This window comes from Coccinella septempunctata, chromosome 7, assembly GCF_907165205.1.
Source record: "Coccinella septempunctata chromosome 7, icCocSept1.1, whole genome shotgun sequence".
Lineage (NCBI taxonomy): Eukaryota > Metazoa > Arthropoda > Insecta > Coleoptera > Coccinellidae > Coccinella > Coccinella septempunctata.
The window spans coordinates 14568714-14709354 of NC_058195.1; the positions used below are offsets into that span (position 1 = coordinate 14568714).

The 140641-nt window shown below is 35.1% G+C and overlaps 1 protein-coding gene across 2 annotated transcripts; it reads right to left on the reverse strand.

The window, feature by feature from the left end:
* Positions 1-14493: 14493 nt before the first annotated feature.
* Positions 14494-76965, reverse strand: LOC123317565 (runt-related transcription factor 2). Of its 2 annotated transcripts, none has more exons than XM_044904152.1 (7): positions 76512-76965; positions 71391-71581; positions 64629-64967; positions 44301-44414; positions 27938-28042; positions 18983-19195; positions 14494-15437 (listed from the first exon to the last, which is right to left on the reverse strand). In XM_044904152.1, the coding sequence occupies exons 2-7, from the start codon at positions 71443-71445 to the stop codon at positions 14821-14823; spliced, it is 1443 nt and encodes a 480-aa protein (XP_044760087.1). In that variant the 5' UTR covers positions 71446-71581; positions 76512-76965; the 3' UTR covers positions 14494-14820. The 2 variants fall into 2 exon arrangements, with proteins under 2 accessions (XP_044760087.1, XP_044760086.1); XM_044904151.1 differs by having other exon boundaries at positions 27938-28054.
* Positions 76966-140641: the final 63676 nt, after the last annotated feature.

Consider the following 140641-nt stretch of genomic DNA (forward strand, 5'->3'; position numbering starts at 1 on the left):
TTTTACGACAATTGTTGGAATGTTCGAAGAAGAAGATTGTGATGCCCATTGTGAAAAATTTCGTGAATAACTTGGACGAATTTTATTGGTGAGTTTTCGAAGTACTATTCTATTTTTTACACTTGTGTCCTAAGTCGCTTCTGTCAGTTGGTATCGAAATAAGTCATTTCATAAAATCGTGTAAGTTACTAAAAAATAATGAGAATAATTAGGCTATCCTAAGTTTTCATTATCATAACCACCTAAATATCAAACGAGCCAATATCCTAAACGAAACCGCATGGTCGAATCAGGAAAATAAGTTTTTTCCCACTGATTTGCGATAATTCAGCTAACACACGGTCTAAGGTGGTATTAGGATCTATGTCAGTAATCATTTTCAATTGTTTTCAACTTTGTCATTTTGAAAGTTTTGTATAGCTGATTTTTGGTGAAACGCTTCATTTCTATCTTCTGTTGAAAAAAAAAGCCTCACCTTCAAATCATCCTGTATATAAAAGAGTGGTAATATTGTCTGAATTTCAAAAAACCTTTCACTTCTTCCACATGGTTGAACCTTGTCCACATATTAAATCCACAGATGCAACAACACTGATCAAAGAACCCTATCTAATTTGTAGTTCGTCTGAAGATACATTCGGCTAAAATTTCCATACTTCGTTTGTCTTCTAATAACTTTGGAAGCAATTCAAGCATTAACTCACTCGTAGCGCAAGCACAGCAAATATCAACAAAGTGAGGCAGATGAGAAATTTGATGAATCTTCAATCAGGGCGTAGTTACAAAGTAACCGCAGCATTCCCCATTTTCTTGAGGAAATAATTATTGGGGTATATTTACGTTGACGTTGGCATTATTTCTCGTTCAAATGGGGTGTGCTCGAGTGAATTAGAGGACCAGAAATTGCCGAAATGTTTTGTAGGTATAAGCAAGATGCACTGGAAAGGAATCATACTAACTGATGTCTCAAGGATGCATTTGATTTCAAAGATCATTGGTTATTATTTCTGCAGTGTTCTCGTCCATGATATACAATAAAGAAGAGATATCGTAGGAAGTTGGACTAACAGCGGGTTTTATGAAATTTGGTTGTCCGATCAACGATTTCACAGTCACTTGAGTACTGAAACGAAATCACTAAAACCTTTTATTGCTGACTTTATTGAAAAAGTTGCAATTGAGAAAAATTAAATGGACGTAGAAACAACATAATTTGATGGAAGAATGATATTCTGAATGATTAGGACTGAATTATCGATTGAAAACAAATTGACGTTTATTCATCAATCAAGCGTTGATTGCAAGATCAAGCTTTATGAAACCAGGGATATTAATTATAAGCTCTCCAACTTTGTCGAGATTTCACAAGTGATAACTCCTTTTTCGAGACTGTAATGTTAATTGAATCAATTGATGAATCACATACCTCGTTATGAAATCATATCTTAAGAAAAAATTAAATTATTGATTGAGTTGAGAAAAATCAACAAAATTGAAACAACTAAACATCACGTCAGTTGTCTTCTTCTATGATTTTGATTGGTGCACACTCACGTCTACAAAAAAGAGACAGGCCCGACGATCATTTTTCTCTTTTTATAAAATAGCCAAATTCATGCTAGTATTGCTCAGTCCATGTCTCTATGTCTATTTGAAATATATACGATGACATCCATCATAGAACGGAAATTCAATTTATGTTCTCATAAATAATGACATAACCAATAGAATAGACAACTACTAAAACAAATAACAATTGATCAAACCTTGCAACATACAACGCCATCGTTTCAAATATCAAACAGTACAAATTATGGGCATCTAATGGCCGGTTCCATATTGAAATCTGTCCCTTTAATTTTAAAGCTTCCATTAACCCTACTTACGGCCGGTTTCATAATCAAACCTAAAGTCCCTTTAATTTTAAAGCTCCCTTTAACCCTATTAAAAATGACAGTAAGGGAAGACGTTAAATTTGATTATAAAACTGGATGTAAGAAAAACAGTGAAGGAAGCTTTAAGCTTAAAGTGACTTTAACGGCCGGTTTCATAATCAAACCTGAAGTCCCTTTAATTTTAAAGCTTCCTTTATATAGCTCTACTAACTTCCAGTTTCATAATCATATTTAAAGTCACTTTAGGCTTAAATCTTCCTTAACTGTCATTTTTACGGCCGGTTTCATAATCAAACCTAAAGTCGCTTTAATTTTAAAGATTTCTTTAACCCTACTAAAAATGACATTAAAGGAAGCTTTAAGCTTAAAGTGACTTTAAATTTGATTATGAAACCGGCCTTTAGTAAGGTTGAAAGAAGCTTTAAAATGAAAGATACTTTAGGTTTGATTATGACAACGTCCGTAAAAATGACAGTAAAGGAAGTGTTAAGCTTAAAGTGAAACTGGACGTAATGATCCTATTAGTTCGTCACACCTACACTTTTTTTTTTCCTACCTCATCATCCCAAAAATGATAGTCATATAATATACTAACGGCCGGTTCCATAATCAAACCTAAAGTCGCTTTAATTTTAAAGCTTCCTAACGTCCGGTTTCATAATCAAACCTAAAGCCGCTTTAACTTTAAAGCTTCCTTTAACCCTACTAAAAATGACAGTAAAGGAAGCTTTAAGCTTAAAGTGACTTTAAATTTGATTATGAAACCGGACGTAAACCCACTGAAAATGACATTAAAGGAAGCTTTAAGCTCAAAGTGACTTTGAATTTGATTATGAAAATGGACGTAAGATTATTTGTGTCCTCTCTGAAATTTACTGAATTTTTATTTCATATGTACAGGGGTCCCAGATATTAGCCAATAATGAGATTTTGACGATTTCAAAAAGTTCCCCTTAATTTATTGTCTTTGAAGTAAGAGATCTGAAACTCAAATCTCCTACAGGCACTTTTTCGCGTATAGAATCCTACGAGCTCAAAAATGTTCTCTTGTTCTAGATTTCGATTTCTTAGGCAAACTTTTTTTTAATGGAAACTATTATTGAATTTATTATTTTTGAATTCGAAAAATATCGTTTGTCAGTACATTCTACGTATAAAATGCCTGTAGAAAGTTCAAGTTTTAGATCTGTCACTTCAAGGACAAAAGTTTGAGAACTTTTAGAAATCGTCGAAATCTAAATTTTCGCTAATGATTCACAAACGAAGGATCGTAGAAGGTTACGGTTTTCACCATTTTAAGTTTTTCTGAAAAAAAAACTAGAAAACGTGTAATCGGTTCTGCTCTAGCTCTTCTAATTTCCGAGATTCTCTCACTGGACATCGAATTTTGGAAACCCTGTACAACATTTCACTGATGGTTAGTTCTTTGTCTAGAATTTTCACATTACTAAAATTGAACTTGCCCTTTTTCATGTGTTGGATTGAGGCCGTTTTGTTTTCACTATATCATTATTTAAGTGACAATTTTTGTTTTCTCACCCCATTTGAACTACACGAAATGTTGTCAAGTTCCAGTATCACCCTTCAATATACAGGGACTGTAGTTATTCCTACCACTTGAACAGGTCAATCAGGTGTACCTACTTCAAATGATCATTTAGAAGTGCTTTCTCCTCTTCATAAGTTTTATGCAAGATGATTTTCGGTTTTCACCAAAAAAGTTGATACGTCATAATTTTTGATTATCTGGACTCCATTTTTAGGGATTATTGTCTTGAAGGCACCTTTTTAGGAAAAAACATATTCAGAATTCAGGAAATCCAGGACTGGCACAAAAATAACGTTTTGACCGTTTGATAATAAATATTCGAATTTAAGTAATTGAGAAAGAAAACTGCTCAAAGTGAATTTGGCTATGGCTGGCATTCATCTTAAAGCTATAAGTGGAAACTTTGAAGGTTTCAACAAAAGAGTATTTGCAGAATTTAAAAAAAAAGAAGAAGGTTGAATTTTTACAAGGTTGTACTATCAACCTGATCGTTTTCAATTTTATCAAATTCTCAACTAATGAAACATAATTGATAGTATAGTATAAACTCAAGGATTATGAACTCAAGGACTAAAGTGGCACTTAAAATCTCGAGGCGAAAAGTTCAATCCGCCGAGGAATTGAAAGAACCCGTTGTTTATACATTATTTTATGCACTTTAGGACTGGAAAAACTGAAAACATAGTAATTTCGTACTCATAGCTGTACTCTAGTTTCAAAATATTAACTCTGCTGGTTATCATATCGTTTTTTTCATTGATAAATGACGTGCTTTGAAGTGCTGATTGCCTTCTTCTTGGGAAGATCACGAATGTTGAAGGCATCGTCTTTATGGAGCCAGTTTTCAATGGTCAAGGCTACAATAGTTACAGAAACTAATATGAATATTAGCAAGTGAGGTAAACTCACCTCCTTTTTGAAACTATAGAATGACGGATATCGACTAAAAAAGTCTAGGATATTGGATTCTGACAACATCAAGGAATTTTTGATAGATGCCCCGATGAAAATACTTTGTCCATGGTGTATGAACCTATGGTATTGTGAGGGAGAATCCGAATATCCTAAATAATTATGAACCCTTTCCGAAGGTGCCCTCATACTTCTTCATGCTGTCTGAATCCATAAAATCATGAATGAGTCATCCAAAATTGGCTAGTTGTAGCATTGACTAAGTTATTTTGTTGGAATGAATTCTGCCAAGGCTCTATTATAATTTCCTTATAATCGCAATCTGCTCAGCTGTTGCAATTACTTATTCCTATTATTTTTTGAAAAGGTAGTATATCTGAGAATCACGCAATACTTAACCAAGTCCCTTTCTGGAAACTGCAGCCCAGTACATATAACATCCCGAATAATTGATTATATATTCAACCCCCTCCTTGTACGTAACATCTTCCCGCATTGAATTTATGACACATAAGATGTGCGTTTCCCCAGGAGAACTATAATAACCTCATAATCTTGATTAACACACGTACCTGCTTCCCGTTTTCATCCGACTCTCTCATGGCGAACGTTATTGTGAACTATTATGGAATAATAGTCGGGGATAGATGCCCTTCGTTTAATTTGCCTGTAAGGAGGATAACTATAAATCACGAATTAACCGGCTTAGACGAACATTTCGACGGGGAGAACCTATAAATAATCGCCCCTCAATTTTACCCAAACCGATTGAATTATATTTTCGGGGTATGTGGCTTCTCTTCGGGTTTGTGCTGGCTTAGGTTTGGTGTTGATGCTTTTATTTATTATCACGAACAACTACCAGGCTACGGACTGAATCAATTTCTGCTAATAAACAATTTTCAAAATTGAGTGTTTGCCTGGTGGAAATTCAGTATAAAAGTCGAGTTTGAGTGAGAATCTTTTCATGATCACACGTGATCGCCATCTACCTATTAAAGTTTGTTTCCTTCCTGAGGTCATATAGTTCTAAGGAACTCTACATAGCATTAGAGTCATTCTTCCATATACCCAACTTCGATATTTTCGATTTATATTTGATCTATTGAATAAATGAAATAACCTAAGTGGTAATTTCAGTTGCTGAGGTCCGCTTTGAAAGAAAAACTCTCAATAACCTTGGCTTGAGATCCAGCCGTCGACGATGACGCACTATTTGACCTTCTTGTTCATAGGCATATAGTAGATGCCATACAAGTGTTCTGGATTCTTCTGGAAAGATACTGAATGGATTAATCACTATAAATCCACCAGTATTCTTATTGACAGTTGTCAAAACATCGAGAGTCACTTCAGAAACTCACACAAAATTAACTAGAGTATATCCATTCGTTAAAGTTGTCTAACTAATAACTAAATGATGGTTGTTGAACAGGCATGAATTGGCATATTCAGACTTAGCTGTTGTTCATAAAGGGGGCTTTACAGAAGTAATAAGTTTGTTCGTAGTGTAGTTTGCAAAGGTTGCAATTCCATTTTAGGGTAGCGAAAATCCATTTGCGCTTGTTCTGTACAGTTCACAACCGTTGTGGACCACTCTACGATCAAGTCTAATATTTTCACGACGAAGAAGAGTTCAATACTTCACATTTTCACTAGTCCTCACACAAGTATACAGGGTGTTCCGGAAGTAATTGTACAATCTAACTGAGTACTATAAAAAATTAATTTCTGGCTTTCCCAAAAAGCTTCAGGATGATTATCGAAATTCGTCAAAATACTGAGACCATCATGAAAGCCAAACTGATCGACGGAATTTATTGAAACGGCGGAGATCATCGACACATGCTGGGATGGAGTCAGAGAGATATCAATTATTTCAATATTCCAGGGCAGGACTCCTTAATCTTCATTTAAAGTGTTCAGGGTAAAATATTTCGAATTTCAAATAATTGTTTAGCTTTTAAGAAAGAACCTAAATTAAGCTTCAATACAAATTAACACTCAAGGTTGTCACATCCTTATTCTTTTTTTTTAATTTTTTGAGTTGAACAAAGTTCGAATAGTTGAATTTTATTTTATTCACGTAATAGGACTGAGGTACCTCGTGGAAGTTGTGAATAAATATGAACATGAAAACCTTCTTGAAAAACTCAGTAGTCCGCATCTGTTTACTCGCTAAACATAGTTTCTATATTATATATATTTATATGACTATGGAGACCTTTTTCTTAAGATTTGAAATATCAAGGTAGTAAAAAAAGGGTCGAGATTTAAAAATTTTTTTTTTTTATAATTGTTGCAGGATGGCATCGTGGTTAAATATCAAAATAAAAAATAAATCAGTATCTTCTAGTTCTGAATCCTTTAGACCGATGAAGCTGTCAAGTATTTTTTCTAAAAGCAACCATCAGCCCTCAAAACATATACAAAGTTTGGAAAATAATCCCAAAGGTTCTTGAGACAATTTTTTTTACGCATTTTCAAATACTCTTTTTCAGAAAACAAGTGAGTTAGAGATCTGAAACATTCAGGATTTCATAACATTATTGGTACCTACAAATCCTACCAATATCATTCAAATATCTTCAAGGGCAAATTCACCATACTTACACCCCTAGGGCCTTTTTTGATTGATTCCTTACTAACCCTCAGACACATGTATACAAAGAATTGGTTTACCTAATAATAGTGGATGTTCTGTTTTCCTTGCAGAAAAGTCCATGAAGATTTGATGCCTCATCAAAATTTAAAAATGTCATTTGTAGAGGGGAAAAATGGAGGATTAGCGTTTTGATGGAGTATCAAATTTTAAAGGACTGGAAGTTAGTATATTTAAATTTCAACAAGTAGAAATATTTCTTCTTTCAGTTATCATCTAACCAAAATTACACCTGTCATTATGACAGCTGCCGGAGAAGCCAGGGACGGGCCTAGGAAAGGAGATGGAGAGGACGATTACACCCAATGTTGAACATAGTTGGCATATTTCCAAAGAAGTTGAAAAAATTCAGAAGGAGTTGAAAAAATGTCGATGCCCCCCCAAATATTTGGCCTCGATCTGTCCCTGAGAGAAGCAGGTTGATTAAAATGTACTCTTGCAATCTTGCACAATTGGAGGCAAAGAAAATTTCTTTCTATTGGATGCCTTCAATTATCATTCTTTGGACGATGCTTTTTGGTACACTGTGAACCCTAGAACCTAGTAAATCCTCTTTTGACTGTTGAATATTGATTTGCGATACACCTTCCTATTGCCCTACGTACAATATTATATATGCACCGAGCGTTGTGACATTGACAACGCTTTACATCAACACTTTGTCATGTTTTATCTCCTGGCGTAGTTTGTGCCTAGTGCGGCGTTATTATGAAGTCATAAATAGTGCACGTTGATATATGGCTTATAGCAGCCATTGTAGAGAATACATGCGACCCAGTAGTGGCAGTATATTAGGTTTAATCGACATTCGGATGGCCATTATAGCCTACTAATTAGCGGTGGCAGGTGTACCATATAGAAACCAACTGGGGTTGTAAAATCTGGCTTTGCAATTACACTACTATGCCCACTTTCCGGGATTTGTCTCCGATACTCGAACGATCGCTGTTCTCTCTCGATTTCGATGCAAGTTTCCGAGACAAATGTAGTATGTCAGTTTCAGAGTGGATTGGGAATAGTTGATATTTGATCCCGCTATCTGTTTCGATGCTTTTCGCCATTTTCAAAATACATTCTGAATAAAGTGACCATCAAGTCCTTGATTGTACATGATAAATATTTTAACAGGATCTAGGAGAGTTGGTGAAGGACAAACTGAACTACGTTTCGTCCGTATATTCGAACATTTTCAAGGCTGCATATAAGAAAATGCAAAAATTCATCAGTATAACAAGACAAGAATAATCAGAAGAAAAAGTAAAAATAATGCAGTGGCGATTCCAGGAGTGATTTTGAAATTCCGTAAGACGTTTGTTGATATAAAATAGATATGTAATACTTTTAAACCTCTTTCAGTGAGTCGTAAAATCCTAGGTGGTTTTCCACGTAGCCAACATGGGCCCATGTTATTAAGTTTAGATAATGTTATGTATTCTGCTTCCTGTCTGCTTAAACAACGTTGGAATTTCAAGAAGGCACATTGGGTTCAATTTTCGAATGAAATTGACAGCGACATAAAGTGGTTTATTCCTCTTATGATAGGTACTTACTGAAGATTTGTGGGTGTAGTGGAAGCTGCAGCTAAAAAGTTCATTCGGTGAGGATTCCGTCAAGAATACATTTCTGATTGATCAGATTAAACCGAAATTTTTTTTGAGGATCATCAAAATTCCCCATGCCAAGGAAAATGCGAAAAGTTTATGAAGTCAAGAAATATCTGTCGTTAGGAGAAATGTGTGTAGTTTCAAACATGAACATATTCTAGTAGAAGTCCATGGGCTGTTTTGAGGAAACTAGATGAGGCTACTCTTCTAACGATGTCATCTTCCAAAATCCTAAACTCATTGCTCGTTGATTGATTGATGTTTCTGACTGGGTAGAAATTTCACAATAAAAAATAAAAGGTATGAAACATAAGTTACAAAATTTTAGGCCACAACTCCCGCTGTAGATGTCATCTTTAATCCATTCAATATGGATGAATTAAATCAGCAATTAAATCCACCAAATCTCAAAAAGCAGCTGGTTTCGATTAAATTTATCCTGAGTTCATCAAGCACTTATGCAAAATGGCCTTATCTTGGCTGCTATCTTTTTGTAACAAAATTCTAAATTCTGACAATTTTTTGGCCGACATCCGAAAGGCAATAGTCATAGAAATTTCTCAACGTGAAAAGGATTATTCTGATCATAGTAATACCTTTTATAATTGAATCTATTCTGAAGGACGCTTTTCAAAATGGTCAAGGGGGTTTCGGGAAAATAGAAGTTGTTGTGATCAGGGTCTAAGCCTCACCATTTTCATTGAAGCAGGTTACAATTATGAACTAAAAACAGGAAACGCATTTATGGATTTATCTGCAGCATATGAAACAGTATGGAAGGATGGTTTGATTTTCAAACATTGTACCAAACATATTCGTAGACACTGTAGGACAGTTATGAATATTTCCAATTCTGTCCTATATTCCACAAAATACGATTGGGAATTCAAAAGTTGATTGCAGCGATATGGTGATGACAGTTCAAATAAAAAGTTAATGCAGTCTTTGTCATTTTTGAAAGGGATTTTGTGATTTTCTTCAAATTAATCCTTTTTCTCAGTTGACAGTTGTTTTTTCTCAGTTTTGAAGATTGGTTGTCGAAACTGAATTAAAGTGTGTTAATTATATAAATATTATCAATTTTAGGTCAATGAATGTGATGAAGTATTCATGAAAAAAATTCCGATTATATTCTCAATCAGCTGATAAAAGAGAGCAATATTTTTTTAATCCGAACTTGTTGGCTCTTTACACGATCATAACAGAAGAAAATTGAAGAGCCACAACTATAATATCTAGCCTTCTCTATTATATACAATGGCAAAAATTGCAATATTGATGCTGAGAAAACTTGTCCAAGTTGAACTGGAATTCAGTAATGATTTTCAAAATGAATTTTGTGTGAATGTTATTGAAATTCATATGTATATCAACTTATTAGGTGGAGAAAGTTCTCTCTGGGGGAAACAAATTGGATTTTTGTCTAACTCCTTTCATTGTGAGGTTATATATCCAGGTTAGTTAATTCAGCTTCTATTCTTTGTAACCAATTTGAATTGTACAAAAACTTTACCTCGACAGGGTTTCAGGAAGTGCTATTTAGAATTCAGGTCCGCTCATTCAAATAGTTATACCCTGATATTCTAAAATCCACAATACCGTCAGACGGTAGCGAACATATTCAATGTAAGAGAATTTATACAATGAATCTGAACGACCTCTATTTCAGCTGAATATTTCCAGAATCAGAAAAGATTGTGAATGAGGAAGATGACAAAAAAGAATTTCCCTCTAATAGGAGACCCAAAAAAGTAGTGGCATTTGAGAATTTTATGTTTGAGTGAATCAATGCGAAAAGTTTACTACAGGATTTTCGATTTATGTCATCATAGAATAAGTTAGTGAAAATTGATTTTTCTATTTTTCATTTCACTTGTCCTATACATTGTAAATGTCTTAAGGTACCAATAAATACCTAATTATTATTATTATATCATTTATCAATATATTATGATGAAAAGCCAAAAATACGCGTCAGTTGTCCTGTTAATTGTTTATTCATGTGAAATTTGTGTTCAAAGGTGAAGTTCATCTTGACTTGAAACATCCTTTGATTCCTTTTACCTATATTGATGCAAGATGATTTTTGTTGAAGAATTTAACATTCTTGTAATTATCTGTTAATTCCTTCCGGGAGATACCCATTCCCAACCACTGCATCATATGCATTTCATCTTCGGTTTAATATTTTTGAAATCTACAACTGATATAAAGTATTCATACTTAAGCCAAAAAAGATAACAAACATACTCTCTCCTAAAGCTAGTGCATATTATGATATTATACTGATCTCTTCTATTTTCCATGCAAATAACTACATTTGGTATGCCTTCAATCAGTTTGTATAAACTTAAATTATGTTCGTCACATATTTTCCGAAGAGATTCGACATTGTGATAAAATACGTAATATCAGAAACTTTTAGGTAGAACGGACAACAAAGCGTTGATTTAAAACCCAAAAACGTTTCGACAAGCGTCATAACCCCACATTTTCGTACTATACAGAGTGAAATGTGTCAAATATCCATGGCCAACCGAGTGCTAAAATAAAAGTGAATGGAGTATATACATATGTCTAATCACGCTAATGCCAGAATAGCAGCTCTTTCCTTCATCAAAATCAAATCAGCGAGTGAGCTGAAATTCCTTCGAAGCTACAACCATCTGAAAAGTATCCTGAAATTTTCTCTGTGATCAAACATCTAAGCTGCGTTTAATTCTGCTTCTGCCCGAATTTTCTCCAACAACTTCTTTTGATGCATGAACTATCCAGATACGAAATCCGATACTTACCTTGAGAGCTTCCAACACGCCAGCATTTTCCCTTTGATTTGTCTCTTCGTAACGGCGACCACAATCGTCGAAAAGTTCGAGAACATTATTCGCTGAAAGGTTTCTCCCTCCTTTTTCCTGCAGACTACCTCGCCACTTCTAGAATTCTCCGCATTTTCAACAGAACCATCCGGAGTATTTCTCGACGAACAATTCGTGGGAGTGGGAAAAGTTGGGAAAATTCGAAAATTGAAAAGCCTCGGAATTCTTACAGTGTATACTTTAATATCGTTGTTAATTTACATAACAAATTAACTTTATACATTAAATGTCTGCTCGAGTTTAGGATAGATTTACAAGGGGGCTGAGAAATTCATAATCTTCTGATATATAGGGTGAGCGAATTCAGATCATTCAATGTGGTGGCTAGGTGACTGAGATAAAAAAACCCTTGCCCCTTTATCTATGGAAAAGAATGAATAAATACGATTTGGAAGGAACTGTCTTTTTATTTCTGTTCTTTTGTAATTTTTGTTGCTCATATTATTTGAAGAATGAGTTCAGCAAGCAAAAATTCAATTATTATATATTTGATAAAAGTGAATACAGAACTGCAATAAATAGATTATAACATTCATTAAACGGTGGATGTTACTGAAACCTTGAATAATTCATGGAAACATTGAAGAATGTATTCAAATAACCATTCAAAACAATGAAAAACAAATTTTATATTTTTCGTGAAAAAAATTAATTTTACTGGTTTTGCTTGTTTTAACACAATGAAATCATTTCTTCAATTTGGGGGCTCCATATGAATTCTTGTATAGATATATATTCTTTTTCAACAGCTCATATCTTTTTTTCTTACAAGTTGTTCTTCATTTCGCATTTCACTTATTATTTTTGATATATTTATATGGAAGTATCGGTAGATTCGGGTGACTTGCGACAGTCCTGTAACTTTGGACAATTACTCCCTTGCATATTTATTTGTTTCCTACCATTTATGAGTGAAGGGACATACTTATAAGATTGTGTAGCATCTTTTCGATTAGTTTAACAATTAATTCTTGTCGAGTTTGCCGTGACCAGAGGGTTGGAATTGACAAGAAAAATTAACGAATACAGGGGAGTAGAAGCGCGTTTTTTTATGGCCCTTATACTTTCTGGTGTCCTGTACAGGGTGGGCAAATTTCGATGTTTTACCACTACAGCTTTTGAACCAGAGGAGATAGACAAAATCTGATACCCCATTCTCGTTCTCTTTTTCAGAGAAACTAACAAGAGTGGTAGTCATTTTTGGCCACCTTCTTTTGTTTTCGTGTTATAAGCGAAAATTGGAAAAATGGCGATTCCGAAATAAATTTATATCTCCGCTAATACTGATGATAGAGCTCTGAAACAAAAACATTATACAGGCACTTTTTTGAGTACAATCCAGTGGCGTACTTGCCTTTTTAGCAGGATTTTTAATTACGAAGCTATGACCCTAAGTTATGTTTTTTTAAATGGGAACACTAGATTTCTGTGCAATTTTTTGAAAGCTTAATTTTTACTGATTTCAAAAATATATAACATCATATGGTTTGCATCAATATAAATAATAAAAAATGGTCAAAAACCTTTTTTTCTCAATATTTCTATGGTTTCAACTTTTGATGAGCACAGAAACATAGAGCTTCCTATAATAAGAGCAGGCTCCTTCCGGAAATGTCATTATTTCTATGCTTTTTACCAATTTTCATGAAATTTGAATCTTGGAGAAATTGAGTAAGAAGCATAGAAATGAAAGGACTAATAGAAGGAGACTGTGGTGATAATAAGATGCTACATTTTTCTATTCTCAACGGAAGTTGAAACCATAGAAATATTGAGAAAAAAGGTTTTTGACCATTTTTTATTATTTATATTGATGCAAACCATATGATGTTATATATTTTTGAAATCAGTAAAAATAAAGCTTTCAAAAACTTGCACAGAAATCTAGTGTTCCCATTTAAAAAAACATAACTTTGGGTCATAGCTTCGTAATTAAAAATCCTGCTAAAAAGGCAAGCACGCCACTGGATTCTACTCAAAAAAGTGCCTGTATAATGTTTCAGTTTCAGAGCTCTATCATCAGTATTAGCGGAGATATAAATTTATTTCGGAATCGCCATTTTTCCAATTTTCGCTTATAACTCGAAAACAAAAGAAGGTGGCCAAAAATGACTACTACTCTTGTTAGTTTCTCTGAAAAAGAGAACGAGAATGGGGTATCAGATTTTGTCTATCTCCTCTGGTTTAAAAGCTGTAGTACTAAAACATCGAAATTTGCCCACCCTGTACATGTGTTTCAGTTTGTGCATGTGAAATTTTTTTTCTGGATACGTGGGATATTGGGATATTAGATATGTCATGAAAAAAGGTTGTTTACAATTCAAACGGTAACACGGACCTCATTCATTTATTTTGTTGTATCATAGGGTGACTTGGGGAAAATGCCCAATAGATACAAATATGCAGATTTTTCGCAGGATATTATTATTTACGTTATTTCCACAAAGAAGTCACCAAAGAATGAAAGAAATCAAAGTTCCATTGTTATGTTTAGTTTTTTTATATTCGAGTTGCAATATATTCACATTCGCTGTAATAGGGGTTTATCATTTAATTTCCTTACCGAATTTCAACTATATAATCACAAATTCTAATTTTTTAAAATAATACACCGCCCCAAGTCACCTATTTGATTTGAGAGTTGAGAAATCAATAGATTTTTAATTGTGTCCCAACCGCCCAAATCGGTGGGTGACTTGAGACAAGTATATTCAAATTTTTTCAAACTTTATATCCGAATTCTAAAGCATGGTATATATCCCAATCAATAGTCTGAGTCATTAAGCAAATTCGAACCGCTTTTTCAGATAAAAATACGTCACCATTTTGAAAATATGACAAGTTGAATTCAATAATCGTCCCAAGTCACCCGAATCTACGGTATTTGAAAGTTTATTACACTTTTCTGATAAGCGATTAGCTTAAATGAAAATGAAACTCACCCAGCCACCTAACGATTTTTTAATTCGAAAAATTGTTCTCTTCTTTCTTCAGAGCAGAAATTTGTAAAAAGGTTCAAACAACTCAAATAGGGATGTTACTCTGAAAATAGTCTCGAGTTGTTATTTTCACCAATTTCCTAGGCAGTAGAAGCATAATATTAATTTTAGTTCAACAATCAGAAAACTTCCAATTCGTGCATCTATACAAACAAAAACAATAACATAACATAATTAAAATTTGACCCAATGTAGATAATTCACAAAAATTCAAAAACTATCGTCGTCCATAATATTCGAGAATCGATCAAAAATAATCGAGAGTCTACCTAATATTGCACAAATAATCACATTGTTTTCGATATCAACTGAACGAACCTCAGTCAGTAAGGTCTCCACACCACCGATTCACCATTCTGCGCAGGTCCTCGCTGAGTACCAGAGCTGAGGCCCCTTGGGTGTGCATCATCTTGACGTGCCGCTGCGGCTGCGCACGTTACGTTATTAGCTAATAGAAGGTCAGTACTACCATTCATCTGCCTCTGGTTGGTCGAAAGTTGGTCCATTACGCTCTGGATATCATTGTGATGAGCCTGGCTGGTGTGAGAGTGGAAGGAATGGAAATTGTGGCTCTGGTTAGCTGCTGAGTAAAGCTGAGAGTAAAGGAGACTGGCAGGTAAGACTGGGTATATAGAATTGTTACAGTTGGAGCTAGGATATGCGCTGCTGGAAGTCATGTTCTGGTGAAGCTGCACATTGGCACTGTTGAGATGATTCGAACCGAGGGATGTATGGGATGGCAGGAGGTCGTCTTGGACTGGACTTTCGGCTGCACTTGAGTTGTCCGATATGGATCTTGCGCCCGACAAGGTGAAATCTGAGTGAGTGGTGGAATATCTAGGAACGAGTAGCGAGGAAGAATGTGTTTGGACGTGGTTATGGTTCTGGCCAACCAACCCCAAGTGCTGATCCAAATCAGAGGCTGCTGAGTCTGGAAGTACTGCAAAAAAATAAAATGAAATCAGCATTAATATGTCTTAAAAAATATGTATTTGAATTAAAAGGAGAATACAATCTATTATAGATAATTCTCCCGGTTGTTCTTTATTTTGACTTTCGTTAATTTTACGAAAAATGTTTTCAATTATCTCGAATACTAGTTCGACATAGTCTGGAAGAATGGGGAATTCTCCTCAATTTGGGTTATCACAGCATATGCAAGTTTTTTTTTTTTTATAGGCATCGACTGCTATGGTCATTAGCCTAAGATTTACTTTACAAAATAGAGACAAAAATAAATGTATATGGACAATTTGTGACGAATGCAAGAATAAGTGAAGAGACAAACAAAATATGCAAGTTTAAACCGAATAATTATGGGTTTCATTCATGAACTTTTCAAATGCACCGCGGAAACTATTCAAAATTATTCTTTAAATACGAGGTTTTAAAATTTGAATCGCTTCGTTTCTAGTTCACGATATGGCAATAGCGCCTACAAGAAAATAAAAAAAAACAATGGCTTGTTTATTTATTTATGCTAAGGGGTTACATACAGATCTAGTGATCCAAAAATAGAACCCTCTATTTAAATTTAGTGGGTTGTGAATAAAATACAATAAAACCAAAACATCAATCAGTGATCAATACAAAAGCAAAAAAAAACATTATTCGCACATAGGTAAACACCGATAAATACTACCAGCGGCTCGTGAAAAGGACACAGTTCCACAGTTCATAAGCACTTAAGCCTGTATGGCCTTGCGTTCAGCTCTCAAAAATTCTCCTGACTCTCCGACGAAAGGACAGCAGGGATAACCTCAAATATTCTATATTGCCGCAGTATTCATTGAAAGTCCTGAGCATTCGACACAAAGGGGAATTCTGACCGGCATTTGTTCTCCTGAAAGGTATTTTAAAGAATTCAAAATATCTCAGCACTCTATTCGGGATGTTCAGCTGGACCCTAGAAAAGATTTCCGGACTTTGAGTTAGTCCATTCATTATCTTGAAGACCATAATTAAATCCGCGATGGCTCTTCTACCCTGTAGTGTCACAATCCCATGCTTTCGCATGAATGGAGAATAGTCTCTATTTTCAATGGGAGTTTGGGACCTATATGCAACAAACCTGAGAAATCTTCTCTGAACTCTTTCTATCCTGTCAATATGAACTTGATAATGGGGATTACAGACAACCTAAGCAAAGCACAGTTTACTGTGAATATACGCAAAATAAATGTTCAGAAGAGGCCTTTCCCGAAAAACATGACAGGTTCTCCTTATGAAACCGATAAGTTTGTTACAATCGTTCACAGTTTTTTCGATATGCGCTTTGAATGTAAGTTTCGAATCCAATTGTTTATAAAATAGCAGCTGTTGATTTACATCCCTGATAGGGCACGCACTCAATGCCGAGCCTCAACGGCCATAAGAATCCCATAAAATTTTACGACCTTTCTCGTTAGTCGCAGACTTCATAGACAGCCATCTTTGTCTATCTCATCAACATAGTGTATTTGTTGTCCTTTATTATCAACGCATATTTCTGTCGATGTTGCCAACTTGTGCAATAGAAACGGAACGCTTTAAATTTTGAATACCCATTTTTATTTTTCATTTTTAAGTACTTAAAATAATTTTTTTTTGGGAAACGGTTGAAATAGTTATTTCAGAATGTGACGTTTAAAAAATATTTCATATTTCCATATTTAATAGTGGTGTTGTTAATTTTTTGTACATAAAAGTATTAATTTTTTGTCCAAAAAATAGACGGACCATGTTTTTGATCCACCTTAGTCTATCGCGAATTTTTGAGCATGTTACAAAGTGTGTTCAAACGATTATAAATTTGTGTATACGGTAACAGAAAGGGTGAAAATGATAAAAAAATTTAAATAACGACTCCTCGATTTTATTTGACGAACGACATCGTGGAATAAATGTATCCGCCTCTTACGTTGTGCAGCTGGTTGCCAAATTTGACGCTACTGATTCAGTAGGAAACAAATAGATGGTGCATGAAAGAGACGAAGCTAGGGACGTGGCTGTCTTAGGTCATGTAGCAATGGATACGACGTTTATTACAGGGGAAATGCCCGATGTATATGGTGTTTCGCGCTCAACAATCATGAGAATCCTTGATTGGAAGAAGGGGGCATATTGAGTGGCCACCCAGATCACCTGATCTAGCTCCACTGGACTTGTTGTATGGGGTCACCTGAAATCTAAGATTTACGCTACCCAACCTGAGCCACTAGATGATTTGCGAACTCGGATCATTAATGAATGCCGTCCAATTACACCAGAAATCATGAGCAATGTACGTGAACGTTTTCAGCAAAACTTATATCACTGGGTGGAAGGGAATGGTGACCATTTCCAGCATTTAATAAACTAATCACCTCCGTTAGGGGTTGCAGTTACGAGGATACAAAGAGCGAAAACGTTGTTCCTCTCGAATCAGACATTGATGGATCCGAGCGATTCTCCACATTTTCATTTCAAAGCCGGAAAAGCGAGATGTTGAAACACACTATATATACAGGGAGTATTTGAAGGTGAGGCTTTTTTTCAACAGAAGATAGAACTGGTCAAAATAAAGCGTTTCACCAAAAATCACCTATACAAAACATTCAAAATGACAAAGTTTAAACAAAAATTGAAAATGATTACTGAAATAGATTCTAATACGACCCTAGACAGTTTCTTGTAGATGAGTTATCGTAAAGCAGTGGTAAAAAACTTATCTGCTGATTCGACGATGTGGTTTCGTTTAGGATTTTGGCTCGTTCGATTTTTACGTGGTAATGAAAATAGAAACTTAGGATTGGCGAATTCTTCTCATTATTTTTTTAAAACTTAAACAATTATATGAAATGGCTCATTTCGATACCAACTAACAGAAGAAACTTATTACACAAGTGTAAAAAATATAATAATACTTAAAAATTTCACAAATGAAATTCGTCTAAATTATTCACGAGTTTTTCACAATGGGCATCACAATCTTCTTATTCGAACATTCCAACAATTGTCGTAAAAATGGGATGAAATGGGGAAACATCATAGCACTTTTTCAACATAACTAACATAAGCACTTTCAAGAAACTGCCTCGTTTCCTACATTTTTTTTCATCCTAAATTGCACGATAGAACAATTATGCTTCTCTCAAAAGTGACCTGATGCATCTAATCCGATGAACTTGGTACTGAACCATTCATTGTCCAGCCATATGTTTATGTTTTGTTTCGAATTTGCGATGACGGAGTCACCTTTCACAGTCCCGTACTTGAAATTCAATGAAATTTTGTCGAACTTCTAGGGGTTTTATCACAGCCATCTTGGGTATTTCATATAGACAATTTTTGGTTAAACGACTTATTTTGATCAGTTCTACCTTTTGTCAAAAAAAAAAGCCTCACCTTTGATAACACCCCGTATATCTTTGTATTGTATTCTTTGAGTTAATACTCAATTTCATTTTTTAAAACCATCTCTATGGCTGTTTCAAATTGCATTTTGAGTAAGGCTAAAAAACTCACGTGAGGTGGCAGAAGTACTGCTGCCGAAAGCATCCTGTGTTGAGGATTGTTCAGGGGTTGTTCCAGAGAAACCCAGAGCTGGAGTATTGAACTGTGATGCTGTAGGAGCTGCACAAGACCCCAGCGTGCTTGGTGTGAAATATGGAGAATAAGCACCTGCAGCTCCATATCCCCAATGAGAGTTAGTGGATGTGAGACCGAACTGTGTCATATCTGAAAAAAAAATTCATTTCATCTTTGTTCGATGATAACTTTCTCTCCACTTAAGTAGTGAGATTTAGAACCAATCACGAGCAATGTCAGGACATCGTTGAAATTTCATACTTATCAAACTGGATCGAAATGAAAGGTATTTATCGTGCATCACGACATTCATATCATGCCATAAAGAACATAAGGGATGAGCGCACGTATGGAGGCCTGTTTGTAATTACTTGCAATGGTCCAATCGTAAATTCCAGTCGGCCAGAGGTAATAAATAGGCATGTTAACTGAAGTAGTGCTCCACTATCGGCGTCGAGTGTACTTTGTTCATGTCGGTAATGCACTTGATAGTATCGAACAGGGTTGCCATGCAATTCCGCTTTAAATCTCCGTAATCCAATGATTTCACGGTTGAAAAAAATGAGCAGGAATTTTTGCTTCCATTTTGTAAATAGACAATTATTGTGAAATGCAATTCATTTGGTTCAATCATTTATCTGTTCCCTTCTGTTTTTAGATTACTTGTTTTCATTTGATACTGGTTGATTATTTCGCCTTTCTACGCGAAATGAATTCATCACCGTAATTTACAAGAATGGAAGAAATCGAAGCGCCTTCATCCACCAGACTCACCATCCTAGGGCTAACTCGAATAATGATTTGTAAGAAGTTATTTTTGACAGGGTCCTACAGCTGATCGAAAAACTTTCAAGTCGGTTTTCACACCGAATCATCCTGCTCTCCAAACTGCGTTAGTACCTGGACAGGCTACTTCCTAGGATTGATGGTCTGTGTTGCGATCTAATTCTTCGGAAAACTTGTTGTGAGTGGACTTTCCTTGGGCCAGTCCGGGCCTTTGCTCTACCTGTTATTCATTATTCCCATCTAATATACCGAAAAACTATTGATCTTGTTGTTCTCGAGTTTCCTAAGACACCTTTCTCATCGATCCAAACATCTTAGCTCATCTCATAGAAGAAACATTTGAGACAATGAAAATAGTTGAAAATTGATAAAACGATGGTAACAGTCTTCGGAATATAGACAACACACTAAGTTATAGAGGAAAAAAACTGAGTGAAATTCCAAAGGTAATATCAATTGGTTTCAGTGATGTTCATAACGATTTTTTTCTCTTGCTTCTGTTGTTGGGTTTCTGTTACTTTAGGTCTTAAACTCAATATTGACAAAACCAAAATCCTGGTAAGTCCGCCAGAAAGCCTTCAAATAGATATCAGCCTGGAGAATGAAACTCTAGAACAGGTCGAGCAGTTCAAATACTTGGGAAGCTTCAAAGATACTAGGGCTAACCTAGACACGGAAATACACAACCGTATCAATTCGGCATCACGGGCATTCTGGAAGCTGAAGGACAGAGTTTTATCACGACCTCAATCTGAAGACCAAGACAGTTGTTTACAAGTCGTCCTCCCAACGCTTCTTTACGGAAGCGAAAGCTGGACGCCCTACAGGCGACATATTAAACAGCTTGAACAAACGCAACAACGTCATCTAAGACAGATAATGCACATCAGATGGTTCCACAAAGTTTCGAATGCAGAAGTCTTGCAACGCTCCAGTTGTACAACAATTGAAACTCAAAAATCGAGGGCCTGACTCAGATGGAGCGGCCACATTCTGAGGATGCAAGACACAAGACTCCCCAAAAGAGCTCTGTATGGCGAATTCACAGAAGAGGGCTCGGAAACCAGGAGGCCAGTATAAGCGGTTTAAGGATATACTACATCAATCCCTAAAATCAGTTAATGCCAATCTTAACTGGGAACAACTAGCGTCAAACAGGTCACAGTGGAGGTCTTTGGTGCACAGTTATAATGGAGACTCGAGAAGGATACAGCAGCGGCCAGATCTGGTTGGTGACTATCTCTGCCCGGAGTGTGGTAGGATCTGTAGGTCACGGTTAGGTCTCTTCAGTCACAGGAGGGCACACAGTCGCAATTAGCCCTAAGGCTGTTCGCACCGTTTTTTTTGCCATTTTCTAGATTTATTCCCGGTAACAGGATACAGCAATGAATGAATGAATGAATTGGGCTTACCAAAATTTCTTCGTTGATTGAATTGTAATAATGGAAGTTTTTCCACCCCAATGACAGTTAGAATTCACAATTGAAGGATTTTGATAGTCCCAGTTTCAGGTCCCTGCTTGAGCGCCAATTTTGTGAAGGGTTCTCTTATACTCCAGCTATTCTACGATTGTGGAAAATAACAAGGACAGGTTGAGGAATTCTGGTTTTCACTTTTCAACTAATGGTTTGCACATAAAGAATGTAGAAACCGCAATCGGCTAATCTCGGCTTTGAACACGCCGCACGTATAAAACAAAGACTGCTGTAGGAACTTAAGTTGGAGAACTGCTGTCAGCTGATCTTGGTCTTACACGCCTTGAGTCAGATTTCGTAAGGGGTATAATTATTTAGGATATTCGGATCTTCCTTGTTAAGTAAGGGTTCACGCACAGAAAATCTGATGCTATTTTTCAGTTTGCACAACATGGGTCACATGGCCAGGAAGCTCTGTCGGAAGAAGGTTTACAGGAAGAGGCCGAACATTTGAAGGCCGAAGAAATAAAATTACAGATCACTATACAGAAACAATAAATTAAGACTTATTAAGACTATTTCCGTTGACGGCTGTGAGAATGGGCATAAGTTACTATTGTGCAAAAAGCAAAATAAAAGAAACTAACAAATTCAGAAGATTAAACAACAAAAAATGAAAATATTGAAAGAAAATCTACGAACTGAGAATCTTACAAATAAATATTAAAAATCTAATGCACCAAAATCTAACTGATCCAATCTCAAGACGAATACTGGTCAAAAAAATAATGCGGATCGTCAAAAATATAATTCAACATGACCACAGTGTAGGGAAAACTTCGTGGCATAACTTCAAGGGGAAAGGGAGAAGCCAACCAGTATAGAAGACACGTGACAAAATTTGGTCCTTCTGCAGATACGGTTTATGCGTTCTCAGTAAAAAAAAACGTCGTTATCTGCACTGAAACTCATCAACTTCAAGGTTTTACCGACAGAAAAACAATATCTTTCTGTGTTTCACATAACCAACTGAATTTTCGAAAATCCTCAAATTCCTGAAAAACCCTTCCGCTTGACAACGCCGCTATCGATCCGACGCCCACCCGCTGTCAAACCACCCATCCGTCTGTTTTTTCACGGAATCTATCCCGACCTACGTTCAGTCCACATGTTATCAAATCCGTTTCATACCGCAAAAACAAATCAATTGCTTTTTATTTCGGTTTTAAACTTTCCGTTGTTCGGCCGGAATTGCCAACAAATTCGCCGATGAAGTGGACGGTGGGATGAGGGCTAATTTCGCTGATTGCAATCGTCCAATCTCCGGATGATAGATTGAAAAAATGTCGATACGTCTGGATATACGAGGAGGAATCAGGCTTTCAAAGTTAGATGATGAGATTCGATATTTTCGATTTGGATAAGGTTTATGGGTTCATCACACGTCTGATCATCTGGATAGTTATTTGGAAAATAAAACCTCTGACCAAATACTGACCATAGGCTTCACAATGGACTACGACTGTATGCTCGGAGCAGTTTGTGTACTGCATCGACTTCTCCATGTTTTCTTGTTTGAATTCGCATCAGAAAGAATATGCTGGCGTATTTCACCCCATTTTTATACGTGAATTCAGACTGTGAGGACATCAAACTAAATGTTATAACTTTGGACAATTCTTGTCAACTTTATTGTTGAGGTTTCGCATTATTTCTCACTTTGGTCTCTTATGTATTTTTATCAGTATCGAATCGAAACTATCCATTGCAAGGAAAAATCTATTGTTTTCGAGATGCACAACTATTCGTGCTATACTGACAATTTTTATTGTGTTTCAGATATTCGGAGAGAAAACCCAAAATGAGTTTCAGGAGAATACAAGCAGCTACCAAATTATACAATCAATGAAATAATCCTTTCACGTTTTCTCTTGGTTTTCCGATGATGAATATAGGGTCGAAACATATTGAATTTTTATTTCGGAGATGATTTTTCCAACTTTAACCTTCTGAAGAAACACCAATAGTTGGGGAGCCGACGATGCTGAATCGGAATTTACTGGAGCGTCGTGGAGACCTAGTGCATTTTGAATATTAGATGGTAGAAGGAAAAAAAAGGTTCTATGATGTATGCACTTTCAGCGGTTAGCAAAGCGTCTGCAGGTTCTCAAAAATGTAAAAAAAAATCGTCAGGTGTACATACTCGAGCGTGTCAGATTAAAATACTGTAAATGTCCGACGCGTCTTTGATAATAAGTTCATGTTGATCTGACAGTTTGCGTGGTGGGACTGGCCGTACGGAACAGTTGAAATTTTTTTGCGTGCGTGTCAGATTTTTAAAGGATATGTTAATTGGACCCAAAGGAAGCTACTTTTCAAGAGACTGACAATTCGCACTTGACGCAAGGTCACAGCAGTCCTTAGAAAATGTAAAAAAAATCGTTACTTGTACATGCTCGAGCGTGTCAAATTTTCATACAGATGGCTAGTCTCGGTGTTGCAGACATGTTGACCCATTAATCTGACACTATTCAGCTGGGGTTTTCTTAATCTGACAGTTTCAAGATGATAACAAAGCAATTTTTTTTTAAATTTCTCCCTTCCTATAAATCTAATTGTTTCAGGAGCAATTTTACATACTCTCAACCGTTTTCGAGCTAGAAGGTGATAAAGGAAAAGAGCTTTGCCACACATGGGAAAGGCCAAGGTCAAGGTAGAAACCCAGTCTAATGTACATTCATCGCCATATATCTCAAAAACGTTCAAACGTAAAAAAAATTGCTTCGGACAAAGTTTCTAGAGAATGTTATGCTCTACAACTTTCATAATGAATGCGAAAACAATTTTAAGCCAAGAAGAGGAGATAATTTAAAAAAAAACTGATTTTAGTGACCTTTATGGCTAAGTTTTATCGTTTCGACTTATTGAAACTGTCAGATTATATTTTTTTCGTTATTCTTGAATCATTAGCTTCATATTGAGAAAAAAGCCACCGTGCTCGAGAATGTACACGTGACTTTTTATTGCAACTTTGGCGCCCTTCCACACATTTTCGTCACGCTTGAATTGTCAGATCAAGAGAATACATATATACTTTTCAACATGTAATTAACCACATATGTTTGTCTTAATCTGACACGCTCGAATATGTACAGGGTGGGCAAAATTGGTGATACCTCAACTACAACTTTTCAACCCAACGAGATAGAGAAGAATGAATGTACCTTTCATGTCGTCTTTTTAAAATCATTTTAAACTACTTTATGTCTTTATGTTAAAGCTCAGCAAATATATCTGTTGGAAAAAATCATAGTACGCCATTGGATTGCTATCAAAAAAGTGTCTGTATAATGTCTTCATTCACCAACAGAAACGGAGATAATGACCAAAGTTGAAATTTTGATTTTGACCTATAACTCGAAAAGAAAAGAAGATAGAGTAATGCAGTTGATGGCATTATTAGTTTCTCGAAAAAAGAAGACCGTAATGTTGCATGCATTTTTCTTTATCTCGTTGGGTTGAAAAAGTTGTAATTCAGGTATCACCAATTTTTCCACCCTGTACAATGATCGTTTTTTCTTATTATTCTGACAGGGTATCCTAGTCAATTCCCCCTATATACAAGTCTAATTTTTGGTAGAGGTACTCTACAGTGTCCAAAGTATCTCCCCTTATATAAATCTGACACACTCGAGTAACTCTCGAATTTCCTTTTTGAGCTCCCCAACTACAAGTCATCGTATTGCTCAGAACTGCGCAAATAAGTACAGATTTTTGTGACAATTGTCGTTTGGTATTTTCCAGAAGGTATTGAAGACATGCCTAGAATGATCCGACGATGGTCCAGAGGAAGCAAACAATTCTAACAACTCGCCAAATTCATGCAGATTAAGGGGTGAACCCTTTTCATCTTCCTCAGTTTTTTCTGGGAATATTTATTCCGTTTGTGTCCGCATTAATGAAGTTAGAAGTAATCCACCAAGATTATTCACTTTCCTTTCATTTCTTACATTCTAATAGAGAGTGAACCTCGCTAAATCTTAGTACTTAATTTGGCCTAACCCTTTTTACTACCCAAGCGGGAATTGTCTCTCGAGTGAACACAAAAACTCATTCATTATTCTTGCGTTGAAAGCTGGGGGCCGCCAAATGAAGCAGTTTCAATTCAAGACGCTTAATAAGGTAGATAATGTTGAGGATTTGGATGGTTTACGAGCCATTGGATTCGCCGCGGGTTCGTTTTTGCAGTGATATTGATATTCACCACCAAAATATCCGCGTCAATGGGGAATTCTCCTCAATTTGGGTTATCACTGCATATGCAAGTTTAAACTGAATAATTATGAGTTTCATTCATGATTTTTTCAAATTCACCACGGAAACTAGTCAAAATCATACTTCCAATATGGGGTTTTCAAATTTTAATCGCTTTGTGCGGAGTTTACGATTTGGCAACAGCGCATACAAGACAATGAAAAGAACAATGTCCGATCAGCTTTTTTATAGAATAACAGCTGTTGACCTACAGGCGCCTACTTACTGGCGAGCTTCAACTGCAACCGGCCATGAAAATCCCATAAAATTTTACGACCTTCCTCGTTCGTCCCAGACTTCACAGACAGCCATACATCTTTGTCTATCTCATCAAGATAATGTATTTGTTGTCCTTTATTATCAAGGCATATTTCAGTCGATGTTGCCAACTTGTGCAATCCACATGAAACGCTTTAAATTTTAAATACCCATTTTAATTTTTCATTTTTAAGTGCTTAAAATAATTTTTCTTGGGAAACGGTTGAAATGGTTATTTCAAAATGTGACGTTTCAAAGATATTTCATAAAAAATACATCAGTTTCCTCAAAAGGAGTATTCCCTATTTGAGATTTCCAACATACGAACTGAATCAAAAATTGTAGAAAGAATGTAGGTACAAATTTTCACCCATTCTCCTCCATCTCAATAAACACAGATATGAGGAAAAAATGTTGAATTTTTCAAGTAACGCTCCTATTATTTATCGTTGAATGAACGTTAAAATTGGTCCTTAGGAGATACGTTTCATTCTAGTTTCATAGCAAAGTTACATTGAACATATAATGAATTTGTCCAAGTAGGAAGTTTTTATTGAATAAAAAGAAGGTTTTTACTTCCTAGTTCGTTTATTAGGGTGACTAGTTTCGCTCTTCTATGTCAGAGCATCCTCAGAACTCGCCACTAAAATTACAAATAAAATAAATTCACACATGAAATCAAAGCTTCTCACCCGAACTCTCAACTTGATTCCCCAATATTGTCAAAAAACTCTTCTTCTTTTGTGACATGTCATTAGGCAATCTTCTCCGAAATCTATTTGAGTATTCAACATTACATTACTATCATATTTTTTATGTTTCAAAATTGAATGAATGAATGAGAAAAATATGAAATTTTGAAACATAAAAAATATGATAGTAATGTAATGTTGAATACTCAAATCTTAGAACATAGAATGTCAGGAAGGAGCTTTTTCGAATGAATGTGACGGAAATTGTGCGACGGAAACGGCCATATTGGTCTTCCAAGTTCTGATTTGAAAAGTGGCAGACTTGGAAGTCAAATGATTCTGTTATCTGTGGCCAAATGAACAAAGTGATGTTTTAACTTAATTTTGGTAATTTGGATTCTTGAAATTCGCTGGAAATAAGGATTTTGGATATTTTAGCGTGAATAATTCATAGGTAGGTGATTTTTTAAGCTGAATATCAGGTATTAATTATGAGTTTCTGAATTTCATGACATAACAAGGTTATTCCATGACAATATCACTCCATGGGCGTAGGTGATGTTAAGTCATAGACCGTAATACCATTAAGTAGTTAGGCAAGCAGTGTTAGGCGGGGTGAATTTCCGCTTTGATTATCAATTTGAACGAGCTTGAAAAAGCTTCTGACTTTACGTCAGTGCTTTCCTAATTTTTTTGATTAATCAGAATCAACTGACTATTGAAGTTAGTTTTTTGGAAACTTCATTATCCTACGCCACTGTTGAAACGGAAATATATGTCGGCCATATTTCTCCTCTATTCCGGTCAAATTGAAATGAGCAATATGCTCCTTCCTGTTATTCTATATTCTAAGACTCAAAAAGATTTCGGAGAAGATTGCCTAATGAAATGTTTATTATAAAGAAAAAATGTCAAAAAAGAAGAAATTAAGTTGTTCAGTAATCAATGTCAAAATTCTGTTTTTCTGTGTTTACCCAATGTTTCAAATTTCTCAGATACTTTTTAACTTTCGAACATCAAATTACTCGAAAACGGCGCATGATACAATAGGTATACGGTATACCTACATTATACGAGGAAATATGAAGTATACTTTTATTTTACTACACGTTTCGATATTTATAAGATAGCGTCGAACTTAGTTTCAAGAGTTGGGTTCTTTGAATTTTTGGTATTTTATGGTACGTAATAGTCATAATGAGAAAACTGGAAGACGTGGGTGATATCTTGTGTTCGAAAAAGAAAACTTTTCAACAGCCTGTATCTCTTAAGCTGAGTCAATTGGTCAATTCGGAAAAAATTGGTAAAGGAAAAAGTGTTTCTTTTGACCTCAAGAATCTACTGTTGAAATATTTGTACGAGTAAAAGACTCACCCTCCGTCTCCGATGAATGAAATTTCAAAGAATTGAACTACTTCAGTACTTACTGTTACAATTTCCAATAGGTGGCATTCTGAATGTAGATAATGGATCTGATGTAGCGAAGGGAAATGGTCTCTGACCGAAGGCGAAATGAAACTGTTGCTGTTGTCCTGGAAAAAAAACTTCAGTGAGAACTTAATGAAAAATTGCATCCCCAAAAAATTTGCCAAATGATAAGAATGATGAACTATTTTGGAAATGTATCTGAGGCCCGTTTGCACCAATCCCACTTAAAAGGAATACTTAACTAAGCCTCGTTTAAAGTTAATGGACGCTTAATTTTATTCCCAGTTGCAGTGGCTTAACAGAATCTTAAGTAAGGGGCCCTCAAGTTTTTAAATCTAGTGATATTTCCGTTTTTTATTTTGGTGCCACTTCACCCTAGTCCAATAAAGCCATTTCATTGGTTGGCCGGTTGCCGATGATCGTTGTCATTTCATTAACCTAACATTATTGTCCTGTCAGTCAGTGTCAAGGATATTATTATAATATTATCAAAGAGTAACAACTTTTTGTTGTTGAATTAGCATTAATATTGATAATGATTGTCAAATAAAAGGTACCTAAGTTTATATAATTACAACACTTTCTTTGTAAGGTCTAGTGTGAATTTGTTTTATTATTATTGAAGAGGAACGTGAAGAAAATGTTCTTATTGTCCTTGTTAGTATGAAACGAATATGATGAATGATTGCCAAGCAAGTGGTGGTAATTTACGAAGGGCACTCAACTTTTCAACAGAAGAAAACAGTTTGTTGCTAACTATAGCATGATTTGTGACACCAAATTGAAAATTAAAAAAGACTGCTGGCATTACAATAAAGGCAAAAGAAAAGGCTTGGTATTCAGTAATGAATTCATTCAATTTTCAAAATCTATCAAAAATAGGAAGTTCTGCAGCCAGTTCAACAAATTATTTTAGGTTAGAATCCCGCCCTTAAATACCTAAGTGGTCATTACAGGAGCGCTTAAATTTAAGGCTAGCTTTAGACATTTAAATCTCACTTAACAGTTGGTGCAACGTAATTTAAGTTGAGGGTTCATTTTGAGGGACACTTAACAATAAGTCCGTTTAGTGCAAACAGGTCTGAATCTTTCCAATCGAGTCTTAGTTCATCTCATTGATTTCGTATTTTAATTTGTTAAAGCTTGATTTGTTCATTGATGGCTAATATTTCGAATAAATAATTTCTTCTTGCACGTTTATCTCTCATATGGGGTAGTAGTTCATTGACCACAAGTTTACCACTGTGTTGTGGCTTTTCACGACTAGAATTTTATTTTACTATTTTCATTGTTCGGTCAGTTCTGCACCTATTTCTTTCACTACGTATCTTTAAACATATCGATAACTTTCATGCATTATCTACCACCCAACAGTGTTCTCCCAAAGGATAAGGCTGACTAAGCAAACGTGTTTAATATTCGGCTGCGAAGAAGCATGTGTTGAGAACTGTAGAAAGCAGCGCGGCTGTGTATCTAAGGAGAGAATTCCAAAACCACAATCCCCAATACAAGATTCTAGCTTGCTAATTCATATTCTTGGAGAAACCAAGGTGTAACGAAGTTCAGGCAAGTTATATTTCATTCTCAATAAGTGTCCTGATTATCAACGTTATATTAATTGTAGAGGCAGAACAAAAATACTATATTTTTCGAAAACTTCCTGAACACGAAAAATTATGAGAACTCTTTGATTCTCTCAAAATGTTAGATTCATATCGCAACATCAATGGATATCATATCGAGAGATTTAATGCATTCTAATCAAAGAGTTAGGAGCAGTTCAAAATTAGAAAAAAAAATAAAAATCATATATGAACTCATCGCCAGATCCATTAAACCCTATTCCATGAGTGTTCTGATAATTCATCTATGATCATTCAAATTGAGGAATAATTATGTATAAATTCGGTAGTAATCTAAGTGCCTTCCGCTTGAGAGATACAGGAGTAGGTCAAACCTATAAACCTTAGGGATCATCATCTTATTTTGAAACATCCTGAATATCAAAATACATCGTTTCCACACATATAAATTCGTTTTCTTCTGAACCTGATTGATCATAAATAATTCGAGTTGGTTTCAGCCTAACGATCGTGGTGCAAGAATAAATAGGGCCCCACTTGAAAAACAAGCCCTCGAACCCGAAAAAACTCGTCAGGACTCGCCTAACAGATTCCCAGTTAATGAAATTAGCACGTAAAAAAATAAAAGTCCCCAGTCCTGAAGGAGATTGCCCGCCATCGCCAGGCCGAACGGCAGGAACAAGTGTCTGGATTCTCACCCTAATCTAATACATGTCAGCAGGAAAATGTCCAGCTGTCGCAGGAGTTCGGCCCCCCCTGTCCTGCTACGTTTGTCACCTCCTGCTGATACCAACTGCTACAGACGTTAATTAATATATACTCCGGCGCAGGAAATAATTACATTTCCTGCAAAACCGTTCTGCCTGGCTGTAATTATTTTACATGGTTGATTATGTGTCAGTGCTGCGTTCTGAAATTTTAATGTCCTTTCGGTAAAACAATACGAGTTTACCTAATTGTGTTGTTCGGACGAGGCTGGGCCTGAATTTTCCAGGTACGGTGAAATGTATAGGGTGGATTTCGCAGCAGAGATTGGAAAACGGTCGGTCTCATATCATGTAGTTGGGGAGCAGACGATGCTAAATCGGGATTTACTCGAGCGTCGTGGAGACCTAGTGGATTTTGAAGATTAAATGGAAGAAAGAAAAACAGGTAAAAGATGTATGCACTTTCAAATGTGGGAAAAGCGTCTACAGGTTCTCAAAGATGTAAAAACGAATCGTCAGGTGTACATACTCGAGGGTGTCAGATTAATATTAACATTAATACTATATATGCCCTACGTGTCTCTGATAATGAATTCATGTTGATCTGAGAGTTTGCGTCGTGGGGCTAGCCGTACGGAAGAATTGAAAATGGTAAGAAAAAATTTTCTCGAGCGTGTCAGATTTTTGGAGGATATGTCAATTGAACCCAAAAGAAGCTATTTTTCTAGGGACTGACAATTCGGATTTGACACAAGGTCACAGCGGTTCTTTGAAAATGCAATAAAAGTCGTTACTTGTACATACTCGAGCGTTTCAGATTTTCATACAGATGGTTAATCTTGGTGTTGCAGACTTGTTGACCCATCAATCTGACCATAATCAGGGGGCGTTTTCTTAATCTGCAGTTTGAAGATGATAACAACGCATTTTTTTTTAAATATCTCCCTCCCTAATCGTTTCTGTATTCATTATGAAAGTTGTAGATGACTAAATTCTATACAACTTTTGTCTGAAGCAACTTTACATATTCTTAATCGTTTTTGAAGTAGAGGGCGATGAGGGCAAGGAGCTTAGCGACACATACGAAAGGCCAAGGTCGATGCAGAAACACAGTCTAACATTCTGTACATTCATCGCCATATGTCTCAAGAACTTTCGAGCAGAGAAAAAATTGCTTCGAACAAATTTTGTACAAAAAGTTATGCTCTACAACTTTTATAATGAATGGGAAAACAATTTGAAGCCCAGGAGAGGAGATCATTCAAAAAACCTTTTTATGGTCATATTTTGTTGTTTCGGCTCTCTGAAACTGTCAGATTATACTTTTTCCCTTATTCTTAAATCGTTAGCTTCAAAATAAAAAAACCGTCACTGCGCTCGAGAATGTATACGTGAAGTTTTTTTTTTCAAATTTGGCGCCCTTCTACAATTTTTCGTCACGCTCAAATTGTCAGATAAAGAGAATATATACTTTTCAACATGTAATTAACCACATATATCCTAATATGACATGCTCGAGTATGAACAATGATTGGTTTCCTTCTACAATTCTGATAGGCTGTCCCAGACAATTCCCAATTCCCCTTATATACAGGTCTAATTTTTGGAAGAGGTATTCTAGTTCAAGAGCGTCCAAGGTATCTCCCCTTATATTAAAGTGACACGCTCGAGTATCTATCTAGTTTCCCTCTTGGGCTCCTCAACTACACTGCGCAAAAAAATTAACGCACATTCTGAAAATCTCAATTTTAATGAAAGTTAACTCTACATTTACTTTATAACTTATTTTTTTTTGTTCTCTCGGGAAGGTTTTGAACGAAACAAGACACATTAAATGGAAGAAAAATTCAGGATTTCACCGAATCTTATGTGAAAGAAGAGAAATGAACAATTTTCAATATACTGAAATGCTGATAAGTGATTTAATACGTGGTATTTCACCGCTTGCGTTAATTACAGCTAGGCAACGACGGTTCTTACTCAAAATGAGTGATCATAAAATGTTCTGATCTAATCCTTCCCAGATTTCTCCGAGTTGGATTCCTAAGTCATTAAGAGTAGCTGGATGATTTTCTGAACTTCTCAGCCTTTTATTGAGGTTGTCCCAAACCTGCTCAATCGAATTGAGATCTGGACTTCTTGCTGGCCATTCCATTCGAGAGACTTCAACCTCTTCAAGGTAATCCTGAACGATGCGCGCACGTTGCGGTCTGGCATTATCGTCTATAAAAATGAAATTTTCACCAATGTATGGGGCAAGTGGCACTACATGCTCTTCAAGAATATTCCTTATATACTTATCAGCATTCATAGCTCCATTATCAACGACCACTAGGTCTGTGCGAGCAGTCAAAGATATTCCACCCCATACCATAATCGATCCTCCCCCGAAACCAGTAGTATTCAGGAAATTGCACTGAGCATATCTTTCATGTGGACGTCTGTATACAAGGGAACGTCGACCACAATGGTAGAGGCAGAATCTAGACTCATCTGTGAAGAGAACTCTTTCCCAATCGGCCTCTTCCCAATGGATATGTTCTCTCGCAAAATCCAAACGTGCCCTTCGATGGGCTGGGCTAAGAGCTGGGCCTCTTGCCGCGACACGTGGCCTCAAATCATATTCTCTGAGGCGATTTCTTATTGTCTGAGTGCTAATTTGCACCTCATGAGTTTGCTCAAGCTGAATTTGAAGGAGGCGAGCGGTTGCTAACCGTTGTCTCAACGAAAAAACTCTCTTTTTTTTGCGCAGTGTATTATAGCGTAGTATTCGTTCTAGAGATTTTTCGAATCATCTTTAGGCCACCCTTTAAATAATTCCCGAAAATAGCAAATATGCCCTTGAACAGATACCTCAAAAAACGTCAAAACTGAAATAAATAAAAAGGAAAACATGAAAAAATACAATGAAAATTAAAATCAAGCTTTCGTTCAAAAAAACCACCGAATAGGCAGAAAAAGGATGGTTGGAGAATAAGGCGTTATTATAATGAGTCAGGTAATATTGTCAAGTGTATACAGTTTTCATAACTCAATATCTTGGATGTTTTTTCATAAATTTGAATTTATGGGGATTCTTTGACAAGTTGTACGACGTATGACATTCTTGAGAATTAATGGGGGTTCAGCCTTTCTCTGAGAAGCAGCTCGTGTACGTAAAGCCGCGTACACATCTGAGCAAAACAGCCGAATGAGCACATCGCGCCGAATGAGCATTCAGATGTGGACGGACAAAACACACCGCACCGAACGCGCTCATGTTGCGCGGAACCGATCCGCAATTTGTCGGTCCATCAAAGAAAATTCGTGCTCAGTGTGGACGGGTTTAGTTGACATCTTTTCCTCGAACCGAACGCGCACATTTAAATATGAATTTCTCGCAAGAAACGTGTTTGAATTCAATAAAATAGTATGAAAACCGCCCAATTTTGTCGCCCTCACTTTGAATGTCGTGCAATAAAAAAGTGCTGTTCAGGCTGCGGTCTCGACTTCTTTGTAGATATAATTGTGAAGACCATCTAGTACGCCGTCCTCCCTTCTTCTTTAGCAACTCGTACAGAATTATGAAAGAAGTAATAGCACAACCCAAGTTTTCCATCCTTAGAACATAGAATACATAGAATGATTCCTTTTTTCTAAGTTTCCAGTTTGTAAGCACTGAACTTACACATCCGATGGAGCGGCTCCGAACATGTGTGTGAAGTTGGCCCAGCACTTTTCGAAAAAAAAAATATTGTGCTGAATTGTGCTAGGTTTGTGCTGATTTGTGCCGTTGAAATTTTTGTTTTATTCCACACGGTTCTCAAAATATTTCACAAAATGTATAGAATGGGCCAGCCCAGCACTTATCGAAAAAATGAGTTTTGGTGACTAAAACAGGTTGTGCTATGCATGTACAGTGTTGTGCCGTTCGAATTTTCGCGAAAGTCCCTCTCATCTCCCGGAAAATCGAAAATGAAGAAAAAAGTTAGCCCAGCACTTTTGATTTTTCTTCTCAAAAATTAGTGGAAAAATTTGTGCTACATTTGTGCTGACTTGTGCCGTAAAGATTTTCTCGAAAATTCGTCGGATTTTCCGGGAAATCGCGAAATTAAAAAAAAAGTTAGCCCAGCACTTTCGTTTTTTTTTCAACGAAAACATATGTGAAAAATTGTGCTAGATGTGTGCTAACTTGTGCCGTTGAAATTTTCACGAAAATCCTTTTAGTTTTCCGAAAAATTTAGATTTTGGAAAAAAGTCAGCCCAGCACTTTCGTGTTTTTGCAGTTTAATTTTTTTCATGAAGTTGTGCTACATATGTGCTGATTTGTGCCGTTGAGATTTTCAGAAAAAACTTTCAACTTTTCCTTCAAATGGTGGATATCAGAAAAATCAGTAGATTGCCTGAAAATCGGTATAAATGGCAACCGACCTAATATTCATCCGTTGAGGTTGGCAACCCTGCGTGCACAACCTACGACTCATCAAGTTTTGCATAGCGTCATAAATCATCAGAAGTGTATCACGATAACAATGTTGCCAGAATTCAGTTTTCAGGAGAGAAATCTCGTAAATTGAGCTCGATGAACTCCAGCGTGGGTAGCTAATGACTAAAGAAGATTACTATTGTTTATAACTCAATTTTCTTGAAACAGATGCAGATGCGTGACTCTGAAGATAGTTTACCGTTAGTCTCAAAATTTTATATACATAGAGATAAGTTTCAGTCCGTGTATGAAATTAAGCTGAATAATTAACGGCATGTAAACAATTATTAACATTATTTTTCAAGAATTTTATCTACATATTGTTAATTTTTACATACCTACATACATACAATATTTTTTTTCAATTATATAAATTTATAATTAAAGAAACGTATTCCAATCCAACTTCAATTTTCCACAAAAGATGCTGAAAATGCTGCCCTCCGACTACTATGCAGACCTCCATTGAAAAAAATTAAACTTTTAACACCCTGTAGCTCCATATTTAAGCGTTTGCGGACCTCTATTTGTATGAACTTTTTGCCTTAAAATAATTCAGGGAATATAACTCTAAAAGTATTGATATGAATGTTGAAACACCCTGTATAATACTAGATAGTCTCATTTCGTATACAGATGCATATGATAGGTAAACGACATGAGATTTTCGTGGAGTTCACTTGTTGATCCATAATAAGTATACATATAAGAAAATAATTTTGTTTTTGAGTAACTAGTTACAATATGATTTTATGTAACTTATATGGATTAGTAATACTAAATTTTATGTATTAATTTTAGAATTTCAAGAAGATGTAGAAATTGTAATTGTTCAATGTAATTCTTTTTTCGCATTGGAGTACTGTTTTTACCGATTCCTGAAATATTTTCGATAATCTCAATTGAAAAATAATAATAAACTGTAAAAAATAAACACAATAAAACAGAATTAGTTTAATAAATCTCAAAACAAAAATAAATTGAACATGTTTTGTAACAATAAATAAAGATTCAGTCTGTTGCAACATATATAACTAAATGAGGCTCGATTTCAACAGAATTTCCTCTTTTTCGTGCGTTTTTCACCATATCGTCGAATTCCATCCACGTTGAACCTTGAAAAGAATAGCCAACATAATGACCCATTTCAATCGAACCATATCTTGCCACTATTCCAGCAAGGGTGAATGTTTTACAATTCAAATTTATATGATGTGGGAATTCTGAAAGTTTTGTCAAATCACTTTTGGATGGTTCATATTCCATCACAATCAGTGAACCATAAATCAGACTTCTTGTCATGAGATTATCACAGCAACTGGTTCTGGAGATGGGCATTCCTTCAATTATTGCTTTTTGCAATTCTTTGAATCCAAATTCTTTTATTACACTTGAGTTAATGGGTACTATAACTGATTTTCTAATGATTTGTTTTGAACATTCATGGCATATTTTTATTTCAGTATAGCTAGGATCATCAACTAGTATATATTGGGCCATATTGCCTATGTTTGAAAAGCAATCTACACTTATAACTCTACCATTCATGTTCATCGAGCAAAAAGCTTCTATTTCCATCAGCAAATTTGCCCTCTTCAAATAAATATTACTACAGCAACCATAGTTTAGGAAATCTCTCAAAAACATCATCGTAGCTGTAGTTGAGACATGAACGTGGTCTTTGAACTTTTCATTTATGCATGCTCCTGCCAAAATAGAGACAATGCTATCAAAACCACAAGTATTTCGTACTGCAACCTTTTTTCCTTTGTGAGTTATCAACGGACATTTGCTGCCATTTTGCAAATTTTCAATTCCAAATTTGCGTTGAAAATTTGAACAATCGATAGTAGGACATGAGTTCAAATAGGTTCTTCTTTTCTTGACAGCTGCGTTTTTATTTCGCCAATTATGCTCAGTGCTTAGACTGTCTTCCTCACTCGATATCATCGATTCATTATACTCTAAACTCTGTTTGTCGTCTTTTTCGCTACTATATATGTTAGAATTTGAGTCCGCACGGAGAATTCCGGGTAGTGTGGAGAGTTGTTCTTTCTCTGAAGGTACTGCAATCACTTCATTGGTGATGTTACTTGTAGATAGAGCTAATTTTGATCGCCCTCTAAAAGACAGTAGATGAGTAGCTACAAATTTGTCTGCTCTCATTGGTCGGCAATCGTTTTTAAGAAGAACGTGTTTAACATCTTTAAATTCTGATTCGACAGAAGCTGAACTAACAGTAGGCTCTCCATATCCAAAAGTAGGTATCATTACTCCACTGAAAATAGGATAGTAGTAAACTAATTTCTTCAGCTTCATTTTCATTTCAGGTATATAGAAAGGGTTTATTTGATTTCCGTTTTCAGAAAGATTTACGATGTTTTCACTTTGTGTGAAAATACTTTGGGTCCATGTCATTATATTATCATCTACATCTTCTAATAGAAAATCTTTCTCTTCCTCATATTCTTTTTCCTCATTTTCATCTATATAACCCATTACATTTTCATTTCCTTTTATATTATCAACAATAAACTCGTATGACTGCTGGGCAACTACAGCTACAGCATTCTTGTTTTTTCCGAAATCTTCACTACAACAAAGTATGAGGATATGTTTTACCATCTCTTGAAATTCAAGAAAATCTGCTTGTTTGGCTAATAAACCCATTGCATGTAAGTAGAATTTCTTGACTTTAGGTTGTGCTTTTTTTAAGCAAGGCCATCGTGATATGAAGTTCATGAAATGACAAATATCTAATCTAATAAATGACTTGGGCAACTCAATTCCTTCTTTATTCAATAGAAGAGCATGGCAAATTCCGAGATAATGCTTCAAATTTTTGCATTGCGCGAATGCCTTACAAATTGCATTGAGTAAAGCCTTATCAAAATCACAAACTACCGTTCGTGGAATAGGAAAATTGGAGCTGTGTCTCTCACCTACTCTAAGGAACTCCAAAAGCCAATAATGTATTGCATTAGTATTCTGAACTGCACTCAACATTTGAAAGACTGGCATTTTGTAAGTAGGTGTCTGGGTAACTGCTTGGTACAGATATATGTGAGGTGATAATTCACCATTTGGTAGTTGAATTTTTTTTATAAGCGATCCAGTGCCGTCTAAACATACCATATCGTGGTGATCTATATACACTGCCATTTGTTCAGGCAGCCAATAATGGACGAAAAAAGGGTCAATACTAATAGTATGTATAGAACCGACAAAAGAAGAATATTTCATGAATTGCAAACTCATTACAGGAGACGTCCCTTTGACACTGAGCGATTTATCCTTTTTTTCCTGTTTTGCCTTTCGCAAAGTTGCGGCCTTATATAGATGTGGAGGTTCTTTATCGTAAACCTTCAGTTTATCTGCTTCACTCCTCCGCCACTTTGTTGCTGAAGTAGTCCCTGCTGCAAGTTGCTCCGAAGTGATTTTTCTTTTCTCCCCATTTAGCGGGCGTTTTTTGATATGTTTAACTGTTGGGTCAAACTTATCGATGGAACACTCCAAAGGAACAGTGTCTAGACAACTAGATGGTTTGTTAACTATTTTTCCCAAAAAAGTCGCCTTGCATTCAGTACAAGAAGCTTGAATTTTCGCATAAATACCAGATTTGGACATGGTACATCGTTTAAATATAAAAGCACACGGCAGATTTGTCTCTTTATGAACAAGTTCAAATATTGTATTAGTCCACCTTCCTCTTTTGAGAGTGGAATAATTACGTTGTACTTTTTGACTGGATTTATAAATGACACTTTCTGAATCAATATCATGCCAGATTTTAAAAGGTATTTTCAAACAGAAATTTATTTCTGATGGAGCAGATGATGAATTTGATGAATCTATTGAAGTTTCGAGAGAGCTAGTGGTTGAATTGAATGTAGTTTCAATTCCGTGGAGATCTAAAAGATAATCTCTGAGTCCATATCTATTGGTGAGAAGAATTGTATATATATACTTCGCGGACATTGACTTGTTCAACAATGTACTTATTTCTTCGTATTCTCTTGATTTTGGAGGGATAAGTTTAGAGTCTTCACGAAAAATGTCTTTGTACTTTTGATCCATAAGAATGTTTTTCAACTCACTGATTCGCGCCTCCATTTGATCCAAAGAAAATGTTCTATCTTTTTCTACCAAAAAACACTTCGCAATTCGCAATCACAAATTTACACGCACAGAACAACCGTTAACCGTTTAGATTCTGCGCATTAAAACACTCCTACTGGCTGGCTGACTACTGCGACTGCGACATGGGTGGTTCGATTCATAAAAGGGGGTTGGGAGGTTCGGACGTTTGCAGTTGTAAAATGTTGCCAAATTTATAGTTTAGAAAGAAATAATGATAGTATGGGATAATTATGTGAGATTCTTCTATTTCATACTTCAATGAACATGATCTCTTTCTCAGCAAATTCGTTTGATTTTTGTGAAACCTGAGAAGCGAATCATCGTCATACAAGTTTAAGTTATAGATAAAAATAGGCATAAGCGTCATCAGGTTCTATTATATCACCGAAAATCCTAAAAAATTAATCAATAACTTGACTTTGCTCTGGGTAATTACAAATAGTTAATTAAATTCTTTCAATGAACCGTCCTTAAGAAAGTCCTAGTTAATTTTCGGACGAAGCTGAAAAATTGACAGTATGTAAATAAAATTCTTGAAAAAATAATGTAAATAATTGTTTACATGCCGTTAATTATTCAGCTTAATTTCATACACGGACTGAAACGTATCTCTATGTATATAAAATTTTGAGATTAACGGTAAACTATCTTCAGAGTCACGCATCTGCATCTGTTTCAAGAAAATTGAGTTATAAACAATAGTAATCTTCTTTAGTCATTAGCTACCCACGCTGAAGTTCATCGAGCTCAATTTACGAGATTTCTCTCCTGAAAACTGAATTCTGGCAACATTGTTATCGTGATACACTTCTGATGATTTATGACGCTATGCAAAACTTGATGAGTCGTAGGTTGTGCACGCAGGGTTGCCAACCTCAACGGATGAATATTAGGTCGGTTGCCATTTATACCGATTTTCAGGCAATCTACTGATTTTTCTGATATCCACCATTTGAAGGAAAAGTTGAAAGTTTTTTCTGAAAATCTCAACGGCACAAATCAGCACAAATGTAGCACAACTTCATGAAAAAAATTAAACTGCAAAAACACGAAAGTGCTGGGCTGACTTTTTTCCAAAATCTAAATTTTTCGGAAAACTAAAAGGATTTTCGTGAAAATTTCAACGGCACAAGTTAGCACACATCTAGCACAATTTTTCACATATGTTTTCGTTGAAAAAAAACGAAAGTGCTGGGCTAACTTTTTTTTTAATTTCGCGATTTCCCGGAAAATCCGACGAATTTTCGAGAAAATCTTTACGGCACAAGTCAGCACAAATGTAGCACAAATTTTTCCACTAATTTTTTAGAAGAAAAATCAAAAGTGCTGGGCTAACTTTTTTCTTCATTTTCGATTTTCCGGGAGATGAGAGGGACTTTCGCGAAAATTCGAACGGCACAACACTGTACATGCATAGCACAACCTGTTTTAGTCACCAAAACTCATTTTTTCGATAAGTGCTGGGCTGGCCCATTCTATACATTTTGTGAAATATTTTGAGAACCGTGTGGAATAAAACAAAAATTTCAACGGCACAAATCAGCACAAACCTAGCACAATTCAGCACAATATTTTTTTTTTCGAAAATCGAAAAGTGCTGGGCCAACTTCACACACATGCTCCGAACACATGCTCATGCTGTTCGTGCGTCGGAAAGAAAAAATTGTCCGCATAAACGCTCATTCGGTGCGGCGTGCTCATTCGGCTATTTTGCTCAGATGTATACGCGCCACACTTTAGCAACGTCACAAAAAGTCACCTTTCGCCCCAGCCCTAAGGGTGCATATTCATCAGTTGGAAATTTCCCTGAATTCACAAAAGCCCTTGAACGGAATTAATGAATTGGATTGGCTGATTAATTAATTACGACTAGCTCATCTGGCATCGCTCCCTAGAATCCTTTCCCGTTCCCGTTTCAGCGAGAACATTCGATCTACATCAATTGCAGAATAGTTTCAGCACGCAGAATTTGATCTATTATCTTTCTAGTGTAAAATCATTAGCCGTAGCTGAGGCAGATCTGGTCCGTAGGGTGGAACACGGGTCCTCGTAATTGAATTCTGAAGTAGACTGATAGAGGACCGAAGATGGAAATCAAGGAGATCTTTGAGAGGCGACGAATACTTCACCTTCAAATAATTACCCGAAACGATCAGATCGTTTTATTCTGAATGCTTTCAATTTTAGCATAAATAAGCCACGTCAAAAGTTTTTCAGTACGATAATTTGTATGGTTGAGTGTGTTTATTCAAACGTCTCTTCGCCAAACTTAAAGTTATCTTAGAAAAAAGTGTGTGTTCAAAACGCCACAGAGAAATTAAGGTGAAGGATTCGTGTTTATTAATACAGGTCGATTAGTATTACTCTTTTGCGACAAAATTCTCGAAGACGTAAATTTTGTACGCATACCTTATTGACAGTGGCAGTACGTCGGGAAAGGCGAGATCGGCAGTTGCGTCCCAAAAAATCTCGATCAGCAAAGATGTAAATTCTGACTTGTGTCAAATTATCAAAATCGAATTGCCTATGCACATAATGTATAGGAATTCTAAACATTACATATACTCCATTCAAATTTATTTTAGCAGTCGGTTGGCCATGAAATAATTTTCTCAAGTTTTTGTAACTAGAACGGAGTAAGGTTGGCACTCATGAAATGTCATTAATGGCATAACGCCGTTGCCACAACTTATATCAATTTTTATTACGAAAATGCCGAAAGTGATTGGAAAAAGAGACAGGGTTTCAGGAAGTGCTATTCAGAATTTAGGTCTGCTCATTCAAATAGTTTTACCTGATAATGTAAAATCCACAATACGCTAGACGGTAGCGAATATATTCAATGTAAGAGAATTTATATAATGTTTCATCTGAATCTAAACGACTTATATTTCAGCTGAATATTTCCTCAATAAGAAAGATTGAATGAAGAGGATCACAAAGAATTTCCTTTTATGTGTGGTGGCATTCAAAAATTTTATGTTTGAGTGAATTAATGCGAAAAGTTTACTACAGGATTTTCGATTAATGTCATCGTAGAATAAGTTCCCGAAAATTGATTTTTCTATTTTTCATTTGACTTGTCCTATACATTGTAAATGACTTAAGGTACCAATAAATACCTAATTATTATTATTATATCAATATTAAGATGAACAGCCACATGTACGCGCCAGTTGTCCTGTTAATTGTTTATTAATGTGAAAGTTCATCTTGACTTTAAACTTCCTTTAATTCCTTTTACTAACATTGATGCAAGATGATTTTTGTGGAAGAATTTAACATTTTTGTAATTCTGTTGATTCCATCGGGAGATACCCATTCCCATGCAAATACTGCATCATATGCATTTCATCTTCGGGTTAATATTTTTGAAATCTACAACTGATGTAACGTATCCAAACTTTAGCCAAAGAAGGTAACGAACATTAACTCTCCTCAAGCTAGCGCATTTCATGATATTATTCTGATCTCTTGTATTCTCCGTGCAAATAACTGGATTTGGTATGCCTTCATTCAGTTTGTATAAACTTCAATTATGTTTGTCACATATTCTCCGAAGAGATTCGACATTGTGGTAAAATACGTAATAACGAAACTTTTACGTAGAACGGGCACCATAGCGTTGATTTAAAACCCAAAAATGTTTTGACAAGTTTCATAACCCCACATTTTCGTACTATACAGAGTGAAATGTGTCAAATTTCCATGGCCAACCGAATGGAGTATAGCTCCCAATGAATTTTATAAAAATTTGAAAAATCAGTTAGGAATGCCGATATGTTAGAAATTTTTGTAGCGACCGCTCGTTCAGGTACCATCTTTATTCAGATGACGATAAAATCAGATTCGACCTTTATTTAATGTTTTTACGAATTTCCAATAGTTTCAGTTCTACATAACAAAGTAAAGATCGTTGTTACTTTAAACGAATTTTTGTCGTATTTGATACTTCATATACCTGTGTGCTGAATACAAAATACTCCTAAATTTTCGACAATGTTTTGAATACTTAAAAAAAAATTGTTGGTTCAATACTTCGTAGAGTAGGCAGAGGCATATACAGTATCTTTCTGATACGCTCGAGTATGTATAGTCGATTCAAGAATGATTGACATCTCGGGTGGCTATGGAAAATCGAATTTATGTTGGTAATAGCCCATAAGTTGAGATTTTGTGTTGCGGAATTCATGTTGGTATTGTGAATAAACATTGATCATTCTTGAATGGACTATACAGTATTAATGTTAATATCAATCTGACACCCTCGAGTATGTACACCTGACGATTTTTTTTTACATCTTTGAAAACTTCCAGACGCTTTTCCCACCGCTGAAAGTGCATACTTCTTAAAACCTTTTTTCCTTCTGCCATCTTATCTCTAAAATCCACTAGGTCTCCACGACGCTCGAGTAAATCCCGATTTAGCATCGTTCGCTCATCATATAGTATGTACACCTATATGAGAATTCACGTTTCAGAAATAGGAAACTTCGGCATATTCAGATCAAATTTAACTTTCTTCCGAAAGACGTAATAACTGGGCGGTGAACCCTTTGAAACAGATACATCATCGTGAACCGGGTGCGATCAAGATTGTTCAGCAGCACTTCAATGAACCTTTTCGGGGGGACATAAAATCTAGGAATGCCAGGCGTTCCCTCAGAACTTTGAGTGAGCTTCATTTCACAGAGGTTTTATGACTGAGTTTGTTTAATCTCGAAGACTGTGTTTATCTTCCACATTTGTTCCTCTTGTGTGGTCATAATACTCTCACTTTGTACGTTGGGAAATATTAGATTACAATACTGACGAGAATATACAGTTTGGGTCATGAAGGCTATATGTAAGTAATATCCTGCCGAACACTTCTTTCAGATAAGATGGTCTTTCTGCATTAATTACTATGAAGAAATGGAAATGAGAGTGAAGTATAGGTCACACACAAAATGTATATTTAGAGCATAGTGTAACGTCCAGCAGAAAATAACAGTTTCGTTGAAATTGGCATATGATTGAGCTGTGGTCAAAAATATATAAAATAGAGGGAAAAGCTAAAATGAAGATGTTATACAGGAATACCACAAAACTATGAGATCTATTTATAGTTGATATTCATCATGGGATTCTATCAAAAAAGGTTTTGAAATGGTAAATTCGTAGAAAAAAGGTCAGTAATTAAAATATAACATATAATATAATGAGAGCCATTGCCAACTAAAGTGTTAGTGAAGAAGCTCAAATTCATAATGATCTAAACAAATATCTGATTGATATTCTCTATTTTATTTTTCTAGAGTTCTATGTCGTCAGTTTTCTTCCGAGCGATCCTATAGTTTTTGAAATTCTTTGAATATTCTTCGTTTTGTTGGTTGATTGGATTGAGTATGCTGGTTAGGAAAATTACAACAAAACGTTGACGCGAGTTCTACAAACAATCTTGTATAAAATGAATTAACATACTCACTTGTTTTTGATCTAGGCTCCCGTGGACCATCAACGGTGACTTTGATGGCTTTATTATAGGTGGCAACTTGTGGAGGTGTTGAGGAGATCATTATTGTGAGAGTGAAGCTTTTTCCTGAAAAAAAAAGATATTTTTCATCAAGAGATGATAATGTAATTTCTCAGTTTTATTGAGTTCTATCGACTTTGTCATCTTATTCCACTAAACATTCATCCCCAGTTGGAAAACAAAGCAAGATAACAAATGATGATATTAGGGTATATCAAACAGACAAACGGAATTAGCAGGAAGTCATCATGTTCACCATTTATGTTTCTATGGAAATGTGACCCCCAAAGAAACAGAAAGTACCGCAAATCAGAGCGAAAATCAATTTGTTAGTATAGCAACTGACTATATGGATTGAGACATATGGGTTAACACAATTAGAAGTAGGTATACAGGGTTTTTCACGAGTAGTTGGCCATAGGCTAGTAGTGAATGAGAGTCACCTATAGGCCTCTTCTTATTTATCTAAGGGCCATACGTTTGGAAGTTATACAGGGTGATTTATGGATTTCGGCCTTAGTTTTCGATATCTATAACGTGAAAATGAGTGGTCAGGTTTGAAGTTTTGTGGGCTTGTTGACTCCCAATTACACTTCAAGATGTCACATGCAATTTCAAGATCATCAAGACAGTTTTCAGAATATTGAGATTTATTTTTCAAACATCAAAATCTATACAGAGTGTACTTGAAGGTGTGGCTTTTTTTCAAAAGAAGGTAGAACTGACCAAAATGAAGCGTTTCACCAGAAATCACCTATACAAAACTCTCAAAATAACAAAATTGAAAGGAAAATCGAAAATGATTACTGAAATAGATCCTTATAAGACCCTAGACCGTTTATTAGCTGAATTATCGCAAAGCAGTGGGAGAAAACTTATCTCCAAATTCGACAAGGGGTGTGTTCATAAACTTACTCCGAGAGTAGAGTATGAGTATGGTCATGCTCATAGAGCATACTCTGAGGAACTAAAAGTACGTTTGTGAACACTTCGGGTAATCAGAGCTAACTCAGCGCTTGCTCTGAGTAAGTTTGTGAACGCAACCATAAAAGTGGTTTCGTTTAGGATATTGGCAAGTTGGATATTTACATGGTGATGAGAATGGAAAAATAGAATAATACTTCAAAATCTCACCAATTAAATTCGTCTGAATTATTCACGAATTTTTTCATAATGGGCATCACAATCTTCTTGTTCGAACATTCCAACAATCGAATGAAATGGGGAAACATCATAGTATTTTTTTAACATAACTAACATAACACTTTCAAGAAACTTCCTCGATTTTCAACATTTCTTCTTCACCCTAAATAGCACGATACAACAATTATGATTCTCTCAAAAGTGACCTGATGCATCTAATCCGATGAACTTGGTACTGAACAATTCATTCTCTAGCCATATGTTTATGTTTTGTTTCGTTTTTGCGATGCCGGGGTCACCTTCCACAGTCCCGTACTTGAAATTCAAAGAAATTTTGTCGAACTTCTAGGGGTTGTATCTCAGCCATCTTGATTATTTTATATAGAAAATTTTTGGTTAAACGACTTATTTTGATGAGTTCTACCTTCTGTCAAAAAAAAGCCTCACCTTTGAAAACACAATGTATTGTCTGAAGCAGTAGAAAAACTCTGGTTTTCAAAGTTAAAAAAAGGACATTTTGAAAATCAAATTCAATTTCCGTTCCGAAAGAGAAGTTCCTTTTTGAAAATACGGTCCTGTTTTCAATTATATGTTTAGTTATAAATTTCATTGCCGCTTGTCGGTATTTTGGATATCATAAGCCCTCTCTTCAATTATATTTTATTCCGAAAGATAACTAAGTGTTCGAGCACGTTGCCAAAAACTATATGTACTTCAAAAAATGTCAAATGAAAGCTTCATGTTCAGAAATAATCGCGAAAATCAGCTCATCAGTTTTCAATTTGTCAATAAATTGACAACTTGAAATTCCCATTTGTGCCGCTAGATAAGTTGATTTATCTGCTATCTATTTTGCATGAAAGATCCATGTTCTCCTAAATGCCAACAAAAATGCACTGAACGGATTTCTAATCACGAGAGGCTACTTATTTTTCAAAGGTACTACGAGATAAATACTTATAAAAGAAAGCGTGATTTTATTAAATGTCACACAGAGAAAAAAATTGAAGAAATTGCATACCAAGCAAAACTCAAGACGTAAAAGTACAATCATATTCTACTTACCAATTAACCAAAAAAAAGTTTAAAGTTTGCAAAACAATGTCGGTCATAGATTTCTCCAGGGTGAAGATTTTTCTCAATCATAATTAAAAAAAAATGAAAGTCCTAGGGCTTGAATGCATCAGAAAATGTTGTGAAGTTTAAGGACTTTTATTTTTTTCAATTATGATTGATGCAAAACAATGTTTATTAATACATTTTATGCCTTTGCATACGCAGCCAATATCATAATGATTTTCTTGGCTCTGATACCGCTTTTTCTTCAAACTTTAATCGTTTACAGGAAGCAATCTGATGAAAAAACTGAGTTTTTCTTGGCAGTCCCTTCTTATGATAAGCAGAGATACAAAGTGATACAGGAAAACAAAATCAATACGAAACTGACTGATTGAAGGAAGGAAAAATTTGTTAGGTTCCATTTGGAAGTGTCAGCGTTGAAATGGAATTCATCCGGATCGAATTTCGTTATTTCCCACCTCTGATTGGCGGCAAACACGCTAAAACCACGAAAACGACAACCTTAACTGTGCTTCCGTCAAAAACAACGTCTGTCTGGAATATCAGGCTGTGCGTTTCGTTAATCAACCTGTCTTTTCCGAATCGTTCTTTTATGGGCGAGAAGGGCACACCGCAGAGGTATTGTGTTATGTCACGCGATCAACTTGAGGGCTGGAATGGCCGTAGACAAGACCGCGACAGGTACGGAGTTGCTCTGTGGTTCTGGTGAACCCCTGCCAGGTTAACCTCTTAGGTAGTGTGGATGCTTGTTGTTTGGACGTCGCGTATATGGGAATGTTCGACGCCGTTTAGCCTTGCTGTCCTATTCAGCACCAGGTACCTATATTTTTCATTATGAAATTTTTGAAAATGGACCCTGAGTAGCCAAAAGTTCAGATAGGTCAATAATGAAGTAGTCCTCTATTGGAACGGATTCACAAAAGGATATAGATATTCCATAAGTACATCGCATACAACAATCTGAAATCTGGGCATTCATGTTCTTTATCCTATATAGCAGCGCACAAGTTGAAACCCAAATGTGTCTGGGAATCTGGGTTCAGCTATCTATATAGCACCGCTCACTTGAACTTCTTTCCAGTATAAAGGGTATCCCAAATTGCTTGATTTGGCTGTTTCTGCTACTTCCAGAGTAGATAGGTAAAAACGTCGAAATGGTTCACGATTTTCGATAAAAGGCCATTGGGGGAAAACGTTTCACGATATCTTTATTTATCTTGAAGATCTCTGAATATTCTAGGGATATCCGTGGATATAAAATTTACATCCATAAGATATCCACCTACAGGATATCCCATTAGCATTCGCTCAGTCTTTCCATAGGATACATACTCGTATAACATATGTATATGTTATGTGATACTTATTTTACGTCCATCATGGACTCCTACTGGATATCCGTTATGAACATCTTTTTGACATTGCCTGCATTGAGTTGTTCAAGGACTATTTCATATCATATGTAATCCTAAACTATTTCTTGACCGACTGAATAAAGGCAATGTCGAAAAAATCTCCTATCGGATATCCAGAAGGTTTCCGTGATATAAATAAATAAGGACCAAATGAAATTTGTCCATATCATAGTTTTAATTTAAACCTTGATCGACATAATATAGACAATGTCTTGGAAAATGAAGCCCGAAGTGAACTTGCAACAAGCATTATCAAACAAACAATATCAAATATTCCCTCAAGACGGACGCCCTAAACCCTAAGAGGACATGGCTTGTATGAACGTTATTGAAAATATGATCCATAACTAGGAGAATCGTATATATTATATAAGATGGGAATCCTTTTAAGGTACATATTTCGTACATAACAATATACCTACATAGACCAGAAACGGGCGTCTCTTCGACCTGTTTTTGTGTTATCCTTGCATGGATATCCATTAGTTTTAAGACTTATTTAGTTGTTATTATATGGAATTTCTGTATTGTTCGAGTACTATTCAATAAAACAGTTGATTATATAATGAATATGTTCCTACAAGAAATTCATTAGACTTTGTAGCTAGGACGGTTGAAGCGTAGACTCAGGATGCGAAGTCCACACGTAGCCACGAGTTCGATTCCGGGCCAAGTGTAAAAACTTTCTAGTAAGTAGGGATACAAATGATATATAGCAGGTTATTAAGGCACTGGGGAGGAGAACATGCATTAATATAACAGGGTCTACCCAGAAAATAACACATCTAGGACTATTGTTAACGTAGTGGCAAATGTTCATTTTTGTACAGTTGGGATATGAAATTTATATCCATAAGATATCCAACCATAGGAGTAAGTAGGATATCTCATTAGGATTTGCTCATAGGATATCCATTACGGACATACATAAGATATCTGTTATGGACATCCATAAGATATCCAAAAAGAATGAAGTGAAAATCACGTCCTTGCTTGTTCATGCTGAGTATTTTGACAGGAGCTAGGATAGGTGGTGAAGAACAAGACTAAGCTGAACTAAATGCCGACGTTTTGTCCGTATATTCGAACTTTTTCAAGGCTGTATAAACGTATAAAGATTTATCAGTATAACATATAAAAACAGTTATTGTTGTTAGCTGTCATTATTATTCGAATGTTCGAATAATGGTTGTTTTGCACACTAAATATATAATTAATTGAAACGAAGTACTGCAGTGTGTAACTACACACTGCAGTACTTCGTTTCAATTAATTAGTCATTATTATTGTTTTGACTGTTTTTATGTGTTATACTGATAAATCTTTATACGTTTATAAACCCTTGAAAAAGTTCGAATATACGGACGAAACGTCGGCATTTAGTTCAGCTTAGTCTTGTTCTTCACCACCTGTCCTAGCTCCTATCAAAATACTCAGCATATCCAAAAAGGTCACACTGTCACAACCCTTGGACATCCATAGGATATACTAGATCCTATTTTTCGGACGTCCTACATATCCATCACGGATAACCATAGTATATTCATGGGATGTATGTGTGCTATCTGGGATATAACCAAATTTTGATAGTTGGTCAATTTATAAAATGTGCTTTATTTTCGAAGTAGCCAAAGTGTGAATATAACCTTAACCGTGCTACTAAATCTGTGTATTTAAGACCCAGAAGTGATAGACCACGTTTTTGAACGCTCGTAAAAGATCATTTTCAACTATGTATTTCGATGAGAAAACAGCCTTTCCGTATTCAGCAAGTCAATGTCAGCGAGTTGCTACAGGTATTTGAGTTTGCCTAAGCACAGTCAGAAGATATCTCTATAACCTATAAAGTTATTCTAACATCGAAACGCTTGTAAAGAAGAGTTGGCAAGATGAATATCGACATACGTATCGCTTTACTGACGAGTCCTGATATGGCTGTTTTTCTGATAGTCCACGAGTACTAGTAAGACCTTAGATTCGCCTATTCGAGCTGATACGCCTCGGCCGTAGCTCGGTCCTGCGGCCTCGTAGTTCGCATCGGCCTTGGCTCGGACCTGGGGCCCTCGTCGTTCGCCTCGGCTGAAATTGAACTTTTTCGAAAATTATTTTACGCAACTTTCCGCGCTTGGATCTGGACGTATGGGACACCTACGTGAAGGGCGTTCCATGGACTCGAAAACTCGGGCTTCGCCCTCGTTCCTTCGGAGTCCTGCGGGCTTATCTAGAGCGTTTTACTACCCCTTTTTTTACCAATTCTATGATCCTTATTCTTTTAGTATTATGTACTGACGATTGTGATCACGTCCACGAAGAAACCGTCACTCTGTTCAAGAAGTCCATCCCAAGTAGAGTTATGGTTTGGCGTGGAGTTCGTTTCGATGGCAGAATTGATTTATTGGTACTTCCAAAAACCAATGGAGAATTCCGACAATTTAACGCATCTATTTAAACAGTTATACATATTTCTAAAGAAAACTGGGTATCTCCTTCAAGTAATCCTTAATGCTATATCCGAAGAAAAAAAATAATTCATTTAATATCATCAACCTTTGACGAGCAGTTCATTTAAAATGCCTATCCAGATCAAATTTGGATCACAGCAAACATTTAAATGAAAATTGATGACTTAAATTGTATATTCCATAAATATTCACATTCAAAAACCTCTCAACATTTTATATCCCGATGTTTGCACCCCTAGAAAAGTCGTAGCACGTCCTCTTACAAACAAAATTTGATAGGAACTTAAGATTTTGGAAGAGTGATTTTCGATATGTCAAAATAGTAGGTCAGTATGTATGTATGCAGATGATGTATGTATAGTCCATTCAAGAATGATTGACATCTCGGGTGGCTGTGGAAAATCGAATTTAAGTTGGTAATAGCCCATAAGTTCAGATTTTGTGTCGCGAAATTCATGTTGGTATTGTGAATAAACATTGATCTATTGACCTATTATATGTGAATCTATGCACTTAGCGACGGTTATTTCGATTTTGTACAGCTGTTTATGCTCTTAATTCAATCGTATAAATTGAAAACACAATTGTGTCAATTTTGAATGCTGATTAATATGCTGCAAATCTGAATATTTCTTATTTTCATATACTTTTCTAGGTTATATTAATATATTCCAGTTCTGTGATTGAAAGTACAGAAATTTTTAAAGATCTTTTGTGACCAGATATTAAGCTGCGCCTGGACTTCCAAGACCTACTAGGATGTCAATCATTCTTGAATGGACTATATGTAACTATCATAAGCGTGAAATATACATATTCTCTCGCATTCGAACCAGATAGAAATGTACAAAATACATTTGGTTCGAGAGTCAAGGTGATCAAAGTGTAACCTATAACATTCCGGCAACACGCAAGAATGGAGCAGCTCTGTGGTGACCCTCTCCGTCGGATAGAAACTGCGGTGAACCAGGGACGGTTGGCCTTCGCCACGACGCATTGGCGTCCCGCATGTGGACGTAGGCCGTGATCGAGTACATTGTTATGCCGACGAAGACGGCCATAGTTGGATTCACCTAGGCCACTTGGGTAAATCCCTGGAGGCGCCAAGCTTTCGAAGGGTTCTTTCAACGAAAACAGCGAGAAACATCAACATAGAGGCTTGTCAATCGGATCGAAAAAAAAATAACTCTTCGAAGAGGAACAGTAGAGAACACGTAGAGTGGCTTTTTTTGAATTATCTAATAGTGACTATATCTCAGGTTCCACAAAAATCGCTAAAAATTGTCTGTTTTGTGCTGACGACAACAAGCTTATAAATTCAACTGTTATAAAGTTAGGGAGGTCGATAGTTGCAGAACTTTTATCTCTCCGAATTTGAAAACCTCTACATTTTCCTTAGGATGGGCCATTGGTTCGATATGACAGGAAAACCGGAAATTTCGAGGTTTTTCGCAATTTTCTGCCTGAGCCGGTTCTGCTACGAGCCACTAAACTTCAGATTCATATCCAGCACCCCAAAAAAGATATAATTGCGTTGAAAAACCTCCCACCGCACTCATGTTACCAAAAAAATTCTATTTGATCATAGTAATATACTATTAGAGTATTTATTAATATATTGTATTTTACTTCATGTGATAATGGTGATTTTCTTCTCCGATTTTTTTCCATTTTCAAATCGAATCAAATATATTTTTCGCAAATGTTGGCATTCATCACAACAAATGGGATAGATAGAGATAGGTATGACATTTTTGCTACTTTAGTGTTTTAGAATCGTCATAAAAAATTAGTCAAATTTTAAGATTTCTATATTATGGACGTAGCCGTACATGACAGGATCATTTTCTGGGGGAGTCTGGAAAGCTCAATGCAGTCCCTCAGCTTTATACAGTGGCGGATCCAGGTGTGATTGGGTTTGGGGCGCAATAATTTCATATTTGAAATACTGAAACGTGTTTGCTGATATAAAATACGTATATCTTTATAATCGTAATATAAGCTTTATGTTTGAAAGAAAACAACTTTGAAAGTTATACTTATTTGAAAGTAAAAGGAAATAAAATCATTTTTCGATACTCGAAAAAAATCAAGTTCTCAAAGAGCAACCCTTCTAGTTATATAATCACGAAATTTCATCGAGCTTTGTGCAATCGTTCGGTCTTGACGAATTTTTGAGCAACCACATCGTTTTGGGTGATTTTCGAAGGTCAATTTTCAAGACGCGTATCTCTCGCACAAATCGTCGTAGATCAAAACGTGATACATTTTCTGAAAAAGCAACTCTTCCTGTAATAAATCTTGAAATTTCATCGAACTCGGTGCCTCTACTCTGTAATCTGTGCTCGGTGCAGTGGCAGTTCCAGAAGTCATGTTGGTGTGGGGGCATAATTTCATATTTAAAATGCTGTTTGTTATTTGTTGATATAGAATGATTAGGTATCTTTCATAATTGTAATGTATATGCTACTTATACAATTATTTGGAGAGGAAAAAAATTTCATTTTTCGATATTCTAAAAATTATTTCTCTCAAGGCGGGGGGGATTATTTTCCCTATTGCCAGCCGCCCTTCACTGGAACGGCCCTTGGCTATATACAGGGTGTATTTGAAGATGAGGCTTTTTTTTCAACAGAAGGTAGAACTGGTCAAAATGAAGCGTTTCCCTACAAATCACCTATACAAAACTTTCAAAATGACAAAGGCAAAAAAAAATTGACAATGATTAATGAAATAGATAATAATACGATCCTAGACCGTTTGTTAGCTGAATTATACCAAAGCAGTGGGAAAAAACTTATCTCCTGATTCGACCATTTGGTTTCGTTTAGGATATTGGCTCGTTCGATATTTACGTGGTAATGAAATTTACCATTTATTTTTCAGTAACTTACACGATTTTATGAAATGGCTCATTTCGATGTCATCTGACAGAAGAGACTTAGGACACAGGTGTGAAAAATAGAATAATACTTCAAAATCTCACCAATAAAATTCGTCTAAATTATTCACGAAATTTTTCAAAATGTGCATCACAATCTTCTTGTTCGAACATTCCAATAATTGTCGTAAAAATGGGATGAAATGGGTGAACGTCATAGCACTTTTTCAACATAACTAACATAAGCATTTTCAAGAAACTGCCTCGATTTTCTACATTTTTTTTCACCCTAAATTGCATGATACAGCAATTATGATTGTCTCAAAAGTTACCTGATGCATCTAATCCGATGAACTTGGTACTGAACCATTCATTGTCCAGCCATATATTTTGTTTCGTTTTTGCGATGCCGGAGTCACCTTGCACAGACCCGTACTTGAAATTAAATGAAATTTTGTCGAACTTCTAGGGGTTGTATCTCAGCCATCTTGGATGTTTTATTCGGACAATTTTTGGTTAAACGATTTTTTTTGATGAGTTCTATACCTTCTATCAAAAAAAGCCTCACCTTTGAAAACACCCTGTATATTTATAGTGTATATACGCCCGTTTTCCATATTTCAAAAACTGAAATAGACAGTAAAAACACATACCGAATTTCAGCATCAGAACAAACTGAAATGAAAATATCCAAAAGATATTTTAGACTGAGGATTTTACAAAAGCCGAAACGGTTGATTGCCAGCCTCGCGTGTATGAGGGTTTGCTGCCCGTCGGACCGATATATTCCACAGCCGCCGTTGATTTCACGGCCCGTCCACCCCGCAGAATCGAATTATTCTCGAATCCGCTTTTTTCCGTGAAAAATGTGCAGCACTTGATGTGTTTAACCCCGCCATTAGGGTTTGTGTGATACCTCAAACATACCGCCGCAATATCAGGCTGGTTGCGACCGGTTTTTTCGGGGAGATTTGTTGATCGGGCCTAGTGGCTCATTTGCCATTAATTGGCTCTTCTCTGATCCAAGTGCTTCCATGCCGAATTTTCAGAAATATCACCAAGTCTTTTTTTTCTGTAAAATAAGTCATTGGTAATGTAGGATCCGCAATTCCAAACAAGCGATAAGACACCTGCTGTCAATATTTGTAAGTAAAAAGTTAATAAACCATTGTTTGTTTACATCAAGACGAAAAAGATTCTTGGCGTTTTGGATCGACTTTGGCTTCAATAGTTTATGTACCAAGAACGATAAAGTGTCTGTTACAGTCTAGCCTGCAAATTGATAGCAGAGGCGCAGCCGAGGATAGCAAGCAGGCAAGACAATATTGACAGTTTTTCTTCTTCTTCTTCAAGTGCCATATCCGCGGCGGATGTCGTCAACCATCATAGCTATCTTGACTTTGGAGACAGCGGCTCTAAAGAGATGTTTTGAGCTGCATCCAAACCACTCTCTCAGATTTCTCAGCCATGAGGTTCGTCTTCTTCCTACGCCTCTTTTGCCTTCTATTTTCCCATGCATTATTAATCGTAAGATATTGTACTTCTCGCCTCGCATTATGTGTCCAAATATTGTAACTTTCAGTTCAGACAGTTTTTGCCGATGTGCAAATTACATTTTTTCGTCGACCTCACATTCCTTTATGAAAGTGAGAAGTTACCCGTTCTATAACCTCATCTAGGAGTCAGTAATTGCCAATTCCCTGAGCTCTGGTGTAGTGTTACTGTTATCCATATCGCTATCACTATCTATTCTTGATTATACTGAACACTAACATTGAGACCACGTAGCTAATTCACTGGTTAAATCTAACCGATTTAGTAAAAAATTAATTTAACAACATCAAATGGCAGTTACTGTCACAGGCACTTTTGTTTTCATCAAATTCTGTATTCACAAAATTGATTCAATCGCCCTTGGCTCTAATATATTGCCTAGTGACGAAAAGCTGGCCGTAAAGTTAATCAGTACGAAAAGTGAATCAGGACGAAAAGCACCTACCCGCCTTCAAAAATAGTCGACTTTTCGTTCGGAAATTAGTACGTAAAATGTCATTTTTTTGTTCAAGTCGACGAAAAAATACATTTTCACATAAATAATACATACAGCGTTCTCACTAATGTGTGAATCCTGCAGAAAATAGAGTTTAAAGGCTTTTGTAAGCAAAATGGCGAAGCACTAAACATGTATATTTTCAAACTTTGCAACAAGATTTTGGTCGATTTTCATTGTCATTCTTGAACAGGTATTCTCACGAAGTTTCTGTATATTTAATGTACCTAGGTATCTACTATTTCTTTTCTAAGTTTGTACGAATATTACCATGGATGCTCAACACCAGACTGTTTTTTTGTAATTTGGAATGGAAATAGTTGAAAAACTATATACATAGTATATTTCAAATTGAAAATACTGTATATGCCCTAGGTGTCTCTGATAATGAATTCATGGTAATCTGAAAGTTGGCTAGCCGTACGGAAGAGTTGAAAATGGTGAAAAAAAATGTTTTCGAGCGTGTCAGATTTTAAAGGATATTAATTGGACCCAAAGAAGGCTACTGACAATTCGGACGTGACGGAAGGTCACAGCGGTCCTTAGAAAAGGAAAAAAAAAATCGTTACTTATACATACTCGAGCGTGTCAGATTTTCATACAGATGGTTAATCTCGGTGTTGCAGTAGTTCTTAATCTGACAGTTTGAAGATTAATTAATCGTTTCTGTATTCATTATAAGAGTTGTAGGTACTTGAATTCTAAACAACTTTTGTCTGAAGCGATTTTTCATACTCTCAACCGTTTTCGAGCTAGAGGGTGAAACGTGCAAGGAGCTTAGCCACACATGCCAAAGGCCAAGCTCAATGTAGAAACCCAGTCTAATTTTGTGGGCAAAATTGGTGATACCTGAACTACAACTTTTTAACCCAACGATATAGAGGAAAATGAATGTACCATTCATGTCGTCTTTTTTCGAGAAACTAATAATGCCAAGTACATTCCTCTAGCTTCTTTTGTTTTCGAGTTATAGGACAAAATTCAAATTTCAACTTTGATCATTATCTCCGTTCCTGTTTGAGGATGTTGAAATGAAAACATTATACAGACACTTTTTTGATAGCAATCCAGTGGCGTACTATGATTTTTTCCAACAGGTATATTTGCTGAGCTACAACATGAAGATGTATTTTTTCTTATGGAAACAGTCGTTTAAAATGACCAAGAAAGAATCTCCATTTTTTTCTGTTTCAGAAATATATCATTCATCATACATCTTTTATGATGAATGCGAAAACAATTTGAAGCCCAGGAGAAGAGGTGATATACAAAGAAAACTGATTTTTGTGATCTTTATGGTAAATTTTTAGTGTTTCGACTTTCTGAAACTGTCTGATTATATTTTTTCCGTTATTCTTGAGTCATTAGCTTCAAATTAAGAGAAAAAGCCACCGCGCTCGAGAATGTACTCGTCACTTTTTTTTGCAACTTTGGAGCTCCAACATATTAAGAACACCAACGACTGTTCAAAATTCCTCTATCCAAATATCGTTAAAAAGATGCTAAAACGAAGTGCAAAGAACCGAGTGGTGAATCACAGGATTCCGAATCCAAACAGTGCCTGATTGGGCCAGAAGTCAAACACGGTGGACGAAACTCAATCGATTATGTACACTTTCGAATTTATTCCTCTGACCGCGGCAACCAGTGCCGCGGTAAGTTGACATTAAGCTTGATTTACGCCCGAAAAAAGTAGCCCCGATTCCACGGGTCGGCTCGGTTGTCCGGCGGCAGACCAGCTAGAATGGGAGTCTGGAAAATTGAGATCGGATCGGTGCAATGGGGAATTCTCCTCAATTTGGGTTGTCACTGCATATGCAAGTTTTAACTGAGTTTATATGAGTTTCATTCATGATTTTTTCAAATGCACCGCGGAAACTATTCAAAATCATCCTTCAAATATGGGGTTTTTAAATTTTAATCGCTTTGTGCGGAGTTTACGATTTGGCAACAGCGCATACTAGAAAATAAAAAGAATAATGGCTTGATTATAAAATAACAGCTGTTGATTTACAGCCATCATAAGGCGAGTACTCACTGGCGAGCCTCTACAGCAACCGGCCATAAAAATTCCATAACGACTTTCCTCGTTCGTCGCAGACTTTATAGGCAGCCATCTTTGTCTATCTCATCAAGATAATGCATTTGTTGTCCTTTATTATCAAGGCATATTTCAGCCGATGTTGACAGCTTGTGCAATTCTCACAAAACGCTTTAAACTTCGAATACCCAGTTTTATTTTTCATATTTAAGTGCTTAAAATATTTTTTTGGGAAACGGTTGAAATGGTTATTTCAAAATGTGACGTTTCGAAGATATTTCATAAAAAAAACATCATTTTCGTCAGAAGAAGTATTCCCTATTCTCTAATCTAACGCGACGCAGTTTGGAAAATATGACCTACGCTTCTACGCATTCCGTTGTGTGACAGACACGATGTGAATTTAACGTAGGTATACCTGGTATACTCTATTCACTTTCATAAAAGCCTTTGGTTCCGGTTGGCCATTTTCTTGAAATATTGATAATGTCGAAACGACGATACAACATTAATCAACTCCAATTTTTTACAAAACGCAAGAAAAATTATCAGAAGGTGTAATTTTCAATTGAAGTCTGTTCATTCTGATATTTTTTTATAATAGTAATGCTTATATTTTGAAATCGACGGTTTATCAGACGGTAAGGAACTTATTCGATGAAAGTGAATTAAGACTATGTTTAATTTGAATCTAAACGTCTTAAATATAAGACGTGTATGTAATGTAGTATGTATGTAATGTAGCTATAATAATAGCTGGGAATTACACTAAGTTCATATAGCTACATTTTTTCACAATTAGGAAGATTGTGAGTAAAGAGGATGATAAAAACATTTTCTCTATTGTTAGACCTGAAATGATGGTAAGATTTGAGGATTTTATTATCTAAAATATCAGCAATGACAAATTTGGAATGATAACTTGAAAAATGAACTATTGGACACACTACTCACTATTTTATGCCAAGATGATTTGGAATGAGGAGAGGGACGGAGATCACTTTTCAAACATTTAAAATCAATGGATAATAAGTATAAAAACAAAAGAAACGGAAAATTTTATGTGACCAAAAGCATGAAATTGCCGCCAGAATTTTATTGCGAAAATTTTGACAATAAAACGAATGTTTAGATGAAAATATTAGATAAGTGAGATTAGTGTTCCCAGATGAAACTTACTATGTAGCGTCTTCAGTAGTTGTCCTAGTAGTTGAGGAGCCCAAGTGATTCGGGAGTTACTCGATCGTATCAGATTAATATAAAGCCCGTTTGCAACAGCCGAGAATTCTCTGGAGAATTCTCTACAAAATTCTCGCAAGAAAACGGCAGAGATTATTTAGTACGCAACTCAACAGAGAATTCTACCGAAAGTGCGTATGTAACGGTACATAATTCACGGCGCATGAAATCTGGAGTAAATTTTCTAGAGAATTCTCGGCTGTTGCAAACGGGGGTAAGCGGAGATACTTTGGACATTGTATAAGGTCTTTATACAATGCTTTGGACCCTGTAGAGAACCCCTACCAAAAATTAAACCTGTATATAGAGGGAATTGTCTAGGGCAGCCTGTCAGAATTGTAAACAAAACGATCATTGCACATACACGAGCGTGTCAGATTGAGATATAAATATGTGATTAATTACATGTTGAAAAGTATATATTCTCTTAACCTGACAATTTAAGCGTGAAGAAAATGCGTGGGAGGGTGCCAAAGTTGCAAAAAAAAAACGTCACGTGTACATTCTCGAGCGCGTTGACGTTTTTTTTTTTGAAGCTAATGATTGGGAAAAAATATTATCTTACAGTTTCAGCAATCCGAAACAATAAAAATTGACCATAAAGGTCACAAAAATCAGTTTTTTTGAATTATCTCCTCTGGCCTTTCGCATGTGTGGCTAAGCTCCTCGCCCTTATCGCCCTCTAACTCGAAAACGCTAGGCGAAATCGCTCCAAACGGAAGTTGTATAGAATTTTATTATCTACAACTTTCATACTGAATACAGAAACGATTAGAGGTACAGGCAAGGATGCATTTTCATCATCTTCAAAGTGTCAGATTAAGAAACCCCCCCCTGATTTTCCCTATGCTTTGTGATAATTCAGTATAGGTCATTTTGAACAGTTCTACCTTCTCTTGAAAAAAAAAAGAATCATCTTCAAATACACCCTGCAGAAGGGTGAGTTTTTGACCCGTACAAATATTTTAACAGTAGATTATTGAGGTCAAAACAAACACTTTTTTCTCATACATTTTTTCCGATTCCCCCCTGATAAAAAGATATAGCCTTTTAAGTTTTTATAATGAGCTGTGCCATCCCTGGAAAAACAAAATTACCTTCAAAATAACCAGCTAAATCTATGACACTACAAATCTGTAGATTTTTCAAACAGAGTTGTTTTCAACCAATGTACCCAATTTTCAAATTTCACAGATACTTTCCAATTTTTAAACATCAAATTAATCGATAACGGCGCATTATAGGAGAAAATATGAAGAATACTTTCACAAAACGTTCAAATATTCATTAGTTAGCAACAGACTTAGTTCCAAGAGTTGGGTTCTTTGAATTTTTGGTATTTTCATAGTACGTAATGATCATAATGAGAAAACTGGAAGACGTAGGTGATTTCTTGTATTCAAAAAAGATTAATCAAATGAATGAAAAACCATATTACAAAATTCATTTCATTCGATGAAACCGTTTGTTAAATGAACTATAACATTTTTATGCTTTTTCAACTCTCTGTATCTCTTAAACCAAGCCGATTCGGAAAAAATGGTAAAGAAAAAAAATTTTTCTTCCGACCTCAAGGATCTACTATAAAAATATTTGTACTCCCTGAGGACTCCAAGATTCACCCTGTATTCCCTGAAGATGGCTGGCTACAAAAAGTTTGAAAAAAATAATCAAAAAGCAGCCCAATATCGATGAAACCGTCCAAATTCAATGACATTTTTCCAAGATGATGCCCTTTTATTCTCAGAGATTTCAACGATGAATAAGACGCAAATCTTAAGTGGAGAAAGGAGCGAAAGAGCGAGGAGGAACACGGAGGAACCCCAGGAAAGGCACATCGTTTCCAGGCAAAAACTTCCTGCCGGATTCAAAGTGCGACCCGTCCGCGGAAAACCGAACAAACTTATCGCGGAAAACTGTCAACAGATTATGAAAGTTAATCCTCCGTGAAATAAGCTGTTTGTCTGGCGAACCCTTCCTCCTTTTCATTTTCCGACTCATGAATAAAAACCGATTGAATTCAATTCCGAGATGTATATATATAAAAGTTGAAGCTCTGGATTAGCGTGAAAAAACATTTGCTCTTTCGTTTCAGAAGGCTGTTTGCGTAATGGCCGGTCGGCTTTCCCCCACGATTAGAGTATATTTGAAAAGTTTTTCTCTGGTTAATTCCAGCTGAGGGAGATTTGATGAATGTTCATTAGTTGCGGATGAAGGAGCGGTCGCTTGTGTTTTCGTAGAGGCAATTTTTTAATTTGTTTTTCACAACTTGAATGCCTACCCCTGCATGTCTGTCGGGGGTACAATGAAAAAGGCAACAAATCAAAACGAAGAAATTTCAATTCGTAGTCTGGGAAAAAAAGGATCTCTCCGATGTTCTCGATTCGTTGTCGTTTTCTGAACTTTTTCACTCTAATTTTCTACCCCGATTCAACCACAGTAAAAAATTTGAATCTTATGGAAATAACAATCATTTTTTTTTTTGAATAAATTTAAACAACATTTGCATGAAATATACATAGGCTTGTTCCGAGAGTGGTTCACAACGGTTGTGAACTGTACAGAGCAAGCGCAAATGGATTTTCGCTACCATAAAATGGAATTGCGCTTGCTCTGTACAATTCACAACCGTTGTGATCCACTCTACGAACAAACTGAGGAACAAACCTACATATAAGGAGTTGAACGTTTTTTCACTCTGAAACCACTAAAGCTGTATCTGTAAATGGTAGCAACTCATTTTTTTGCGTCAAGATATCATGCCCAAATAGGTAACGATAGATAATGGAAGAGTGATGGTGAGATGAACATTTTGAATACAACAATTCTTTTTTTAGGAACCGAAAACTGACTCATGTCTCCTTAACCCATGGGAGAGTTGAACAGAGGGCGAAAGATACTTAACCATATGTTTGTGTATTAGGAAAAACATTGAAAGAAAACAATTTCCAAGGACCAACGATTGTTTATGTCAAGGTTTTCATCATCAGATGTATCAGCGTATAAAATACATATTTTCTATTTCAGAGTCACTCTTACTTATTTCCGAGATGTTTTTTACTTTTTTGAACCTTTGCATATTTCTTTATATTTATTTCTATTATTCAATTTTTTTTGAGGCTTATCTAAGCTCAGTGCGGGAAATTTGGACCGCTGATTTTGTCTCCCGACCATAGCATGGGTCAAGACTCCCGCACTTCCTTTTAGTCTAACTATTAGTGAAAAAGCTTATTGTTTGTAAAACAATATCAAGCAATGAAAGCAATAAAACTAAATACATTATTATTTAGTTATAAATATTATATTATATTATTGATATAAGTTCTCGGGCCAAAGATTCACCTAATAACATTTTTTAGCTGATATACAGGGTGGGCAAAATTCGTTGTCTAGTGAGAGGATCTCGAGAACTATAGCAGCTAGAAGAACATATTTTCGAGCTCTTTTTCGGAGAAACAAACAATGGTGAGAACCGCAGCCTCCTAGGATACTTCGTTTTTGAGCGTGACAATTTCGTGAAGTTATCATAACTTTTTTGTCTTTTAAGTTACGAACCTGAAACTTGAACATTCTACAGGCACTTCTTCACGTAGAATCCACTGATGAGCTCAAAATATTTTTTTTTCATTTCGAATCATTAGGTGCACTTTCATTTTTTTTTAAATGCAAACTTTTATTGAATTTGTTACTTTTGAATTGGAAAAATATCTGTTGCCGGTAGATTCTACGTATGAATGTGCCTCAGAAGGTTCAACTTTCAGATCTGTAACTTCGAAGACAAAAAAGTTATGAGAACTTTTCGGAATCGTCAAAATCTCAATTTTTCGTTTTAACTCGAACTCTAAAAATGATAGGCTGATTCTGTTATCAGATTTGGATTAGTCATGAAAAAAGAGCTCGAGAATGTGCCATCCGTTTTCTTCTAGCTGCCATAGTTCTCGAGATCCCCTCAGTAGACAACGAATTTTGCCCACCCTGTACTCGATTTAACTACACTCACCGGCAAAAAAACTTGGACATCTAAAATTTCGATAAAGTTCGTTGTCCAAGAACTTTAGTAATTTTTCATCGATATAAATCGTTTCTGCGCCAAATTGTAGATAAATTCTTTGCTAATGAAGCAAACTCCATAAAAGTGTTCCAAAAAATAATCTATTTATACAGGGTGAAGAAAACATGTATTTGTAGTCCAATTTCTTAAAACCCTATGAAGCATTTCGGGAAATTTGTAGAGTTTACTCTCATTTTTTTCAAAGACTATCCCTTTCGTCATTTTTAAGTTTTTATTTCATCTTGATATCTTGATTTATTAATTAAAAGGGGGGGGGGGTAATTGGTCAGAGGACTTATAGAGAAAAAACTCTGTACTTTTAACTAAGTCGACGTTTCATCAGCCTCTGCTGATTCCTTCAGGACTGCAAACAAACTTTATTTAGTCTACATTCAGAAATGTCACAACTAAAAATTTTTACCTAGTTATGTTACAGTAAGAAGATGTTATAAATTGTAAAAATCGTAAAAATCATGAAATCACAAGGAATCAATAAAACTCAAACAGCTTCAATAAATTAAGGTTATAAAGTTCATAGAAACACGATCACAGATCAGAACATAAATGCGCCCAGCTGAACACGATCGCAGCGACTCCTGGGAACGATGAAGTCACAGATATAGAGGACCATATATACTACCCTCACAAAGGAAGGTAGCCTGAACTACTAATATTAACCATTATTTTTATTATTATTATTATTATTTTATTATTACCCCCCCTTTTAATTAAATCTAAGGACATTAGAATAAATCCTATATCTTGATTTATTTTGAAGTAACACGTATTCAAATAAAAACCTGGAATTGTTTTAGGGAGAAAATTTTATTTGTAATATTTCAATATTTCCTATGCCTACCTCTAGCGGAAGAACTTCACGCAATCGCCGAGACATCGAATTGATAAGACGAATAAAGTAATCTTGAGGAACAGCGTCATATTCAGATTGCAGCGCAAAGCACAGCTCGTCAAGTGTTTCGGGTAGTTTAGGATGACGACGAATGTTCCTTTGAATTTCATCCCAGAGATGTTCTATGGGATTCAGATGGTGTCTACATGCAGGCCATTCTAATCGTTTGATATCAACCTCATCCCAATATTGGTTAACAATATTTTCTATATGCGCTCTTGCACTGTCATGTATTAAAATGAGGTCATCTCCAACAAATGGAGCATAAGGAAAAACATCTTTAGAGCCCTGTTTTCAATAAATAATAATTCGGTTAGTGCTACTCTTGATAAAACGGCTCATACGAGGGCTCATACCATAACAGAACATTGGCGTGTTCATATTTGAATGCATGTATCTTCAAAAGAAATCAAGATATCAAGGTGAAATGAAAACTGAAATATGGCGAAGAGGTTGGTCTTCGTAATGAACTGAGCATAAACTCTACAAATTTCCCGAACAATTTCACAAGATGTTAATAAATTGGGCTACACATACATGGTTTTTTTCACCCTGTGTAAATAGGCTACCAATATTTTTGAAGAACTTTTCTGGAGTTCCTTTCAATAGCGAAGAATTTATCTACAATTTGGCGTAAAAACAATTGAAATCGATCAACACTTACGAAAGTTCTTGGTCAACGAACTTCAAAAATTTTCCAGTGCAACGTTCAAAATAGAGAAATATATCTGTATACAAGAAAAAAATTGGCTCATAGAGCTGATGTTTCAAGGATTTTTTGCAAATGAGAGTCTCTTTTGCGATGTTTGTTGTTCATATATGGAAACTTTGCTCTAATTGAGGAAAACTCAATTAGCAAATGAAGATTTCCATCCCTTTTTCCTTTTTTTATCTCAAAAAAGGGTTTCATGGAGGGGCGAAATGACTACATTCTAGAATTAGACAGAAAAACAACACTTAGTTCATCTCGCGCTCAACACCAAGTTGACATATCAAAACGACACTTACCCCTTCCACTCCTTCCCACGAACCTCAAGTCATTAAACTTCGCCACTTGGTTCTTCATAACGGCCGTACAATTCCTCAATTCCGCACAATAATTCTCGTCATTACCCGCTCTAACTGTCACTACGGTACCATCCCCCACATCACCCAACGCGACCACTTTGAACGCCACTGGTAGAGTCTTGTTTGACCTCCAATGAGGCGGTAATACGGTACAGACGAAGAGAGGACTGCCCGTTCTGATAAGTTCGCCAGGATGTTCCGACAAGAAGTCGTTGAGTGTTCTTTCGGCTAGGATATCAGACGTCATCTTGGTGTAGGTATCATTCAGAAGGACTGTGCCTGAAACATAAAGGACAGCTCATCAGATAGCCATACTTGTACGTTATCTTTGTTTTTGGGAATACCACGAAGTTACGGTCAATAAAAGTGCATACTTTTATAGGTTATATTTATATATTGCAGTTCTGCGAATTGAAGTTTTACTTCATGGGATCCCCTAGTTTATTTCCGGTGTTATAAAATATGTAATATGTATGCTTGTGATTCTGTTAAAAAAAAATTATTATTATTATTAATTGCCTGAAAATGTGAAAACCGCACATCTCAGAAGATTTTTCCATTTTGAGTTATATTTGTTATATTGGCTAAACCAACTGGAATAGTCCAATAAGAGGTACACTTATATAGGTATGGTAAGTCTTTGACTCGTACCGACTCGTACAAATATTTTAACAGTAGATTATTGAGGTTGATAAAAACACTTTTTTCCTATGCCATTTTTTCCGACTCGGTCCTGATAAAAAGATATAGCCATTTTTACTTTACATAATGAGCTGTGCTACCTCTGGAAACAAAATTACCTTTAGAATAATTAGCTTAATCTGTGACACTGCACATCTGTGGATCTTTTGAACAGAGTTGCATTCAGCCAAAGTACCCAATTTTTCAAACACAGATACTTTTTGATTTTTGAACATCAAATCACTCGAAATCGGCGTGTTTATACTAGGAAATATGAAGAATATCCTTTTTGTACAAAATGATCAATTATTCATTAGATAGCGTCCAGCTCAGTTTCAAGTGTTGGGTTTTTTTGAATTTTTGGTGTTTTTATGATACGTAATGATCATAATGAGAAAACTGGAAGACGTGGGTGATATCTTGTGTTCGAAAAAGATTAACCTAAAATAACATTTCAACAGCCGGTATCTTTTAAACAGAACCGATTGGGTAACTATGGTAAGGAAAGAAAGTGTTTCTTTTGACCTCAAAAATCAACTGTTAAAATATTTGTACGATTCAAAGACTCACCTTGTATACTTAACACGTTGACTGTCCCATGCATCACATATAATTTATAAAGATTTTCGCCAGGAGTCCATGAGTCGTATGTGATTCATTGATTCATTTAACGTTCAAGATAAATATGGTTACTTTTCATGAACGCTGCAGTGTGGTCGGTTCATATGGGCTGAACGTCTTGTAGAAATATGGATTGATTACCTCAATCATAATTAATCATACACGATTCAAGAAACATCAGCATCAAGCCTTCCATTGGACTTGAAAATTTTTAACATGAACAGTTCCTTAAATGGCTGCAGAATTAATTTTTTCATAGAATATACATTTTATCACTCAAAAGCAACCCTTATCTTGGGATAAATGTGTTGGACGTGGGGGGTGAAAAAAAATTTGAATGGGGACAGTCAACGTGTTAAATCTTACCCTATCTGGAAGGGTACACAAGCTGAATCTTTCATTTATCGTCAACGAAATGGTGGTGACTGATTTATTGTATTATCAATAATAATGTAATATAAATGTTTATTGGTCTCAAACAATTACACCAGCTTGGAATAAAAGATGAAACAAGTCAATAAATCGCACAAAAACAAAACATTGTTCATTTCTTACAAAACTCCTTAAATTCCTCTAAACTATACGGTTCACAATCCAGAATAAAACTATACAATGATTTCTTAAATTTTTCATGACACATTATATCTCTGAGCTTCCTTGGTAAAACATTAAATAAAGTTATAGCCATACACTCCACAGCTTTACCCCTGATGACAGTACTATGTAAAGGTAAAATGTAGGGATACATTCTTCTCGTGTTATTCAAATTCCTGAAATCTCTAAAGTAATGGTTGTTTTTACTGAAGAATATTAACAATTTATAAATGTACAGATATTAGGATGTTGCCGTGCCTGGAAACACGGTTTTCGTTTGTTCCTCAATCTTGTTCTCCGATTAAGTGAATTATTCGAGTATTTAAATAGAAAATGTACTTTCGGGATCCGTAGTTTTCAGTGATTCCAGAAATGTGACTATTTACATGACTGCGTTGATCTCAGTGGAGTTGTTACATTAATTAGACTTTCAATTCTCCGTTTGCTGGTGACGTGTCCTTATCTACGCGTATGTACCAACTTATCAAAAAACTATACATATAAACATTTGTGAAACTTTAGATACCATGGATTGTGAGATTTGTGAAACTAGAATACCGGAGAGAAATCCGGTAGAGTGCGATGGTTGTTCAAAAAAAATCTGCAAGACTTGCTCTGGTCTATCACCGTCTGAAATTAAAATACTCGGTTTGAAAAAAACGACTAGGAAACTAAAATTCCATTGCATTAAATATGAAAGTCAGGATACAATCGCATTACTTCAAGAGATTATCTCCACTAAAGATAGATTAATCGACGATAAAGAGAAAATAATAAACCTTCTTCAAAAATCTACCCACCATCTTCCAGAACCTAAAAAATCCTACTCAGAGGCACTTATGATAAAACCTGTAAAGGATCAAGGTAATAAACTCACCCGAAACGAAATCACTAATATAATAGACCCTGGAAAACTTAAAGTAGGTGTTGACGGAATCAAAAATATAAAGAAAGGGGGTATCATTATTAATTGTCAAGATATCAAAACGAAAGATATCATCACGGATAAATTGAATGAAGAATTAGGGGATAAATATAAGATTGAAGAAGCTACACTGAAAAAACCAAAAATGATTATCAAAGGTGTTGAGAATAAATACGTCGACTACAGTAACGAGGAAATTGTTGAATGTATAGTATTTCAGAATGACTTCAAGCTGATTGATGAAGACGTAGTGGAGAAAATCAAAGTTATTCGAAAATACGAAATCAAGTCTAGGAAAAACTACGCAAATATTGTAATCGAGTTAGATCCATCTGCTTATTCATTCATAAAAGCTAGGAAAAAAATTAATTTGGGATGGAGAAGTTGTTTCACCGATGAATATTACAACATAATACGCTGTTACAACTGCTCAGGATATAATCATTTCAGTAAGGATTGTAAAAATAAAAAATCTTGCGGTAAATGCACTGGAGATCATGACTCGAGGGAATGCGAAAGTGAAATGAAAAAATGCATGAATTGTGTCAATAAAAATGAAAATTACAAGTTGAACTTGCACACAGACCATACCTCTTTCGATACGAATTGTCCATGTTATGTTCGAATAGTGGAGGGACTATCCAGAAAAGTCAACTTTGGCGATATATAGCAATCACTCACTGCATTCAATATTGTATATTTGAATTGTCAAGGATTTCTCAACAATCGGGGTGGTATATTATATTTGATCAATCTTTGGAGACCCAGCGTTGTTTGCTTGAGTGAAACGCATATAACGGGAGAGATAACAACAGAAGAAATAAATATTGATGGCTATGAAATACTTAACTGTGTTTCAAATAACAGCAGAACTGGAGGAGTACTGATTTTCATGAAAAGAGGGTTGACTTACACACCTAAATACAAAATCGTAGAGGACCCTTATTTGTGGCTCCTTGCGGTCGAAGTGAAGATCAATAGAGACAAAGTACTCTTGGTGGCGTTGTATCATCCCCCGGGTGTGCGGGTTTCTAAATTTTTGTCTGTCTTGGAGGAATTCTTGGAGGAAATTTGGTCATTTGGAGGATATATTATTTGTTTAGGTGATTTCAATTTAGATTTCAAGAAGGCAAGCTTTTATTCCAACAAATGCAGGTTGATCATCGAACAGAGTGGTTTGGAACAAATCATCTCCGAATATACTAGAGTAACCGAAAATAGTTCAACACTTATCGATTATGTCATAACGAATTGTAAAAAAATGGAACATACCGTTCACCTAACTCCAAAGATCTCTGACCACTCCATTATAACTTTGACATTAAATAATTGCATCGATAGATCAGATCCAACTTTTCAGAGCAAACGTTCTTACGCAGAATATGATATTGGTATTTTTCAGGATCAGTTGAGACAGAGCCATTGGAATAGTTCTTCTATTGACGTGAATACCTTGGCACTAAATTTTGAAAAACTAATCAGTGAATCATTCGATAATATTTGTCCTATCAAGAAGAAAACAAAAAAACGTGTCCCCCTACTTCCTTGGTTATCTGATGATATAAAACATATGATGAAAGCTAGAGATGTTCTTTACAGAAAAGCTGTATATACAAAAAATGAAATTCATTGGAAAGAATTCAAATCGCTCTGGAATAGAGTCGTGAACGCATTGAGACTGGCGGAAGGAGACCACTTCTACGGAATTGTTCAGGACAGCTCGAGTAAAAATATATGGCACAATTTGAAAAAGCTACAAAATGAATCTTCCTTCCCGAGTTGTATCTGTTTCGGTGATGTAATTGTGCAAAACCCAGTAGAAATAGCTGAAAAATTCAATAATTTCTTCGTCAACAGTATACAAGAGATAGTTGCAAACATTCCAATTAGATCAGAGGACTACATTTTCTTGCAGGAGGTTGATTCTTTTCCGGGGTTTAGCAGTTTTTCGAAGGTGAACATGAGGCAACTCAGAGGTTATGTCAGATCGTTGAAAAAGACTTGCAATCCGGAGGATGGTGTAACGACGGGGGTGTTCAAGGATGCATTCGAGGTGATAGGAAACTATTTGCTGGATGTTGTGAACACTTCGTTGGAATATGGTCGTTTTCCTGACATATGGAAGACTTCTGTGGTCATACCGATTGAGAAAATACCGGGCACTAATATTTGTAGTGAATTCCGAGGAATACACACATTTTCGGTATACGAGAAAATAATAGAAATGGCTGTTAACGAGCAAGTTTTGGGATATTTGAACGAGAATCAGATAATTATAAAGAATCAGTCTGGATTTAGGGCGGGTCATTCCTGCGAAAGTGCTCTCATTAGTATCTGTGACGATTGGTTGAAAAGAATTGATGATAATAAGATAGTGATCGCGGTATTTATCGATTTTCAGAGAGCTTTCGAAACTGTTAACAGAAAGATTTTATTACAAAAATTAAAGAAGATAGGATTCGACGGGCTTGTTTTGGATTGGTTTGAATCTTATTTGGAAAATAGGAGACAAAAAGTTAAAATCAACGATGTTCTTTCGGAAACCTTGGAAAACATATGCGGCATAATACAGGGAACAAAGCTGGGGCCTTTGTTGTTCTTACTCTATATCAATGATATTGTGAAGCCTATCAAATACTGCAAATTATCAGCATTTGCCGATGATACGATGATATACATAGTGGGAGATAATGTCGAGGAGATGGTTGCATGTCTGAATGAAGATTTGGAAATATTGGATGACTGGCTAGCAAATAATCAGCTCAAAGTTAATTATATGAAATCAAATTTCATGCTGTTTGGAAGGGAATGTACACTGAGAAGAATCGAGAATGAGCGAAGTATAGAGGTCAAAATTGGAAAAAACATTCTAAAAAAAGTTGATTCGATTAAATACTTGGGTGTCAGATTAGACCGAAACTTGAGTTTCAAACTACATGCCGAATATATAACATCAAAAATGGCACAAAAAATCGGCTATATAGCTAGATTGGGTAATAAGATCAACTTCAACACCAGAGTATTACTGTTTAAAGCACTTGTTATTCCACATTTGGATTTCTGTAGTTCACTTATGTTTGGCTTGAAAACATTTTTAATTGATAAGTTGCAGAAAGTACTGAATAGAGGTATGAGAATGGTACTTCGATGTGGTAGGAGAACTCCAATCAAAACTATGTTAGAGACGTTGAATTTGATGAGCGTTAAGCAACGAATCACATATAAAACTTTCGAACTCATTTATAAAATTCGAAATAAAAAATTACCCGAGTATTTGCATGAAAACTTGAAGTATGCATCTGATATCCATGGATATCCAACTAGAGGTAGAGATAAATTTTTTGTTTACACGTTTCGGACAGATTATGCATCTAGATCGACATTGGTGAAGGGTTTGGTTTCTTATAATGGTTTGCCACGTGAGATCGGGGCCTGTAGTAACCACAGAAGATTCAAAAATTTATTGTCCAAATATGTGAGGGAGAACTATAGCTGATTTATGTTTGAAGTTTTATTTTTCTTGTTGAATTGTAGTAACTAGTATTTTTACTAATAAAAGGTATTATTATTATTATTATTACACACCGTAAACTGTCAGAACTCTACTCTACTACTCCATTTACTGATTTGTATGGAAAAAGCCAGCTTATGGTTGATTTTCTAATATTTCCAAGGTTGAAATGTTATATATATTATGCTTGGGAAAAGTTCAGTGTGATGAATTTGGGCGGAAACGAAATAATAAAAAAGAACACCCTGTACCCTGCACAAGTCAAAGACTCCCTCTGTATGCTAATAATAAGAAGCCCAAACTGAAGGGAGTGCAATAAAAGCGGGCTACAACATGTTAACATCCTCATTTTGTCTTAGACCATCCTTACCTTCTGGTGAGGATGCTGTTGCGCTCACAGTTTGTGAGTTCGTAGTAAGATGCATTTTCTCTCTGTGTGGAGCACCAATTTGAAAAACTCTAGTCCCGAATCAAAACAGCATCACCTCCGTCCAGGCATTTTGTGCTGGGTTATAATTGGATGATGGAGCATGTTTCTTGCCAATTATGTCAGAAACTCATCTGAAACAGAAAATTTGGTTGAAGAATTTTAGCGCCCAGAAATGAAAGTCCACCAGACCACGAATTGGAATAAGAATTCAGATTTCGCAGAAATAAAACGTTTTTTTCCGCTATTGTATTACTAATTTCTTTCACCAGGTCAAAGTAGACTGATATGGAAAATTACACAAAACCTTTATGCAATGTTTTATGGAGTATTTAACTGAAGAGAACTAAATTATGAGCAGGCAACTCTTGGTTTTTATACAGGATATCTGTAAACAAATTCGAAGAACTTAGGGACATGATTCCTCAATGAAAATAAGCAGGGGTAGTTCCTATAATTTTTTTTCGATATTGACCTCCCTTCCAAGAAACAGCCTTTAGAAGACGATGGCGAGTTGACAGTTTCTAATTTTTTTGACGGGTTCTAAAAAACACTGAGTCATACATAATATGAAGCACTAAGTGCACTAAGAGAAAAGTATCGACTTTATCGAAATTTTGTAAGAGACTTTTTTCTCCAGAATTGACTGGAAAACAATAAAAAAAAATATTTCTCGAAAATCTATTACACGAAAACAAGTTTTGAAGTAAAATCATTATAAATTTATGAGATATAAAAATAATTGTGTCAGTAACATCTTGTTAGTGCTTTATATTATGTATAGTTTTACGGCTCAGTGTTCTTTAGAAACCGTAAAAAAAATTGAAAACTGTCAACTTCCAGAGGCTGTATCTTGAAAGGGAGGTCGATTTCAAAAAAATGTATAGGAACTATCCCTGCTTATTTTCATCGAGGTGTCTACTCCCTAAAACCTACGCATTTGTTTACAGACACCCTGTATAATGCATGGTCTCACATTGCGTTGGTCCTTTGCGATTGAATTATGTAATACCTTCCTAAAATAACTCCATTCGCATGATTTAAACGCAAATAAAATACATACTGTCGAACATCTAAATGGACCATATAGTTATAAATAAGGCCAATTACGTATACAGGGTCAGTCTTTTACTCGTACAAATATTTTAACAGTAGATTCTTGAGGTCAAAAGAAACACTTTTTACCTTTACCAATTCTACCGATTCGGCACTGATAAAAATATATAGCCATTTTGAGTTTTCACAATGAGCTGTGCCTCTCCTGAAAAAACAAAATTTCCCTTCAGAATGACAGTACATTTCTGTGGATCTTTTAAATAGAGTTGTTTTCAACCAAAGTACCCAATTTTTCAAATTTCAAAGCCACTCTTCAATTTTTGAACATCAAACTACTTGACAACGGTGCATTATACGAGAAAATATGAAGAATACTTTTATTCTACAAAACATTCAAATATTCATAGGATAGCGTGCCACTTAGTTTACAGAGTTGGGTTCTTTGGATTTTTGGTATGTTTATGGTACGTAAAGAATGTCATAGGAAAAGAGTGTTTCTTTTGGTCTCAAGAATCTACTGTTGAAATATTTGTTGGAGTCAAGGACTCACCCTGTATAAAGCTACCTAATTTTTGTATTGTACAATACAGGGTGGGGCAAAATTCGTTGTCCACTGAAGGGATCTCGAGAACTATAGCAGCTAGAAGAAAACGGATGACACATTCTCAAGCTCTTTTCTCATGACTAATCCAAATCTGATAACAGAACCGGCCTATCATTTCTAGGTTAGAATAGAGTTATAAACAATAATTGGGATTTTGACGATTTCGAAAAGTTCTCATAACTTTTTTTTGTTTGAAGTTACAGATCCGAAACTTGAACCATCTTAGTCACTTTTATAAGTTTATACGTAGATTCTACTGACAGAACCTTTTTTCCAATTCGAAAATAACAAATTCAATGAAAGTTAGCATTTAAAAAAACGAAAGTTCCCTAATGTTTCGAAATTAAAAAATATTTGGTGCTCATCAGTGGATTCTACGTAAAAAAGAGCTTGTAGAAGGTTCAAGTTTAAGATCTGTAACTTCAAAGACAAAAAAGTTATGGGAACTTTACGAAATCATCAAAATTTCACTCATTTGTTAATAACTCCAAAACGGTTTTCACCATTCTTTGTTTCTCTGAAAAAGGGCTCGAGAATATGTCATCCGTTTTCTTCTAGCTGCCATAGTTCTCGAGATCCCCCCAGCAGACAACGAATTTTGCCCATCCTGTACATTTTCATATTTTTCAAATGTCGAGATAGTTTGAAAAATAATTTTATATTATGCACTTATTGAGCTAATATGTTAGGTATTCTTCTAGTTTTTTCCCCTGTAATTCTTATAAAATGGGTTCAACAAGTTCCATACAGACCATACACTATACTGGAAGATATCATTGACCACACGCTGTTCATTTCGCGTTTGCATACGAATGGGAATGTCAATCTCATCAGAACATTACACGACTCGATGAAGATTGCTTGTATTGGTGACGATGTCAATCCGCAATAGGACCAAATCGATCTTGAGTTAACACACAAATTAGATCTCGATTAGTCTACGGCAAGTTTGTACAATGGTATACAATAGCATGCGTGTTAAGTGAGATCTCTACGATTCCTGACAAACAATCGATCAAGGTGCATGTAATTGGTGGATCCCCCAATCATATGGGGTGTTTTTAAAGGTGGGAGTCTCCTTTCAACAAACGCCAGACCGTCAGAGAAACTTATTATGGACTAGGTGCATCGTGAAAAGGAGATTAACAGTGTAGAAGAATTGAAATACGGTATAAAATTTTCATCTCATGTTTACATCGAGCGAATCTTTTCTGAATTGGGTTGTCAATTTTAGGTCAATCTGACATATTGAATCCAATTTTATTATTTTACCTTTTTCTGCTTCTGTTTTCTCTCTATTTCAGATAAAAGTTTCTGATATCTTGGAGAAGACTTTCTGGATCTTCCTTTTTGTTGGAGAAAGAATCAATTTTTGCAGTGCGAGATGCCCCTCAATATGGAATATTTCAGCTTATTTCGTGAACAATTACAATCCACTACACTCACGAAGAGAAAGGGTTTTTTACTGAGGTTTTTCCTTAAGCTCTTGTATCATACACCAATATGTATGATACTCCGTTACGCTAACCTCTGCTAAAACTGTATCTCCTACACATGCTATAATTATTGTTTGCTGTTAAAGATTGTAATGCTCTATATCAAGAGAATATATATAATCTAATGTTTATAACTTCAAACAACTTTTTTGAATGATTCAGAGTTTTCGAACCTAATTTAAACTTGTTCACACTGGCATTTTCGAAGGTGAGTGTTTTTGTCTTTGGAAAATAGGATTTATGTTGGCAACAGCCCATAAGTTAAGAATTTATGTTGCGGAATTCAGGTTGGTATTGTGAATAAACAGTGATCAGTAGACCTATTATATGTGACTCTATGCGCTGAGAAAATTTGAATTTTCTAAAGCCGTTAATGTGAATTTTTAATGCTGATCAATAAGCTCGAAATTGAATATTTCTTTTATTTATGTTAGATTTATATATTCCAGTTCTGTGGTTGCAACTAGAGATCTTTTGTAGTTTTGTGACCAGATATCAAGCTGCGTTTGGACTTCCAAGGATTAGTGCGATGTCAATCATTCTTGAATGGACTATAAGTTATCTTGTTTTTATGAGATTAATAGTTGTCAGAATAAAATAAATGTCTTTTAAGTTCCCTTCTCTTTATTACCATAACATGACGCAGTCGGTATTCACAACTCAATAATTTGCCTCAAAAAATAAAAAAAGGAAATTTGTATTGTGGAAGTATGCCCAAAATGGCAAACCTGAAACCAATTCTAAAAATGACAATATGTAGTTCATTGAAGAATCTATTGCTGCTACGCAAAATTCAATTAAATTACTGGAAAATAAAGTAGTTGAGATGAATAAGAATATCCATGCAAATATGGAGAAAGTGATAGCATTCATGACCAGCTCAATTTCGTGTCATCAGAAGAAGTGGAAAATTTCGTCACTAAATATAGAAAAAAGGTGCTGATGAAATAAACGAAGAGACTTGGGGGAGATGTTGTGATATGAGTTATCTAGGTTCTATGAGACTGATAGTTGCCATAATATAGAGGAAAATTAATACATGTCTTTTAAGTTCCTCAATTCACCAGACACATAAAATAGCCTTGTTGGTTTTAAAACGAAATGGGACTGAACCTTTTTCGTGAATTGCATTTCGAATAATACCTATTTCACATTCCCGTCTTTATATATATTGTGGTCATATTATTAAACGACGAACATTCCTGATGTTCGTGATGATGAAGGCTCTAATGCTGTTGTTTGTTCAAAGGGGTGAAAGGATACGACCATTTATCAGGTGTTCTCCTCAAGAATGAACAAGAACTTTCCGAACCAAAGTCAAAAATATAAATTTTGACACAAATAAAAGCATATACTTATTGGTGATCTGACTGAAATGTGTTGATAAGAAAATTATGAATATCATTTTGTAACTATAAGAATGAATTTTCTGTTTGCTGATATTTAGTAACCCATACAAATGATGGAAATCCTTAGGAATATCTGTTAAAAATAATTATTTTTTCTTCATATTTAAAATTTGTAGTTTCCAGAACTATTTGTGGCTTTCATCATCATCATTTCCCTGACTTTTTTTTTACAACCAAAGCATTTTATTACTTTCTCAACTTATTGTAGTAATTTTTTATGCTTTACTGTTTTTTTAACTATTTATTTTTATAGTTTTTATCGTTAACAAAAATAATTCTTTTTTCATTTCACTTGCAACCTTAGTTCTAATATATGTGTATTTCGAAGAGTTTTATTGTGATGTTTATTGTAGTTGAAAGAATGTTTAATCAAATAACAAATCTATTGAAAACATTTTCGTTTTTCAAACTTCCAGATTGAGTTAATACAAAAGGTATTAATAGGAACATTAAATGAGTATCTCCAGCAAGGATCGGTCAGTGCTAAACCAATACTCACATATTCTTCTGAATCATCTGCCATCCAAGACATTTCAAAGCGAAAAAGATCCAAAACTCCTCCAAAGATACCGAATCAAACTCCACAATCGAATTAGGCGACGAATCAGTTCGGAAAATCAAAAATCATAACGGAACATTCACACGCAACGATATACGCGTGTTGCCAAGCAACACATGACGTAGCGACGACTCTTTTTTCTGAATGGAACTTTTTCAGTGGGGGGTGGGGTGGAAAAAATAGTAACCTGTCGTTTACACACTACACGTCCGCGTCACAGACCGCGTGCGCTCAGGTGATTTAAAAATTATCCGAAGGGTTCAAGTTTGGAACGGAAGAACACTGACGGTTTGACGCGACACGTTCGAAAAACACGCACAGGTGGACGAGTAGCAGCGGGAGATCTTCGAAATTGGCGGTTTGGAAAGCCACTGAAGTGCTCTCCCTAAATCACCGTTTGGCGAGCAAGGTTTTAGTACTAAACGTTTTGTAGAAACACGAAGTTTCATGCAGTAAACATACCAGTGTATATATGACGTTAGGAACCCACTGTGAGCGCGACCCCGCATCTTCCGTCTCTTTCTAGCACGAAATCCACACGAACCGCTATTTAAAACAGTAAGTTGGTGATTAACTATCAAAAACACATGGGTGAACGTACGTCCGAACTTTTCCACGATAGAGTGAACGGGTGCGTGAGATTGTCCGGATGGAAATCGTGTCGTTGATTGGCCCTAGAGATGCCTCCGATAACCCTTTACTATCAGGGGAGTGAAGCGAGAGAGCAAACCTCTCTTTCTGGACCCTGAAAAGGGATGGCACAATTTCAGATTAAAACAGAAGCTAACATAAAGGGGTACATGTTCGAGGAGGATGGCAGAGGTCGGTTTAGGCAGCGGCGGAGAGAGATGGGAGTTTTGCGGTCGTGGCAGGCTGGGCCTCGGTGCGATAAAGGAACGAAATATATAATTTTCAGCACGCGGGACAGAGAGCGTTTTCAGCGCGGTTTTCAGGTTTCAGTATGTTGGAAGAGAGATTGTTTGCGGCACGCAGGCGTCACGTATGGTGAAACGAGATAGGGGGAAGGTTCCTTTTACTTGGCCTCACCGCGATTGTCATATGTTTTGTCTTTGCCGGCGCGCGGTCTCTTGGCTAACCCGAATATCTCTGGCTGGTGTAGCGTGGAAATTTTGGCCGGGAAATTTGGATCGGGGGGGCCGCAATTAGGTCGGCCGATTTTCGTGGCGGCAGGAAATTCGATTGTGTATCGGATTAAGGGGAAGTAATGCGTTGTGAACATCCATTCAAAAATTTCATTCATGAATTACTCTTGCAGTTTTTCACGTGAAGACGTGATTTTTTTTATAAATGATGAAACCGTTGAATTCAGGCTTTTATGGTTGACGCTGGGTAAACTATAAGAGATAGAAAGAAATGATGTGTTCAATTTTGTAGAGTTCGAAAAAGTCTATGAAAATGTCCGCATATGATGATATGATCACCCACAATAAACAATTTTAAGATTTTTAAATCCAAAATGATGTTAGTCTAGTGTCTTTACATAAATCCGGAAGCAGCTGCCCGTTTTTTATGGGAATTTCACTACAGTGTAGAGAATTTATTCGTACTATGCATTCCTATACAGGGTGTATTTGAAAGTGAGGCTTTTTCAACAGAAGGTAGAACTGGTCAAAATAAAGCGTTTTACCAAAAATCACCTACCTATACAAAACTTTCAAAATGACAAAGTTGAAAAACAATTGAAAATGATTACTGAAATAGATCCTAATACGACCCCAGACCGTTTGTTTGCTGAATTATCGCAAAGCAGTGTGAAAAAACTTATCTCCTGATTCGAGCATGAGGTTTCGTATAGGATATTGGCTCGTTCAATATTTACGTGGAAATGAAAATGGAACTTTAGGATTGCCGAATTATTCTAATTATTTTTCAGTTACTTACACGAAATGACTTGGTATCGAAATGGATACCAACTGACAGCAATTCACAAGTGTAAAAATAGTTATTTTTGTATCTAGTGCACGAAATGCTACTTTGGTGATCGAGAACTGATTTTTTTTAACGAGGCGCAGCCGAGTTGAAAAAATAGTCGAGATAGTTCGAGTATTGAAATTTCAGGATCAAGTGCTGTCACCCTCCACGGCAGTTGCTTGCAAATCAAAAATGGATAGTCCTATCCAACTCCCAAATCTACGATATCACGAGCTGAATCTGAGTTATCTGGTTTAGGAATACCTAATTATGGGTTCATGCACTGGCTGCACCATTAATGTTTACATTGTGAATAATAAATAAAATTAGGTAGTGTTAAATTTTCTCACAATTTGAAAGCTTTAATTATTGTTATACATTAATAAATGAATGATTTCTTGGATTTTTGCTTGATTGAGGAACATAAAGGTTAAGATATAAATATCCCATATAGTTTACATGCAGTGTGCGAAGTAAATATTTCGCACACTACTTCGCGCACGATGTCATGATAACGTTTTTCACCCTGAATTGCACGATACAATAATCATGATTCTCTCAAAAGTGGCCTGATGCATCTAATCCGATGAACTTGGTACTGGACCATTCATTGTCCAGCCATATGTTTATGTATTCTTTCGTTTTTGCGATGCCGGAATCACCTTCAACAGTCCCGTTCTTGAAATTCAATGAAATTTTGTCGAACTTCTAGAGGTTGTATCTAAGCCATCTTGGATATTTTATGGAGACAATTTGTGTCTAAACAAATTATTTTGATGAGTTCTACCTTCTGTCAAAAATAGCCTCATCTTTGAAAACATTAGCCCAGGTAAATTTTTTGGCTCCTAAAAGTTGCTGGAAATGGTTTCAAACGACAGAGGGCTTCCCAAATATCAGTAAAGTTTGCGATCATTTTCTGCCAAGGCTAAACTTTTGAGGACCAAGAAACTTCAACATTTTTGGCCCTTTTGCGTTTCTTAGCAATTTTCACTCGGACGAGAATGACAATTTTTCAAATGACACCAAAACGATTCGTATCTTCCAAGTGTTCAGTCACAATCGAACGCCAAAATTAGATTTTTTACCAACTCAGCTTAAAAGCAGGAAACATTGACTTGCAACGTCTATATCAATTCCATTTAAAGATATACTGGGTGGTCCAACGAAAATTTAACACCACGATTTTTCAACTTTAAAATGAGAATGTGGAAAATCGCTCGGACCCGTCAATTTTTGATTCGAGGGGGATCAACTTTTCCACTTTTTTGATCCTCGTAACTTCAACCCCCTAACGGGGGTAAGCACAACTCCTTGATTTTGAATACGGATGAGGGGTGTTGCAAAAAATAATTTTGAAGATCGTATCGAGTATTATCTCTAACTGAAATTTCATTTCAAAATATTCATCGATAATGAAATAACGGTGAAAATAGTGAAAGAGGCAATGTGAAATTTATCTCCAGAATATTATTCGTATCCGACACATTTCAAAGGTATTATGTTATGTTATTAATTTTTTGTCGAAAAAAAGTATTAATTTTTGTCGAAAAAGGTAGACGGATCATGTTTTTGATTAACCTTACTCTATCGTGCTTTTTAAGAACGTTACAATTGTAAATTCGCAGTAGAATTAAAATGGTGCATTGTATAGAAGGAAGGGTGGAAACGATAAAATTATTTTTTTGGAATAAAGACTGTGCGCAAACAACAGCGGCTGGAAAAAATGTATCCTCTGCTTACGTTGTGAAACTATTTGGAAAATTTGACGCTACTGGTTGAATCGGAAACAAGAAGATGGTGCATGAAAGAGACGAAGCGAAGGACGTGGCTGTAACAGGTCATGTAGCAATGGATCCTACCTTTAATATTAGGAAATTATCCGATGTATCTGGTGTTTCACGCGCAACATCATGAGAATACTTGAACAACATAAAGTCCATCATTATAAGATACGATTGGTTCACTAAATGAATGAGGATGATCGCCGACTCCAGTTCTGTGAAGTGGTCAATGAAATGATTAACGGTAATCAAAACTACATGTTCGATGTTAATTTTTGGTACTCGATAAGAGTTCTTCAACATGAGTAATCGCAACAGCCCTCATCCCTATTTAAAATCTAGGGGTTATGCTCACTGTTAGGGGGTTGCAGTTAAAGGGATGCAAAAAGCAAAAAATGTGTTCCCCCTCTGATCAAAAATTGTAGTATGCGAGCGATTTTTCATTTTAATTTTCAAGACGGAAAATCGAGGTATTAAGTTTTCGTTGGACCACAGTGTTTCCTTCTTTCTACTTATTTGGCGATTTTAGGAGCATGTCCGCTATTCAGGTGCTTCAGTTCAATAAAGAAAAAATTACCCATTCTTTCTTATCGATTTTACGTTGAAAGTTATGGCTTAATGGGCCTATTTTACGTCGACAATAAAGATGGGGATATTTATTGTCGTCAAGCTCTTCCTCAGAATTCTATATCGAATTCTCTTTAAAAATATAGAATTTTGCATTTTTTCCTATATATGAGAAAGTAATACAATACTTATTTTATAGTTATTAATTCCTAGTAGGCAGTATCGTTACCATGGTTCTAGTTTCAAGTTTTGTATTGCATAATAATTATTCATAATAAGTTATTGAGAATACTGTCATATTGCTTATCTTATTCCACTTGGGTTTCTGACTTTTGAAACCGATTTAACTTTAAGTATGTATTTAATATGATGTTCCATAATTTTTTAATATTTTTAGTGACATGTTTTTTTATTTTAGGTTGAAATCTGTTAAGAGTTTCAAGTGTGAATAAAGAATATTATATATATAATAAATTTATTTTTGATCTCCATCATCCTTTATGTTCCAAATTATGTTCCGCATAAAGCGACTAGCGTGTCAATACAGAAGTGTTAATTTTTCAAGTTATATGTAATTTCAAATTTCTTGTTGCTGATCTTTTATAGAATAAAATCCTCAAGTGTCACCATCCTTCGGGGTCTCTAATAGAAGAAATTTTTTTTCATTATCAACAATCTTCGAGAAATATGTAGCTAAAATATATGTCGTTCAGATTCAGATAAAACATAATATCTATTTACTTACATCGAATAATGTTCGATACCGTCTTATAACCCGATTTCGAAATGTCAGGGCTACTAGAAGAAAAATAAGAATGCGCAGATTTCAATTTAAAATAGCACTTCCTTATAGTTTTTGTCATGCTACGGCATTTTTGTAAATTAAAAAAACAGGAGTTGATAAATTGTTCTGGCAACACCGTTTTGACATATAAACGAATTACAAATGAACCAACCTTGAGAAAATTATTCCATGGCCAACCGACAGCTCTTATAAAAGTTAATGTATTTTAAGTATAATGCTTCACATCACTGACCGAAAATCCAACATGGCGAAGAAATGTCGAAGTTCTAGCTAGAATGTTGAGAAAAAAAGATGATTTAATAAAGCGACGATATTTTACCTACATATATTCACTGAGTTCATTTTTCTGAGTGCTCTTATTCGAAGAGTTTCTCCATTGCGTTTCTTTATAGATTATAGAAAATATGTACAAAAAAATATTGAATTATTTTATTTCTCGCCTTGATAATATTTCTACAATATGTATATCAATAATAACAAATATTTCATGTATTTTAATATTTCCATATATAATTGAATTATTTTAAAAAGTCAATAAGTGTTTATTGTATCAATCCATCGCTAACGAATGAAACAATGAGAAACTACAGTTTTTAAATGCGAGTTTATTATGATTAGAACGTAATTAAAACCACAAAATCGAAATGCACTGCGTAAATGGAATACAATGATTATGCGGTACGAATATATGATGGGGAATTTCTATTCATAGTTTATACAATATGTTATAATATGAATTCGAAAACTGAAATCATTCTTAGCGGCCGAATATCAATTAATAAGCCATGATGATTTCTTGGTCAGCTCATTCAATATGATATGTATTCATAAAATTTTGTCTATATTCAGGTATTACATTTAAGAGCAAAGTTTCCTTCAATTTGTATGCTGGGAGTGTTGAAAATACGAGAAAGCAATTTCGAAACCGTTGATCTAGGTGGAGGGGGCAAAACAAAACCCTCCCTCAACACCGCCTTGTGATTTTGATTTAATGAATCACATTTTAAGAGATCAAGCATCTACGGAGGTTGCCTTAGATCTACATTTTCGCCGCATCTTCAGTAAATACCCTGTAGATAGATGCAAACTTATATCTTAAGATTTCAACTGTTTCTTCATTCGAATATGTAAGGGACATGGACATTTGGCAGTCTGAATGGAATACGTGTACTATTTTTGGGAAAAAATTAGTAAGTGATCCTTCGAATACCTAGTGTTTCTGGTTTTAATATTCCCAGGAAAATATGGTGTATTCTGAATCGTATGAGAACAGGTCACGGACCGTTGCAATAGTAGGCTTTTCAGGTGGAATTCAATTGAGAGTCCTATAGTTGTGAATGCGGGGAATCAGAAGAAACCATAAATCATATGGTTAAGGTTAATCACTGTCTCATTTTAAATATCAGAGGTATACATGCATTTTTCGAATCTTTTTTGAATTGCGTAGTGAATTTGAGGTCAATCTGACATGAAGAACTTAATTTCATTATTGCACATTTATCTGCATTTGTTTTTTTTTTAATTTCAGATAAAATTTTCTGGCAACTTGGAGAAGACCCTCTGGAATTTCGTTTTCTTCGAAAATAGGATCAATATATGCATTTCGAGATAGCCTTCAATATCACATACTTCAGCTCATTCTGTGAATAATTTCATTTCTATGATACCCCGTTACGCTCACCTGTCCTGAAAATGTATCTCATATACACATGCTAAAATTATTGTTTGATGTTAAAAATTGTTATGCTATTTATTTCATTCATATAAACTAAGTTGCAACTTAGTTTCTTGTTAATTAAAACATTTAATTCTCAATATTTCCTCATTAGATCTGGTTCATACTCTTGCCTAAAATAATAACAATAAATTTTCTTCAGGTAGTTCAATACATCAACTTTGACCTACTACTCTGATAAGTTAAGCGTTCAATTAGAGTATAATTAAAAAAAAAAACAAAATCAATTTGCAACCTTCAATCAATCATTCAATCTTTTCAGCTTTCGGAACAAGTTGACTGCTTGTAGTCTGCGCATATAAAGGACCCGTTTTGTACCCATATCGTTCAGCCCTGCTAGTGGTTGAGAGATGTTGGAGTGATTTGATATGCAATGAAGAAAAGGAGTCAGATATCTAGTCATCTTTACTGTGGGGTATTTCGATATTCCCGAACAGTACTGCCAGTGTTTCCAGATACAATAGAGCAAAGATCATAACCTAATTGTAGCCTATATTTGTACTCCGAACATGGCCAGTAGCACTAGCAATATCGGAACTCGCTGTACATGCTTTCACTTCGAGCTTCAAGAGCCAAGTTATTGAACAACACTTCAATTTTATTCAATTTTAACCGGCGTAGACGCCATTTTGCAACCTCTGGATATTCAATATTTTTTCTGAAAATATGCGAAATCACCTACAGCTAGAGGGTTTTTCTCAGCAAGCTCAAGTGAATCTGTCGGAAAGGCGAATCTACCCATAAGGACGATCTACGATTTACGGGCTTACTTATTGTTTGAGTGAATGGAAAACGACTATCAGATCAACCGAGTAAAGAAGCTCCAAGCAGCTGATGTGCACTTTGTTCGTAACATTAAAACTAAGGAAAATGGAAGCGTAAGTTTTGAAACTCGTAACACGTGACTCTGTCGTTCATTGATTTTAATTTTCAGTACTCCAAAGTGGATAAAATTTTCAGAACGTTAAGACAAGGACTTCAGCAAACACTACTGACTACAACATGTGCAGTGAACATTTTACTGCAGGTCAATTGAGAACTGTTCATCCACGTAAATTGTTATATGCAGAAAGCATCCCTTGCATGAACGGCCCATTATGGGGAAATTATGACCTTTATAGGTCCACGCAATGATTCTCAATTGCTACTCCCTCAATTATATTCAGAAATGCAGAGGTTTTATTGATTTCCATTTAGGAATCGAGTGACTGTCAAATTGTTGTTTAGAAAGTCAAAGTTTTATGAAATCTGCTGTGAGTTTTTTGTTCATTCCTTAAGTAATTTTTATATTTGTCATAAAGAGACCATATCATAAGGAAATCATAAAATTGCATAAAGAAACTATACTGACAGGCTATCATGCAGGTCTTGTATACCTGTGTAATATAATATAATAATATATATATATATAATACATATGTAAAGAACTGAAATGTGTGTGCTATGATGGTATAGTGAATATTGGTTCATTTTAATTTCTGATATATATATATTGTACAAACTCAACTAAGTTTATTAATTCAAAACAATCATTTCTACAGAAATAACACCTTCGACGTATAGCAGATCACCATATACTTTTGTGTCCTAGTCAAAGCTCTATTTTTTATAAATTGCAAGTAAAAATATAGCACATTCAACAGCGTTTTTCATTGTTATCAATTGATTCCAAACAATGTTCAGATGAAAACTAACATCCTGATCACAAAGCAAAACCATAGGGTGAGTCCGGGAGATTTGCTGAGGCAGGAGGCTTGAAACAACTCCAATATTTCAATTCAAATTTCACGCTATATCATAAATAGCTTGCGACATACTCCTAACAAGGCACAACTAGTGTCGGCTTCATTTTTGCCGCCATCAGAACAGTTCGGGAGTGAGAGGGTTGAACGTGATTTTGTTGTTAGGAAGTAAGAAATTGAATAAATTTTTTTACACTGTCTGAAAAGTTTACTAGGCCCGTGGTGTTATTTAGTTTTATTGCTTTTATGATTAATATTCTTTTACAAACGAAGAGACTTTTTAATGATAGTTGTAAAAGTTTCAAGAAAATATCTGTTGAATAGACAAAAAAGGAGTGCATGGGTCTCCTGACCCATGCTAAGGTCAGGAGACATAATCATAGTCCGATTTCATTTCATTCATTTGATTATAACTTTCCCGCACTGAGCTAAGATAATAGTTTGCTTCAAAAAAAATTGGATAATAGAAAATGTGAATTTCATACGCTGATACATCTTATGATGAAAACCTTGACACAGACAATCGTTGGTCATTGGAAATGGTTTTCTTTCAATGTTTTTCCTGATGAACAAACTTATGGTCAAGTCTCTTTCCCCCCTGTTCAACTCTTCCATGGGTTAGTGAGACATAAGCCAATTTTCGGTTCCTAAAAAAGCATTGTTGTACTACACTCTACTATTATCTATCGGTACCTATTTGGGCATGATATCTTCACGCAAAAAAATTTGTTGCTACCATTTACAGATACAACTTAAGTGGCTTTAGAGTGAAAAGTGGTTCAACTCTCCCGGACTATCCATACTTTTGTTTTGTCGCTCAGGATGTTTGTTTTCTGATCTAAACAAAGTCGATATTGAAATTCAATACAAGGAATTGAATTCACATTAACATAATGAAACAGAAAACCGTTATTAAACAGTTTTTCTGTATTGACAGTACGTTTTCAGCGCAATCTCATTGTCAAGTGTGTTTTCACTGACCAAAATGTAGTTGGTTTTTGGTACTAGAGATATGAGGGCGTTTCCTATCTTTCTACTCTATAATCTTTGGCACTAGTTGTAACAATAGAAAATGCTATAAGGTTGGCAGCGATCACTGCGTATGTGTTTTACAACGATCGGACTCATAGAATACAGTTTTAACCTCATTATGTGGTTCACATACCATACCACCCTCCAAATTCCAAGTTGGAGGTTCCCAAGCATATGACTCTGAATTGTAGCAAGTATGAAACTTCACAGAGCACCAGATTCTTAGGCCTACACATCGATGAGGAACTGAATTGGAAACAACATATAGAACATCTTAGTAAGAAAATAGGACCATCCATTTATGCATTCAGGGTAATTGCCAAATATCTGAACACAAGAGTACTAAAGTCAGTCTATCATGCAACCATTGAGGCAAAGCTGAGATTTGGTATTGTTTTCTATGGTTCAGGAAATGTTTCATCTGTGTTTATACTGCAGAAGAGAGCGATAAGGATAATGGAAAATTTGAAGCCCAGAGAATCATGTAGAGGACACTTCAAGAAGAATGGCATACTAACAGTGTATGCATTGTATATACAGGAATGCTCAATATTCCTTCATAAAAATAAAGATCTGTTTTTCCAACATTTCAATCTCAAGTAGAACCATAACACAAGAACATTGGCATTCAATCTGCCAAAATATAATCTGTCTACTACGCAAAGGCAAACAGAGTATAGATGTCTGATTTTTTTTAATAAATTGCCTAGGGATATACAAAGGATAGAAACGCTTAAACTTTTCAAGAAAGAAATTTTCAAGCTGCTGCTGAATATGGAACCATATAACATGGAGGAGTTTTTTGGAGGACATTAATCCTATTTTTTTAACTGACACTATTTCATTTCTTTTCTTGTTTTGTAAACATGAACTGTTTTGAAATAAAGAGCTATTATTATTATTATTATTGTGTTCTGAGCAAAATATAACTAGTTTCGATGTCAAAAACCACGAGGGCCGTAGGTCTTAAGGTGAACCGCGAGGGCTGCAGGTCCGAGCCGGGTCAAATAACGAATCAACTCCTGAAGGTGGATAGAAATAGAATAGAAATAGAAAAAAATACATGTCAAATAAGTTCCTTTTTTGTTAGCATCATCCTAAACCCGTTCTCTTTTGAATTCCATCCAAAATAATTCAGCAAAATTTTGATTTTCCGATTAACCAAAAACCGCCATCATTCGCAGTATCCAAGGATAGCTCTGAATCGTGAAGTTCGAATTTCCACCCCTAGTATTCCAGACGATCCCGCAGTCCGTCTGCGATTTAGGAAAGGGCCGGCATTATCAATTCTTCGGCTTAGGTCCGAGCGTCGGTTAATTGCGTTCTTAAATCAAGGGGGAATAAGACTCGGAAGCTGCATTTTTACTGCACTGTCCACCCCGTCCGTCGGTCGTTAGTTTAATTACCGAACGGGGTAAACTCGGGGAGTCCGGCGACCGCGACTTGTACGGAGATACAAAGGAACGGGAGGGCCAAAAGGGCTGAAGCCTATTGGAATTGGGTCGTTAATTTATTCACTTGATATCACGGGGCATAAATCGAAGTTTTTCGTTTCAGTGAATACGGACGAATGAGCTGTATATCAGACTGATGAGGAGGTGGAGGAGGAGATTTAATGCCAGATGCTTGTTCATCAACGATTTCATTAAGGGATGCGTCCAGCGGAACGGGGGGGTCATTTCAGCGGATGAAAGAGGGAGCTTTAGTTCAAGTCTGAAAGATATTCTTGGTGTACGTCAATGGCAAAATAACGTTAACTTTATACTGGATCTGAATGTGTTACTTCGTACCGAGAACAAAATAAGCCTTGAAATGGCTGCTAAGGTTTCACCTCGCTTGGAGCCAGGTGTAATTCCTAAAAAATCTGCTACAGGTTTAGCCTTTTAAAGCTTGGCTAAGGGTTTCTCAAGCATAAAGCCTGTAGGTGTAGATTTCTGCCAGTCCGAATTATGTAGTTATCTTACATCGCCTTATGGCGTCAATCTGCTTCAATAAAGCCTGTACTATTCCGAAGGGATCTGCATAATAATGAACAGCCAAGCAACCTCTGGGCGCCCTATATTCATTGAGTTAGGATTCTCTGCCGATGATCAGATCTAATGAAAATTCTCACACTTCCCAAAGACGTTTAAAGACCAAGCGAAACAATAGGAACAAAGGCATAGAAGAGAAACAAATATCTCAAATGAGTGGCGACAAAACAGGAACAACAGCTTGAGATGACATTGCCGAGAGGTTAGAACAAACAGGCTTAAAGTAACATTTATGCCAACGCAACATCTCATAGGACCTGGCAAAATGCATACCTGAAAGGATTCAGACTGATAGATACTGAAAGAAAATGTTCACTAAATAACGAAGAGGAAACAGGATGAAGATTCACAACACTAAATGAAATCGAAAAATGAATGACTTCGACCTAAATAACATAAATGAGTTGGCAGTCAGACACCAAGGTTAGGTATACTGGAATCTAGGAAGCTCGTATACTAAAGTCAACTGCTACCATGGCAATGCTGAAACAACAAGAAGGTACTAGCTATAAGCGGTAAGGCGAATCTCTTACAGGTGGCAGGGGATGTTGCGATTGAAAGAAAAATACCATCGCCTTTCGAAAAGGCCATCATATTTAAAAACCAATATGAGGCAGTCCTTCTGCAATGTGAGGAAGTAAAAATAATGATCGAGTTTTGGATAATGGTGGCACTGCTGAATAGACAATGTCCATACGAATATCTTTTGCGTCTAGAGCTAGCTGACCTTCAAACCATACATACATAGAGAAACCATTCGCGGATTCTTACGAGGTTACAACGAAAGCTTCTAAAGACATCGAAGGCTTATAAAGACATCGTCGGCTTTGGCAATACCCCTGTCTCCTATGTATTTAACTGAGGTTGCGTGAGTAATACCATACACTAAGGTTCTCCCTGCCCATAGGCTGGTTTCAGTGTGCTCAACAGATAATTCAACAATTGCGAGCTTTACATGGTGGTGCAAGACATTGGATTTCTTTCTAGAGGTGTGTATTTCCTGACAGGCATTATTAACGTGAGTGAGGAGGTTTCATAGTAAAAGGGTTCAATAGCTGATAATGCCTCCTATTCAGACAGCTGGTCAGTAAACAGGTTGCCTCCATACTCATTGATGGGATGAGAAACCTCAGATGCTTCTAGATTCAATCAGATTAAGGTAATAATGTGATTGTTTCCTCAAAAAAACCTAATAGTGCTAGCAAGCTTACCTGCAGCTGATAAACTGGGCTAAGTGTCATCATATAATTCACAAAAACATTTGAAGGCCAAGCAAACACATGCAAAACAGAGATAGTTGAATCATTTCTCACAATACTCCCAATTTATTTACGTCTTGCAGCGCCCTCTACAGTAGTTAGGCCGCTAATGGTGTCATACTCTCTCCATGATTTCAAAATGATACATGGCAAATATAGAATAAAGTTACTTTTATGAACATGAAATTTTCAAAATATGTATATAACTTGGAAACCAGGCATATCCCAAATATAGTATCAGAAACGTAATGGTTACAAAAAATAATGCATAACAATGTAACAGTAACAAATATTTAAATGGTTTCCAGAAAATATATTTATGATCGACAGGTCTTTTACAGTTTCAGAAAATCGTTACACTGATCTGACGAAGTGCTGTGCTCTAGCCATTCCCAATCTGCATACGGTCAGGTTTTTTCTGAACTAAACGAAAAACGTGTCAAGGCAAAGCGTTGGCATCAACAAAATTGGTAACATTACTGGAGAAATTGATGAGTTACTAATGTAAGAGAATCCAAAATGTCACACTGGATACTGTTTTCGGCTTCCGTCAATATTGTTAAATGAGAATTAGTGAATTTTGGCTGAGATCTACTAGCCCTCAAGCGACATGCAGGATTGAAATACGGTATAGTTGCAAAGGCCTCTTTGAGGTATAGAGGAAGTTCCTAAAAAGATAAAGTAACCAGTTTCTACTACACTCATCTTGACATGTGATCATTCTGAATGAGTGAATGAGTAGCTCAGTGCTGAATAAGCGTAGGTATCAAGCGCTTTGATCAGATTGTTGATGTTGAGACCAGTTCTCATTATTCTTCTCAATTTTCGGGTGAACTCCTCAGTTAATTCCTCTTCATCTGGCTCTGATTGATTTTTCTTGCCTGTGTTATGCCTAGATGCTTGTACGTATCTCTTTCCTTTTGCTTCAATTTCTGCGCCTTCTTTGAGTTTGAAAATACTATTTTGCCCTTCGTTATGTTCATTATTTTCAAAACCAGGATTGTTTTCCTGGATGGAACAGAAAAACAATGACTAGGCTGCCGAGAACTGAACTGGTAACCCACCATATCACCACACATATTCCATATCGCAGTAGGGAAAATGCAGAGTTATATTGCGTCTCCTCGAGTCATTTTGAAGGATTACTTAGATTATATTGGTTGTATTTTTTGTATTTGGTTCAAAATTCGAAATGATGGCCCAAAAAGGTTTCGGCGACTAAAATCTCAAGAACCGAGTAGAACTATCTTCCATCTGAAAGCGAATGCGCCAAAATGCATACATCATACGACCGTACGTAAGCGGGGCCAATTTCAAAGCGGACATATCTACAAATCTTCATACGGAAACCCTTCGTTTTTACTTTGAGGGCGGATTCACGAAAGCACGGGTATTTTGCGCTCCATATAAATTTTTGGACCGCTCTCTCGCCCCTTCCTGTCTTTTCGGCGTCTTCCTTTTGTATGTTTCATCGTCCCGTGCATAGTTCAACTTGAATTACGACCGGCCGGCTAAATTTCACTAACAAGGTCCGTTCGCGCCGCTCTCAGAACAATTTTCAACCCCTTCTATGCAGGGGCGTAGATTAGGGCAGTTTCTCTACTATTTGGCAGAGAATTCTTTCCGATGGACTTCTATACAGTAATTTAAACTACTCCTTACTTACTGGATACCCCGAGTTATGAACATTGGTCCACGAGTTGAAGCAACTGATGTCATCTGAGATATTATATCAAATCTAACAGATAACCGATGTTAGATGTCATTGATTAAGCTTGTTATTTTGAAGGGAACTCTTTTGACAGTATAGTGATCCGTGTTTGTTAACTTGGCAACCTTTCAACCAAAGAGCTACTCTTTGATTTGTCCGAAGAAAATATTATTTATTGATTTTTATGGAAATGAAAGGTAGTTGGATGAAAAATCATCACTTGGAAGACTGGACCATGTCGAAAGACCCTCCCAGTCAAAATCTAGATTTGGCTATTATTAATTTGACTACTGAAGACATTTCTAACGACGAGGATGATCCTCCACCAAGATCAGCTGAAGATTTTTGACGCAGAGATGATATTCCTATGCTTTTGCAGTTATGTACCTATGATTTTTTTTTTCTTCATTCATCATCAAGTCTGTTAATAAGTTATGATGGAAGCTTTATTATTCACTTCGTTTTCTGCTCTGTTTCTTTGTTTCAGATATTATTTCCAAATGGAAAGAGGATAAAGAAATTTTTATATCAATGGAAATTTATAGAATTTGAATATAGAGGGTGAGGATTTGAGTGTTACACATATTTCAAGAGTAGATTCTTATGTTCAAAAGAAACACTTTTTTCCCCTACCTTTTTTTTCGAATCAGCTGGTTTCAAAAGATACAGGCTGTTGAAAAATCATACAAAATTTTATTTTTTTAGGTCTATCTCAGAAGCGGCTTTATCGAATGAAATGAATTTCCGAATATAGTTCTTCATTTATTTGATTAATCTTTTTCGAACATAACAAATCACCAACGTCTTCCCAGTTTTCTCATTATGACCATTGCTTACCATAAAAATACCAAAAATTCAAAGAACCCAACTCTTGAAACTAAGTTAGGCGCTATCCGATGAATATTTGACAGTTCTGTAAAATGAAAGTGTTCTTTATATTTTCTCGTAAATATAAATAGTTGTTCTGAAAGTAATTTTGTTTTTTCAGCTCTGGTACAGCGAAAAAAAAACTTAAAATGAGTGTATTTTTTTATCAGAGCTCAATGGGAAAAGAAGGTATAAGAAAAAAGAGTTCAAGATTAGACTGTTAAAATGAACGAGTGAAAAACTCACCCTGTATAAAGAATGGCATGGGCCGATATACCCCGCAGGAGGTAGGATCTAGTACTTGGCTAGTTAAGAGGAGTTTATACCACGGAACATTCTCGCCATCCGTATTAGTTAGTAAGGGGGTGAAAACTACCAGAATGTGGGGTGCTGCCAGAACAGTTGAACGATCAGTAGAAGACTACGATGGTTTTCACTTTCGCCGAAAAGATGGCACCACTTTACGAACGTATTTTTTAAATTTCAGCACGTTTCAAATTGTAGCCAATGGCGACAGTTTTCGGGGATTTCTTCCTTTAGAAATTCATTGAAAAAAATCATTTCAACCCGGAAAGTGAATAACATGATTGAACATTTTTTCGTCAATCAAAAAATTTTCAATTTTTTTTTTCTGTCCGACAAATAAAAATATTGCAGGCTTTCTCAGATGACGAACTGATTGAATTGAATTATTATGAAAACTCCATGAAAATTAGGGGTTTGTGACGTAAGATATACCTTTTCGCTTTTTGAACTGACTATTGAAACGGTGTAGACCCCTCTTAATGAAAGTTGGCGAAATATAGTTTATGACAGCTGCTTTCCTGCAAGAAACTTTACTTACTACTGAGGATGTGAATTGCAACACTATGTTTCTTTTTGAGTTCATTTATATGAGATTTTCAAGACAGGACTCCAATGAAAATTATTTCAAGTCATGTTTTTTTTTTCTTTCCCTTATATGGCTTCTCATACTTATCCGTTGCGTTTCTGTATCATTAATAGCAAGGGCTCACATCTTAACCAAGAGTGTGATTCCGATAATTTTCCCTAAAAATCTGAGATTATAACTCTGCATATTTCAGGATAGAGGAAGTGTCCTCTGCAAACAGTAGGGTTATGAGATACATCGTTGAATCTTTTTTATTATATTCAAATGATTTATTAGTATTAAAGAAAGTAAAGGTCTCTTGAAGTACTTCATAATTCCTGTTTTTGCAACTAGATTGTAAACTCTTCTATCAGACTAGGTGTTATCTACTCGAAAGGAATGGACATGATATCAAAAGTAAATTAGAAGTCGTGATTTGATCATTTCTTCTAGAAGCCTGTAACATGACTATGACTGGCAATTGGACGGTAGTTGGTTGGGTCATTTTCATCCCTCTGTTATAAATTCTGAAGTTTACTTATTCATACAAAAAATCGATGTTTTTATATCAACCGAGCTCTCCAGCTTCTGTTCCAGTTGCCACGAGATCGTTTATTCGAAAACGCGAGTCTCATCTCGCCGCGCGCCACTGACCGTCTTTCCAACCCTTCCTTCATATATTCACCCTTGGACAGTGGCCGTGCAGATCCACCCTTTCCACTGGCCGAGCCCTTATCACATGTAAATTCTAGATTCGAACGCCGGTTTTATTACAAACGAAATTTCAGGCACAGATTTCATAATTTGCCATATTAATTTCGTAGGAACCATTCCTTTCTGCAAATATTTAATGAATGTGTGTCGATGAGAGATTCTCGTGTAGGGGAAGATTTTAATTAAGCTCATAATAAACTTCGAACACAGCCGTTGTCGGTGCTATTCTATATTTTTCATTAATTACAGCTCGCGACGACAGGTTATTTTGTCAATCGAGTTCCTATGAAGCTTCTGGAGATACACACTAAGTGATCGATTAGAGGAGATTAGAGTCGAAAAAATGTTGGTTGAGCTCATATTGAAGAGATGCAAGTGCGGAAACTATGGATGGGATGAAATATTATATGAGGTGACTAAAAAGTTAATAAATGAACTTGTAATTGATACATCTTCTGAAACTCTTTAGGGTTTTCACTCCCAGTCTCTGAAACAAACTCAATTAAAAAATTTAAATAATTGATCTGCTCCTGCGTAAATGTTCTTGCTGTAATTTGTCAGGAGCAAATCAGATGGAAAAAATTGTTTCCTGACAGTGAACGAAAAATGAAACTTCGTGACATTTTGGAGTCATATCAGACTTCTTCATCAGATGAATTTACTCTGAATTGTAGTTTCTCAATTGACGGGAATTTGTCAAATCATTGAATAGTTCGTATTTGGATTAATTTACTGAGGAAAGAACTGACATACGGTCATTTCAAAATTAATTGAATCAACGACTCCGTGTATTGACAAATTAATGTCAATTGAGAAACTATAATTCAGAAGAGTTTTTAAGAATTCGTCTGATATACACTCTCGAAGTGCATATCAATGACCAATACATGAAAAAGAATTAGAATTCTATAAGTTTCATCATTCCATCTTTAAAATAAAAAAGGGTTCATAAAAAACCTAATCAATGATCGAATCATCGTCTGGCACAAAAAGTTAGGGCTACTATTCAATAAACTCAACAAAGTTCCACCCCTCGTAGAGGGTGAATGACAAAGTCCTCAATCATACCTGAAAATTTGCTTAATTTAAAATAAATACTTACATTTTAAGCATTTTCTACAAAACAGTAGGTACCAAAGATATAAATTACATGAGTAATTTTTTTTCTCAATCTGTATAAGTCATCTCATTTTTTAACAACATTAAATTCGAAGTAATCTATATGGTTGTTGTATAAATCTAATGCAGATGAATTTTTTTTAAAGTAACCAGGATAAACCAAAGAACCAGGATTCATGTGTTGTTTGTACATTTTCTACCCTATATATAATAAAAGATGCAACATTATGATAGAAATGTATACTCCATTTATTACTATTTTAGCACTCGGTTGGCCATGGAAATTCGCCACATTTTACTCTGTATAGTACGAAAATGTGGGATCTCATTAATTACGTATTTTATCACAATGTCCAATCACTTCAGAAAATATGAAGTCGAAAATATGTGACGTTTAAACAAACTGATTGAAGGCATAACAAATCTAGTTATTTTAATGGAAAATACAAGAGATCGGTTTTTAAATATATTGATTTTTGCTATGGAAGAAAATTGAATTATTGACACATAATATGCAGTAGCTTTAGAGTTAATGTTGGTTTTCTTCTTTGGCTAAAGGTTGAATACGTTATATAAATTGAAGATTTCAAAAAATCAACACGAAGATGAAATGAAGATGATGCAGCGATTGGGGATGATTATATCTGAAAGTAATCAAAGGATAATTACCAAAATTTTAAATTCTTCTACAAAAAATCAAAAGTCAAAATTATCGAAGGAAATTTCAAGGCAAGCTGAACTTCACCTTTAAACAAAAATTTTACATGAATTAACAATTAACCGGACAACTGGCTCGTATTTATGGCTGTTTAATTTTTATACCTTAATATAATAATAATAAAAATATTTGTTGATCCCTTAAGACATTCATAATGCATAGGACAAGTCAAATGAACAATAGAAAAATTAATTTTCTGGAACTTATTCTACGATGACTTATACATCGAAAATCCTGAAGTAACTCTTCGCATTCGTTAACCCTAAAATAAAATTCTCAAATGTCACCAATTTTTTGGGTCTCCCAAGAGAAGGAAATTCATTGTCATCCTCTTCATTCTGATTGTAGGAGCAATTTCTCTCTTCTAAACGGTGAATGCTACCAAACTGAAATTTGGTGCATGAATGTATGTTGTTAAAATACATTTTTTTATTACACTTCTACATTTCTCATATTGTCGTAAGTAAAGACTGTTTCTAGAGGAGGAATCATGTTTTTTTAGAACAACTTCTTTCGTCGTATCCGTTTTGATGAAAAAAAAAAATAGAAGCATCCGATGGAACGAAAAAAATTACATAAAAAAGGTACTTTTCTACAAATTCAAAAAATTTAACCGTTTTCGAAATATTTGAATGTTTGTTGTCTCATGATAGCAGCAGATTCATTCACGAGTAGTCACATGATGGCAGTAGATTCATTCGCGGTGAATGAATCTGCTGCAAACACTCAAATATCTCGAAAATGGTTCAATTTTTTGTATTTAGAAGGGAGTCCATTTTTCATGTAACTTTCTTGGCTCCATCGAATGCACCCATTCTTTTCACCAAACAAAACTAATAGATACAAAAAAATCATGACTCTCTCTCTAAAAACACCCTTCATATCATATCATAATTTTATCAACTTTGGAAGGATATATCTCCCTCAATATGCATTTTGGGCCATGAGTTTATTCATCAAACTATACTTATTTTTCTATGTAGTATCAGCCCCGGAAAGCTCGGTACACATTTTTAACTCACCCTGTATATGATTTTCGACCTATATGTATGTATATGATCTTCGACCATATAGATAGATTCCAGAAAATCCAGGTATTTAATCCATTCCTTCTGCCAAGTTTCAGTTGCATTTTTCAAATCCTCAGTTCATGTTCAGTTTCGAACGACTTCCGCTTCATGTTGAACAAGTTTCCGGTAATTTAATGGGTGGTCGAAAAGATACAGATTCGTGTCGGTGTTTAGCGTGTATCAAGTTTCCCAAAGTCATTCATTATACTTTCTGAATAACGTAGATATATCATGTCAGAGTGGGGATCCGAGTTCTGCATCTGTTAGGGGGATGGCTCAATGAAAAATGAATGATTTGCGGAAAATTAGGTTGAGGTGACACCGTGAATATCATGTTACTGGAGTTCGTTCGGAAGTTTCTCAATTGTTTTGTCCCTTTCTGATTGGTGTGATGATGGTGATCATTAATCAGGGTCGATATCCGAGATGATTGATTTATATATTAGTAACTGATGAGCATTTATTAGAATTAAATATCGAGATGGGATGATATGAATTAAGGGTCGACAAGACAAGAATTCCTGTCTTGATGACAAACTTCTTGTCTTGTCTTGAAAAAAAGTCAAGAAATTTTAAAGAATCTTGTCTTGACATATTGAATTTAGTCTTCTCTTGCTTAACTAATTACACCGTACATGGTGATCACCCGGCGAACTTTTCAATGCGTTTCGTGCCAACATAAAAATCTGGTGGTTCCCCGATATTTATTCGTTTTTTGACGCTCAAAATGACAAAAAATGACGTCACACAGTTGTACTCTTTACCCCGTTTAGTTAAGTGAGGTTATTGAGGAAATATAGAGAGAAGGCTCAATAGGAAATCGAAAATACTTGTCTCCCTTTCGTATCTCCACACGCCACGTCACACAAACGCGCATTTGTGATCATATAATCAGGCAGTGCAATTTGAATACTCAATAACAACGTTTTGGCACAAAAGTTGAAATTATTTTAAACTATCTTCTTTTTAGCTCTACCTATCACAATTATCTATCGATATGCAACTGCTTACGGACCCAGTTCTGTCAATTGAACTTGAGTTTGCCACCTTCTACGTCATCACCATTCCAATCGGCTTCGAACTGAATTTCAACTTCTTTCTTTACCTACCCTTTTTAATCACAAAGTAGTCCAATATTACCATAAGTTACATTGACTATTCAGTAAACACGTCTCCTGAGCTATTTGGCTGCGATCCTGACTCAGAATATTCAGTATTAAGATATAGAGAGAAACGTAAGATTTAGTGAAATATAAAATAATCAGTGAAACTAAAGCGACTTCGACTTTAGTGAAAATGATAAATCTGAATCTGAAACTGTAGCGGCAGTAAAAGGAAAAAGCATTCACCAATGCAAGATAGTGGTAGATACTAATAGCAATACTGGCAGAAGGAAATTCTGTTATTCTTTCGAAATTCAGGTGACTACAAGTACCAGCGGTGAAAATACCTAATAAATAAGCTAATATGATGCCATATTTTCATAAACATAAAAAAGTTATAATGCCTGAAAGTAAAAATTGTAAATAAAGACTCCAATTATTGAAGCTTCAACAAGATTATCATTACTCATTTTCAATTTACATTTTTCCAGCAAAAAATTTGTGCAATAAATAGAAATAGATGCAAGACAAGATCTTGACCCCTAATACAAGATGATCACTAAAGATTGGGCAGAAATTCTGGAGGTGATTTCTTGTCCAAAATTATCAACATTGCGTGAAGAAACGTTAGGTCAAATATACAGCCCTTCTGAGATGTGGGGTGAAAAATAGATGACCTGGTACCTTTAAATGCTCAGGGAAAAAATTCGACTTAATTGCAGCCAAAATAAATGTATGGTAGGTACTAACACGACTACTTAAATATTCGAGAACGCTTCGATGTTTTCTACAATTTTTGGGCAGATGAAAAGACGTTCGAACAAAGTTTTATTTGTAGTTACTTTTTTCATGAATAATCAGAAACATATAGTTAAAACAGATCCAGTTGAACTTAAAATAACCTCGATATCAAGGTCAAGGTTTAAACAAAATTTTCTTTTCAACCGATACCTAACAACTTCGAAACACTTTTTCTAAAGTACATAGGTTTTGATATCCCAAGTTAAATGCCTCTCCCCTTATTTGTGTGTGCTCATATAATTTATTTAACTATGTTCTTTTTGATAACGACGAAAGTACCATCGTTCTTGCTAACTGAATGGACTTTGCGAATCTTGTTTCATAATTAATTTTTTGATTGAAGTATCTTTTCCTCCTACTATTATGGCTCAATATATGATGCACATATCAACTGAAATCTGTTCAAGCGTATTATTGAATGAGTAAGTTGAAGAATCCTGTAGAATTTTGCTAGGTAACCAATTTACAGTTCCCATTTCATTTCAGGAATAAATAAAACAATTAATTATAGGCATCCTCCTTCAATGAAATTTCACTATTGACGTTAAGTATTAATCTCATATACTCAATGAAATGGAATGAAAATATTGGCGCTTTGTAAGCTAGCACAATTATTAAAAGAAAACATTTGTTGTTTAATTATCCCATAGCTTAATGTGTATTGTATGTTGAAGATGATGAATGGTTGTGTGAAATTTTTCTTTTCTGAACATCTGCTATTTTTCTGAACCCACTCAGGAAGTTCAAAGATCGGTTTACCATTGTTTATGCCCAGAATGGTGAAATTTCTCTTTGTTATGCAATTAAGTTGACATAACATACTTCATTCAATCGATAGTTTCCGGCAATCAGGGTGGTTGAAAGAATAGGATCATATTTCACCACAGAAAGGTCATAAAGACAAACCGAGTGTCAGAAATTTTTTGGCAACCCCGGTGGTCAAATCTTGGAACTCTCAGAATATGCGGTGACACTGAAATATATCATATCTGACTTAATGGAAAGTGGACACCTTTGAATTTCTTCATGATTTCAAGTGTAGGTAATATGAAGCTTTTAAATTTATACATTTGAAATTTCTCTTCAGATCATCATAATAAATTTAACGCTAATTCAACAATTTAAATTCGATTTTTTGCTAGTCCTTCGATTTTCTGATAGGTGCTAAGACCTAAATAATCATTATGCTCGCCGAACTGAGCTAAGATATGTGGAAAGATTTTGTGCAGCATATTAAAAATATCCCAACAAGTTTTTTGAAATTCGAAGTTTCAAATTTGTTTTCATTTAATGTCGAATTTCCATCATTTTCAATGCAAAGTTAAAATAAAATAAAATATAGTAAATTCAGCTTGAATGTTGAATGATGCTCCATTAATTACGCACTGTTAATTCGAAGCTTTTAAGATTTCCGAAAAGCTTGGTAGAACAATATCATTACAATTTGAATCAAAATAGCATTATTTTTCAATTTGTGAGCAATTCACATTTTTACTCCTCGAAAAAATGGATCTGACCTCTTCATTGATAGAATAGTAAGTTGTCCAAAAAATTAAATACCAGAAGTGAAAGTTTTATGAAAAAATTTCATTACAAAGATATTAATATAGAACTATTATAGAAAACCTTTAGTTAACCCTAATATAAAAATTTATGAAATGAGAGAATTATAAAAAAGTCTGGATACTGTTCATACAGGGTGAGCCTTTGACTGAAAAATATTTTGAAAGTAGACTCTTGAGGCACTTTTTTCTTATACCATTTCTTTCGATTCGGCCCTGAGAAAAAGACATAGACATTTTAAGTTTTCATAATGAGCTGTGCCAACCCTGGAAAAATAAAATTGCCTTCAGAATAACTAGCTTAATCTGTGATACTTCACATCTGTGGATCTTTTTAACAGAGTTGCATTAGGTCAAAGTATTCAATTTTTCGAATTTCACAGTTATTTTTTATTTTTGAACATCAAATTAGGTACTCAAAAACATTAGGTCCATTCGTTTGCATAAAAAGTGTAGCACTTTTCTACACTCGATTTGATTTACACCAATGTAGAGGAAGTGTAGTTTATCTACACATAGTCCAAATGAGATGTAGATATACCACACCTCCCCTACGCTGGTGTAAATTCAATTAGCAAACGAATACTAAAATCGAGTGTAGAAAAGTGCTACACTTTTTATGCAAACGAATATGCAAACCAAAGGACCTATTATAAGAGAAAATATAAAGAATACTATTATTTTTAAAAACTTTTAAATATTCATTAGTTAGCTTCTAACTTCTAACGCGTGTGATATCTTGTGTTCGAAAAAGATTCTTCAAATAAATGAAAAACTATATTCCGAAATTCATTCAATTTAATAAACCGTTTGTGAGATAGAACTAAAAATAACATTTTTTATAGTTTTCAACAGCCTGCATCTTTTAAACCAAGCCGATTTGAAAAATATGGTAAAGGATAAAATTGTCTTTTCTGACCTAAAAAATCTACTGTTAAAATATTTGCAACAGTCGAAGACTCACCCTGTATAAACAGTTTAATGAAATTGTTATCAATATCAAAAAAAAGCAGAAAAAATTATCCATCCAAAATTTAATCAGATATGAATTTGTTTTTGGGTTGATCGTATTTCAGTGAATCTTTTTTTATAATTTTTATAATTTCTTTATTAGTTGGCATTGCATTTGACCATTTTATTCCGACTATACAGTAGCCACTACGCCTATTTTTGTTCGATTTTTTTATTGTTTCAGATCGGTTTGAAACAGTCGCACATTTATTTAGTCCACAGCATTGCTGTCCAACTACTTTGAACCCATTCTGAACAGTGGATCCATAGCAATTCGACAACATTATTCTGGATAAGAATTTTTAGAGATTTTTAAAACAAGAAATTATGGTTTTCGAATCGGGTAACGATTTTCAATTTCGGTACTTGGATTTTGTAGGTACTACTTATAGGGTAATCGTTGTAAAAATTCGAAACTGTAGTGAGACCTTTAAATATCATTCCACATTTTCATTCACAAAATAAATCTTAATTATATAATTATTTCGTTGCAGATGTAGAATACCGTCAAGAATTCCAGATTTTCGAGTGGAAATCTCCTTTGACGTCACCCCTAATATGAACCAACGCCTTGTCGTATGTCATTTGTACGTTCCTCCCACATATCCTTGGATGTGTCGATCCCTAATTTGTATATATTTAGTGTATTTAATTTACGTTTGACACCCCCGCGTATATGTTATCCGAATCTATCTCAAACAACGTGGGGCACGTGTTAAAAATTAACGCAAATGTGTCACGTTCCTCTCCATTATGCAGGTCGTAGTGGGCTGTGTAAACTGAATGACCAACTATATTATACCGAAAACAGATGTATGGCGAAGGCACATTGGTATCTCAGGAGGTCCTTCGTTGGTGATGGAATTAGGAATGAAGGAATGTTTCTTTTGGATTCTTGAGATCACAAACAGAAAGTATATTAGGGTGAATAGAATAGCGCCTGATTTAAATGTTACCGAAGAATGAATGATGTGATGCAGGATCCTTCTTCATGTTATATTTATTTTTGTGAGCATACCTGAGAAAATATTTATCTAACGAGGATATATATTGAAAAATTCTTAGCCTACTATGGTACCAAACAAAATTTCAATGTCAAAATATTTTATTACTCAACATATTCTCCTCTCAATTGGATATATTTATCACAGCGAACATGCAACGTCTCTAGAACTTTCTTAATGCTCTGCAAACCAGACCTCCACATCTTTTATAACCTCCTCGTTGGAAAAGAAATTACAAGCTTTTAAACTTTTTTTCAGTTGAGGAAAGAGATGATAGTCGGATGGAGCCAAATCTGATGAATAAGGGGGGTTTTCTAGTAATTCAAACCCTAAATCACGAATTTTCTGCTTGGCAACATGAGATTTGTGTGCAGGGGCGTTTTCCTGGAAAAACAAAATACCTTTGAATAGCTCTCCGCGTCTTTTCTCTTGAATTTTTTTCCGTAGAGTGGTCAGTAATGTCGAATAGTAATCTCCGGTTATTGTTCCACCCTTATCCAAAAAATCAATCATGATTAATCTATTGCAATCCCAAAAAACTTTTCCAACAGAGAAGTGTCGCCATTCCATCGATTGTTGCTTTGTTTCTGGATCGTAGAAATGTACCCAAGTCTCATCTATAGTAACTATTCGGTTTAGGAAGTCTTCTGTATCGTTTTCAAATCGAGCATCGAGCACAGATCGAACGCGATGCTTCTACCCTTGCACGCTTTTGGTCAACATTCAAACATTTGAGGATCCATTTTGCAGCAATTTTTCTCGGCCAAATTGACGTGAACTATATGATGAACGCGTTCATATGAAGTGCTTCGGTTATCAGTTTTAGCCAAATTCAACGGTCTGATAAAATCATGTCATGAACTGCATCGATATTTTCGGGGACTGACACAGAAACTGGCCTTCCCGATCGGTCATCATCTTCAATGGAAGATTCACCTCTTTTGAAGCTTGCAGTCCAATTTTTCACGGTCGCATACGAAGGACATTGATCACCAAGGGCATTAAGCATATCTTCGTAAATCTGCTTACCTCTTAACCCTTTTGAATACAGGTACTTGATGATGGCTCCATACTCCAATTTTTCGATTCTCACAATCTCGGTGGACATCTTCGTTCTTTAAATTTATTGCGTAACTCTGGTTTACTTTTTTGACCTCAAACTTCACACGAACACTTCTAATGAGTTATTGTTCGTTGCTATGATAACGCAATATTTTTTTTTATGCATGGAAATGGTCTAGGCTAACTAGATATCAATACATCCCGTAAAAGATGTTTGCATAAATGAAAATGTGTATGCTATTCAATAATACTCATTCTTCTCCTACGTTAAATTACAAAATTATGTGGTACACTAGGTTAATTTGAAGGTTGATTTAAAAACCACTCAATAGTTATTATCGATTTCTCTGAAATCTAATTTTTTCCATCAAATTTTTTCTTATTATTAAATTTTTTTGACAACTTATTATTCTAGCAATGAAATATCATTATTGCAGATACATACCTACTGCTATTTTGATTTCAATTGTAATGAAACTGTTTCACGAAGCTTTTCAAATTCCTTCAAGATATCAAGTTATTCATTTGAGATGGGAAAATAATAGCAAAATAAAGCATATATGTATATAGGTCAAGAAATTAACAAAAAGTGTTTGAGAATCGCCCTATACTGCGCAGGTGAATCTAAATTTTTATAGGAAACGTGAAATAAGTAAGAATTCATTTTTAAAGGTAATGAATGTTTTACATGTGAATCCTTCAAAATAAAAATAGAAGGGTAGGTCGATATTTTGCTGGGTTTAAAGTTATCACACATTCGTTTCATCAAATTGAGAACAAATAAATCGCAAAGGTTTTGTTGGTGAAGGTTAAATTGTTGATTATGAGATTTCCCATGTTTTTGCCTCTACAATCAGGCTCTGAAATATAATAACTTCAAATTCAGATACCCTGTTTAACTGTTTTTGCTCCCTTGGATCCCAGATTCTTGATTTGTTATGTAGATTTTTTTTTTAATGTTTAAATATCAAATCCATTCCACAAACTTTTTTTTTGCTCATCCAGGGCACATTATATCTCAAAGAATTATTCATGAAAAAATAAAATTTTGGCCTATATAACATGAATAACATGAAAAATTCAACAATTTTGAAATATGAAAAATTATATAATGTAAAGAAAAACCAATTGGCAAAAATTTCACGATTTTTTGTGAAACCAAATTTTTTTATATTTTGATTATACTTCCACAAGTGATTTTTGAAATCTGAGAACTCTTTTATCGAATTTTCATATTTCTGATTCAAATCACTGATCTTCTACCTATGGAATCATAGGTAGAAGATTCAAATTTTACCCGCGTCGTTAGCCTCGTCGAACAAACTTCCATGGAGCACCGACAGATAGCGAAAGGGTTAAAAAAAGGGGACGAGCACCAACTTATTTAAAGAACCCGTTGAAAGAGTTGCCAGGCTTTCGAAGTATTGATCTTATTTGTATCCTCGTCCACGATTGTATCCATCGCCCACGAGATGTCGGCATCAGTTCGAAAAGTGTTTCTGAAATGGAAAATTCTGTTGATCAAAATATTTTGTTATGTTGAGCTATCTGCATGATATTTGAATGGCTAATTGACCTTGGTTGTTTCACCTCTGAATGACTCCCCAGAAGACAAATTTGATAGAGAAGAAATTCAAATGATGTTATAATGGTATATTCAAGCTAGAAATAATTTGTTTGCGGTTACAAGTGACTTTGGTACTATTGAACCTGAAAAAAATATGTGAAATGAGAGAATGCTTCACGATAATATAATTCTGAACTCAATGGCGTAGATTATATAATAGGAGACATTAAAATAAGATTGTAGGTTCACATGTACATGATGTTAGGTACATAAGTTGTTTTTTGTTTGCAACATTTTAAAATAATAATCATATCAAGTGAAATAAATATTACAACAAAATACCAGTTTTCGTAGACTTATGCATTCTGTGCTCCTTGTCAATTAAGTAAATCATTTGTTTACCTACATTTTGCACTTCAAGTGGAAGATGATCAGTAACTGATTATTACTTTATTCAAAGCAGGGGTAGGTTTTAATTAATGAAGCATCCCAGGTGAGCTAACATGATTTTTGAATGCTCTTCTGCTTGCTTCTTCTGCGTCTAAGATATGTTTTTCTTATGGAACCGTCTGTATTTTATTGCAGATTTAGAAAGCATGATGAAAAATAAGACTGAGTTTATTTGACATCTCACGTGCTTCATGAAGCCGAGGGAATACTCCCTAAATTCAACTAAAATATTATCTATGGTTCTCTTTCTGAACACCGATATTCAGATCAGTACATCCAGATAAGGTAATGGCCATCATTTTCCCTTCATGAGAAAAGATGTAAACCGTGCTTATAAACCTTTGTCGGCTCTACTGATCACCTTTGTGACACCGGTATCCCTTCATGGCTTTGTTGTCCAATTATTCTCGTACTCTTTCACTTCGGCAACCTTATTGTGCTTCAAGATCATCATCATGACGTGAACATCTCCTCACAATAGATCATTTGTGCGGGGTAGTAAACAAAACTAATCAAATTAAAAGGATTTCTCTGGTAGTTGATGGACATTGATAAGATTCATGTGCCCTTGATGTTACTATGGATATCGCAGACGAACATCACGCTGTATATGAAGAGGACAATAGCAAAATATTCTGTAACAGTTTTGAATTGAGGAGAAAAAGAATTCGAAATCGAGTTATAGTGAATTCTCTTTTTGCTTATACATTTTCTTCTCGATTGAATACAACAAAAATATTTATAGGAAATCAAAAGAAAAAATGATAAAAATTTTGAGATGATAAATTCAAATACTTTTTTGTACTATACCGAAAAAACCATTATAAACTTATAAATGAAATTCCTTATTCAACTCTGGAATCCTTAATTATCTTGAAGGATAAAAAAATATCAATCTCATTTCCTGCTGCATATCCCATTGCAAAACGAAAACAATCAGACCTGACTCTATAATGCACCGTTGCTCATAACTCCCGCAAATGAATAATGTATATTTCGAAAAAACTTTATTTATAACAATTTCCGAGACACATAAATGAATATATTATTATTATGTATGAATGCCATAGGATGAATAAGACTGTGGGAGAATTATTCACCATGGGTTTAGAAATCTGATGTCCGATAAGATTTTTTCTTTAATTTCCGTATTTATACTTTTCATGTGAATATCAAGGTATGCCTCTGAGAGGCTCTGAAAATCCATAAAAATTCTGAGGTAATATGAGTACATTATCAAATTTTTTGTTCCAAGGAATTTGAACAATTAAAAATTTTTGCACAAGCGAAGTCATATCCGACAGCATTATACTTATTTCTTTTGAATGCCCTTTTTAGGGTGGAAATTTTAACTGATATTTGTCTGCTGCGATTTTGAAAACTGTTTTTTCAATTGAAAATACCAAAGAAACATGAGATTTATTTTCATAGTAATAATTAAAAAATCATACAGTTAATACCTCAAATTTTAGGAGGATAACTATTTGATTATTTCACATAATTTACTGATCCGTTAAAAATTTAAATATGACATAGCCATTCCAATTATAATGTGTTGAATAGTTAATGAGCATTCTCTTGTAAAAACATTCCTGTGGGTTTGTTATTCAATTACAAATAATAACTCTAACTTGTTTCCTGAAATTTCTAAACAGTTTCCTTATGTTGAATTCCTTGAAAAAGACTTTGAATTTCACACTCAAACTATAGAAAAAAAGTCACAGAAAATCCTGCTGAAAAAAAGTGTAACACGGAGTAGGTACGGAGTAATTTTCCAAATTCTTTGATTAATATTCGAACACGAATCATTCATATGACAATAACAACCATTACAATCAACGAGAAATCCTAACAGTTTGAAATTTTAGGCATATAGATCAACATTTTTCGCCACATTTTTTTTTATTAATTTTTTTCTTTGAAAACAAATACAGAGGCTTTATATACAGCAACAAAATAAAAGGGAAGTGTCATAGCATATTAGTATGCTATTAATATGCCTACTCAATTATATATCATCATTACATAACACATTTGCAAATAGATTAAAAAATATATGTAGCTCACATATTATCGTGTGCCATAAAAAACAACATAAAAATTCGTCATATAGGGAGCTCAGAAAAATTCGTTGGAAACTGGTCCGTGAAATTCTGAAGATATTCTAAATCTGTAACTATAACTCAATCTGGTTCTTAGTTCAGACCACCACACATTCAATATGCAGACATTAATCTATAACATTTAAAAAAAAAAATCAAGATCGCGACAGTTTTATGGTTATAGTTATCGAGTCTTTTTTTATTAGAATAGAATAATATATTTTCATTTCAATTGAGAGTCCACGCACTCGGTAAGTATGAGACCTCAAATTTCGAGGAAAAATGTGAAAATTCTCTTAGAAAAAAATAATTTGAGTTAATACTTTGAAGACTTTTTAGCTACATATATCGACCCGGATCATTTTACACATTAATTGAAGGTCGTAGGTCACGAATATGCAATTAGATTTTTGGAGGATCAGTATTTTGAGGAATAAATCACTTTTAGTGCAAAATTTCAGAAATATTGGTCAACTTTGAGGAGCTGTAGGTAGCAGCTAGAAAAAAGGCACTAGTCATATGCTGTTTTTTTGGTGATGAATTGGTTCTTTGCAAATATAAAAAACCACACTTCATTCATCTATCTCGAACTCGATCTCGAACAGTTCAGATTTTATGAATTTTTCCGCGAAGGTCCAGAATTTCCGATTTTCTATCGACCATAACTTAAAAAATAATTTTTTTTCAAAATATCTGTTTGCATATTCGTGTTCTACGCCCTCGAATTAGTGTGAATTCGGTTTTGATCGGAGACCAAAAATATTCTTCAAAAAATCGCCCACTCTGTATATATTTCATTTTGTGAAAACATTTTGAAAAACTCAATTTCGTGAAACTTTTGTATAAAATTTTGTACCCCTCTTAGTAACAAAGTTAAAGGGGGGCTCAAATTATGGTGAAAAACTAGGTACATTTATGGAAAATTTGAAAAAATTTCGATCTTACCGATTTTCACAAAAAAAAAATTGGTATTTTTACTAAGACATAGATTACGAATATGCAAACAGAATTATGCTGAAAGGATTAGTTTTGAAGTTATGGTCTATAGAAAATCGGAAATTTTGGTTCTTAGTTCCGGGTATGAAAAGGCGATGAGTCGGTAATTCCCCAGGCAAAGAAATTACTGCTTGCGACGCAGTGTAAACATATCAGATCTTTCAACCTATTGCCTATATGAGTGTGGCGGTCATTCGTAAATGACTGAATAATATGCAGTTAATTGATCCCTCATTGATTTCAAAGATTTTAGGCATAGTGATGGTTTATCATGTTTCCATTCTACAGTTTCCATTTTAGCACTAGGAAATTAATTTTTTTCGAGAAAATCAAAAGTAAAAATTTTTTAACCTCTGGTTGATTTTGGCGCCCCCTTAAGCTGGCGCCCGGGGCAAGCGCCCCGCTTGCCCCCCCCTAGATCCGGGCCTGTTTGAAGATTTGGAATTAGAGGTTTCATTTTGATTTATGCGTTTTTTTTGCGAATAATAAGTCAGTTTTTGTTTCATTCATTGATTAAAGGAAGGTTTTCTATTAATGATGAGAAACAATAAAAGCCAAATGGTCTCCATAGTTACAGGTTACAGGATGTCTCAAATTCGATGCTCTCTCAAGAATTATAGAAAATCGAGTTTCAGGGCGTTTCTAGAAAATGACTGCTTCATATATCGATATCTTGGTTTATATTCGAGATATAAGAGCACTTTAGTGCTCTTTCGAATTTGTCCTACGTTGAATTTCTATCGATTCAAGTTTTATGTATTCTTCATGAAATTTAAACTTTGAATGAATATTATTTTTGTATTTAATTTTGAAGTATAATCTTTCCGGGACGCCCTATGACTCGAGAACGAATCAAGATATTCTTTGACCTACTTTCTGATATTTTATATTTTCTAAAAAATATTTCGAGGATCCTTAAAGTACTATGTACTACGTCTTATAGTTCTGGAGATGCTTTCAGTGAGCAGCAAATATTTGGGACAGCCTGTACGAGAAGCTTAGAAATATAGTCTTTTTACTTTCCTTGAGTTGTTGTAACTAGACGGAGTAAGGTTGGCATTTATGAAATGTCGTTTATATCAAAACGACGTTGCCACAACTAATATTAATTAATAATACGACAATGCCGAAATTGATTGAAAAACAAAGCAGACAGAGTACCAGGTAGTGCTATTCAGAATTTACCCAAAAAGGTGGTGGCATTTGATTATTTTACTTTTAGAAAAGATCTGCAACGGAAAATTTGGAATTATAATATGAAAAATTAACACAGTATTGACACAGTACTTAATAATGCGTAAAATAAATTTTGGAATGTATTTATTTTCTGAAGTAAATTCACATTGTGAGAAATACGTAACTGTAATTACTGAGACTTTTGCGTAGAACGAACAACATATTGCTTATTTGAAACACAAAAATGTTTTGACAAGCGTCGTAACCTTACATTTTCTTACTATACAGTGTGAAAGATAGACATAGAGACATGAACTGAGCATTCCCTTTCCATCTGTGCATGAAATACGGTCAAAAAAAAGTGACAGGGAGAATCTGAACGTCAGGTCAGCAGTTGCTTTTTTCTAGAATTTTATTGGTCCACACTGACGTCTATGTCAAAAGAAAAGATACAGGCATTGGCCATTTCTCTCTTTCTATAAGATAACCAATTTCATGCTGGTATTACTCAGTCCATGTTTCTATGTCTATGGTGTGAAATGTGTCAAATTTCCATGGCCAACCGAGTGCTTTTATAAAAGTGAATAGAGTATAGAATATTCTTGATTGTTCGCTACCATAAAATTTTCTTCAAAACTCTAGTCTTTTCTGACATAGTGATTTCTATCAATCGAATTTAAACGATGAAAATAGACTAATAAAATAAACATATTTGTGAGAGTGATGCAGATGTATCCAGCTTAATGTCATAATTACTGTATGAAATGATGTCAGCTGGTGTTCTCTCCTGTATCAACCGACTTTGATTCATTGATTCAACTTCTCTCATCAAAGTACTGATGCCAAACATCAGACCATTCTTTTGAACTCCGCAGACCCCTAAAATTTGACTTTTTCCGATTGGCCCTCCAAATCGATGTTCCAGTGGAATTCCATGTCCGCTGAATAATGAATATGATATGGGCCAAAAGCCAACCCGCGTATTTTTCCATGCGATATCTACTATCTCCTGGATGGTGCGTGTTTTCCAGCTAGAGGTCCAGCATTGATGCGGTTTATTTTAATTTCGTCTATGTCGGTTGACGGGTCAAATTGAAAATGGCCATAATTTCCTACTTTATGATTCATAGGATGAAATGATTTGTTTTTATGCGAGCCCGTGTCGAATGCGGAGGGCAGATATGTTCCCGAAACGTCGGTCGTCATATACGACCGAATTTCGTAAAATCCACCCGATCATTATCGTTGGAAATTGCTCCATTCAATTGAAAACGAGTTAATTTACTGTAATCGAAATGGCGGGTTTTCGGGTACGAGAATATGAATATTGAACAAGTCGAACGCAGGGTTATTTTCTGCGATTTATAATTCGAATGACCGTTATTATTAGTTTGAAAAAGGAACGCAACATACAGTTCTGTCGGAAGAGCCTTTACTGAACATTATAGTTGGGGAGCCCAAGAATGAAATTTGGAAGTTAGGTACTTGAGCGTGTCAGATTAATTCAAGGGGAGATACCTTGGACCCTGTAGAGTACCTCTACCAAAAATAAGATCTGTATATAGGGAGAATTACCTACACTGAGAGAACGAAATAGTGAAATTACAGTGAAAATCTTGGGTTATTTGTGACCAACGATAATCACTGGAATTTCACAAGGAATATTCTGAAACGAAAACCTTGTAAAATCACAGAAAATATAAATCACAAGTGGGTTGTGATTTCACATGAAATTTTTTCTAATGATTTTTCTAGAAACTAAACCTGTGAATACTCATTGTGATATCACAATAGAATTTTATGGTATCAACTGTGAAATTACATTTATTCTGTGATTTCGCAAAGGATTATTACAGAAATAAATTGTAAAATCAAAAAATTCTGTAAAATTACAGGATTCATTGTGGAATCACCTCTCGTTCTCGCGAAAATACGTCGTGAAATTTAGCATAAATTAGACCGTGAAATACTATAATGTTGTGAATAAACAGAGCAGATTCACAGAATTTAATAGTGAATTTCAAGTATTTGTTAAAATTCCAGAATTCATTGTAGAAATACCCCACACCCTTTCAAAATTACTTCGTGAAATAACCATGAAAAGTACTGGATAATTGTCTTTATTTTGTTATTGATCAAAGTAGTTGTACAGAACTAAATTGTGAATTTCAAAAATACAACTAAATTTGGCACAATCACTCCTAAAATATACACTTCATTAAATTAATTAAAAATAACAACTACAACATAAAATATAGTCATCAATATGGAAAACAAAAAATTTGAAACATTATATCAGTTAAAAAACAATCACAACATGAAATTAATATAATCTTCAATATAAAAAACAATATGTAACATTACATCAAACAAAAACAACAACCACAAATATCATCTAAAATGATAAACAGTTTTTTCAAAATATTAAAAAAAATCAACATAATTGTGAAGCATTCAACTATGAAATATCATCTCTTCACAAACCTTTTAGGGCTTTCACTCCCAATCTCTGAAACAAAATTAATTAAAAATGAAATCAACGATTTGCATTTTTAATTAATTTTGTTTCAGAGATTGGGAGTGAAAGCCCTAAAAGGTTTGTGAAGAGATGCAAAATCCTCCCAAAATAAATTTCAATCGATATATGAAATATCAGCTTCTGAAAATATTGATAGAAGTATGCGCTTATTTAGCGGTTCATATCATGAGAGTATAAAATTAAAATTCAAAAACAAAGTATACCGAGTCTTTTCCCAACAAAAAAGACACAATCTTCTGGAATAGATAAATTTATGAATTTGTTTTCTATAAAACTTGCTTTCGTCGTGCTTGACTTACTTCCATAATCCGGATGAATGTTGAAATGCATCCTTCATAACATCTCCATAGTTTAAATTGAGGGCCTCCCTGAATACATAGGTTATAAACACATATCGTTTTTCCATAAAGAATTCGTATCGGTGGTTTATTCCTGAAAAAAAAAATGAAATAGGTAGGAATCCAATAAGCAATATTTCGGTACAGAATAATTGAATAATAAGTTGTATGCATGCGGGGTTCAATTTTTTTCATTAGTATCTGCCAAAGGAAAACCACAAATCGAAAAAATAAACATCGTTTTCAAATAATGTGAACTATCTACTTACCAGTATATATTTCTTTTGTCACACACTTGAAACCTTCAAGGAACTTGGAAGGCAGAAATACTTGGAACTTGAAAGAACTAAATCATATTAAACAAAAAATTGAACTATGTGTAACTTTTCGCACTTCAGAGTTCTTGAAGACACAGTGGATCATTCCAGAATGAATTGGGTTATGGGGTAAGTTAGAAAGTTAGTGAGTATCTACGATAGGATATGGGATTGGGCAACGAGCAGGTGCCAGTTGCAAGAAAGGTTTTGATTGGCCACGGAATGAATCTAGAAGCAGATAAGTTGTGATTTTACAATTGCATTATGAAATTCCATTGAAGCTGTGAATTCGGATCCAGTCGAGCGACGTCACGTACCGCATAGGTGGAAAATGACTTGATATTTGCAATCATATTGTAATATTACGTTCAAGCTATGAATGTGTTTAACACATTTTTAAAATAGATATTTTACCGAAATACCCAGACTTACGAGTTTTTTCAGCAGTAGGTACCTACTCAAAATATTTTCTGACCAAGTGACAGAATTTGTTTTTCGATTATGGTTGAGGAGGAATGAAGGAACCTATAATCTCCTACATATATGAATTATACAAAGAATAGAATAGAATATATTTTATTTATATCTTCAGAAATGTATTCATATAGAGAACAAGAAAAAAATTTCTACAAAAAACGTCATTGTGGACTGTCTCAATGCGATGAATAAATTGGACAAAAAGTCATCTGTATGGACTATATGTTTTACTGATGGATCAAAATCAGAAAGTGGTACAGGCATTGGGGTGTGTGGACACAGATCAATATAAGGCAGCAATCCAAAATGAGGAGGGAGGGAAGCAATAAAAAAATTCTGTACACACACTCCTAGACATGCACAGAATAGTTATAATAACAAAAAAATTCGTCTTTCCTTTACCGATCTACACCCGAAAGCTCCTGGAGCTGCCACTAGATGACTTTCTGAAAAGTCAGCTTCAGATGAGACTCTGCGTGGATCGGAAAAAGAACAGCACAATTTTGGCCTTCGTAAGATCATCAGTTGTTTATTAAATTTCAAGCCACATCTTTGGAACGCTCTAATGGAAACTGATTGATCTATTTTTTGTTCTGTTTTCATATTCGAGAGAATTATTCTGACCATAATAAATTTCAACAATTTCGCGTAAGTTTTCTCTTGCTGTAGACATGTAAATAAAAACTGTTCGATTCTTGAAGGAAATTGTGCCGCGAAATAATTTTGTACAATTATATATTTTCGTGGTAATTTCACAACCGCCTTGATAACACATTGTATAAGCACATTTGTGAAGTAATTTTAAAATTAAAAGCGTTCTGCATTGTAATTCTACAACACAACATTTTTTCTTCGCAAATTCACAAGAAAAATTCTCAAATCACAATAACTTTGTGAAATAACGTTGTGATATCACATTTTCATGTGATAATTCACAAAATTATTGTGACTCAAAAAAAATTTAGATCACAAAAATGTTGTGAAATTACCGTTTCATGTTGAAATTCGCAAATTTATTGTAATATTGCATTGCAGTTGTAATTTTTCAGGTGAATATTACAACCCTTGTAATATCACAGAGAATTAACACATATTTTCTGTAAATTTCATATTCACTGTAAATTTACATGATAGTTTTACATTTTTCATGAAATTTCGCAACACCCTTGTAGAAACATCCAGATATTACTTAGTTGTGAAAAAAATAATCCAACTGTGTAACTGTAACCTGTCCAGCTAATATGTGGGTAATTTCACATTGTAACCTCAAGATTTTTCTCAGTGTAGGACAGACTGTCAGAATAGTAAAAAAAAAACGATCATTGTACATACTCAAGCTTATCAGATATACCTATGTGGTTAATTATATATTGAAAAGTATATATTCTCCTCTTAATGTGACAATTTAAGCTTGACGATGATTCAAAAATAATGTAAAGAATATTCTTTACATTATTTTTGATTACATAATCTGACAGTTTCAGCAAGCCGAAACAATAAAAATTTGCCATAAAGGTCATAAAAATCAGATTTTTCTGAATTTTGTCCGCTCCTGGGTTTCAAATTGTTTTCGCGTTCATTATAAAAGTAGAGCATAACATTTTCTACAAATTTTGTCCGAAGCAATTTCTTGTACGTTTGAACGTTTTCGAGACATTCGACGATGAACATACATTAGACTGGGTTTCTACATTAACCTTGGCCTTTCCCATGTGTGGCTGAGCTCCTTGCCCTTATCGCTCTATAACTGAAAAAAGTTTGAGAGTATGTAAAATTGCTACAGACTAAAATTGTATAGAATTTAATTATCTACAACTTTCAGAAAGATTAGAGGTACATGAAGGGAGATAATAAAAAAATGCCTTTTTATCATCTTCAAACTTATGTCAGATTAAGGAAACCCCCCTTATTAGTGTCAAAGTAATGGGTCAACACGGCTGAAACAGGGAATAATGTTTTTTTTGAATTTTCAAAGGACCGCTGTCCATATTGTCAGTTCCTTAAAAAGTAACTTCCTTTGGGTCAAATTAACATATCTATCTCTTAAATCTAACACGCTCGCTTTTTTTTACCATTTTAAACTCTTCTGTACGGCCAGCCCCACCACGAAATCTGTCAGATTAACATGAATTTATTACCAGCGACACGTGGGACATATACAGTATCTTAATCTGAAACGCTCGAGTATGTACCCCTGACAATTTTTTTTACTTCTTTTAGAACCTGTTGACGCTTTCCCCACCGCTGGAAGTGCATACATCATAGAATTTTTTTTTCTTTTTACCATCTAATCTTCAAAATCTACTAGATCTCGACGACGCTCGAGTAAATCTTGATATAGTTTCGTCGGCTCCCCAACTATTAAGGGCGCCATAATTTTTCGAGCCAGAAGTGAAAATACAATTTTCTACTGAGGATGATTGTCTTTGATGGATTTTTCAGAGATCTTTTTTATTGGTGGGTACTTGACAATTCAATGCATTAATTTTTGTAATTGTTATTTTTATTTAAGTATTAACCAATTTCTACCCTACGAAAATGCACATTTTCGATAACAATTCGAAACATTTTTCAATCCCGAAGAATGATTCATTGACATACTTGAATTGTATTCAATTTATTCAACCATTTTCTCCATAAAATGAAGAAAGTTTGATTAAAAAAATCCCATATCGATTACAAAATCAGCAAGGAAAAGCCTATTCATTTCTGGCATTTTCATTTAAAAAACTCACTGCATTAAAAACTTTCCAATCATATGGTGAGCCTTTTTTTCAACAGAAGGTAGAACTGGTCAAAAATGAAGCGTTTCACAAAAAATCACCTATACAAAACTTTCAAAATGACAAAGTTGAAAAAAAAATGGAAAATGATTACTGAAATAGATTCTAATACGACCCTAGACCGTTTGTTAGCTGAATTATCGCAAAGCAGTGGAAAAACACTTATCTCCTGATTCGACCATGTGGTTTCGTTTAGGATATTGGCTCGTTTGATATTTACGTGGCAATGGAAAATGGAAACTTAGGATTGCCGAATTGTTCTCATTATTTTTCAGTAAATAACACGATTTTATGAAATGGCTCATTTCGATACCAACTGACAGAAGAGACTAAAGACACAAATGTAAAAAATAGAATAATACTGCTAAATCTCACCAATAAAATTCGTCCAAATTATCCACGAATTTGTTCACAATGGTCATCACAATCTTCTGGTTCGAACATTCCAATAATCGTCGTAAAAATGGGATGAAATGGGGAAACATCGTAGCACTTTTTCAACATAACTGACATAAGCACTTTCAAGAAACTGCTTCGATTTTCTACATTTTCTTTTCACCCTGAATTGCACGATACAACAATTATGATTCTCTCAAAAGTGACCCGATGCATCTAATTGGATGAACTTGGTACTGAACCATTCATTGTTCAGCCATATGTTTTGTTTCGTTTTTGCGATGCCGCAGTCCCTTTCAGAGTCCCGTACTTGAAATTCAATGAAATTTTGTCGAACTTCTAGGGGTTGTATCTTAGCCATCTTGAATATTTTATATAGACAAACAACGAGTTATTTTGATGAGTATTACCTTCTCCCAAAAAAAGCCTCACCTTTTAAAACACCTCGTATATAGGCAGTTTGAAATATTATTGAACTCACGGACTATCGAATAAATATCCATGGAATATCTTGAAGAAAATATCAAATACTTGCGAATGATGAAATGATATGTTCTTGTAACTATGAATTCAAACAAAGTGAAACTTCAAAGAATATCTATGAGGAATTCTAAAAAAAATTGTCTCTTTTAAAAGTCCCCTGAGTGTGTCACAATATCGCTCCATTTTCCTGGAAAACCGTGTCTGAAAATGGAGGCCATTCAAACATATCAAATTCGAAATTCGCAGAACAAGAGCGTCGAATAGCCCGCTCGAGTGTAAGTAATTTAACTACAGAATGGCAAAGATGAATAACGCAATTTGTAGGTCCTAAAACTAATTGCAGCCTGGACAGTGTTTTAATGAGAAGCGGCTAGAGTGGTAGCCCTGACACCTAGGGGAATATGAATTGCGATTGGTAACGCTGACATATAGCTGCCAGTACCTTCGCCTATCTCTAGGCGCCCTGGGGTCTGTTAGTTGGAAACCTCCTTAATCCATTTATACTGCTTCGATGGGGAAATTCTTATCCGAATTAATTGCATTTTAGGGCTTCTCCTGGCTCTCCGGGATAAGGATTTAACTGTTGCCGATTCAGGCAATATGGAGCAAGGTGTCGAAAAGCCAACAATCTTTCATAAATTCATTATACCGACGAAAGAACATTGAATAAGTTGAAATTGAGCAGATTCAAAAGGTAGGTACATAAAATACGAAATTAAAAATCTTTCAACTGACAATCGAACAAACGAAAAACACAACAAAACTCTCTTTGATACCACTAATTTTCGTGTTTTATGACTAATTTTCAAAAGATGTGAGCCTCTAGGGGAAAACATATGCTCTTCTAATAATTTGAAGAATATGTTGTTTACATACTCTTCATTCTTTACTTTTTTTTATCAATCAAGTGGAGGTAGAAGCTTTCATAGTAATTTTGGAGAATATACGAACATAAACGTTCAGAAAAAAGAGTTTTTTATTCGGTGGTCAGGTCAGAGTCTGCATTCACAGAATAGTTATTTATGTACCAAGGACGAAGAACTGTCTAGTAAAGTCGAGGATGAAAATTGATAGCCGAGGCTAGCAAGAGGCGAGACAATATGAACTGTTTTCGTCCTCAGAGGTGCATATTACATTTTCCGTCGGCATTAGTTACTTTTACGGAATTAAGTACTAACTTGTGTGCTGCAAATCCAACCTAGACGTATACTCCATTCACATTTATTTTAGCAGTCGGTTGGCCATGAAATAATTTTCTCAAGTTTTTGTAACTAGAAAGGAGTAAGGTTGGCACTCATGAAATGTCGTTAATGTCATAACGCCGTTGCCACAACTAATATCAATTTTTATTACGAAAATGCCGAAAGTGATTGAAAAAGGAGACAGGGTTTCAGGAAGTGCTATTTAGAATTCAGGTTCGCTCATTCAAATAGTAATACCCTGATATTCTAAAATCCACAATACATCAGACGGTAGCGAACATATTCAATGTAAGAGAATTTATATAATGTTTCACCTGAATCTAAACTACTTATATTTCAGATGAATATTTCCACAATCAGAAAGATTGTGAATGAAGATGATGACAAAGAATTTCCTTCTATTGGGAGACCCAAAAAAGTGGTGGCATTTGGCAATTTTATGTTGTTATGAGTGAATTAATGCGAAAAGTTTACTACAGGATTTTCGATGAATGTCATCGTAGAATAAATTCCCGAAAATTGATCTTTCTCCTTTTCATTTGACTTGTCCTACACATTGTAAATGTCTTAAGGTACCAATAAATACCTAATTATTATTATTATATCAATGTATTAAGATGAACAGCCACAAATACGTGCCAGTTGTCCTGTTAATTGTTTATTCATGTGAAATTTTTGTTCTAAGGTGAAGTTCATCTTGACTTGAAACTTCCTAATTCCCTTTACTTACATTGATGCAAGATGATTTTTGTTGAAGAATTTAACATTCTTGTGATTATCTGTTAATTCCTTCGGGATATACCCATTCCCAACCACTGCATCATATCGGGTTAATATTTTTGAAAGCTGCAAATGATTTAACGTATTCTAACTTCAGCCAAAGAAGATAACGAACATTAACTCTCCTCAAGCTAGTGCATATCATGATATTATACCGATCTCTTGCATTTTCCATGCAAATAACTGGATTTGATATGCCTTCAATCAGTTTGTATAAACTTCAATTATGTTCGTCACATATTTTCCGAAGAGATTCGACATTGTGATAAAATATGTAATAACAGAAACGTAGAACGGGCAACATAGCGTTGCATTAAAACCCAAAAATGTTTTGACAAGCGTCATAACCCCACATTTTCGTACTATACAGAGTGAAATGTGTCAAATTTCCATGACCAACCGAGTGCTAAAATGAAAGTGAATGGAGTATAGTTACCAATTCCCTCATCTCTGGAGGAGTGTTACTCATATCCATATCGCTCTCACAATCCATTCTTGATTATAATGAACACTACGTAATATTCAAACCACGTTCTTAATTAACTCGTAAAATGTAGCAGATTTCGTAAAGAATCAATTCAACAACTGCAAATGACAGTTATTGTCACAGACACTTACGTTCTCATCAAATCCTAGCTCTCGCATCAATAACGAAGCGAGGAACGGAGCGGACGAAAAGTGTTCAAGGACGAAAAGTGAATGAGGACGAAAAGTACTTGCCCCCAAAATTAGTCGACTTTTGGTTCGGAAATTAGTACGTAAAATGACATTTTTCGTTCAGGTCGAGGAAGAAATTTTTTAATGTTAGAAGTTTTTATATTTTAAATATTAACCACAGCCTTTGTATTACCAGACATTATCCGAGAAGCACAACTAAATAAACTGCATTAAAAACGATTCAGGGAAGATGGACATAGTCGATTATTTTACCCCAAATTAAATTATATACGCTCAGACCCTCCCTCCTGAAGCTTAGACAAGGTAGGCCGTTAACCGACCAGAAAAATCGTTTACGATTCGTGTAGTTAAAACAACGGCCACATGGTCTTGGCAAAGGGTTAAATATACAGATAGACCATCATTTATTACCATTTAATAAAACTTAATTGGGTTTCAAGTTCTGCTTGTTGCCGAGCAGCTGACTGTGGCCATACGTTTGTGGTAATTAAAAAGAGTTTAGTCGGAATATTTACATGATATTCCCCTGATTCGACCCACATTTCAATACCATTTCGGTAACATCTTCGGAAATTTTAGGGTTCCCATTTTCAGACCGATTGGAAACATTGAATTCCAAATTCTAGCACATCATAACTACTTCAAAATAACATTTTTTTCTCAATTGTTCGTTAGAACAATTCTTCCAAAAATAGCAACTTCGTTCATTCATTCCACTGATATGTGAATTTTACGTCTGTAATTTCACAAAAATAGACTAAAACGATTGGGGCGGACATATGGTTTTGGTCTCATTTGACCTCGTCAGAGCGACACAACTCACACCAGAAAATGAAACAAATTGTACATTGTATATTCTTTTGATATAGAGCATTACAAATTTCAACATCAAGCAATAATTATAGCATATAGTGTATAAGGTTAGAGTAACGTTATATCATAGAATTTTGCGTATGATACAAGAGCTCAAGAAAAAACCCCAATAAAACACCCCGTGAGTAAATGAGTATAGTGGATTGTAAGAGATGAAAGTGTTTACAAAATAAGCTGAAATATTTCATATTGAAGAGAATCAAAATCAAATGCAAAAATTGATCCTTTCCTCGAAGAAAAAGAGAATGGAGGTAGTCTGCTCCAAGTTACCAGAAAATTTTTTCTGAAATAGAAAAACAGAAAAAGCAGAAAGATGTGAGATAATTTATTAATTTCTATATATCAGATGGTTTCTTCTGATTCCCCGCATGCACAACTAGGGCTCTCAACTGAATTCCATCGGAAAAGCATAATATTGCAACTTCCTCGACATGTTCTTATACGATTCAGAGTACACCATATTTTCCTGGGAAAATCAAAATCAGGAACTCTATCCAAGGGATCACTAACTAATTCTTGGTTGAAAATAGAGTACGTATTCCATACAGACTGCAAAATATCCTTGTCCCTTACATTCGATTAAGGAAAGAGTTGCACCATAAGGGTTTACGCGACTTCAGTCTGGGAATTGTATTTTGTGGAATATAGGATATAATTTGAATGAGACGGGAAAGGAGTGGAATTTATTTCAAGAATTTACAACTACACTCTTTCTATGAATATGGAGAGATAAAATGTTTGAAAGAACTGGTAACCAGTGGATAGATGAAGATCTAATAGTTCCAGCAATAATTCTCATAGAAAGATTCAGCTGTGCATCAATTTTTGCACATGAGCACTAATAATCCAAACGACCAACAAAATTCAGCAGCCGAAAAAACCAAAGCACATGCTGCAGTTCGAAAAGTAGTTGCATCAGCACCCCATGAAGTACCAGCTAGTTTATGCAGGATATTATTTCTAGTTTTCAACTTCAGACGCTAATTTTCCATATGCTCTTTGAAATTCAGCGAGGAATGTAGCTCAACTCCTAGATATTTTGAATTGATGTTATGTTCCAAAAAAGAATAACCGAAAACTACGCTCAATTTTTCTATATACGAAACTCCGGTTCATTTGGTTTGAGACGCAAAACGCAAACACCACTCGAAAAAGTAATTCCTTAAAATTTCCTAATCTGTAGATAGATTATTCTCTTTCATCTAAAATCATAATGATGGAATGCGAGGGCAATATCATCAGCGTATCTAAATTTCTCAGAAGAAGTAGTGGGGATATCACAAAGATATAAATTGAAAAGAAGAGGTGCTGAAACTGATCCTTGTGGAAGACCATTATTCAAAGTTTTGAAATTACAACTATAATTATCAACAAAACACGAGGCCTTCCATCTGACAGAATGTTTTCTAGTAAGCGAACCATCTTTCAACACTTCAGATTCGTATGCAGTTTAAAAATCGAACCATCCTTCTATACTGTGTCATATGCTGCAGATAAATCCACAAATGCAGTTCCAGTTTATAGTTTATCATTGAAACCTGCTTGAATAACAAAGGTTAGGCTCAGAACATGATCAAAACAATTTCTATTTTTCCTGAAACCCCCTTGACAATTTTGGAAAGCGTCTTCTAGAGTCGATTCAGTCTTAAAAAGAATAAGCATCTCTAAAAATTTGAAAGGAACAATCACTAAACTAATGGTTCAATAACTACTAGGATCTGAAGATTCCTTTCCACGTTTTAAAATTCCTATAATTTTTGCCTTTCGGAATTTAGAATGTCATTATAAAAAGCTAAGAACCAAGACAAGGCGATTTTGCATAAATGTTTGATGAGATATCGTCTAATAATGAAAACACATTTCTGTATCGTATTCTTTGTCGAATAGTTTTTTTAGATTTGCCAACACTCCACTGCAGAGATGGATACAATTTTAAGTCTACAAATCCTGTCTCCTCATTACATTTTTCAATGATCACACCATGTTTTTTTCATAAGAAAATCACCTTTGGAAAGAGAACAGAAATGAAACGTATGGGGAGTCCGGGAGAGTTGAACCCTTTTTCACTCTGAAGCCACTTAAGTTATATCTGTAAATGGTAAGGTAGATAATAGTAGACTGATGGTGAGATGAACATTTTAAATAGAGCAATTCTGTTTTTATGGACCAAACTTGGCTCATGCCTCCCTAATCCATGGGAGAGTTGAGCCGGGGGCGAGAGAGATTTGGCCATAAGTTTGGAAAAAAAATTGAAAGAAAACAATTTCCAATTACCAATGGTATTCTATGTTAAGCTTCGCATCATCAGATGTATCAGCATATGAAATACATATTTTCTATTTCAGAGTCACTTTCACTTATTTCCGAGATGTTTTTTACTTTTTTGAACCTTTGTGTATTTTTTTATATTTATTTCTATTATTCAATTTTCTTTTCTTAAAACAAAATATCATCTAAGCTCAGTGCGGGAAACTTGGACCACTGATTATTTCCCCCGACCATAGCATGGGTCAAGTCTCCCGCACTTCCTTTTAGCCTATTCAACAGATGTTTTCTTGAAACTTTTAAAACTATCATTAAAAAGGCTCATCGTTTGTAAAACAATAATAATCAATGAAAGCAATAAAACTAAAAAACACCACGCACCTATTAAACTTCTCAGACAGTGTAACAAACAATAATTAATTATTCAATTTCTTGCTTCCTAACAACAGAATCACTTTCAAACCTCCCACTCCCAACTGTTTTGATGGCGGCCAAAATGGAGCCGCCACTAGTTTTGTTACGAGTATGTCACAAGCTATTTAAGATACCGGTAACGCGAAATTTGAATTGAAATATTTGAGGTGGTTCAAGTCTCCTATCTCAGCAAGTCCCCCGGACTCCCCCATAATTGTAACCAACATCGGAAATTCTGCAACAGTGGTGTAAGAAATTCAAAACTTCACACTCTTCACATTTTTGAGACAGTTAATATAGCAAAGTGACCTTTATTTAGCAGCAGAATTCTCTTCCCAATTCATGTACCGTACATAGGAAACAGCCTGTATGCTACGATTATCCACCATCGATTTTTTCGAGTTGAAATATCAAGAATCGTCTGGATACATCCGCATTCACAAAACCATGTATAAATCTTGGCAACTCGTTGGTGGCGGCAACGGTTCGGCAGTGAACGCATGATAAAACTGTACCTAACCCGAGTTTTACACGCTAATGAGGGCAGGCTGGCCAGTTACCCACCACAGGGCCACTGCAGTCCCCTACACAGCCGCCCCCAACCTCCCAGTCATTTGCCATCCCCGATATGTGCTTTCTGCATGCATTTCAGGGCACAGTCTGGCTCTCTCTCTGTGCTTTCTGTATTATACTATTATGCGAACTTTCCTCTCCTGTAATTAAATCCCTAATAGCTTTCGATCTCTTTTGAGCTCGCCGTTGCATATCCAGAGTTTCCCCGGGGAGTATGTTCGAATGAAAGATTACCGTAGGAAAAGTCTACCCGATAGTGTTTTAATACTCGGACAGCATTGTCGGAGAGGAATTTTTCAGCAGAAGAGATTTTTTGCCAGACGATCTTTTTCAAAGGGGTGGATCGACTGGATTTTATTTCTATGTTGTTGGGGGTTTCTTCATTGGAGTTAGGAGAAAATATATAGGTAGGGTGACTCTTCGACTTCTACATATATTTCAACAGAAGATTCCCGAGGTCGAAAGAATCACTTTTTCCCTAATTATTGATCTCCAAATAGGCCTGCTGACAGTACAAATTGTACTGCCAGCAGGATAGGTTTTAAAATGTTTCATTTCATAAAAAAACGCTGGCCTGCTAGGAGGTCTAAACCATCAGAAAGAATGCAAAAACTTACTTTATAAATGTGCAAGTTTCGACTCGAATGCTCCATATTATTAAGAATAGTTGGGGAGCCGACGATGCTGAATCGATATTTACTCGAGCGTCGTGGAGACCTAGTAGATTTTGGAGATTAGATGGTAGAAAGAAAAAAAGGTTTTATGATGTATGTACTTTCAGCGGTGGGAAAAGCGTCTGCAGGTTTTCAAAGATGTAAAAAAAGTCGTCAGCTGTATATACTCGATCGTGTCAAATTAAGATAGATACATATATGCTCTACGTGTCTCTGATAATAAATTCATATTAATCTGACACTTTTCTTGGTGTTTTAGTAAATAAAATTCTATACAACTTTTGTCTGAAGCAATTCTGCCTAATCTTAACCGTTTTGGAGTTAGAGGCCGATAAGGGCGAGGGGCTTAGCCACACATGCGAAGGCCCAGGTCAATATAGAAACCCAGTCTAATGTACATTCATCGCCATATATTTCAAAAACGTTCGAACGTAGCAAAAATTGCTTCGGACAAAATTTGTGAAAAATGTTATGCTCTACAACTGTCATAATGAATGTGAAACCAATTTGAATCCCAGGAGAGGAGATAATTCAAAAAAGATGATTTTTGTGACCTTATGGCCAATTTTTATTGTTTCGGCTTGCTGAAACTGTCAGATTATGTTTTTTCCGTTATTCTTTAATCATTTTCTTCAAAATAGAAAAAAAAAACCACCTCGCTCGAGAATGTACGCGTGGACTTCTTTTTACAAGTTTGGTGCCCACTCACACATTTTCGTCACGCTCAAATTGTCAGGTTAAGAGAAGACACAGTTTTCACAAAACCTACTAATTTCGATGGAGGAATAAATAAATGGAGCTTTTCGTATTTGGTGGCGAATGTACAAATGCTGTTTACTCAATGGTAACAATCAGTTTTGAGCGTATATAATGATTATAGGCAAAGATTCTACGCCTATCGGAAATTCTGGTGTACTGCTGGAAGCCAAAAAAGATGCAGGCAATTGAAAATCCATAAAAAATATAATTTTTCGTTTTATCTTACAAACGATTTAAACGAATGGAATGATTTTCGGAATATGTTTTTTCTTTGAAGTGATAAACCTCATCCGAACGCCAAATTCCACCCACATCTTCTAGTTCCATCATTATGATCATCAAAAACCACAAAATACCAAACATTCGAAAAACTCAACTCTCAAAAGTATGCTTAAAAATATCTATGAAACTTCAAAAACTGTATACTTTGGCTGAGTGCAACTCTGTGTAAAAGATCCACAGATGTGTAGTAGTAGATTTAGATGCTTTTCATTCTGAAGGGAATTTTTTTTGCAGATGTGGAATAGCTCACTATGAAAACTCAAAATTGCTATATAATTTTATCTAGGCTAAACCGGAAAAAATTGTGAAAAAGTATTTCTTTTAACCTTAAGTATTCAAAGATTCAGACTTCAAGGTGAATGCGAAAAAATTCAAGGTTTGATTCGTGGTCCAAAATCGTGGTCAAAATGCCGTCTTGAAAGCAATTTTTTATTTTATTCTTAAAAACTAGAAAACTGACAAAAATGATTTTCAGCATTCATTCTATATGTATGTAAGTATGGCGTCGAGCGGTCGAGGAATTTGTTGCTCGCAGTGTTCTGCCAAAATTAATCGATACGACGATTCAATACTGTGTAAAACTTGTGATAATAGTTATCACATTAAGTGTGTTGAAATATCCATTGAAAAGTTCGCTAAAATCCGAGAGGATGGAAGTTTGAATGATTGGAGATGTAACAAGTGCAATTTCACCATGAATACATCGAACACTAAGGACAATATATCCCATTCTATTGGACACTGTGTGGCCACGGAGGACCTTCTGTCGCTGAGAATGGAAATTGTAAATGAAATCTCTTCATTTTTCACCAAGGAAATTGATTCCCTGAAGAGATTAGTCACGTCACAAAATAAACAAATAAAGGATCTGACAGATGTGATAAGAAATCTTCAACGTGGTAATGATCTTATCTATGCATCGGCTGATGTTGGTCATGGAATAATCTCGGGGATTCCACCGTCTGTTCGGAATTCCGCTAATGATCCACCTGTTCCTGCGGTACCTTGCGTTTCCGATATAACTAAGGAAATTACGATTGAAGACAATAATACTTCCAACTTGATTAACCCTCATGTCAATGAAACTACGGATACAAAAGAAGATCAATTTACAGTTGTTACATCGAGGAAAAAGCGAAGGAGGATAAGATCGAGCCATGGAGTGTCCGGGAAACCTGACAATGAGAATCACAGTACTTCAAATGGTGCCACTAAGAATAAAAGAATTCTAAAACCTATTATCGGCACTTCAAATTCGGATGCGTTGCATGTTGTCCCCAAGAAGCAACTATCGTATTTGCATGTGTCCCGGCTGAGTCCTGCAACGACTGAACAAGAACTCCTAGATTTTTTTGGCCCCAGCTATTCTAATGTACTGTGTGAGAAACTAATATCCAAAAGACCTGAAGTTTACTCATCCTTCAAGATTTCGTTACCTACTGCGCTTATGTCTGAGGCTATGGATCCAGCCTTTTGGCCTGAAGGAGTTGCGGTGAACAGGTTTTTTCGAAAACGTCAACAATCAGCAAACAAAGTATAAGAGGTAAAATTCATCATTCATTAGAATATAGGAAAGAACACATTATCTCAACACAAAAGTTAAAGCTTATCCAACTCAATGCTCAGGGACTGTCTAATAAAATAAATAAACTTGAAGTTCTCACTGTTCTTGAGAATCCCGATATTGTGAGTGTCGTAGAGCACTGGTGCGATCCTTGTGAAATATCCTCCATGTCGCTCAAGGGTTATGTTATAGCCGCGTCATATTGTCGACCAACACGCCAACATGGTGGATCACTTATTTATGTTAAATCCACATTTCATACTGTCCAAATAAAGCATATTCAGAAATTTTCATTGGAGCAACAATGTGAATTTTGTGCTATAAACATAAAAAATGATTCATTTAAAAATATATGCGTTATTAGTTGCTACAGGCCTCCTGGTGGTGATTTGGAGTTGTTCTCTGAGACCTTTTCATATATCCTGGATTTCTGTCTCACAGGTTCCAGAGAAATTTTTGTATGTGGTGATCTCAATATAAATTACTTTGAACCCCACAGCTACTTAGAAAATTTGCAGATTAGCTTCGACCTAAGCGTAACCTCTACTGAACCTACTAGGGTGTTCACCAACAGGCACGGAATCACGAGTTCCAGTAAGCTGGACTACATTCTTACGAATGTAAGTAGTGGCCTCATTTCCACGAAAGTCATCGATACAGACATCGGTGACCATAGGGTGATTGTTCTTTCCTTTAACTGTGAGAATTTTATCGCATCATCTGAGGCCATTCCGCTCACTTTTCGGTTGTTATCTGACGAAAATCTTGAAGATCTTTCGCTGATGGTCTCATGTTCTAACTTTGATGCAGTCTATGAGTCCCATGATGTTGACATCATGTTTGATCGTTTTTGTGATATTTTGACATCTCTGATCGACTCTGCTTGTCCGCTCAAGAGAACTCGTTCTGTTTCGAGGGGACAGCCTGATTGGATTACGGCTGAGGTCAGGCAAGCGAGTAGTAACCTAAAGAATCTTCATTGGTTGTGCCAGAATCTGAAAACTGATGAGTCCAAACAACAATATAGGAAAGCCAAAAGGCAATACACAAGTCTTTTGAAGCTCACTAAGACCAACTATTTTGAGGGAGTTCTGGATCACTCGAACAATAAAAATAGGACCATCTGGAATTTAGTCCGAGGTGAATTGGGCACTGATCACTCCTCTCGAAAAATTGTTCTAAAAAGAAATGGTATAATCATCTCCGACCCATCAGAGGTGGCTGAGTGTTTCGGTGAGTATTTCTCCAGTATCAGTGTTATCAGCCTCAGCGAGCACTATGGTAACAACAGGTCCACATCCTGTACGACACAGGTTCTATCAGATAACACCTTTTTTTTCTTACCAGTTTTGCCCGATGATGTTGTGAGCGTCATCAGAAACTTAAAGAACAAAGTTAGTTGCGCAAGAGATATAATTTCAATGAGAGCCTTAAAGGCGATAGCTCCTCAGATCTCTGAGCATCTTGCCCACCTCGTCAATGCTTCAATAACATCCGGAAGGTTTCCTTCTGTTCTTAAGACGGCTAAGGTTATCCCTATTTATAAAAAGAAAAACGCAATTGACGATGTAGCTAATTATCGTCCGATATCTATATTGAGCTCTTTGGCGAAGGTGATGGAGAGGCTAGTGTATGAAAGGATGATGAATTACCTCAATAAGTTCTCAACAATAACAAGTTGCCAGCATGGATTTCGAGTTGATAGGTCAACTGAGACCGTGGCATGTCAACTGGTAGATTATGTACATGGCTGCCTGGATAGTGGACTTTTTGTGGCGGGGTTGTTCTTCGACGAATCTCGGGCGTTCGATTGTCTGAATTTTGAATTCATCTTGGAAAAACTATACCATCTAGGATTCAGGGGAATTTTTCTCGAATGGGTTAAAAGTTATCTTGCGGATAGAAAAATGTTTGTCTACAGTAATCAAGAAAGTTCTAAAGATTATCCTATTCAAATGGGTGTACCACAGGGATCTGTGTTGGGGCCACTTTTGTTTATTTTATTTGTAAATGATTTACCGGACTCTATTAAAATTTACTTCATCATCCTGTTTGATTTTAGAATCTTATTGTTTGCGGACGACACGTCCTTCTTGATAACAGCATCAAGCTTACGGGAACTAAAGAGTAGATGCGAGATGTTGGTAGAGTATTTTTCGGACTGGTGCCGGAAAAATTCTCTGATACTGAACGTTGATAAGACAAATCTAGTTCACTTTCAGATACGCGAATCTGTTGAAAAGTTGGTTCTTGATCTTCCTCTGGGAAGATTAGAATCTTCTGAGTGTGTGAAGTTTTTGGGCCTGAAGGTTGACAAAAATTTAAATTGGCAGAGTCATACCGAGTCTGTCTGCAAAAAGCTCAGCAGTGCCTTTTTTGCACTGAAACGTTTAAAAAATATATTTCCGCCAGGTGTGTTGATTAGTATATATTACTCAATGGCATTCTCACATATGAATTACAACGTCATTCTATGGGGAGGGTCACCAGGCGGTAGGGAGGTCTTTATTGCTCAGAAGAGAATAATTCGACTGATCTTCGGTCTCAAACCCCAGGAGTCCTGCAAGCCAATGTTTTTGGAACATAGAATAATGAGCTTTCCATGTATTTATATCTTAAGATCTTTATTACATATTCACAACAATACTCAGTCTCTCATGAAATGCTCTCAATATCATGAATATAATACAAGGCATAAGAACACTATCTCAATCCCTGTGCATAGAACATCAAAATTTGAGAATTCACCTATGTATAGTGGAATTAAACTTTATAACAATCTGCCAAATAGGCTAAAAAATTTAGAATACTATAGATTTAAGAGGGAACTCAAGGAGCTTCTGCTGGAGAAATGTTTCTACAGCAAAAGTGAATTTTTGAGCTCTGTTATTGAATGAAATATATTGTTTTTCTTTTCTTTTGGTTGTAAAATGACTTGTCCTATACATGAACCATGTCTCAAAGGATTAAATAAAATTATTATTATTATTATTATTATTATTATTATATGTTGAAGCAAGAAGGCAATCAAAGGAAAAAATTGGTAGTGTTGTCCTATAATTGCAAGTGGTCGAAAAAGACACCCCAGAAGTTTTTTTCTCCCCTTTTTCATATTCTACCATTGAGAAATTGTTTTTTTGATAGTTTGATTCATTTTTAACGAATAAGGTCCTTTGTAATGTCTTGAAAAAAGTAACGGTTTCTGGGAAAAAAATCATTATCATTCGATCCACATTATTCAGAAATTTTTGAGGGTAGACCGACCGGGACGAAATCCCCTTCGGTCTTCGGTCATCATATATGACTCATGTTCTGTGTTCATGGATATACCTAGTAGATACTCGTAGAGAGTCTTTGAGTAATGGACGAATAAATGCATCAGCGGTTTTTGAACGCTTCTGAAAGTTCGGTTTCTATTGAAACAATTCCTTAGACCTCTATCTACATTCTCTGTTTCGCTGACAAAGTCAGAGTGAAATGCAATTGCCGAGCGTCTTCACACAAAGTGCAGAATTCGCAGTTCTGAGTTGTCATTCATCAGGTAATCAATTAAGAGCAAGTGGGGGTGCTTCCGGTGCAACGAAGCTGGGGTTAGAATCCTACAAATATGTATCATCCCCAGCGGGTACAAATGTTAACATTTAATTGTTTGCTCTCCTTACAACTATCGGACTATTTGACATTTGGATGTAAAGGTAGTCGGAATGAGAGATCCGTTCATTACGAAAATGTCAATATTGACCTCCCTGTCCGTGCTGCCCTGTCGTGTTCACCCTTCCAAGGCGAGTTATATCTCGATCTACAAATCGACGAGGAGTCAAATAATAATGGGAATTTGGTAATGAATGCGACTGTCCTGGAAGTGAAGCGAAAGACGATGCGGTTTATCAGACGTTGATTTCGAGGTTTTGTTCGTCTTATTATGAACACGGTCTAATGAACTGATTTATTCTACAGAATGTTTTACGAGAAACCATAGGAACATTGAGATTTGTATAAAAGTTGTAACGTACGAAGAAGTTCAAATTTTTTATGTACCTTAATCGTCGAGATACTGCAAAAACATTACATGAAACAACTCTTGGAACATAGAAAGAATGGAAAATAAATATGTGTTGTTGTCCAAAGACTAGAGTGAGATAGTTGCTTAGTGTCGCCAATCACAATTGGGATAGTTGAATCTGACATCATTGTCACGTCAATTTTCCGTACAAAAAGGTTAGAGCTATATAAATTTATTCATTTTACGCCACTGTCTTAGTGTCTTAGTATTTGTACCACAACAAATACATTCATAGCAAGTCAATGTCCATTCCATGTATTTATGTTTTAAGGAAACAACTAGGGGGAGTCCGGGAGACTTGCTCAGGTAGGAGACTTGAACCACCTCAAATATTTCAATTCAAATTTCGCGCTACCGGTATCGTAAATAGCTTGCGACATACCTACTCGTAACAAGGCACAACTAGTGGCGGCTCCATTTTGTCCGCCATCAGAACAGTTCGGTAGCGAGAAGGTTGAACGTGATTTTGTTGTTAGGATGTCAGAAATTGAATCACGAAAAGTTTTGCTTTTTGTATCTTTTTATAATTAGTTCAAAATAATTCCTTTAGTTTATTTTTGGGGTAATTGTGATTAAATTATTGAGTTCATGTAGGGTTAGTTGAACAGACTTTCTGGGTATGTAATACTCGGAACGAACTGAACCTCGCCCTCTATAAATGTTGGAATAGATGTTGAAACTTATTTTGTTCAATAAAAGACCTTTATTATTATTATTATTTAGTTTTATTGCTTTTATCGATTAATATTGTTTTACAAACGATGAGTCTTTGATAGTTGTAAAAGTTTCAATAAAACATCTGTTGAATAGATTAAAGAGGAGTGCGGGAGACTTGACCCATGCAATGGTTGGGAGACTTAATCAGTGGTCCAAGTTTCCCGCACTGAGCTGAGATAATATTTTGCTTCGAAAAAAAGAAAATTGAATAATAGAAATAAATATAAAAAATATCTTCAAAGATTCAAAAAATATCTTCAAAGATTCAAAAAATATCTTCAAAGATTCAAAAAAGTACTTCTCGGAAATAAGTGAGAGTGACCCTGAAATAGAAAATATGTATTTCATACGCTGATACATCTGATGATGAAAACCTTTTTGACATAGACAATCGTTGGTCATTTGAAATTGTTTTCTTTCAAGAAAGACAGGGTTTCAGGAAGTGCTATTTAGAATTCAGGTCCGCTCATTCAAATACTAAGTAACCCGGATATTCTATTATCTGCAATATATAAGACGGTAACGAACATATTCAATGTACAACATCTATATGAGGTTTGAATCTAAACGACTTATATTTTAGCTGAATGTTTCCACACTAAAAAAAATTGTGAATGACAAAGAATTTCCTTCTATTGGGAGACCCAAAAACTTGGTGGATTTGAGAATTTTATTTCTGGGTAAACGAATGCGAAAAGTTACTACAAGATTTTCGATGAATGTCATTGTAGAATAAGTTCCAGAAAATTAATTTTTCTATTTTGCATTTGACTTGTCCTATAAATAGTAAATGTCTTGTCTTAAGGGATCAATAAATATATAATTATTATTATTATTATTATATCAAAGTATTAAAAATGAACAGCCATAAATATGTGCCAGTTGTCCTGTTAATTATGTTAATTCATGTGAAATTTTTGTTTAGGTGAAGTTCCTCTTGCCTTGAAACTTCCTTAAATTATTTTGACTTCCATTGATGCAAGATGATTTTGTGTTGAAGAATTCTTGTAATTATCCGTTAATTCTTCCGAGAGATACCTATTCCCAACCACTGCATCATATGCATTTCATCTTCGGGTTTATTTTTTTGAGATCTATAACTGATGTAACGACTTCAACCTTTGCCGAAAGAAGATAATCAACATTAACTCTCCTCAAGCTATATATTATATGTGAAAAATTCAATTTTCTTTCATAGCAAAAATAAATTGATTTAAAAACTGACAACTTGTATTTTTCATGCAGCCAACTAAATTTGGTATGCCTTCATTCAATTTGTATGAACGTCAATTATGTTCGTCACATATTTTCCGAAGTGATTCGACATTGTGATAGAATACGTAATTACTGAGACTTCAAAACCGAAAAATATTTTGACAAGCGTCATAACCCCACAGTTTCGTATTATACAGAGTGAAATGGGTCAAACCATGGCCAACCGAGTGCTAAACTAAAAGTGAATGGAGTATACATATTAATTTATGCAATCTTTTGTACGTAACTGAAGAATGTAACATGTAATTCGAATACTACCCAACTTCGACTAGCAAGGTCGTTCACTCGCAATTTTTTTCGCATTGTATTAGGAAAAGCTACGAAATATTGTGGCATCATCACGCGCAAAATATCAATTTCGTAACGCCTCCACCGTTCTCATAACGTACAAATTGCCCAAATTGAGCCCTTCCGAGTTTCAATTAAGCAGATACGTGTCAAAAACTTTCCGGGGGGGAGAAAAACTGAAACAGAACGATAACGAACCCCTTCCTCGACAAGAACATCGCAAACGACTCCATCCTCAGACCATTACCTGGGCGGAAGTTGCTTTTACACGGGACAGAACTAGTCGACTTTTGTTTCCGGACAGGCCCATGTGTAACGACTCATTATCACTCATCCAGGTTCATTTATTTACATGCAATTATGCTGTCGTTTCGGAATACAACACAATGTGGCCACCGGTCTGTTCGACCGTAAAATCGATGTGACTTGGGTTGGCAGCCTGGATATCCGTAGACCACTTTGTTTTTGTAATGTTATGTTATTCTTGACAGGTGTTTTTCGTCAGTTCACTGAATAATTTTTGAAAACCTATCAAAGCTTATACAGTAGGTAAACACTAGAGCAAGGGTGCTCAGATTGAATCGCCTGCGATCTACTTCAATATTATCAGACACCGATCGATCGACTTTGAGAAACTGTATTAAGTATATGTAATGTAGAATGTTATTTATACAGAGTGAGTCTTTGACTCGTACAAATATTTTTACAGTAGATTCTTGAGGTCAGAACAAATATTTTTCTCTATGCCATTTTTTTCGATTCGGCTCTGCTAAAAAGATATAGTAAAATAAGTTTTCATGATGAACTGTGCCATCCCTGGAAAAACAAAATTAACTTCAGAATAACTATAGCTAGATCTACGACCAATTTTCAAATTTCACAGATATTTTTTAATTTTTCAACATCAAATTACTTCCAAACGTTCAAATATTCATTAGTAAGCATCGGACTTAGTTCCAAGAGTTGAGTTCATTGAATTTTTGGTATTTTTATGTACGTACCTAATGGTCATAATGAGAAAACTGGAAGACGTGGGTGATATCTTGTGTTCGAAAAAGATTCATCAAATGAATAAAAAACTATATTCCGAAATTCATTCCATTCGACAAAACCGTTTGTAGGATAGAACTAAAAATAACATTTTTTTATGGTTTTTTCAACAGTCCGTATCTTTTAAACCGAGCCGTTTCGGAAAAAATGGTAAGGGAGAAAAGTGTTTCTTTCGACCTCAAGAATCGACTGTTGAAATATTTGTAAGAGTCAAAGACCCACTCTGTAGATCAGAAGCGGCTTATTTTTCATGAGATCGACTCAAAAATCTCTGCACTAGAGTGTTTAAAAAAAAAACAAAATTATTATTTCTCAGAATCACGCTAAAAAGAGGAGCCCTCATTATTAAAAAAAAAAATTTCTCCTGATTTTTATAACTAATGAACAATAAAATGCATTGCAATATCCTTTCTATATTTTGTAGAGAATTAAACGCTCTGCAAAAAAGGTCTGATGTCATTTTTCGATTTATGAACTCAGTCGAAAATTATTCTCGGTCAAAGTTTAATTCATTCTCAATTTACCCGTTTTTCTGAATGATTCGCCAAAGCCCAGATCATTATGTTTTAAGAATAAATGAGACCAGAATATTTCACAAAATATAAAGTAGACCTCTGAAAACACTGTCAACCATTATACATAATCTGTTATATAGTAAAAATACACGGTGTACTCAAAATAAATTATCAATGACAGTTAACTCTTTTGAGAATTCCGGTTTTTGAAAATTAGCACCAATTGTTCAATTGAAACCATTTTTTTTAACTCTGAGAATTTATAAATAAACTGTCAGTCAGTTTCAAAACCTGTAAACTTTTTAATTTGTGAGTATTATAAGGAAAACGGCAAAATCAGGAATAAATTGTGCTTTGACCTTGAATAATTTTCGACTGAGTTCATTTATCGAAAAATGACATCAGACTTTTTTTGAAGAGAGATAATTCTCCACAAAATATAAAAAAGATATTGCAATGCATTTTATTGTTCATTAGTTATAAAAATCAGGAGAAAAAGTTTTTTTTTTGTGTTATTCTTATGAAAAATCGAAAAGTGCGATGCGGACAACCTAAACATAAATATTGAAGGCTCATATTTTCAGAAGCCCATTTGGCATTTAAACTAAACGTTTGAGCCGAGAAAGAATAATTTTTTTTGTTTTTTTTTTCAAACGCCCTAGTAGACACCTATTTATTCATACCAGTGATACCCACGAGGTTCTACTTGATATTTTATCGACTAGAAGAAACGAGACTTTTCAAAGCAACGTATTGCTTGGGATATTGAAAACTTTGAAATCATTTCCTGTGCAAAAGTTTTAACAAGCAATTCAGGAATGGTGAAGTGAAACTCATAACTATTATCTTCATTATATGTATATTGTCTTGATTAGGAGTATTAGGTCCATTAAAAAATTTCAAGATCAAACAATAATCATAACGTGTGTACAGATTTAACAGAGGTTAATGTAACCATACAATTTTGTGTATGATACAATAAAATACGAGAGCTTAGCAGAAAACGGCAGTAAAAAGCCCTTTCTCGTAGTGGATGTAGTAAGAGATGAAACTGTCCTTTCTTCGAAGAAAAATAAAATCCAGTAAGACGTCCTCAAGTTACCAGAAAATCTTATATGAAATACTATTGCAACGTTCGTGACCTGTTCTTATACGATTCAAAATACACATATTTTCCCGCAAAGATCAAAACCACGAACTCTATTCGAGGGATCACTAACTAATTCTTGGTTGAAAATAGTGCACGTATTACATTCAGACTTCCAAATGTCCTTGTCCTTTACATTCAAATTGAGGAAAGATTTGAACCATGAGGGTTTACGCGACAGTCTGGGAGTGAAATTTTTTCCAAGAATTTATAGCTGTACTCTGTCTACGAATATGGGGCGGTACAATGTTTGAAAGCACTGGTAACCATTGAGGTGAAGATCTAATAGTTCCAGTAATAATTCTCAAGGAAAGATTCTGTGCATAAATTTTTTGCATATGAGCACTATTACCCAAAACGGGGCAACAATATTCAACCGCCGGAAAAACCAAAACTATAGGTTGTATTGACAATGACAGTGAAGAACCTAATACAAAAACTTTATATGCCCTTGGTTTTAATTCAAATTTCTGTAGAGGTAATGAAATAACACTGTTTGTTACGAATCGCACAAGTTCGAGGCGCGTTTGGTTCGAAATTTTTTTCTTTCAGTTTCGATACGATATGGTGCAAAAATGTTTGACTCTAGAAATAATGATTTTTTTTGTAGAATCTGAAGCTATTCTGTTTAAGGTAATGAAACACCTGATATTCTATTACAGTTTATACAATTGACTGATTCAGATGATCAGAATGACCTCGAAATGAATCAAAACTGCCATGCCGCATTCATTCGTTCCTCTGAAATTTAAACTAACGACTAAAATTCGAACAATGATTTAACTAAGAGTTGCGAAAATATTATTTGCAATATTGGTTTCTCAGTTTATAAATTATCAAATTTGTCGATAGTTAAAAGTTGAGAAAAATATATTATGAATTTTTTCTAAATTTGTGATCTCCTAATCTCGTGTTCATTCCTGTATGATAATCTCACATCCGAACGGTCAATCAGTAAATAATGAACACTTGGAAAACACGATCGTATAATCTGACGACCGGTTAGCGGATCTAAATGGGAAAATTATGGTAATTATTGTTTGTTTTACATTTCTGAGAGAATTCGTCTTGTTAGTACTTTGGAAATTCGATGTCAGAGTCGTCAATTCTCTGAAACCAGTATAGAATTTTAAAAATATCAAACCGCGCTTGGGTTTTCACCAGCAAAGGCGAAAGAACTGACTATTCGGATGTTATCGAATGAAAAATGACGACAATTTGGAAATTTATTGAGTGGAAATTACAGAAATGAAATATTTCGCAAACAATGTCGGCAAATTTAAATCAAGGCCAATACACTTAGGTTGAAAAAAATGGTACGAAAATGGGAAGGAAATAATCGCATAGCCATAATATTAGATGATTTTTTGCTGATATTTTTTGCCTCCTTGATGATGGCAATAAAATACTTCTTCTCCTTTTCCGATTTGTTGTTTGATTGTCGATATCAAATCTTTGTTGTTTGAAAATAGAACATGATGTATTATACAACAATACAATATTGGTACTCCTTGAAAAATAACCATCTGCGTGTGCTTTTTCTTGTGAAGAACATATAAGATCCGGATGAAAACCTGAGCTGTAAAAGGTTATATGGCCGCAAGCAATTTAAATACACGGATCATAAAAGCCAGATTAGTGTCGGATTATTGGTAGAGAACAATGGGTAAAATCATTCAAGAGGATGTCGATAATGTAAGGAACATCTTGCTAATAATAAAAATAAATACAGCATACGCGGTCACGTCAATGTGATCGATACTCAAATATTTGTATTTTTTCTTGAAATTCTTCATATGGACTCTCAATAGTGTCCTTATATCGCAGGTAGGATTTAGGTATGTCGAAAATATCAAAATCTTTTCGTAGTGAGCAAGGTTAACATGTGAACAAATTTTCAATATGAAAATTACTGGATAGAGGAACTGAATTATAATGATTTCATTTACTAGAAAAACTTATAGGAGGATGTAATGAGCATATACCTACCTAGAAATTATATAAAATCGGCTACTATTTTACTTTCGGCTATTTCAGCTGCTGGTAATTGAGGAAAATGCCAATTATTTGAACTTTCAGTTATCCAATTGAAATTTGGGTCCTAATTGCATGGTTAAGACTCATTATGTTATTTAACCACTTAAGATATTTAGTTAAATTGGTAGATTCATGGAAAACTCAACGAATTAACGAATCAGCGAAAAAATTATAAATAACAGGGATTGAATAAAATCAGTCGGGACAAAAATATGTTATTAAATGAAGATGACACTTTTGTAATTTGGAAACATGGTAGAGATGAACTGAAGATTTTTTTCGTCATATCAAAAACAAAGAACCTACGATAAAATACAAAATAGAATAAGTACAGAATAATCAACTTCAATTCTTGGATGTTTCCATAAAAAACTTTTAAAATTAATTAAAAACAAGCGTATTCCGAGAAAACACACGTATTCCGAAAAAACGCACACACTTATAGAGATTTGAATTTTTATTCCCAATCACAAAGTAGGTGTCAAAAGAGGTAATATTAAATCACTTTATGATAGAGCTCATTTGATTTCGTCTACACCCGAAATTGGAAATAATGAAATTGATTTCATTGAAAAATTTCTTAGGGATAATCAATACCGACAGATTTAATTGAATAAACAATTTTAAATTTAGAAAGAAAAATTTCTAACCGAAATAATATTGGGATGTGGAACAACCAAGAAACCGTCAAGTTGCAACCAAAATTGAACGTCACTCCTTATGTTAATGGCCTTTCAGAAAAAATTAGAAGAATCGTTTTTAAATTCAACATAAGGATTGTTTTCAAAACACAAAATGATTTAATGTGTTTACAACATGTATTTGTGATAAAACTCATGCAGGTGAAACGTCTAGACCTCTAAGAAAGCGCGAACATAAAAATCACCTTAAAAATAAAGAACTTGATAGATCACAGATGACAGATCATGTGTGTTCTAATCATAGACATAGAGACATGGATTGGCTATTTTATAGAAAGAGAGAAATGATCGTCGGGCCTTTACCTGTCTCTTTTGTTTTCACATAGAGGTGAGTGCGAACCAATCAAAATTCTAGAAAAAGACAACTGCATGGTCTGCATGTACGATGTTCAGTTTCTCTCTGTCACTTTTCTTGACCGTATTTCATACATAGATAAAAAGGAAAGGCATACAGTCCATGCTCGAGTCCATGTCTCTATGTTCTAATACAGGAGACCACATGATGGATTGGAATAACACTAAAATTTTAATGAAAGAACCGGATCATTATAAACGAAAAATTAAAGAGTCCACGTGTATTTTATTGGATCAAAATTATAATTTAGCCAATTGTTTAGTAGGAACAGATCGGATTCGGATTTGGATTGATTCACTGAGAAACGAACTGACATCCGGTAATTCCAAAATTAAATGAATCAACGTCATAGAAATATAAAACGTCTCCGTGTGTTGACAAATGTCAATTGACAAACTACAATTCTGAAGATTTTTAAGAATAAGTTTGATGAAGGAATCTGATATAGACTCCGAAACGTAACGAAGTTTTACCATTTTGAAGTGTCATTTTTCGTTCATTGTCAGGCAACAATTTTTTCCATCTGATTTATTGATGACAAATTAGTGCAAGAATTTACACAGGAATAAATCGATAATTTGAATTTATTCAAATGATTTTGTTTCAGTGACTGGAAGTAAAAACCCTAATGAATTCAAGAGAATGCAGAGTACTCCCAGATGAAATTTCAATCGATGCATTATTTTTCACGTAGATTCCATTATGGTTGTAATGTTGTTATAATTTGAAGAAATTTCGTTTCACCTTCTGGGGACTACCAAATTTAACAACGATTTTTCAACCTGAATCACATTTCGTGATTTTGACTATTGCGGTAGAAACAAAATTCAAATTCCTCACGGAACTCCAAAAGTCACAAGCGTGCCAAAAAAGTAAAGTAACTCGTCAATAATTCTTGTACGAAGAATTAAAAAGGAAAATCCTGGCACCTGTCGATTTTTGATTTCAAAAGCAATTATCGCATGTTTTTTTGAATTTGATATTTCTCACCCCCTACGCCCCGCACCCCTCTATTTTATTTTTTCAAATGGAAATATATGGATTGTGATACATCAAATGATGGTAATTTGATTACCTATTCAGCGATGTGGCTAAAAGTAGAATTGGTTGTGCCGTTTTTTTATCAAAAAATTACGAAATAATTCACAATTTCTGATTGGAGAGTTCAGCAATAAGACCATTATTCTTTTACTAATTATTATTAAAGAAAATCCACGAATCCATGGATTCGTAATTTCGAAAAGAGGTCTACCTACTGCCTAGGCTCTTTTGAATTTCAAATACCTATCTCACCCTTCACGCTTTACACCCCTCTACTTTTTTTTCAAATGGGAAAATGTGGATTGTGAATAGTGATATATTAATGTAAGAAAAGAAAGATATTTCTTCATTACAAAATCAAATATTTGTGATTGGTGTCAGATTCTTATTCTTGGAATAATAAATATTGAGAAATATCCTTCTCCCCGCCGATTTCTATTTCGGAAGTTTGAGAAATGCATGCAGTTTTGATGTTGGGGGTTTTTTACCCTCAACTCTCAACATTTTTTTCTATTGGAAAAATATTGCTTGTGATACATCGCATATCAAAGGTCTGTCGATGACCTGCTTTCCAAATTACAAACTCATGGATTTCCCTTATTAATAATAATTAGTAAAAGAATAATAGTCTGATTGCAGTACTCTCCAATCACACATTGGAAATTATTTCGTAGTTTTTTTAAGAAAAAAATCG

Bases quoted from the DNA above. Each gene is read 5' to 3' on its own strand.
- LOC123317565 (XM_044904151.1), bottom strand. From the start codon at position 71,445: ATGCATCTTACTACGAACTCACAAACTGTGAGCGCAACAGCATCCTCA. The intron at 64,968-71,390 runs GTAAGGATGGTC...TTTATGTTTCAG, and splicing joins AACAGCATCCTCACCAGAAG to GCACAGTCCTTCTGAATGAT. The intron at 15,438-18,982 runs GTGAGTTTTTTA...ATTTTTTTGCAG, and splicing joins CAGTACTTCTGCCACCTCAC to TACTTCCAGACTCAGCAGCC.